Below are 121,896 nucleotides of genomic sequence, written 5' to 3'. Positions count from 1 at the left end.
TTTGATCCAATGGCATTGTCCTCCTGATGGTTCCACATTGGATATTCCTAGAATTTTCTCTGCTTGTCCTCAGACCTAGAATACTCTCCCTCCTGAAATTCCATGGCTTCCTTTAAGTCCCAAATAACACCTCATTGCAGGAAGTTTTTCCCATCTCTTATTCTGGTATCTTCCTTCTATTTATAGCTTTGTCTTTTTTTTTTTTTTTTTTTTTGTATGTTGGGTCCCCATTAGGTTGTAAGCATCTTGAAGGCAGGGACCCTATTCTTTCCTGTCTCCCTAAAGCTTAGCCCAGTGCCTGGCAGTTAAAGGAACAATGGACTTCTAGTTGAGAGATCTGAGAGTCCAAGTCTGACCCATGCTTTTATCTGTGTGAACTTCACCAAAGTACCAACACTTTTGGACCATGAGTTTAAAAATGAATGGGTTGGGGTAGCTAAGTAGCACAATGGATAATGCCAGGGGAAGGCCCAGGGTTCAAATCTGACCTCCAACATTTCCTAGCTGTGTGATCTTGGGCAAGTCATTTAACCCTCAACTGCCACTCTTCTGTGTTAGAATTGATACTAAGGTCCTGGGTTAAAAAAAAATGAATAGTTTGGATCAAATTATTGCTAGAACCTTTTAGCTTTATGTAACAGGCTATAGCAGTGATTCCCAAAGTGGGCACTACCGCCCCCTGGTGGGTGCTGCAGCGATCCAGGGGAGCGGTGATGGCCACAGGTGCATTTATCTTTCCTATTAATTGCTATTAAAATAAAAAAATTAATTTCCAGGGGGCTAAGTAATATTTTTTCTGGAAAGGGGGTGGTAGGCCAAAAAAGATTGGTAACTACTGGGATATAGGCCCATATTGTGATATTGTGACAGAACTACTCAAAAGTACCTTCTAGAAGGATCCTTACCTACCTGCTGCTCTCTCTGTTGCCAAATACAGAGCATACTTTTAAATTTATTTATCTATTCACTCATCCATCCATCTACTTATTTATTTATTTTAAAGGCCCTTACCTTCCATCTTGGAGTCAATACTGTGTATTGGCTCCAAGACATAAGAGTGGTAAGGGTAGGCAATGGGGGTTAAGTGACTTGGCCAGAGTCATACAGCTGGGGAGTGTCTGAGGCCAGATTTGAACCCAGGACCTCCCATCTCTAGGCCTGGCTCTCAATCCACTGAACTACCCAGCTGCCCCCTACTTTGTATTTATTATGGAGTTCTCTGACAATACAAATGAAAAATAGTTATTATCCAGCCTGTTTCTATTTTTAGACATTAAAAAAAATCATCACACAAATAAGGATGTTTGGACATATTCTTTCTGACAAAATTTACATTGACATTAGAGCTGTTAATTAAGATCAATCCCTTCTCCCCCAAAAAGACAAAAATGACAAATTCTAGTTTTATTGAAATTTGGTTTTATAATTTTAACAACTCAATACTTTATTAAAAATTAGTTTTTTTCTACCAGCATCTCCACCTGCTTACATGATATCCAAATATAATTATTATTTTAACTAAAATGTTATTTCCTACTTTTCCCCATGATATTCAAGTTAGAAAGATGTTAATGTTCCATAATATTTTTCCAGGCTGTCTTTGAACACCATTACAATTGTTAAAAATTGGCTGAAATACTCAATTTTAAGACATACAATCTTATGGCCCTTGTAAGGTAAGATAGAAAAAAAAGTTTTTATTGCACAACCTTAAGGATTTAAAAGGTTAACTGCCTAGAAATTTGTTAAAATCTGAGATAACAGAGTATGAGTTAACATAAACATGAAATCCTCGTACAAAATATTTAAGTACTTCCTATCAAAGAATGTCCAAGACAGTTAAAATCATCTCTAAACTGTAGTTAACGAGTAAAAAAAAAAAAAAAAAACGGTGGCACTTTAGAAGATAAGACATTTATTCTATTGCATATTTTGAGCACTCAAGAAACAGCCTGATCAAGAGCAGGTTACTGGACAAAATAAAAGGCAGTTTCCCCTAAGGTGTTAATCTTTTGGGATCACGGGGGAACATGGATGTCTGACGAACATTGTGTAATCCCAGGTATAGCATAGTAACTCGCTCCAACCCTGTGAAAACAAGATATTTCATCATTTTTGGGGACAAAATCTCAGGATCTGACTCACTTAAAATTATCAATATTAACCTTATCCCACTGAAATAAATCATAGCTGCTTTTCAGTAAGGAGAACAATACAATTATTTTGAGCTATAGGCACATACTAGTTGTCAATTCAGAATGTAGATTATGCTAAGGAGCTGGATCAAGTGTTCTCTAATAAGCTTCCTAGTACTGCATAAAGAAAAACTATTTGGAACAATGTCCTCACTAAAATGTGGTGCCCATAACTGACAAGGCTATCACCTTGGAGGACTTGCATTTTCTTTGGACACAATGTCACAGTAAATACCTTTTGGGACTGTAGTTCACCAAAATAGCCAGTTTTTTTTAATACATAAACATTTGTTGCATATAAACATATTTATGCAGTTGATTTCTGAGTCTACATGTAGGACTTAGTAGTTATCTTTATTAAATTTCATCTTATTAGATAAAGGTCCTTATTATTTCATCTTATTAGATAAAGTTTCCTGTTCTAAATCCATGATTCAATGATATTTTAAATTAGACTCTCCATTCCTTTCCTATACAAAATAGGCAAGATAGAGACAACATTGAACAAGTTATCAGGGTGGGGATGAACAGCTAACCTAAAAGCACTATTTCTCAACTTTCTTCCAAATATTAATGGAGGGGGAAAAAAGCAAATCTTACTTTAAAAAATCCTTAGCTTAGCTTTCAAAGTCAGAAAACCCAATTATAGCTATAGTTTAATAAATTACATTAAAGATTCTAAATCCTGCAAGGACAGTAGGGCAAAAAAGTTTTTTTTATTACTCATTCTGGAAGCTGTAAATGAAATTCTAAACTTCATAACCCTTCTAGCATCAATATAGTTAATATAAAAAAAAGTAAAAGAAGAATTGATTTAGGCATCTTCAAGGACTGATGAAGGAAAACTGGATATTCAATTTATATTTTGAATTCCATTGTGAATAAAATAAAATCACTTCTTGCCACTCCTCATCTTAAATTACTGAAAACACAAGAATTTCACAACAGTACAAAAAATTATGGTGAATGAATTTTATCTTGACAATGTTTTATTTACTTCCACTCACTTCAAGGAGATCTTCCCATTGAATCTGTGGAATTTACAATATTTTAAACTGGCATTATCTGACATTTCTCTTTAATTAAGCATTACCTTTTTTGAATTCTAGCTTTAGGGAAATTTAAGACTGATCATTTCCTCAAATAAAATCCCAACTGTAACCAGATATGACATAGTAATAATAAGAAAATATTACCAATGCCACCACCCGCATGAGGAGGGGCTCCAAAACGGAAGGAATCAATGTAAGCTTTTATTTTCTCTAGGTCTACAAAATGAAAACAAAACAGGCATAATTTTGAATTAGTTTCATTGAAAGATGACTTAATATGTAATTATCAAAAACCAATTATAGAAATATGTAAGTTTTGTTTATTTAAAATGAACTCTCCCCTCCCTCTTTCTGATTTTTTCCAGATACATTTAAGTAAATTACCAATTCCATGATGTACAGCCCTCTCTGTTAGCAGTTGAGGATCATGAATTCTTTGAGCTCCAGATAGGATCTCTTCCCCTCTCATGAACATATCATAAGAGTTGGATTGTTTCTAAAAAAGGCAAAAGTGACTTAACTATTATGAATTATATTATTGATTATAATACTATAGTTTTTATATCTATACTATAAAATTTTAAATTAGCATTTAGAGCTGTAGAAAAGTTGCCACTTGTACCAGTTGACTGAGTTTATTCAAATGGGAGTTTCCTATACTAAAGACATCCTTGGTCTAGTCCCTATTCTTATTTAGAGCCATATGGCTTGTTTCACACGGTCTGGACCTGTGCCATAAATGGTGCAGGGAATTCCTAACAAGGAAACTCTGTCACCCCAGAATGGCAACATTCAGCAATATGTGATCTTAGAAAGTTGTTAGAGTCACTTAAGAGTTAAAGGTTTTGCTCAAGATTTCAAAACCTGAGTGTGCCATAGCCAGAGCATCAATTCAGATCTTATTTAAGCAAAGAAGGATCTTTATCCAGTACTTTGAGCTTAAATCTAAAAACAAAACAAAACAAAATAACAAAAGAAACCCAAACTCCGGTGTAACTACCTAAATGTAGGGATAAAAAAAAATTATGGTTAACTGTGAATACTCAACTACAGTAAGGAGTGTCTCTATTTCTATGATAATCTAATGATACAACCTATTCCAAAAAATATGCTAACTTTTTCAAAATTTTCAAAATTTAAATTGTACTGGAGAAGTGAATGAACTTTAATCATGTTATTATTAATCCTCTCTGCCTCTTCAAAAACCCAACCCAACCCAAAAAAACCACAGTTCAATAAGCATAGCATTATAATAGATTCCAGGGAGTAGAGTTATAGATGATTATCCTTACTTTATTTTATCTTCAGACATATTTTCCATCTTGTTTGATTAAGCTACCTTTATCTCAATAGAATACTTTTATACTATTATAATTTGAGCAAATCACCAATCTGATTCAATTAAAAAAAAACAAACAAATACAAGCAAGTAATTTTGGATTTTGTTATCATTTGTCAACTTTTAAATTATTAGATTAACCAACAACAATGGGATAACTTTTAAACTTCTAATAGAAACTAATGATGGAGAACAATTGAAAACAAATTCATGATTATAACTTTTGATTTTATGTCATCATTTTACATAAAAAGTTATGAATATAAGGTATTTTATCAAGTGAATATTAATATCAGGTCATATGACACATAGTTGAAAGAATAACATTCACATTCCAAGCATTATTATATCTGCTATTACATGCAGAGGGGTTAGGAACAATATGTATAACAACTGTGGCCTTTCAAGTGAAATAAGGTAATGAAAGTAATTTTCCTTAAAACGAACACAAATTTCACCCCTACCCTCCACATCCCAACAATAATAATTTAAAAATAAAGTACTTACAGGGTTTCTTGGGTCAGGCATAGTATAGAAAGGTCTTACAGCCAAAGGATATTTGTCAAGAATATAAAAATCAGTATCATACTTTAAAGAGAAGAAATATTTTTGATAGTGTTAGAACATTTTTTAAGGTGGCAGAAATAAAATGACTCAAATTTGTTGACTCACTTAAATCTTTATTTCCAGAAGTATATCTTACTTACAAAGTCAGTTTTGTACTTCTTGACAGCCAGCAGGAGGAGCTCACAGACTATTTTAAATTTTATTAGAATCTCTCTCCCCAAGTTTGTATTTACATTAAAACAAAATTTAAAACAATAACCTCCAGCTTTAAATTGTTTTTCTTTCTCAAAACATCAAGCAATTAATAGAAGAGTATAAACAAACCGTTATTTTATAGGAGTCTTTCCTCTTCAAAGATACAAAAAAGTCTCAAGGCTGATAATATAAGGATAATATTAGAAATCAAATCTTGGGTCTATTAGTTTAGAGATAAGAAGTAGAGAAGCTGGCTTGAGAAAGAATTGAAGTTTTAAACAGATCTGAGACAGAATGTCAGTTTCAAATGTTGACGGGTTTTCTGCGACAGTGTGTCTGTCTGTCTGTCTCTCTCTGTGCTGGGACCAGGTGTCATCTTCTTTTCTCTCTCTCTCCTCACTGTCTTAGGTAGAAGGAAAGGAAGGAAAAACCTGAAGGAGCTAAGTGATTTTCCTTTTCTAACTTGGGAAACACTAGGGACTGTCTATTGCTATTTTATAAATTGTATTTATATCTGAGAAGACCAAAGAAAGACCTGGTCTTTGGTTTGGAGAGTTTAAGGCTCAGTGTCCTAACTTGGTTCTTGCTGAGGCTCAGCCAGCTGGTCTTTGTTATTTTTATAACTTCGTATCAGGATAATAGTATTAGTTTTATTGTGGAATAGGGAAAATTTGGGTTAGTCAGATAAGAAGGATCAGTGTAGCTTGTGGAAACAGGAGAAGCAAGTTTTATTTGGGTGGAGTTAGAATCTCTTTTAGAAATATTTTTTTAACCCCTTACCTTCTATCTTAGAATCAGTACTGTGTATTGGCTCCAAGGCAGAAGAGTGGTAAGGGCTAGGCAATGGGGGTTAAGCGACTTGGCCAGGGTCATACAGCAAGGAAGTGTCTGAGGCCAATTTGAACCAAGGACCTCTTGCTGGTTCTCAATCCACTGAGCTACCCAGCTGCCCCCTAGAAATTCTTTTTTTTAATCCTTATATTCTCAATAAATAGTTTATTTTTATATAACAAGAGTCTCCTTAGTGTCCTTATGCCTGCCCCTGAAGAGAAGTTCACTTATGAGCTTCACTTCAATTATGTATACTGAAGATACTTTGTAAGCACAACAAGCAGAATATCATATCAGTTTAGAAATCAATAATCAATTCATTTACATTTATTTTTACAATAAAAAAGAAATAGATTATTTCAAAAGAATCCTAAGGAATTTAAGGTCCTCTCTCTATATGTCTAAAATTCTTATGCTCCTTAAATATTTAAAGTAATATTAAAGTAACTACCATTTGATAGGAGTATCATCTTAAGAAAATGATTTAATACACATTAGTGAATTGCTTAACTCTAAAAGCTACTGTTACCAGATTCTGCTATAGAACACAAATTTTCTTAGACATTTATTCTGTTATTTAATCCTACTACTGGATACTTCTGGAGCAATTCTATACTAATGATTTGTTCACCTTGGAATCTATTGTTAGCACTGGATTATAGAAATATCTCAGTCTTTTTGGAAATTCTAAGAAAGAAATAAAAATAAATATTACCTTTTCTTTTACCAGACGACCCAAGAGTTTCTCATTTGGCGTACTGAAATAGAAATTTGGAAGTTTGTTATTCAAGGTTCAAAAACTGGTCCTTTTAAGTTTCAATGAATATTTTTTTAAATCACTATTTTGGAACTTCTATACTAGCTTCAAATTTAGAGTAGAAAGGAGCTTCTGACAACATCTAGTCCAACTCCCCCAATTTTATAGTCAACAAGCATTTATTTTATTTTTAAAATTAAAAAAATCTTTTTTAAGATTCAATTTTCTTGTCTAGCCTCTCCTCCACTCACTGAGAAGGCAAGCAATATAATACTTATTATATATGTGAAAACATGCAAAACATATTTCTACATTAGCCATGCTGCCAAAAAAAAAAAAAAAAAAAAAAAAAAAGAATGAGAATTATACTTCAATTTGCACTCAGAGTTCATTAGTTTTCCCTCTGAAGGTAGAGAGCAATTTTTGTTCCTAAGTCTTCTGAAATGTCTCGGATCATCATTGATCAGAGTAGCTAAGTCTTTCACAGCTGATCATCACAATTGCTGTTACTGTGCACATTATATACTAGTTCTGCTCACTCGGCTTTGTATCACTTCATATAGTCTTCCCAGGACTTTCTGAAATTAACATCCTTTGTCATTTATTATAGCACAATGATATTACATTGGTCATATATACTACAATTTGTTCCATTACTTCCCAAATAATGGGTATCTCCTCAATTTCCAATTCCTTGCCATCACAAAGAGAGCTGCTATATTTTTGTACATATCAGTCCTTTTCCTTTAATCTGAGATACAGACCTAGTAGTGGTATTACTGGGTTAAAGGGTATGCTTAATTTTAAGGCCCTTTAGGCATAGTTCCAAATTGTTTGGGACAATTCACAATTCTACCCACAGCACATTAATGTGTCTATTTTCCCATATCTGTTCTAGCATGTTCTTTCTGATAAGTGTGAAGTGGCATCTTGGTTATTTTAATTTGAATTTCTCTAATCAATAGTGACTTAGAGCATTTTTTTCTTGTCTATAGGTAATTTGGATTTCTTCTTTGAATTGCTTGTTCACATCCCTCGACCATGCATCAACTAGGGAATGGTTCTTATTTTTATAAATTTGACTCAGTTCCCTATGTATTTGAGAAATGAGGTCTTTATTAGAGAAACTTGCTTCAAGTCACATTTATTATGTACCTTGTATGTGTGAGATTCAAAGGTATACAACAAAGTGCAAAAAAGCTCTGCTTTTAAGCAATTCACAGTCTAACGAGGCAGGCAAAATGGCAAAATACAAATAGTTATGAACAAACAAGACAGATAAAGGATAAAGTGAAGATTAAAATCTCAATGGTACAGTTTCTAAGGCTCATTAAGTCCTAGGAAGGGCTTCTAGAAGAAGGCAGGACTTTAGTTGAGACCTGAAGAAAGTCAAGGAAGTCTGTAAGTGGAGATGAGAAAGAGTTCCAAGTAAGTAGACAGACAACAAGGAGACGCTTATAAAAATGAATGGTGCAGGAGAGGAGGTATCTCGTGTGAAGAAGAGCTAAGAGACCAGTGTCAATGGATCATAGAGTATGTGGAGATAATAAGGTATAAGAAGTCTGGAAAGGTAGGAAGGGGTTAGGTTAAGAGGAGTTCTTAAGGTTAAGCAGAGGATTTTATATTTGATAATGGAAGTAATGGGGAGCTGCTAGAGTAGACTGAATGGTGGTGGGTGGTGTGTGTAGTTGATATGGTCAGCCCTATGCTTTAGGAAGAATAATCTAATAGTTGAGTGGAGGGTAGTCTAGAGATTTTACTAACTGATTGGAAATGTCAAGGTAAGAGAGAATGAGGAGAGTCAGGGATGGCATCTAAGTTGCAAGCCAGGGTATCTAGTAGGATAGTAGATAGTGCCCTAGACAGTATAAGGAAATTAAGAAGAAGGAACAGCTTGGGAAAGAGGGATGGTGGAAGAGAAGAAGGGGAGGGGTGATATAAGTTGAGTTTTGGACCACAGTAAGTTTAAGATGTCTAAAGAACATTCAGTTCAAGATGTCCAGTAGGAGGCAAGAAATACAAGACTGGAGACCTGGAAGGAGGCTGGGGTTGGACAAATAGACCTGAGAATAACCTGCATAGACACGAAACTTGAATCCACAGGAGCTGACGAGATCACCAAGTGAAAACAGTTTAGAGAAAGAAGAGAAGGCTGAGGACAGAGCCTTGGACTATATGCATGGTTAGCAGACAAGAAGTCAATGAAGATCCAGCAAAAGATACTGAGAAGCTGTTAGGTAGGATGAGAACAGAAAAAGAAACTGAAGCCTAGAGAGATCAGTGACACAAATATTACTTAAGTAGCAGGGGCAGAATATGAACTCAGGTCCTTTGACTCCAAATCTGAACACAGTCTTCCTTCTGAATTTTATAGAGCCGAAAACTTGCTCCTACTTTGCCCTTAAACAATAGGATTACGAAAAGTTTCTATTTACTTTTATGGTCTGAGAACTAATCCTATTAGGGAGACTTGAAAGTTTACTGGAAGTGTGATTCATGAATAAACGGAGGGGAAAAAACCCACTGTACAAGTGGAAACAATTTAATTTTTTATTTTAAACCCTTGTACTTCAGTGTATTGTCTCATAGGTGGAAGATTGGTAAGGGTGGGCAATGGGGGTCAAGTGACTTGCCCAGGGGCACACAGCTGGGAAGTGGCTGAGGCCAGGTTTGAACCTAGGACCTCCTGTCTCTAGGCCTGACTCTCACTCCACTGAGCTACCCAGCTGCCCCTAACAATTTAATTTTAATGGCAAAGATGGTACATTATTTTGCCTTAAAACAACATCTTTGAAATCAGAATCTGGTTCTAATATCTGTGTGACCCTGGGTAAGTAAATGTTCAAAATGTAGAGTAAGTAATAATGAAGAGAACTATTTCTCTGAATCTGATTCTGACCAATGAGAAGGAACTTGGTTGAAGTAGAAAAGATGGCAAACTCTTTGGACATTTGCTAAACCATCTTAAGACTGTGACTGAGAAGAACAAAGAAGAAGGGAAGAGACAGGAAGGAAGGAAATTCTCTCATTCACAAATCTGACTAAAATGCTGAGGTGATGATGTACAGCAGTAGATTGTTTTGTTTTCTTTCAGTGAAAGAGACCTGGGAGACAACAAGCTTTTTTGTCTGATACAAACCTGTTTTAAGGTTAAATGTTTAGAAAAATGGCAAATCCTCCAAAGAAAGCTGGCCTACAGGGGACAGGAAGCTCCCAGAAAGAAATTCCAGCAATATTAAGAGAAACAAATTCCAGCGAGTGAGAGGAGGATCTGCTCAGAGGCGGATGTGGACGGATACACAGGGAACTCACTGATTAACACAATTTAAAAAGATACTTATAGAAGATGAAAGCAAAGGCAGTTAAGGGAAAAAAAAATTTTTTAAGTGACAGCGTATGAGAATAATGTGAGTAGGACAAAGATTCATAATGAATGAATATTAGAAATGAATGCTAAGGATAACCAAAAAGAGTATCAAAGAAGGATGAGTATATCATTGTTTAGGGTGGATAGAATGATGATAATGAATGATGAAGGAAAGACAATAATTAATTTTTAATTTAATTTAATTTTATTACTGCCAAGAATGACCCCTAGACTGGAAAATTCAAAACAAAAATGGTTAAGAGGTAGCATATAATCAAGAAAAGTAATGAGAGCACAAAGGAACATCGAAAAGTGTGAGAAGACTGTTTTGAGTATTTTTTATGACCCTTACTGGCTTTGGGTATGACACCTCAGTTTTTTCATTTGTGAAATTGGGATAATAACACTGCATCATCTACCTCACAGGCTGTTATAAGATAATTTCTATACATTTCTTCATATACAGGAAAGAAAATACAGTTTAAAAACAATTAATTTAGGACAAAAGCAAAACATCCAATAAATTTATATCACAGGAGGTATTCAGAAAGTCCTTGCAAACTTTTAAACATTAATAACTTGGTGTATAGGTATAACAGAAGGATTACTGAATTCTGTGGCTAGGAGATGTAAGTCCATGTCTACTGGTCAAGAAAAACTCACAAGAAAGAAATCTGTCAAACTGAGCTATTTAAAGCTTATAGTTTTAAAAACTGCAGAATATTAAAGAAGACTCTTCTCATTTTCCAAAACACAAACCTCAAATCTTCTTCATCTCCCATTTCCACTCCAGCTTCTCTGAGCAAAGCTAAAGCCTCGCGATATTCTAGTCTCAAAGTTGGCTCCAAAAATTTGAAAGGCTCACACGGGAACTGTTTGTTTACTGTCTGAATTTCAGTTTGAAACCTACGAAGAGAAAATATTTTGGAGATTCTTTAAAAAAAAACAACAAACTCCTAAAAATTAATTTCCCCCCCACAAGATGCCACTGTTGTAATATACAAAATCATATTCTGAATCACAGTACAAACCAAGAATGCCACAAAGAGTTATTTAAGCTAATATAAAACACTTAAAACACTTTATATATTAAATATTTAATGGAATTTTTCACACTTAATAATAATAGCATGTCCATTATGAAGCACAATCTTTTCTTGATTAAAGTATAAAAACCTCATTCTTTCATTATATCTTCAAAAGACTTAAGATGACAACATTGTATCATCACTTAATGGACCACTGTAACATTCATAGAAAAACAGATGCTTAGTTAAATGATTTTCAATAATTTAATTCTTCCATACTGAAAATTCAAGGTATGAAGGTTATATCAAAAGGCTATCTATACATCAGCTGTGGGCCATCAAAAATGAGCCAGGCAGTTATCTAGGTTACCTGATTTTCTAATTTACAATGATGACACAAAAATTTTAAAAGTAATGCATGGCTTATATCGAAATCAGGCTTTTATTTTAAATGTCTACTGGAATCAATGGATGATAAGTATACCAAAAACAAGTCAAATAGTATACATTTTTTATAAGATGAATAGGTATCTTTTTTTTTTTTTGGCAAACTAAAGGAGGTAGCTAGTTATTTTCTGATTTGTAAATGGCTCTTTAATTTTATGAGATCTTGTTGACTGGTTCAAGCTTGGGTAATTAAAAAAAAATGGAGATGTGTGGGGAAGATACCAAAGCAAATTGTCCCCGTACAAAAAAAAAATATGATAGCTTAAATGGATGAAATACCAATTCTACAACTTCAGAACACAACTTCTTGTCTTGCAAAAGTGAAAAAAATTAAAATTTTAAAAATCTGTTCAATAAAAGTAGACCTCATAATTATAGCTGGAAAAAGGGACACTATGAATTGTACTGAGGGCTAACTGAATTTTAAAACTCCGACTTAAAACAAAACATGTAAATATTTGGTGGGGAGAGGGGAAGAACAGGTAACAAGGTTAGGATATAAGATCATTCTACAATAAGGCAATGTAGAAGACTGCTGGAAAATATCTGTGCTTATGCTAAGGGAATAGCTATACTAGATCAATAATTCATTTCTGAGCCCTTGAAATTACTTGCTTGGTTCTCCTGAGACTAGTCATAGAAACTCATTAACACTTTTGCTGCCCCCTCCTACTCCCCTCTCTTACAAGTCACCTGCACTTAGAGAGGAAGGAAAAGAAGGGGAAAGAATGAATTTAGAAATGAAGGGCTTTGCAGTGAGATCCCTGCCTAATGTCTATTTTGGAAGCAGGCAGCCCCATCAGTGTGTGTAAATGAGTGGGATGGATTTTCTTTCATTTGGAGCACCAACACCATCGTTACCTGGCATATAGCCTTTTCTAAAACGTAAGCTAGTGGGGAAGCCACTGCTAATACGTATGCTGGAGAGACCACCAATGCTTAAACTTTGTGGTTAAGATTATAAGACCCATTAAGGGTTTTATACACAAAAGATTTGGGGGGCGAAAGTGAGGTCTATATTTAGATTAATATGGTATGGTTCACTCCACAGATTAAATCTATCTACCAAATCTTCATTTACATTGTTTGATTGTCATAGCATACACATATGCAAGAATCTTTCCTTTTCTGAAACACTTCATGAGTACTTAATGAGATGTAGAGAAATAGAAAACATTTCTTACCTTTCTTGAAGTCCTTTAAATATTTGTACCAATGTATCAGCAATTTCATCTATTACTTCATGGTAATGGTAATTAAAAGCCATTTCAATGTCCAAACCGACAAATTCAGTCAAATGCCTATGTGTATTAGAGTCTTCAGCTCTGAATACTGTAAAGTTAAGTAAGAATAATAATGAATGATGATGCTCCAAAATTTGAGGAAATTACAATACTTTTAAAAGTACAAAAATCAATTTTGTCCTACTTGTGGCTATTCAAATGAAGCTGTTTTCACAGAATTATAGACTTGGAAGAGGCTATGGCATGCTATTTGCTTTGACTTCCCTCTGGATTGTACATTTATTACTCTATAAGAAAAACAATCTATTCTATAAGTTGGCCTTTCATAAGCTAGAAATCTATGATCAATGAGCATTAGTGTAAGGATAAATGAAGTTCATGATAACTCAAAGACAGTGCAAAACCTTGAAGTGTCTTCTAAAATTTTAAAGTATGTTTGGTATGGCCTTAAATATATTCAGCTACATTTTAATTTTGTACAGATTAATAATTCACATAGACTATAATATGATATTCTATCTGTGAGAGGTCAAAATGCATACGCCAAAGCTCTTAACATACCTAGATGCTTAGCCCTAAAGGAATAATTTTACCTAATTGCAAAAATAGGGCTTCCAGAGGAACACCTGAGTGTATCTGCTCACAGAGGATCTGGTCCTTCTACCTTCCCCAATACCTAAAAAAAAAGCCCTGTTGCATCAACTGGTATGCCCTCCCTCTAGTATTCCAAGATTAATTCTCTCTCCAGCTTTTCTAATGTTGTTTGGTTAAATTGTCTTCCCACTTCTTTTTCATATCCTACCAAACCTTCAACACTTAGCTCAAACACCATCTCTACTTCCCAAATGACTATTGATTGTATTTTCTAATTATCTTAATTCAAGCATCTACCTATACCTTACAACTAAGAACTATTTTAAAGAAGAAGAGTTCTCAAAGTGTAGTCTTGAGGATCCTTTCAATGGGTCCTGGTCAAAAGAACAAAAGAATTTTAAGCACTTTTTTGAAGAGGGTAAAAGAGTCAATAGATCATAAAAAAGCCCAAACTGTTGGTTTAAGGTGTTATTGATGACATTGTATCTTTTCTTATCAACTAGAGTTTAAGTTCCTCAATGATCAGGGATCATTACCCTAATTCTTTGGCATTCTACTGTAATTGGCAGAATACAGGTACATATAGCCTATGCATTCAATATTTACTGACTGGTTCATTCAGAAATATAAATTTAAATAATTTCTAACAGTTCTGCAATTCCTATATTGTCAAAATATCTTTTTTGGTTGTATGTGGGAGACTTTAGCTAATGCACCAAAAGGTCTCATAATAAGATTTTTAAGAAAATAAATTTTCTTAAGCAATTAAAGTAATTAAAATTATAATCAGTCTTCAGTAATTTCAGAGATGGGAACTGAATAGCCATATAATCCAACCTACACCTAATTAAGAGTCTATCCTACAATGTAGTTGACAAACTGCCACCTAACTTTGCTGATGACATCTAGTGAAGAATCTTATACTTCTGAGGTACACATTCCACTAATGGATTAGCTCTACTTATTAATAAGGTAAGTTTCAGAAAGTAGGGATATCTTCTTTATTAACTAACACTCTAGTTTATTAACACCCTTCCTAGAGCATAGAGTTTAAAAGTAATATTTCCCCAGAAGATGTAGGCTTGAGGGAAAGGATACCTAAAGTAATTTGCACAAAACAAGCACACAATGTTAAACGAACTATATTACAAAAAAATGAGGGTAGCTTGCCACAATGACATATATTTCAGTACAGTCTGGATTACCATTTGTAACGCAGTATGAGAATTTATAGATGGGATTGATGATTTGGGGAGGTTGGACTAAAAGACATGCCTGTCCTGTCTGAGGAAATTGAAAAGTTCAGTTCAAGTTTTTTGTCTTAAAAATGGCTAGCCCAAGTAGGTCTGTTAGCCTATAAGGCTTTTTTGTCCAACATACCATCTTAATATTGAAAAGAAATTACTATTTTGGTTAAAAATATTTCTAAACTATTAACATACAGTTCTAACCAAATAAAATCAAGTTGATCAAAGGTTTACCTGGTCCAATGCAGAAAACCTTTTCAAAATCAGCACAAATACACATCTGTTTATATAGCTGTGGGGACTGAGCCAGGTACGCATTACTTTTAAAATATGATACAGTAAATACATTGGCTCCTCCTTCACTGGCAGCTGAAAAGTAAAATATTCATATTATAATAAATTATAATCAAACTAAGATATAGCACATATATAACCTCATAGGAAAAACAGTTTACACTTTAATTTTGACCTTTAAAATGGAAAATTTACAGATACTTATAAAAGACTTCTTTTTTTAACATAGGGCAATTATTAAAGCAACTATCTAAAAATCATGATTAAAGAAGTAAAGCATGAGAATGATGAGATTTTCCTATTTGCTGTATTTAGTAATTATATAAAATAGTATCTACTCAAATAGGATGGCTGCAATATCAGTTGAAAGAAACCTAAGTAAAGAAAATAGTTCTTCATACAATTTACTTGTTGCTTTGTGGAAGATGCAGTAGTGCTTCAGTTTAGAACTACTTAATTTTATATAAAAACTTTTAAAATAGGGGAATGAGTTGAATTTGTGGTGAGTCACTGGTAGATTCATAATAAACATAAAACGAGAAGGAAATAATAACAATAAATTTGCATTTAGGTAGCCCTTTTAGGTTTCAAAGAAGCTCACAAATATCTCATTTTTATCCTCACAATAACACTAGGAGATAGGCACTATTATTACCCCCACTTTACAGATGAGGAAATTGAAGCAGAGAGTTGTCAAATGATTTTCCATAGCATAGTGTTTATTTTTTTGTTTGTTTTTATTTTTTTAAAATAATTTTTATTTTTTAGAAAAGTTATGGTTACATGATTCAAGCATGGTGTTTAAAAACATTTTTGAACTCAACTCTTCTTAACTCCAGGCCCAGCACTTTCTCTACTATATAACCTCAACCCTGGATACTGCAATTTCAAATTTTCAAATTTAGATAAATACCTGAAATGATTTTGGGGGTTTGGATTTCTACAAATCCTTTGTGAATTAGAGTTTCACGGAAGAGGTGGCAGATACCAGATTGGAGACGGAAGATTGCCTGACTAGTTGATGTCTGAAAGAGAAGTAAATAATGAATTTTAAAACAATTTAATGGTTAAAATGTATTTTGTCTGTTAAATCAATAAAATACGATTAAAGCTCACAGAAATCATTACTGGGAAAATCAAAGTATAAGAGGCTCCAGAGAGTAATACAATTTTCAACAATTAATAAAACACCCACTGCATGTGGACAGCATCTTGAATTTAGCTGCATTACAATGGCTTCTATTTTAAGAAGAGGAAGAATATACTAAATGAGTGGGATGTATTACTTACCTGTGCATTTCTTGGTAAAAAAGCTAGCCTAGGTAAAAAGGATTTTTAGAATTTAAAAAAAAATTAAAAAATTAAAAAAAACTTACACATTAGAAAAATTGTATATTCTTCCTTTATTCCTTCTACATATTTAATGAAAAAAAAAAAAAAAAAAAACAACCACTATACTATCATTCCATGTATTACCAGCATGGGTATTTACACTACTACTTATAGTCAAGAACGAAAGGAAATTGTTTTGCTTCTGAGCAATTCTATATAGTTAAATAAAAAAAATGAAGATGGGCAAATGTAACAACAAAGTTAAATAATTTGGAATACTGAATGTCACTGGAAATAATAAAAAAAAAATCACTTTATTACCCCCTTTCCTTATGTTTCTATTCTAGATGGACATTAACTAGCTCAGCTGATATACTTATGGCTAAAGAGGCCAATGCCTTCTGGATTAGAAGAATTTGTGTGTTTCTGGTTCAAAAGGTAGTGAATTTTACCTTCAGTTGTATGACTGAGTTTCATAGCAAAAAGCATGCTAGGAAAAATATAAATTAATTTTCTTGGACTTCCCTGAGGCTTTAGCTATATACTTGACCATCAATCCAGGTAGCCCTGTCATGTGAATAGGATATTGTAGCAAACCGGGAGAGGCTTTACTTTAATTCTCTGTGATCTCATTAGATGGAACTTAAGAACTGGCTCATTTACAACATTCTAAACTTCTATCCAAAAATATTTTTCAAACACTGTTAATAAAGGAGGGCTATGTTGTAATTGTTCCCTCTTCAAACTGAAATATACTACTTATAAAATTTAAGTTTTAGCAGGAGTACAATGATTCAGTTTTTTATAACTGTTTAATATCAGACTGAATGCATGTATAATGTATTATAAATGACATCCTAAAAATATATTTAAAATGCACTTAATTTTTTTCACACAAATGAGGAACACGTGAAAAAGATTTGCACCATTCATCATGCTGTTTACTTGTTCATTTTCAAAGTATTTGCATTTTCAGTTAGAGACTTGTGGTTTTCACTTTATGTGTGGTTTTGTGACACATTCTTTTTATCCAATCAAAACAAATTGCATAACCTTGAATTTGAAAAGCCCAGTAACTCATTTGAAACAAAAGGCTAGTTTTACCTTCACTGAAAAAAATATCTTTACTAAAATTTAATTCAATGCAAACCATGTAAGACTTAAAAGAATTTTATTGCCACATTTTCTTTTATTTAAAGTAATTAAATTCATTTTGGTCTCCTGCCAAAGAGAAACCGAATTAAGGAGACAGCATGGCCCAATGGAAATAATATTGTACTTGGAATCGGAAGACTTGGGGTTGGAGTCCTCATCATGTCAGCTACATAATCTTAGATAAGTAATTTCACTTTTACAGAATTACGTTTTCTCATCTATAAAGTAAATGCTAAAGTCCCTTTTTTATCTTTGACTTATTCTATGACTCTAGTGAGTGAGCTGTGACTCTTCTTAGCAATGGGATTTCTCTAATTGTATTTCCATAAAACCAACAGTTTACATTCTATAGTTACAATATATGAATAAAAAGTATTAATGAGTTAAAATAGGAACAACAGAGATATTAGGGCATCTTTTCCCTCTATTTTTCATTAGTTCTACAGTGTTTGTTTAGAGCTATTCTTTATATTATTTAAATAAATAAGATATTTAAAATACTTTACTCCTGAGCCAAATGTTGGAGTATGTCATAACAGAATGCCAAATAGGTCCATTGGAAGCTCATTATCAGCTACTAAAGGTAATCTTTTTACTCTTTTGTAGTCTGATTCTTTTATCATGTTTCCAATAGCAGCTATTCTAAACTACTGAATAATAGGGTCTATTTGATTTTTATACTGAATATATAATACAGTATCTGCAGGTAACCATTTGTTAAATATTTCCTGAATTGAATTTTTCTTACAATTTAACTGGATATCATAATCTTACAGATTATGAAAAGAAAAATGTTAAGACAAAAATATTTCAAAGGCAGGATGATGAAAGGTATGTAGATGAGAATTAAAGTGTAGCCTAGGAATACAGAAATAGGAAAAAGAAATTGTACTAACCCAGAACTACTCACTATACATAAAATAGATATAACTGCTAAAAGAACTACACTCCACTAGTAAAGTTTGGGCTGCCTATTCCAGTGGCTTAAAGAAAATTGTCAATGAAGTCTGTTTCTGGGTTTATCTGAGTTTATCTTTATGGTCACAGTTACATTTCACCTAAAGCAAAGTCATGATCTTGGTTATAAAAAGGGCTGATGAGAAAGATCAGACAGTTCAAGGTTCATGCTTTACAACGGTGGATGAGTGACATTATTTTGCTTAAAAAAATATCTGTGAAATAATGACTTTTTTGGTTTTACATAAAACCTATCAAATTCAGGAGAATGTAAATATGATTCTTTTAACAGAAGTATCTTTCTCTTGACTAGTGACTTTAACTACTGATTTTTTCCCCTTTTATACTGACAGTTAAATATCAAAATGATGCAATTTTATATTGTAGCATAAAATGAAAAAGAAAGGCAATTGTGTATGTAAGCCTAGATTTTTAAAACTGCTTTTTAAAAGTCTATTATTTTACTATAGTGCTAAGAAGTTAGGACCTGATCTTTGTAGCTGGTAAGTTGAAGCATAATTCCTTTAGATAACCTAATTTTGAACCCCTAGATATAGTTCAACTTTCCCCTAACTATAATTTTATATTAATTTTAGAGACTTAATTTCACAAAAATATATATACGTTTCAACTTTTTTCAAAACATAAAGATAAACTAAACAAAAAAGCCTATTTATTCTTTATAGGGGAAGTGCCATGCTTTATAAAAATGAATAGTGCCTTTTGGAACTGATATTTTCAGTTACTCTTATTGTCTCATCATAAACAGAAAATAAATTTGGGATTTTAACAAGATTTAAAAGTTAAAAAATGTGAAAGGTAAAAACACACATACTTAATGAGAAATATCCTTCTCAAAGCTTAATAAGGGTGTTTCAGAAGGTATAGAATACAAAGGAGAGAAGGGAATTGGTTTTCTTTCTTTTTTAAAGAGTTAGGTAGGTAATTTTTAACTTTAAAGTTCTCCTTTCCTTGAACTTCATGGCGCTATAAAAGCCTGCCATTCCTTATAGATTAAGACCATTTTCCATTTTCTAGCAAACTGTCTTAAAATGTGGGCCTCTTCTCCCTAATAGCAGTTTATTAAACTATTATTAAAAATAAGATGTTGGCATTATGAATGAATGAATGACAGATAAATCTGGAGTACTGATATTCAGTATAATTCATTTCCCTGAGGACCTCTGAAAGCATTTGAAAATGTAAAAAAAGGTAAAATCTTCTGATTTTCAAGATCTCTAAAAGGAGATAAGAAAATGAAAACAATTTCAATCTTTATTACCCAGCCTCTAGTTCTACTAAAATCATTATACTTCCTATAACAAATTGCTTTTATGTTGAGTAAAGTGTATTGCTTTAAAAATTCTTAGTTTGCCTTCTTAACCATTCACACTATAGCTTTTTGCTTGATTCTGTCACACAAGACTTCTTGTCATTTTAGGGCTAACTGCTACATGAGATGCTAAAATTTTTGAAGTCATGAGACAAAAATAAAGGAAATAGAAAGGAGCCAAGAAAAGTAGTTGTAAATTAATATCTGAAATGTATTTCAAGAATCTATTGAAGATCAAAGTGATATGGAAATTCTTGCTGTTGGGCATCAAGGTACCAAGAACCTGAGATATTAAAAGTTAAAGCACCCACCCTTACCAATCTTCCACCTATGAGACAATACACCGAAGTACAAGGGTTTAAAAAAAAAAAAAAAGTTAAAGCAATCAGCAGAAAAGTATTTCTTTTTTGTTCTTGTTGCTATTATATAACTAACAGAGGAATCCTATAATATACTAGAAAGTATATGACCCAACATTACAAAAATTACCTAATTCTAGTGGCTGAAAGGGAAACATTACAAATAAAAGTACATAACCATTATGCACCTATATGTTAATAATACATCTAGGTTTTTTTAGGGTTATCTTTAAAAAGAATTTCTAATGGCTGGATTGGTTTCTGTGAACAAGTCTCATCTGCTCCATTAAGCCAGCTTCAATGACTCTAGCCCCTAATTATCTCTCCTCTTCCTCTTAACACTAGTTAACACTTCTCCATTCAATAAAATCTACCATTTGATTATATGCTCTTACATAATTCTCAACTGCTATATGAGTTTACATTCTGTATACTCCATAAACCACAAATTACTTAAATGTAGGGATACTATATTTTGTGTCTTCTATAGTGTTTAGAATATTGTGAGGCAGAGGGCAGCTCTCAAACCAAGTTCAGTGGATTGAGAGCCAGGCCCAGAGATGGGAGGTCATAGATTGAGATTTGTCCTCAAGACATTTCTCAGCTGTATGACCCTGGGCAAGTCACTAAACCCCCCATTGCCTACCCTTACCACTCTTCTGCCTTGGAACCAATACATAGTATTGACTCCAGGACAGAAGGTAAGGGTTTAAAAAAAAAAAAAAAAAAAAAAAGGATATTGTGAGGCATATGTAATAGTTATAACATCTTTGTTGACTAACTAGGGCTATTCCTAGAGTGTGAAGGAAACCTCTTTCACTCTCAAGATGGCTCACATGGTCTCATGCCATTCTGAAATGGTCCCATTTCTGAGGTTATTGTAAGAAGGTATATTCAAATTTTTTGCCTTGGTTTTGCACTCCCTCATATGTCCCTTCCTTGATTCCTATATACTTAGAGGGTGAAAAACAGACTGAACTGGACCCTTCTAAGCAAAAACCTCTCATGGTGGTTTTAAGAATTTTGTGGATGCAATTTTTATTCAGATTTCCTTGGTAGCATAAAATCTGCCTTAATACTTTTGTTTATTTTCTAGGTTAATACAGTCTATTAAGATGAGAGCTGAGGAAGAAAGTTATGAATCGAAGAAAGAAATGATATTAAAATCTTCCAATTGAGGAAGGCCCCAGGTCAGAATCTTCCTAGATTTTCCAGAATTTTAAGATTCCAAAGAAGATACTGGAACTCAAGTCAGAAATAACCAGTTATTTCCAAAATCCATATCTTTCCAAGTTAATGCTTAGAAAGACTAGTTAGATCTGATTTTGAACTCATAAGTGGTTTAGTGACAAGCACTGAAATGATACTAATAAATAACAAAAATGTTTACCTAAAAATAGTGAGTTAAATAATATATATAGTCTTGAGGCAAAATGAAGAAAAGAGTCAAGAGACAGAGCATAGTATATAGTTACTAAGGCAAACTACATGACATGGGGGGGGGGGTTATAAAAGAGGAAAACTGGCTACATGTTTACTAAGGGCCACAAAAAAAGGGAAGAGTCCCAAACAAGAGACAAAGGAGTCAGTAAGGAGCAAAATTTGAGTGTAAGATATGGGCAGACATAAAATAAAGAAAAATGATTAGAGGATTTTTTAACCCTTACCTTCTGTCTTAGAATCTATTCTAAGTATTGGTTCCAAGGCAGAAGAGCAGTAAGGGCTAGGAAGTATCTGGGGCCAGACTTGAACCTAGAACCTCCTGTCTCTAAGCCTGGCTTTCAATCTACTGAGCCACCCAGCTGCCCCCTACAGAGGATTTTTAAAAGATGAAAAAACAAACAACAGGTAGAATAAATGATGAAACCACATTAACAAATTCAAAAAGGAGGAAGATGTGGTCAGGATATTAAGAAAGATGACACTGGTTTTACTACAATGATGAAACCACCAAACTTTTCACTTGCAAACCAAACCAGAATCTGAAGGGGTAAAGACTAATGAGACTACTGCAAAAACCACTAATACTACTTTTACCATATTATTGAGTTCATATTCCATGGCCTAGTCAATATCAAAAGAATTTTTAGTATCAGTTCAGCATTTGCCCAGTTTATGCCCAATTTCCTTCATAAATATTAATTCAGTTTTCAATTAATCTTATCATTCATTAAACATTTATTTTGTGGAAGGAATTACTGATCTTTGACCTCAAGGAAACTTACAATATACTAAGGGATATGAAACGTGTGGGAAGCCAATAAGAGAAACAGTCTCAAATAGATAAAAATCTGAGATTCCTCTTTTGACTCCTTTGATCCACACCTTTCCTTATTGAAAAGCTTTAAGCTCTTAGCAAACCAGTAGTCAATAGGTGAACATTCTTCCCCTTTGGTCAGAAATGCAGCTGCTTGGCAACCCAAGGCTGAAACCTTAGTTTAACAGGAGCATTTTGCCCTGGAGAAAAGTATTCTCAGACTTAGCTTGTTGATAATCATGTAGCTGAAGGTCCAGCCTGGTTCTTATCTTCACCTTGAAGTTTCTGAAGTTTCCATGTGTTGTCTAAACTCAATGCAATGTCTACGAAGCTGTAAAACTCTCTCTGTGCTTTTGGGTGAAAGGGTGCTTGAATTTTCATATATAATAAACTTGTGACTCAATGGCACTTTGGAGAAGCAGCTATGACACAGTCAAGATCGGCTCCCATGTCCCATTATTTTCTTATCAACTAAGCCATCCTTATCAGATTATCAGAGATGATAAATAGATTTTGGCAAAACACGTATACAAACTATAATATAAATCAGAATAAAAGTGAAAAGAGTTCCAAACGAAGTAGATTTGGTGAGGGAAGAAAAGTTTTATGGATGGGGCACCTTAGCAGGGTCATTACAAAAAAAAGAATGCCAACAAATAGATGATAATGTTTGAACCAAACTGCACCAAGATGGGGTTGGGGAAGGGGAATGGGTGATAAGTGTGAATATGGATAAAAGAGTTAAGAGAATAAGAATATATGAAGACACTAAGAATGAGTAGTTTGGTGGGAATTTAGTGTGCTAAAGAAATGTGTGAGATAAAGCTGGAAATGTAGGTTGGAGTTAAATTACAGAAAAACTTGAATGCCAAGCCACAAATATTTGCACTTTATTTTGTAGAGAACAGGAAAGAAACAAAAGTTTTTTGAGTAGGGAAATGAGATAATTATTGCAGTACATTAGGAAGATTATTCTAAAAGTAGAATATCCTAGAAAAGAGAGATCATGGGGCAGACCAGTAGGGAATATATAAAAATAGTCTAGTTAAGAAACAGGTAAGGCCACAATTAAGAGATGATGGCAAACAGAATGGAGGATACAGATACAGGAAAGAGAAAAGGTAGAATTGAGAGGACATGCTAATTGACTGGCTGTGAAGGTTAAAGAAAGGGGAAAAAAAAATCAAATGACTTAAATTTCTAGGGTGAGTGACTGGGAGGACAGCAGAACCACGAGAAGAAAAGAGATAGCAAAGAGGTTTAGATAAAGATTGGAGTATATGACTCAATTTTCCTCTCTACACTAAGACTGGAGGGGAGCAGGACTGGTTTGGCTTTGGACATTTGTGTTTGAAGTGCTAAAGACACTTCAAGTAAAATGTGTAGGAAGTAGGTGAAAATGAGGGGGTAAGAATGTTTATTTTGGACTGAGAGTCATCTACATTTATTTATAAATGCTCTAACCAGCTATTATCCTAGAATACTTGTGTCTTAAGGATTAAATTACCTTTTCATGTGTTTCCCAGTGTACGGAGAAAACTAAACTTGATTCTTACATGGCCTTGACCACCTAATAAAAATTCAACAATATGCTTAAAAAAAAAGTCTTACCCTAAGATCAATGACTCTGTTATCTAGTCTTGTATCTTGATTAACAGTAGCTCTTCCTTCCTAAAAACAGATCAATAAAAATTTTCTTAAGGAATAAAACATTTTTAGTAGAAGTATTAAAGCATTTTATACTTTATTAACTTTGCCCAACACTTTAGCACCCACAAATAAAAAAAGGCAATTTAGAAGTATGAAATCAGAAGCACATTAACACATAAACCATTAGAACATAAAATATTTGCTACGATGCCTGAAATCATGCCATATGGAACAATACTCAGTTTCTTCGGGAGATAAAATTGATGGCAACGGGATCCTCTTTCACCAGGACAGAGTTGGAGATGGAAAAAGGGAGTATTGAGAACATTGTTATTTCTAGACCCCTAACTTATAATTACTTCCATTTTTATTCAGTGTGCTGGACTTCCTGACCTAAAAGGATGGAAATATCAGGGAAGGAGAACCAGACAAAGGATAGTGATGAAAAATGCCAGGAAAGAAAAAAAAAATGAGAAAGAAAAAGGTACAGGAGAAATTAGAAGGGAAAAATTAATCTAAACATGTGGCTAATTGATTCCTTCTTAAAGGCCCTTCTCTATTTCATGGAGTTATCTGCCATACTCATAATGAATTCCCCTGCATGTTCTGCATGTTCCTCTGCTGAGAGTGAAGATCGAAAAATTACATTGACCACAAAGGTACTGGTAGCACCAGATGATTAAGAAAAGACAGCACGTGACACAAATAATTAAGATAAAAATAGACTGATTTTAATGTTATTAAATTGCTTACTATCTCAGGGAAAGGGAGAGAATTTGGAACTCAAAATATTAGAAAATGAATGCCAAAAACTGTTCTTACATGCAATTGGGGAAGAAAACATTAGAAAAAAACACATGCTTTCAAATTATTGCCAGCTAAAATATAGAGTAAGGTATTTAAAAGACAAATTTTTCACCTCTTCTCCCTCTACTTCGGGTCGAATTGCATCATCCAACTGTAAGGGTAGGCGAGGTTCAGCCAAACTGATCACATAGATCTAAAATTGAGACAATATCAGAAATATTATGAGGTACATAGAAATAAAATATGTAGAAAATAGTCTATAGCTGGTATAAACATAAAGCACTATTTGCGTAAATCTTTAACTGAAACTGAGGAAGTCTAAGCAGTATAACAACTCTAAGCTATTTATCTTGACTTTTAAGGACCAATTTAGCTCACATTATTTCTTTTATTCCTATTTCCACTCTTGCTCCATTTGCTTTTCTCAAGCCTCTGTTTAATACTTTATTTAAATCTGATTATATATGTTGCATAGAAGGCAATAGCTATTGTCCTTTTTTCTGCTGAAACCAGTTTCTACCCATTCCCCAACTTTTTAACACTCCATTGATGTCTCATTTTCTGGGGAAAAATTTTAAATTTGATTATTTAAAAAAAAAATTTGTGAAACACATGAGAGGAAACAAAGCTTTTCATGGAAAAAAAGTATGTTGTTCCAAACTTGGCATCATCAGATTGGACACTTTAATAAAACATTAACAGTAACAAAAGATTTTTATTCTACTATTTTGACTGGACTATGTACCCATACTTTAAAATGAATGAGCTCCTATAATTGCCATTCTTATAGCATATTGTTTAGTCCAATTTTCTCCCAAATAAGAATGCTCTCTATAATATCCCCAAAAGGTAGTCATCATACCTTTGCCCGAAGTTCTCTAAAGTAGAGGAGAAGATGAGTGGGAAACTCACTACCTCCTAAGGCAGTTCATTTTATTTTTGGAAAGTTCTAATTGTTAGGAAGCTTTTCTTTACCATCAGGCCTAAATTCACCTCTTTGCAATTTTTACCTATTGTGCCTAGTTCTGTCTTCTAAGTCAAACAGAAAAAGTAATCCTTTTTGAAGAAAGAAACCAATCCTTTCCCTGCAAGCCTCCACATCTTCCCTTCCCTAGTTCTTTCAACCGATTCTCAATCATATGATTACACAATAATTCACCATCCTAATAGCTCTCTTCTGGATGCTCTCCAGCTTGTCAATGTCATTCCTAAAAATTGAATTTCAGAAGTGAACGAAACACTCCTATTGTGGTATGAGCAGAGCAGCAGAGAACAGTGAGACTATTATATTATCTTCTAAGTCCTAAAAATAATTCTTCTTTTAATACAATTTAAAATGTGTTTGCTTTTTTGGCAGCCGAATCACATCAAGCTTGTATTACTATACAAAGCTTTAGACCTCTTTGAAATGCAACATTAGCCAAGCCACCCTAACCATATACTTGTGAAACTAATACATGAGATTTATATCTATTAAATTTCATGTTTTTAGTTTCAGTCCAATAGTCTACTCTATCAACATATATCTGGATCCTTAAGTGCATTAAATATTTAAGCTATGCCTTTTGTCTCTATATTACTTATAAATTTGATAAGAAGGCCAATAAATGTACGGTTATTTAACCTATTACAAGTATTATCTATAATAAAGATAAGCTAGAAGCCTTTCCAATAAAATCAGGGATGAAGCAAGGATGCCATCATCACCATTATTATTCAATATTATAATAGAAATGCTTGCATAGCAATAAAAGAAAAGAATTTGAAGGAACTAGAATAGTCAATGAGGAAACAAAACTATTATTCTTTGCAGATGATATGATGATATAACTGAAGAATCAATTGAAAAACAAGATGAAATAATTAATAACTTTAACAAAGTCACGGGATATAAAATAAACCCATACAAATCATCAGTATGTCTATGTATTATCAACAAAGTCCAGCAGCAAGATATAGAAAGAGAAATTCCATTTAAAATAATTCTGGACAATAATATAAATACATGGGTGTCTGTTCACCTGCCAAAACAAATCCAGAAACTATTATGAATGCAAAACATTTTCCAAAACACTTTTCACACTAATAATCAGATCTGAACAACTGGGAAAATATTAACTGCTCAAGAATAAGTTGAGCCACTATAATAAAAGGACAATTCTACCTAAATTGTCACATATTCAAAGCCATACCAATTGAACTACCCAAAATTATTTTAAAAAGCTAGAAAAAACAATAGAATTCATCTGAAGAACAAAAGATCAAGAATATCAAGGGAATCAGTTTTTAAAATGTAAAGTAAGGTGGTCTATTAGTACCAGAACTGATGGACTCTGAATACATATCAAAGCATGTTTTAAAAGTTGCTTTCTTGAGGGTGGGTAGGGTAATGTGTTTTCTTTTGCAACACACCTAATATGGAAAAATATTTCATATGACTGTACATGTATAATTTATATCAAGTAGCTTGCCTTCTTAGGGAAGGGTGAAGGGAAGAAGGGAGAGAATTTGGAACTCAAAATTTTAAAAAATGCCAAAAATTATTTTTATCTGTAATTGTGAAAAAATTAAAAATAAAAGGGATGAGATTTAAACAGATAAAGGGAGATAAATGGTGAGCTAAGTTCTAAACATATATAAGAATTTACAAGAGCAATGAATTATTATTAATTCTGGTCATATAGCCCATTCCATTCTCAAATCAAACACCATAAACTCCATCCTTTTTTGGGGACCATGGAAGAAGGGGAGAATTCACTTAGTAATAAATATTTTACTTCTAAAAAGATCCTCATTTGAAAGATTCTCTCATTTAGTTCCAGTCTTTTTATCCTATACTAGAATATCTATATGGAGTCCATTTAAAGAAAACTATGATTAAGTTTAGAAGGAAAAGATTAAATCTTAAAAAGTAATAAGATGAACTAAATTTTCTATATTCTAAATGGTCAGAACTAGTTATTAAGTCTTGGTACAAATAATTAACCCACAAAACTGGATTAGTGCCTGGGAAAAATTTTAAATGTTATTTTCTTCATATTAATAATAAAAAATTTTAGATTTTACTTTTTTCCTGTGATGAGGAAAAACTGTGGAATCATAACACTATACTGATTCTACTAAAAAACATACATCTGATGTGAAAAACAATAAAAATGACTTAAACTAAGTTAAGTTTCTTTCAGTATATAACTTTATTTAAAAAAAAAAATTACCCTTTGAACATGAAGCTCAACATCTTGCTGTGAACAGCTTCCAATTTTCTGATTCACTTTCCTTACAACACCTTCTACATCGACGATGCTTTCTTTGTTGATGCTGTCAACAAAAGAGCCAACTTTAATATTTTCATCAGGTGTCAGCACTCAGTTGGAATTCTACTACCAGAAAAGACTATTTTAAAAGAAAAATGAATATTGTAATAGAGTATTCTTCAGTAGACTTAAGACATTGGAGACAAAATCAGTTCATTAACCTATTTATAAGTCATTATATAGTTTATCTTGAGGGATATTCCTTGGACAGGTAATTTCACTGATGTCATCATTTAGTTACTGCTTGTAAGGTATCATGATCAGAAAAAACTACAAAATATGTAATTCTGAGAAGAAAAGCATCTTTCAATTATTTGTTCTCACATGATCGACTTAATACTAAGATTAGAATAATTTGCTAAAACAATATTAAAATAGTAAAAATCACTTGAAAAAATGTCGAAGTAACATATGGGAAATTAAATATCTCTATCTTTCTAGATATAGTCTTCTATGGTCTTCTTAGAGCCTACTTTGTCATTTGGCTATTATGAGAGGTACCCAACTGAGATTATATAAATGCCATAGTAAGGACAGACATTCTTAACCTATCCTACAAATATTTAATAAGTACCATTAATTTAATAGGGCATTTGTATTATATTAAATATAAGATGAAACTGTACATGAAGGGGCTAACAATCTATTAGGGGAGAAGATACATACACAAATAAGTATACTACAAATCAGAATATGATAAATGCAAAGAAATAATCCAAACAAAGCAAAATGACATTTAAGGAGGGAGAGATTATTTTTTAACCTTGGAATATTCTTGTTCAAGTTTCTTGATATATAGGAATGCATAAATATTAAGGCAGCTCTATTCCCACTAGCTCCCTTTCCCCCAAACCTTCCCCTCCTATTTGTTAGCCCTTTCCCTTTGGGGTTATCTGGTTATATAATTCTTCCTCCATTTCCTCCCTTAGTTAAACAGATTTCCCTTTTCTCTTCTCCCCTTCAACTAGTCCTATTCATTACTTTAAATTTAATTTCTTTTCATACTCTGTTCCAGAGAGGATTTCTTTATAACTTCTTGTGTAATTACCCATCTTCTCATCTACTCTAGAATGTCATTCTCTGGTTCATGATCACTACAATTATCTAGTCTCTTTTAATTCTCTGTATTCCTTATGTAATTAAAATGTCCAAGGTATCCATTCCCCCTCCCCCCCAATGCTTCTCCTCCTCTTTTGTGCATCATCACAACAAGGCCAATCCCTGCAAGTCAGAGAGACCCTTGCCTAATGTTAAGACCTCCTTTCTCATATCCCTGATTATGTGGCCCACCACTGATCTATGCCCCCTATCCTTGGCTGGTTACCTTCTTTTCCCAAATTACTTCCAAACTCCCATGCCTTCCTATTCCCTCAGGTGTCCCAATCCCTTTACCTCTCAAGTAGAATGCTCTTTTCAAGAACCAAATCCTACACATATCACTACCCAGTGCAAAGTTCCTATCTTCCTTCAAAGAACATCTCTCTTCACCCACAGAAGTATTATTAGCTCCTACCATCAAAGCAAAGCCTCCTTCCTCCACCTTCCTCTTTATTCTTCTCATTCTTCCTCTAGGCTCTTCTCATCCTGAAACCACAGGGCTAATTTTCCCCTTTTTGCATGTCTTTGATTTGAGTGGGGCACCTCAAATATTTCCTTCTCTATACCCCTTTTCCTTTCCATCCCTTTCATGTGTTTTCCTATTTTGTTGTAGCCACTGTCTCCCCTTATCAAGAACAACAACAAAACTTGATTTACCCATAGATAGGATGCTGTGAGATTCTGTCCATAATGCCTCAGGTAAGTGCATTCAATGTTACCTCCACTTTACTTCTGCCTTCACATCTGTCTCTTTATATACATTTAGAAAGAAGTCTCTTACTTGTCTCTCTGCTATTATTATTCTTGGGAGCTTCATTTATTCACCTGTTCTGCATTTTTAGGGCAGCTAGGTAGTGCAGTGGACAGTGCTAGGCCCTGGAGTCAGAAAATGAGTTTTCCTGAGCTAAAATCTGGCTTCAGACACTTACTGTGTGACCCTGGGCAAATCACTTAACCCTGGTTTGCCTCAGTTTCCTCATCTGTAAAATGAGCTGGAGAAAGAAATGGCAAAGTAATCTTTGCCAAGAAAATCCAAAATGGGGTAATGACAAGTAGGGCAAGATTGAAAATGACAGAACCAAAAAAAAATCTGCATTGCTATGTTGAGTGTTTGAGAAACAAATAACCTCTTCAGGTCTGGTTTTCCTTCTAAGAAAGCTTCAAATACCTCTTTATTATTGGACAGCCATTTTCCCCCCCATTCATTTAAGCACAAACTTAAGTAGTTCATCCTGAGCTCAACTGTGAGTTTCATTGCTCTTTGGATCACATCATTACATTTATCCCTGCATTTTCTGGTACTTGGAGATTTTTCTTGTTTTGTTCAAATTTCTTTCACCTTATATTTGAAGGTCTTTCTCCTTATTGCTGGCAGAACCTGGTATTTTTTAATTGAACTGTTAAATTTAACCACTATGTATCTTGGTTTTTGTTGTTGTTTTCTAGAGCAATCTATGAATTCTTTCAATTGGCATTTCATTTTCTGTGTTAAAAAGTTGTGAAGCATTCCTTTATATTATTTCTTACATTATGCTGTTAAGGTTTTTTTATCTTCTTGTATTCTTCTGGGAAATCTATGATCCTTATTTAGGCTATCTCTATACAACCTGTCTTTAAGATCATTAAGTTTTGCTTACATACTGAGCATATTCTCTGTGTGTATTCTGTCTGACATGTATAAAGCATTTTAAGATTTTTAAAAGACCCCTGAACTATACATATTTGTTTCCCACAGCAACCATGATGTATTAGAGTTATTTTTCTTATGTTCTAAATTTAGTAAAAACTAACAAAAAAAGAACATTTTCATATTACAAAGTTAAAAAAGGACAACTTCAATTTCAAAGTTGTCCTGCTACTTGTCTATATTTCCTTTTGAATATTCTTTGCTTCTCTTCTGTGCAATTTCTCTCTTTTTTTGGGGGTGGTGGTGGTGGGAGTGAGGATGGGAGAAGGGCAATGTTATCACCAATTTCCTTCAACTATCCTTTCCCCTTGGAAAAACAAAAACTTTTGTCAGTAAACATAGTGAAGCAAGAGAACTGTACATATTGGCTGTGTCCAAAAATATATGCTTCACTTTGCACCATAAATCTACCACTCCTCTCTCTGGAGGTGGGTCATACACTTCATAAACACAATCAGTCACTGCTAACCTCTGTCTGCCTGTTCCCTCAACTGTAAAATGGGGATAATAACAGCACCTACTCTGAAGGGTTGTTGTGAAGATCAAATGAGTTGTTAATATTTATAAAGTGTTTAGCACAATGCCTGGCATAGAGTAAATGCTAAATAAATAAATAATATTATTTTAGTCCTACAGGATTATTGTGACACTCAAATTTAAGATAACGCATGCAAAGCATCCAAAGCACAAATAAAGGTCAGTTATCTTTGTTTTATCATATTTATCTTTTCTCATTAGACACTAAGCTTCCACTGGGCAGGTACTTATTCATTTTTTATAAGAAATGGGGACCTTACATATAGCAAGTGTCTAGTAAATATCTGTTTAATTAAATCCTTCGCCATTTTGGGCCTAAATTGCGCATTCCTATGTATAAATGTTACCAAAAGGACACATTTGTGGCCAGAAGGATTTTCTATATCCATGAGGATATAGAGACTGCTGCTGCTGTTTCTCAAAACATGTTATCATCTAGTCTAATAATTTACAGCATTCCAAACTGTTGCAATTTAACATCCCATTGATACTTATTCATCTCAATTTTTACCCAGAGGCTTTTAGTTAATTGCCATATTCTAGATCATCATTCCTAATATAACTTGTCAAAGCACATTAAATGTGCTTTTCTAGAGAATGGTAAATAAAAAGTATAGTTTACTCGGGGAAGACAACAATTCCAGTTTTGTGAATCTAGCCATTATAATCTCAAGGGATCTCTTTTCCCTCTTTGCAGAGATGGTGATGGGGAGTCTAGGGGTGAAACACCACCATAAACTGAAGTGAAAGATGTTATCTGTATGGGTGAAGGATTTGAGAAGTTGGTTCATAGAGAAAGAGAAGAAAACAAAGGTCTGAGAGAGGGGGAAGGTAAAAGAGAGATAGATGGCTTCTGAGAACAGAGTAGAGAAATGGAGAAACTGGGGCATAGATGACAGATTTCCCCTACTTTATAAATATCACAAAGGGCCAACACCATCAATAAGGAAATTAATTACAAATGAAAAGTTCTAAATAAAAAAGTTTTTTACAAGTCTTGGAGAAGGGTGCTCTGTCACTTTGGTGACAAAGTAAATTCTCTATTAAAAATATTGTACAAAAAAAGTTAAGATCATATTTAGAACTATTAGAGATTTCAAGATTTCCCACTTCCATCATTTTATAGATGAGGGGGATGGAGAGAAGAGGAAGAAAAGGTAAATGGCTTGCCCAAGGTTAAGTAATTTCATCTCCACTTACTGTCCACTAACTTTCATCTCTCCAGTATCATCCCTCTTAGATATCTCAACTGTTGGAAACAAATAAGGCATGTAGGTGCTTCAATCAAGATTCCCAAGATTAGATTTAATTCAATTCAGAAAACATTAAATATTTACTATGAACTTGGAGGATGACAAGATTAAGGTAATGATATATACACAAAACTGCCTGTATTTCTCTACTAGTTTTGACAACTGTGTGGTCTGGTTGGAAGTATAAAAAAGACACTAGAATTTCTGATTGTTATTTCCTAACTAACGTGAGTGTAACTTCTAATCTCATCTTCCTCACCTGTAAAATAAAAGCTAAGACTGTGTAATTTCCAAGGACTAATATTTTATGATTCTATGTCTTCTTTTCACTTATAAATCCACTACAGAGGATTGAGTGTAAGCTTTTTCCCCTGACCACTGGGAATGCAAATACCAGAAAGGCTCTTTATAACAAAATTTATCCCAACAAAGTAATTTGGACTTTGTCAGGGATTTGTTTTACAAGTTCCTCTAAATATAATTTTGAAAATCACATTCCCATTAGTCAGAAGAAAGGGAATAAGAACTGTACTCAGTCTGGAAATAAGTAGTACACATACTTATTGGGTGTTGTTTTGGTATCCCAAGCACAGGGAGCAATAAAAAAAGCAACAAAGAAATATCTGTATCGGGGATAGTGAAGAGTACAGTTTGGCTTAAGGACTATATACAGTATATGAAGGGCAAAGCAGGAGGTAAAGTTAAAAAGTAAGGGGTGAGGGGGCAGCTGGGTAGCTCAGTAGATTGACAGCCAGGCCTAGAGACAGGAGGTCCTAGGTTCAAATCCGGCCTCAGACACTTCCCAGCTATGTGACCCTGGGCAAGTCACTTGACCCCCATTGCCTACCCTTACCAATCTTCCACCTATAAGTCAATACACAGAAGTTAAGGGTTTAAAATTAAAAAAAAAAAAAAAAAAAAAAAAAAAGTAAGGGGTGCATCAGATAGTGGAGGGCATTCGAAGCCTGACAGTAGTCTGAATGTTATTCATTAGACAACAGGAACCCACTAAAGAGTTTTGAGGATGCACACACCAAGAACAAATCTGGAAATATGGCAGAATTATATGACAAAAATAAACAGAATTAGTTGGGATAAGGGTGGAGGTTAAAGGGAAAACCCCAATTAGGAGGCTTTTGTAATGAATTAGGCAGGTAGTAACATGAGATGGAAAAGAGAGATAACAGAGTTAATAGGACCTGACAAATAACTGATATAGGTTGTAAGGAAAGAATTTTGTCCTACCAGACTTCAACTAGGGCAATGGATAGAGGATGTAGAAGACTTAGAAAACTACAAATTAATACTATGTTGTATTGTACTTTTATTATTTTTTAAAAGTATTTCCCAGGAGTCATGAAGCCTATAGGTCTCAAGTTAAATACTGAAGACCCTAAGATTATGTCATTTGGGGCATAACTGTTTAAGAACACTATTTCTTATACTTAAAATACATGTAATCAATATTAATTTTTGATTCTGCAGTAATATAAGTTTAAAATATATTTGTTCTAATACTAATTCATACCCCAAAGCCCCAGACTATGGTAACCTGTCATTTATTGTTAAATATTATAAGACTGTTATTAATGATTCTGTCTGATTCCAGAAGAAGGGAACAATAGAGCCACCATACAATGCAAGAAGCACAAGGTCTTGGAGACCAACCAGTCCCATTGGGATTGATGAGAAACTGAATAGTGCCACGGAGCACAAGGTCAAAAAAGACCATACCAATCCAAGTAGGATTATTGAACTTTTATGCCAATACTAAAGGACTTGAACCTATTGTGAGACTCAAAGTTGCGATGCTTGACATATGTTAAGTAGTAGGAAACTTCATACCACACTGCCAGTCAAGTACTGAAGGTTGGCCATCATGGTGGCTCCCCTATCCCTGAGAATGAAGTAAATCATACCTGAGAAGGACACTTCCCTTTTACATAAAAATCTAGTCCTTTTTCTTCTTATGATATGGCAATTTGCTGTAGTCTTAGTTGCCAATGGGCAAGTGCAATATTACTGCATTTTTGTCCGACAGAACTTACTTTAATTGGACCCTAATACAAGGGCCTATTATGAATTTATTCTTGCTTAATCAGAAAATTTTACATACATGGATTTTGATATTTTGATTCTTATTTTGAAATTTTATTTCTCCCAAAATATAATTTTTCTTTTATTTGTTTTTCTTTTTATGCTTTTGGTTTTTCTTTTGATAACTGATTTATACACCCCAAAACTCAATGACGTATTCTGAGCTGATGTGGGTGTTTCTTTTTAAACACCCTCTTCAGGGGAGATTGTATTTTTTATAAAAATCCAAGTTTTAAAATTTTGTTCAAGGAAATTTTTCAGAAAAAGAGCCTAACACTTTGAATCCAGAAAAAATGGACTATTTAGAGAAAGATGCCTGCAGAAATCTATATTGAATTAAGACGATCCAAAATGAACTTTAGGGTGCAACTAACTGAACTTGAGGGGACTGAACACAATTATTTTGAATTGTAAACTCTTATGCCAAAGGGGATTGCGCCCCAATTGGCTTTTTGTCAATGTGCCAAGCAAAACATTGATTTTGCTCCTTCTATCTCTTCTACCTACCTCTTCCCTTTAACTATTGTAGTTGGAATTTTAGGGGTATAAGATGATTATGTCAACCGATCAATTGGAGAGACCAGTCTCCCAAATGATCACAGGGGGGATTGTGATAATTAGATTAAGTCTACACTGCCCATCTTTAGATTTAATTACCAAAGGTGAGAATACCTCCAATTTTGGGAGGTCTGTAACCCACATGTGCTAGAGTGGGTGACAAATTAGAATTGACTGACTGCCCCCTAGGTAATCCTAAGAAAAGCGTCTGTTGTGATTGCAGGGAGGTACAGGAAGTGATGCATGAATGACCCCTTTAAAAGGAGAGTTGAGTGAGTCAGAGGGTCTTCTGCTGGAGAAGGAGCTTTGCTGGTTCATGGAGGACTGCTGGCTGGGATGCTGGTGAGACTGCTCTTAATATCTTCTTTGGAATTCCATGTGGTGAGTTTAAAGACTGAATCTTCCTGAACTTCTCTTAAGGAACTTCCCTTTAATAGAGACTCTGTGACTGAAGCTTTTGCTTCATTCGCCTCCGGGCCCCCCTAGCCCTCTGACTCTCAGCTGGGTTAATTAGATCTACCTGGATTCATTAGAGGATTGTAATAATTTACCTACTGTGTTAGATTCTTATTTCCTTATTTCTTCTACCTCTTCTCAATTGTAAATAAATTCCCTATAAAAGTCAATTTTGACTTGAGGTTATTCCTTAATTGGGGAAATTTCTCCTGGCGACCAAATTTTAATATATTTGACCAAAACCCCTTTTCCTTCCTTACAACACCGATAAACTGGAGTGTCCCAGAGGAGGGCAATCAGGATGATAAATACCTTTAGTCCATGCCATGAGATCATTTAAAGAACCTATACATACTCAGGTTGTAGAAGAGAAGACTCCAGATTATGTTCAAGTATTCAAATAGCTATCTTATGAGGAGAGATGAAACTTGTCATGTTTTCTTCAGAGGAGAGAACCAAGAATAATAGATGGAAGTTGCAAAGAAGTTTGTTTTGGCTTCATGTCAGGGAAAATTTCCTAACAATTAGAGTAGTTAAAAAATGGAATGGACTTGCTTTGAGAGGTGGTAGAAATAAGGTAGGAATATATTCCTTTTATAGGGGGACAGCCAGTAGTCTGATCTAATCATATGATTCTCCTACACAATCAACCCCAGTGAATCCCTATTGACACTAGGAAAAAATATCAGGTTTTCTATTTAGCTATTAAAGCTCTATACAATCTAGCTCCAACCTCTCTCTCTGGCCTCATTGAACATTACTCCTCCTCAAAGTAGGTTCTTAATAAATGCTTGGTGACTAGGTGCAATCTGCCCTACAGGTTATGATAAAAAGAGAGATCGGCTGGAGATATTAAAAGGAAACTGTTATTAGTACCACTAACACTAATCAGGTACTTTTATTATAATAGAAAACTTGGCAAGGAAAAGCAAGGTCAAAGATCACACTAAAATTGCTAAGTTCTGCATTTTAACTTAATTTAAAATGAAGCTTTAAAAAACAAATTTATCTTACACATAATATAGTTTAGCTTGAAAGTCCTTCTAAAAGTTAAGCTGTATCACTGGAATATGACAACTGAAAAATTCATGAAGACCTGGCATATCAAACTTTGGAAAGTAAATTTATAAAAACACAGCAACTATTTCTAAAATAAAATATTAAAAACATAGTGGGGGGCTTACAAAAGTATTCAGACTATAAATCTAAAGTGGTAGTGGCAATGCATACATCCTTTGAAACAATCCTTTTAGGGCTGTTCAGGACTAATAACAATAATAACCTACTAACTATCTACAGAGTACTTTTTTAAGTGCTTAGAGGTTGTGTGTGGAAGATACACAAAGATGTATAAGACACAGTCCTTTCCTCCAGGAACAAAAAGGAAGAATGAAAGAACTAATAATAGCATAAAGGACAATGTGACAAGTAACAAATTAAAACCATGTGGTTTGAGCTCATATGATCCAGTTAATATAATATAGAGGGGGAAAGTGATTCACTTCACTCATAAACTTGACCAGTTATCTTGTAAAATAGGTTACTAGTTATATATACTGTAGAACAGTGGGTGCAGAATTACCAATGCTGGAGAAAAAAATCCCAGGCCAAGATGTATATGAGTATTATAATGACAGTAATATTCTTTTGTTGAGCACATTATTTTTTATTTTGAAATTTATATTCTATGATAGAGTATATATGGAGTTAAGTACTTCAAAATGCTTTTACAATCATGCCTGATTTTTTCAACAAATTTTTAAATCCATAGAAAGATTATTATTACCTTTTTACTGAGAGTGTACTACCATATGATGTTATGAGTGATTGTAAAGGGGTGGGAGCCTGAAAGTGACTAAAATATTTTTGGAGTTCATTTTTCATGATTATTCTTATAGCCAACTGCTAGAGGAGACTGAGAATTATAGTAATTTTTTTCCTATAACACATGTAGCTACATTTACTTTTTTTTTTTAAACCCTTACCTTCCATCTTGGAATCAATACTGTGTATTGTATTATATATAAAAAACTGTGTATTGGTTCTAAGGCAGAAGAACAGTAAGGGCTAGGCAATGATGGTTTAGTGACTTGCCCAAAGTCACAAAGCTAGGAAGTGTCGGAGGCCAAATTTGAACCCAGGACCTCCCATCTCTGGGCTGCCATGATTACTTAAAGATCCTAGGGAGAGGTGTCAAATACCTAAGATTAAGATGTCATTGGGAAAAACTTTTATGTATAATATACAAATGTATAATAGAATATAATGTTAATATGTGGTTTTTCTAAGTAATATGGACCTACAGGGATCCTTTTAAGTTTGACTCTACTGCCCTAGAGTCAATTAAAAATTAACTGAATAAACTTCAGCAAAGTTGTAGGGACAGAAAAATAACTTAAAATTTACAAACTTAAATAAATTACAATTTACAAAGTTCAACATTTCTCTCATTCTCTCAGCATTACTAACAAAGCCTAAGAAAAAGAAATTCCTTCAAAATAACTAAGGAATGTATAAAATATGTGGGATCCTACCTGCTAAGACTGAAACAGGAACTCTATGAATACAACTTTAAAATACTCTTTACGTAAATAGACATATAGCTAAGTAAAGTATAGAAATATTAATAGGTCATAGTCAGGATGGGTCAATATAATAAAAATGAAAATAATCCCTAAATTGACTTATTCAGGGTTATACCAATCCAACTACAAAGGATTACTATATAAAGCTGGAAAAAAATAACAAACTTCATCTGGAAGAACAAAAGATTAAGAATCTCAAGGGAATTAATGGGGGTGGGGGTGGAACAAAGGAGGTCTAGTAGTACCAGATTTTACACTACACTACAAAGAAGTAATAATCAAAAAGATTCGGTATTGATTAAGGAATCAGAGGAATGGATTAAGTATACAAAACTTACAGAAACAAAAGAGCACTGTATCTTAGTTTTTTACTAATCCAATTACTTCAGCTATTGGGACAAGAACTCACTAACAAAAACTGCTGGAAAAACTGGAAAACAATCTAGTGGAAACAAGGTATAAATCACTATTGCACAACATATAATAAGCTCAAAATGAGTACATGGTATATAAAGAGTGACATCATAAAGAAATTAGAGATGTAAGGAAGAAAATACCTTTAAGATTTATGGTTATGGGACAGGCTTATGACCAAAGGATAAAGAGCACCACTAAAGTTAAAATAGGCAAATTTGATTACATAAAATTATAAAGTTTTTATACCATCAAAACTGATGCAGCTAAAATTAAAAGGGAAGCAGGGAGAAAAATCTCTGCAGCAAATAACTTGCAATTAAGGTATCATTTTCAAGATATATAGGGAACTGATTCAACTGTAATAAAAAAAGATAATCCTTAATTGATAGTCAAAGGTAGTTTTCAAAGATAGAAATCCAAGCGATCAATAACCACATTTTAAAAGATGCTACAAATCACTAATATTTTGGAAATACAATGAAAGTAATTCTGAAGTTCTACCTCAGACTCATCAGATTAGCAAGGTTGGCAAAAATGGAAAATGATGAATGTTGGAGGAACTATGAAATATAGCCCTTTAGTTAAAGCACTGTTGGAGATGAGAACTGGTTTGACCATTATGGAAAGCAATTTGGAAATATGACAGTTTACAATGTCCTTAAATATACTCTTAAAGAGATCGGAGAAAGGGGAAAAAGAAATGGAAAATAAGGAGGTACCATCAATTAGGAAATAACTGAACAAATGATGGTATATGAATATAGTAGAATACTATTAGACTGTAAGAAAATAAAGAGACTAGTATGAATACTGAGGTGAGCAAAACGGAACAATTTATATAACAACAGTGTGAAGAGAAACAACTTTGAAAGACTTAAAGAACTATTATTAACGTAATGACTATTATAGAGGACCCCATGATGAAAGAAGATCTACCACACCACCAGAGTTAAAGAATTCAGTGTATAAATTAAGACATGCACTTCTTGAACATAACCAATGCAAGCATTTCTTTTGCCTGACTATGCATCATCTGTTTTTTTTTCTTTTTAAACCCTTACTTTCTGTCTCAGTAACAACTCTTAAGACTGAAGGGAAAGGGTGAGGCAAATGAGGTTGTGTGACTTGACTAGAGGCATATAGCAAACGGCTGCTTCTGAACCTAGGTCTTCCCAACCCTAGGCTGGGACTCTGTGCACTGTGCTCCTTAGTTGTACCTCACTCATTATTTGTTAAATGTTTTTGTTCCCCTCCTTTCTTTTTCAATGGGGTAGAGGGAGACTGAGCAATTGGATTGTTATTATTTTATAAATTTTAATTTAAAAATAAGCACTTGCCGAATAAATTAAATTCTGCTAAAATCGAAGCAACATCCAACAAAAATTGAAAAGAAAAACATTAGAGAAAGCAGAGTGTAAAGCAAAAAAGTTTGTCATTTATATCCAGAGGAGGTCACATTTATAAAGTTTTACATTTTAAGATAAAGCTAATAAACATTGTAGTATATTATTTTTCAGTTATTTTTTTACTCTTTTGTACCATTAATTTAACTAGTGATTTACTATTTATTCTACAAGAATATAAAAGATCCATTTGCATATAAGCTAAGGTATTTACAATAGTGAGAAAACTGTATACTTAGACCACAACAGGTTATGAAAGTTCTCATTTTTCATGTTAAAAAGAGGAACATCTACTCTTTACTGTTCCTGAAAATTTTTATTAAATTCTTTTATCATAGATTCTTGTCCTACAGAATCATCTGCTCAACAGGTGTTTTAAACTATAACTATGTGTATATACACCCACATAACAGAGAAGAAATTTATGAGAATTCTTATTTTTTACTCATAAATACCGTACTTTCATAATTTAGGTTTTGAAAGGGCATGTTTTCATAGAATGAAGACAGCTAAATGACAGAGTGACCTGGAATCAGAAGATATGAGTTCAAATTACTTAACCTGTTTGCCTCAGTTTCTATATCTGTAAAATGTAGATAATAATAGCTTAGTGAAGTAACATTTGTAAAGTGCTTTGCAAACCATAACATAAGGGCTGTCTCAAAAGTCTCATTGTAATTTAAAAGCTTTTATAGTTTAAAACTGCACTGAACTTTTTAGAAGGTCCTCTATGCATGAACAAAATTTATTATGTACTATTTGCAAAGCACTGTACCAGGCACTGAGGACACAAAGAGAAAAATAACACAGACCCTACTGTCAAGGAGTTCATATTCTAATGGGAAGACAACACCTAGAAGTTTCAGTTCTTAAGTCATATAGAAAGATTTCATGGTCCCTAGGGTACAGGGGCAAAGCAGATGGTAATGTATCTTTGTTATTTACATTGAAAAGACAATATCATCTTTGATGCTGAATCATTTGATAGTACCAAGGACTTCAGTGGCAAGAACTTTCTTTTCTGGGTCTTCAGCAGCTGTTTCTGGTGAGGAGGCACAGGCCCCAACACCTGCAGAAACAGTTACTAGGTCATATCTCAACCTGGGTTGATTCCCTGGATGTTGGCTGTAAGGCCTGAGCTTGAAATAGGGCTGATGGTTAGTGAAGTATTTTAAGTTCAAGATAGGGTTGTTTAGGAATATGTTTAGGAATACGCAGTTAATTCTTGTGAATTAGATTTTTGTAGAATCACAACTTTAAAGCTGGGGTGATCTTAGAAATGAACAAATCAAACCTCTGATTTAACAGAAAACAACAAGGCTTAAGGAAGCTAAATGACTACTTTAGGTCACTCAGGAAGGAAATGACAAACTTGGGAATAAAACCCAATTCTGAATCAGTCCAGTGATTTCTTTGCATTTTTCCTTATATAATCTGCTCTTAACACTGAACACTATTATTTCACTAACATCAGTAAAGGAGTCAGGGGACAAATTTGGCCCGACTTTCCTCTGTGAAAAATGTTGTTTTGCTCTAACCTACTGCCATGAAGATATGGACCTTGAGTTATTTTTCCAAGAGGCCTAAGGATTTGTAGTGTTCCACCTGCCTGCAGCCCTTTTGATCAATGACGAACATTTATTAGTTGTCTCGCCTGGGAAAGAAATGTAACTTGAAGTTATATAAAAGAGTTGTTAACTGCTAGATAAAGGCTTCTCACTGTTTACTTATCACAAATCTTTAAAATTGCAGAAAGCACATATCAGGTGAATATCCCTTTAAAATATCAAAAATCCATGAACACATTTATAATTAATAACTCAGCCTGATCACAGACACAGAGAATTAATCAGCAGGAGTTTATTAAGTACCTATTACAGGCCAGATGCTGTGCTGGGCAATGGTGATAAAAAAATATAAAAATGAACCTGTTTCTTCCTTTAAAGGAGCTCAAGAACGAAATAACTATTTCAAACACTATATTAAATTTATCACACAAAACTCCATAGAGCTCTGTGTAACCAGTTAAAATCTTTGTATCTTTACAGCAGCTCTATTATGAAATCCCCCTTTCTCTTACATACTCAAATGGATCTGTGATCTTGCATCAAAGGTTCTATCCAAAGATGCAGACCTCAGCCCACATCATTGGTATTCATCTTGTGCAATTCTTATCCATGTCCTACCAAAAGTATGCTGCAGGAGGTCTACCTAATGCGATAGGTTTCCTTTGATTATGGTGAAGGTAGAACACTCTTGACTTTCTACCTGACTTTCTTTGTTCTTGCTAAGTGACCATCTTTTCTTTCTTTGATACAATTCTTGGATATATTTTTTTTACCTTTTCTTCACACTCATCACATGCTTTTCCATTGTCCTATGATGCTAACCATGTTCACTGAGGATGCCATCAATTCGTATATAAGACTATCTTGAAAAAAATTTTATATAGATGGAAGAGTAGCCATATAAGCTTATAGCTGTTTTCTTGGTGGCTCCTTTTGGATACTGTTAAAGTATGGGATTATATTTCCTCAAGCTATTAAACTTCCTTCTTATAAATTGGTCCTTCAATTACTTCATTACTGAATCACCTCTAATAGAAACCTCCCCTCTCTCTGATCCAAACTGGCTATTTTCCCCATCGTTGCTGTTTTTGCTTGTTGTTTTTTTTTTTAAGTGTCATGTCTAGTTCCTTTTAAATAACTTCAGGAACTGTAATGTTAGGGTTCAAGTATGGTATACTGTGAGGTCACTATCATTTATGGAGAAAAAAATTTTGTTTTAACAGTTATTTGCAAATATTTTCCATTTTCCTTTTGTTTGTTGTCGTCTTTCTGTTTTCATCCTGGGATGCCTTTGCTCAGTACCCTCCCTTCTAAACTACCTTTAATTATTTTGTATTTAACTCTACATATATTTTTGTACAAACATCATCTTTCATTAGAATAATTGTGAATAGTCATTATTTTTCACCAATCATAAATGCTTATTGACTGACTAGCATGTGAAGATGGGATTGACTCTCCCCTTGCCTACTTTTAAATTTAAACAACCAAAAGTGTAGACACCCCTACTTAACACTAAGTAGGGGAGGTTTGCAAGCCACTTGCTAAAATGGGTGACAACTCAGAAATGACTGACCACCCCCTGGGCAGTGCTAAGCAAATTTAAAGACTGAAATTGGTCCCCATAAAGTGGAGGAAGGGACAGGAAGTAATGTTAAAAAAAGTACAATAAAAGGTGATGAACTTCCTGTGCAAGGGGGTTTCTTCTTGAATTTTCAGGTTGGAGGAATTTGGTCTAGGACTGAGGCTTGGAGCTAGGACTTGGACCCGGGACTCTGGATCTTGGACTCCTTCTGGTAAGACTGCTCCTGGACCTTCTTCCCTTTGGAGCTTTGGATAGGGTGAGTGAAAAACTGACCCTCCTTTCCTGGCTTCTGGAGAGGCTTCCCCTTCTTGGAGGAGGCCAAATGGGTTGAACCTTTGTTTAATTCACCACCAAGTCCTCTGGCTGAGGGGTTAATGAGCCCTGCCTGGGTTGAGCTGAGGACCGAAGCAACATTAGGGTGATAGGCTAGACATTTTCTCTACCCTCTTTTATATTCCTCTCCTTTCACTTTTTCTACCTCTTTGTAAATAAAACTAGTGAAAGTCAATTTGACTTGAGGTATAATATTTTTAAATTGGTGACCACAGTATTATCTTAAAATTCTCATATATTTAGTCCAACAACAAAATTTAATTCCTTACAAGCACTTTGCTGAGCTTTATTTGGCTAGTTTTACTCTCCACTGCTTCCCTCTATTTTCTAAGATGGCACTGCTTATTATATGCCATATTCCTTTCTTAAGATGTTACATAGGAATAGTAATACACTGTTGTTGAAACTGAACTAATCTACCATTTTGGAGAGCAACCTGGAATTATACTCAAAGAGTTATAAAGCTGTGTATACCTTTTGACCCAGTAATACCGCTAATTAGGTTTATTCCCTAAGGTGATTAAAGAAAAAGAAACTATATGTTCTGAAATATTTATAGCAGCTCTTTTTATGGTGACAAAAAAACTGGAAACTGAAGGGATGCCATCAACTAGGGAATACCTGAATAACCTGTGGTATATGCTTATAATGGAATACTTCTGTGCCATAAGAAATGACAAATAAGGAGAAGCCCCAAAATACTTGGAAAGTCTTATATGAAGTGATGCAAAGTGAAGTGAGCAGAACCAGAAGAATGTTGTGCATAGCAACAACAATAATGTATGATGATCAACTGTGAATGACTTAATTATTTTCAACAAGGCAAGAATCCAGGACAACTCCAAGGGACACATGATGAAAAAAGATATCTGCTACCATGTAAGGAATAGATGGGAGTCCAAATGCAGAATGAAACAGACCATTCTTTATTTCTCCGATGAATTTTTTTTCTAGTGTAAATAACATCTCTGGTTTTATAACATGATGAATAGGGAAATATATGTTATATGAGAACATATGTACAAGCTATATAATATTACCTACCTTCTTGGGGAAGGGAAAGAATGAGGCATAGATTTCTGAATATAGCTAATGTGAGAATATTTTTCTCTTGGATAAGCTTACTTATTATAATTATTATCTATTCAAACAAATGTTGTGAGGAAGATTAATAGATGAATATTTAGGAGACTTAGCAGACAGGGCTGAAGGATTCTAAATGGAATGGGGAAGCAGGAAGTGTGGTTGCTCTATCTGAGATGGACTCCATGATGGTTGGGGACAAGTTGTAACTGACCCCTGGGAGACCTCAGAGGAAATGGAGTTTGTATCCTGATTTCCTGGGATCCAGAAGGAAGACTGTCATCTGCTTGTGGGAGAGTTTTGGTAGAGACTATTAAACCCAACCTGAGTTGCTGGTTAACTTGGGCTGGGTTAGCTCCTAGATCTACCCATTTGAAGGAGTACTGACTGTGGTCCTGGAAGAGCTGCAACACCGCTGGAGTGAGACAGGACTCTGCAGTGAGGATATCCCACTTTTCTTCCTCATCTCCATTATGCCCTGCCCTGCTATAGTTTTAGCTTAGTGTAGATAAATCCATTCCCTGTCCCTGAGGACATAGGCTGGTAGTATAGAAACCCCTATTCCCATCCTTTAAACCAGTGATTCCCAAAGTGGGCATCACCGCCCCCTGGTGGGTGCTACAGTGATCTCAGGAGATGGTGATGGCCACAGGTGCATTTATCTTTCCTATTAATTGCTATTAAAATTAAAAAAAAATTAATTTCAAGGGGGCTAAGTAATATTTTTTTTTCTGGAAAGGGGGTGGTAGGTCAAAAAAGTTTGGGAACCACTGCTTTAGACTATAGTTTCCTTTAATTAAACCTGTGTTTATAAACCCCCTTGTCATTTACTTGCTGGTTTCACAGACTCCCTGTCTAGGTGGACCAGTGTGACAGTTAAGGCCCAACTGTCACTCCTGTCAACTGCCATTTCCAAACAGCTAAACCCAGTTTCCGTAACTTGGTCCTAGACTCTTGTACATTCCTGTCTCCTACTCACCCTTCTGAACCCAGATAAATATTTAATTTAACCCCCAGGTTTTTCCCCAGAAGACAAACCATATGTATTATACTGTCATATTGCATTATTGTTATATATATCTGTATTACACACATTTATGCTTTAAAAAAAAAAAAAGGAAAAAACAAGGGTTCAAATTCTAACCCAGTATTGCTTTTGGCAGCTACCTTTCTCCTCTTAGCAATTAAATCAAATGTTTATTGATTATATGTTTTTTTGGGTTATTTTGGATTCCTAACTTCATAAAATTGTTATAGTCAGTGCTGATGTTATTTGTGTTGTACACTTCCCATTTTTTATTTTCAATAGATTATTTAAACATTTAGGATTAAATCCTAATTGTATACCACTTTTTCCCATTACTAATTTTTGCTGATTATTCTTATGATAAGTAGTTTATTATAAATCTTTTTTTTTTTAACCCTTACCTTCCGTCTTCGAGTCAATACTGTGTATTGGCTCCAAGGCAGAAGAGTGGTAAGGGTAGGCAATGGGGGTCAAGTGACTTGCCCAGGGTCACATAGCTGGGAAGTGTCTGAGGTCAGATTCGAACCTAGGACCTCCTGTCTCTAGGTGTGACTCTCAATCCACTGAGCCACCCAGCTGCCCCCTCTTATAAATCTTGATGAGCTAATGGTCTGAACATACACAGAGAACTCAGGGACCACTCATATCCATAAGTACTTTCCCATCCTTTAAAATGTAGTGTAATTCCTTTTTTGTGATTTTATTTGGTGCATGTCATATCTAGAACCTACCAACTATAATTTCTTAAAAAAAGAAAATGTTTATTTCAAGTGTGAGGCTTTTGTATAAATTATTAAATCTTCAGTCTCTTATTTCTTTCTCCTACAGCATACATTCCAATACATTTTTTCTTTATCCTCACCTTTGCAATAAATCCACCAACTATCCAAAAGTATATTGATTTAATTTGGAATTCTAAAAATACCTCCCAATATTTTACTGTGCAAAACAAATTCAAAATTATTAAAAAGCTATTTTCAAATGCTTAGTCTCAAGCATAAAAATCAAACTGCACATGTATAGTTAAGCTAATAATTTGCTGAGGTTTAATTTTAAAACAAAGAAGTATAGAATTACCTAATTCATCTCTTGGCTATAGGGCAGCACCATACTTAAAATTATATCAGAGGGGCAACGAGGTGGATGAGTGGCTAGAGTGCCAGGCCTGGAAACTGGAGGTCCCAGATTCAAATCTGGCCTCAGACATTGACTAGCTATGTGACCCTGAGACCCCAATTGCTTGCCATGCTAGAAATGATACTTAAAGTAAGGATTAAAAACCAATGATAATAAAAAAAACATACTAGAGAGATAAAAGCCTATTCAATTCTGAAAGATCTCAAGAGAAACAATTGCATAGTTTATTAAGTCATGCCAATGTTTTAATACATATTATTCTCAGGAAAATTTCCCCTATATCTAAGCTAAATTTATCAAGCTACAATTTAGGATAATTTGTAATAAGAGTTTCTAATAACAATTTAAAAGGATTTCTACATTTCCTCACATTCTGAACTGAAAATTTCACAAACTGTCAGGGTACATACTTTTCCAAATGGGTTAGTCTAGTTATTTTTGGAAAATACTCAGCACAGGTTTTATGGTTGCTTAATCAAGTACCCTCCTAGAGTTAATGATAATTTCAACAAATTAATGTTGTATATTTGAACATACATATTTTAGTTTATAAAATATCACATGATATAACTACTTTATATTTTCACTAATAGCAAAATGTCCTTCAAAGTAATGTTAAGATTTGTAAATGCATTTTTTAACCAAAATATTTTCTGTGGTAATTTATTACTAAAACTATAATAGTCTGCATGATTTCACATGTAAAATTGACATCATATTGCTTGCTTCTTAGTGGGTGAGGACAGGGGCTGGAGACAGAGAATTTGGAATTCAAAAATAATTTAAAAATAGAAATCAAGAGAAAACCATTTATATTTAAACATTAAAAAAAGCCCAACCAAAACCAAAACCAACACAACTTATTCATAAGGTAACAGGGCCAAGTTACATCTTATTGTATTTCAATTATAGGTAAATTCATTCATAGATTACATTCCCCAGTATTTTTCTAGGTATTGAAGATAAATATATACATACATATGTATGTACATATATGCACCCAATACAATATGTACATACTTGGCATGCATTTTTTGCTTTGATTTTTAATGTGGATCTGTGATTGTCTCAATGTAAAGAGCTCCTGATGAAGAACTTCTTCTGAAGTAGATCAGCACCGTTGCAACTTATAATCTTAGATTCATTGTCTCAACTGAGAGATTAAGGGCCAAATATCTGTTATATGTCAGAGATCTGATTTGAATCTAGTATCTTCCTGATTTCTAGACCCCTGACCAGTTTTTATCTACTCCTCCATCTAGTGTAAATGTATGTATGTATATATAAATGTTTCTATATATATATTGTTTCAATAGTCACTCTCCTTTTTTAAGATGTGCTATCAAAGTACAAACTACTCTCCAGGATTCAAGGTATAGTCCACTAATCTGTTATGGTAATTTTTTTTTTTTTAGGGAGTGTAGTATTCAATCTAATTAAAAGGTCTCTGAGGGTAGGAATATTTTCTATACACAGTAGGTACTTAATAAATGTTTGCTGTATTGACTTCAACCTTATAGCATAGAATGGCTATAGATTAAAAAGGATGCTTTCACATAAAAAGAAAAACATGCTGTTTAGGAGAGGGAAAAGTTAAAAAAGGCCTACTCACCCCCATACACAATTTCCCTAAATCACCATGAAGACATGCACATAAAAAACAATGTGATTATGGTTCATAATCACACATACACAAAATCTTTTCTTACTTTTGGTTCCAATTGAATAACAAAACAATGAAATATACTTCTAAATAAACTATAGGTTAGATTTCCCAAGTTTAATATATGTATACATGCATGTTTGTATAAAAACAAGAGGAAAATATTTCTCCACTTAAAAAAGTGTGTGTGGCCAGGCACACCCACACCCAGTTTTCTTCCTTTCTTCTAACTCAGGAACCTGCTTGCAATATCCCTTCCTTTCAAAATAATACTGTTTGTTATTTATTAATTAAGCTTGAAAAACCTGTTGCTCAACTATAAAAAACTCATGCTTTAAAAAAAAAAGACATATCCAAATGGAAGAGAATGAAGTGGTCCTGATGCTGAAGCTGCCAAGCTTTTTGTTACTCAGTCTGAAAGTCAATGTGGGCTGTCTCTGGAAAGACTGCTACTTCAGCACTTCCAAATGAATTTCAAGTCTATGCTCTATTTTATCTTTTGTAAGTTTAATGTATTCAGCAATAGTGAACTGACAATTTAAATAACTACATTTTAAAACAAATGATGCATTGATGTTAATGTGTGAAAATGGTCCCAACCCCTGGGAGTCTTGGTTCCCACCATTGTTTACTCTGACAACAGGATATAATTGCTTACTTACTTGGCAGCAAATTTTACCATCTGCTTGCTTGCATGGTCTCCCACAGCCACAAGAGCCTGGACATTAAACTGCTGTTGACGTAGTACTAAGAAACACTGCTTCCCTGAATAAAGAAATACAAACAATGCAGGTATATTAGGATCAAACTACTTTGTTTTTTTACAAAGATGGAAAATATTTCTTTGCTTGAAAAGCTAAAACTTAATAAATGCAATATGCATGAGTATATGAGCATCCAGTCAGTTTTCTAGTTTATGCAGTTTTCTGCATAAAGAAACCTTTTCTTTCCCCTATTCCCCCAGTCTCACCCAGTTATCTAACATTACTAAGTAATTTAAAACATTATGCAAGTTACAGAACTCAGATCAGAATACAATGATTAAATCACAATCTTCAAAAAAAATACACAATCTTTTAGGAAAAATGCTTTTTTCCCCTCTTGCTTTATGAATGTAAGTTAACCTCAAGTCACTTCTGACAATAATAGTAAATACAAATATAACACTCTACTAAAACAAATCATAATTCATAAAAATTATTTTTTAAAGAACAATAAGGAAATAGAGCAATTCATCTTCTGTTTCCTTCACTTTTCCTCTACCCAATCCTTTCTCATTTTATAGTAGTTACTATTATTTTCCGTCACAAAATTTCTAGGTAGCCATCTAAACTTTTTTCTTTAAAGATTTTCCTCTTCATTCGGTTTTCTCTTCACACTTCTCAACTCTTGCTTCTTTCCTATTCATCAATTCAAAAGCATACAATTTTAGAGGTAAAAGGGACCTCCACACTCACAGGACCAAAGGATCACAGATATGAAGCTTAAAGGGTCCTCAAAAGCTATTTAGTCCAATCTATTCATTTTCCAGATGAGAAAACAAAATAGGGAAGTAGAATTTGAATCCAGGTCCTCTAATTCCACAGCTTTTTCAAACATACTACACTTGCATCCCATCACTAAGTACTCCACTCCTTCATTTTATAGGCAAGAAAAGTGAGATTGAAAAGTTAAATGACTTGTTCAAAATTATAAGAATTATAACTAGAATCCAAACCTGAATTTTTCTATAAGCCTCTTTTTCTCTTTAAAAAAAGTAATTCCCTTAAAAAATAACAATGGAATTGGAATTAGAAATCATAGGAGCATAGATTTAGAGCCAAAAGATATTTACCAATTATATGAGCTCCAGAATGTGATTTAACCCTCTCAATCTATTCCTAATCAATGAAATGGTGATCAGGTGCCCTCTCTTGTACTTCCAAGGCTGACTGAAGGAGCTCCCAAATCAAATTTTGGGAAAATTAGTTTCTTCATATGGTATTTAAATCTAAATATTTATATACTTGTTGTTCCCATTATTACACACCTAGAGCTTTAAAAAAGAGTAGAAGCATTATCATCAAGCACTATCTTCCATGTGAAGCCTTTCCTGATATCCCCCAGCTGTTAATCCTCTCTGTCCCCCAAAATTACCTTGTCTTAACTTTGAATGTTTTACACAAATATATGCATGTTTTCTCCCCCAATAGAATGTAAGCTCCTTGGGAGAATGGATTATTTCATTTTTATCTCTATATCCTCATTATTTGGTACATAGTAGGTTCTAAGTAAATGCTTAGTTGATTATAGTTAGCACATCAAATGGTTTGAGTCTGATAAAAGGATAGTAATATCCAGTTAAATATAAAAGGCTATCAATTACAAACACAATCTATTTAAATTGTTGATCATACTTTCTTAATTGGTGTTTGTACCATTTCATTACTCCAAAGCCACAATTTTATGAATCTATACACTAAAATAATAAAATGAAATCATACAATGGGAAAACAGTGGCATGGCTTCAAGATGGAAGTTTATCATCATAGGAGAAATTCCAGATACATAAAAATAACAATGTCCGTCCTGAAGAGTTGCCTTGAACCCATGCCAGATTTTTTAAAAGGGCAACACATGGAAGAAGGTGTATTTATTCTAATGACTGGTGCCAAAAAATGAATAAATTCCATAATCAAAGAATAAACTGCTATTAACTTAAGAGGCTAGCCTTCTAGAATTCTTAACTGTCAGTGAACTAAAAAACGCAACCCCAAATTCCAAGGTTCTGGCAACAAAATAAGACTGAGCAACAAGTTAAAATGAAAATTCGCAAGAGCTGAGAGTTATTCCCATTGTGTGTTTCCTTGTCATACTGCTGACCAGAGGGACAGGACCATCTGGACTGGCTGTCAACATCTATAAAAGGCCAGAAGTTTCTCTAGAAAGCTGAGATGCATGGGAGAAGTAACATGAGACAGAAGAGATAAAAAAGAAAAGCAGAGAGAAGAGAGTGACAGAGATTAGAAGTGGTAGCAGCTGGAATAGAGTACTGAGAATAACAGATACTCTGATATTAAGGAAAAAAAGAACCAGCAAGAAGAAAGAACAATTCTATCATCTGGAGTGGGGAGGAACAACATCTAGTATGTCTTCAAAATTAAAAAAAACATTATTAATATCTTGTTATAACATCAGTTTCATTTCTGACTATATCCCTCCTACCTTCTCTATTCAGCAAGCCATTTCTTGTAACAAAGACTTAAAAAGAGAAAAAAAATTCAACAAAACCAACTTAACAATAGTTTGACAATAAGCACAATATTTTGTACCCATAATCTCCTGGCTTCCAACCCCTTCACACACTCCACCAAAGGATCCTCTTCTTTGGGCCAAACTTTGTCACTATAATCAAATGAGGTTCAGTTTTGCAACATACAATTCTACTTATGTAGTCTTTGAACGTACACCTCTAACCTGTGTATGTCAGACATGGGGGTGGGGAGTAGAGAGAGACAGGCAGATATACAGACTTGGAAGTCACTAACCAAGCCACATGACCTCTTCGATTCTTAATCTCTTCATCTGTAAAGTGACAACCTAGACTATTTGATCCTTTTAGTTTCTTCTAACTCTCTGACAATGGCTCTGGGCCAAAAAATGTAAGCCTGCAGTTTGGGAAGTATTAAGTATAGAAAGAAGTGGCAAGCTAAATTGTAATAAACTTACTGTTTTCCTGAATACAACCAACGGAACAAATATATATAATGTTACTTGTATTATAAATTTCCTCTAGAGAAAAGCATAAGGCAGAATTTTAATAAAATTGTCCTAATATCAAGAGAAAACAATTTACACATATTGAAAAGCAAGAGCAACAGAAAAATACAGCCTCATAAGTCCATCAAAGTATCTAACATGTGCCAGGCATTATGGAGGACACTAATATAAAGCAAGATGATACAAAGGAGTAAATGTTGAATTTGGAGTCACCTGTGTGTCCTTAGGCAAGTCCCTTAACTTCAATGGACATATCAGCTGAAAACAACAACAAAACTGAGGGGGTGTGAATAAATAAAAAGATGCTCCAGCCTCTTCGGTTGCAAATCTATAATACTGAGATATATAGCCATTTCAAACAAAGACGCAAATGAATCACTTTTTGATCTTAAGATAATTACATTCATTAGAGAGAGATACATGTCCACATAAAATATATAAAATAAACACAAATGAATACAGGATAAATTCAGGAGGGGGTGGGGGAAGGCACTTGCAGTTGTCATTGGAAAAAGCTCCAGGCAGGAAGATGCAATTGGGGTTGCATTTTGAAAGGAACTAGGTATTGTAAAAGACAGAAACAAGGAGAGGGGACCATGCAAAGGAAAGAGATACAAGATTATGTGTGGAGACCATAGCCAATTTGATAATGACTAATTTTTTTGTTTTCCTAAGGTTTAATTAACTCTTCTTGTATCTCTGTTCTAATATCTAGATTATTATTATTTAAGATCTTTATTTGGTAAGTAGAACCAGGAGAACATTATACATAGTAACTGAATTATTTTGGGATGATCAAATGTGATAGACTTTGCTACTAACAGCAATAAAATGATCCAGGACAATCCTGAGGGACTTATGAAAAAGAATGCTATCCTACTCCAGAGAAAGAACTGTTGGAGTAGAAATGCAGATGAAAACATGTGATTTATCACTAACCCAGATTGAATTGCTTGTCAACTCTGGGAGGGGGGAAGAAAGAAGGGAGGCAGACATGAATTATATAAATTTGGGAAACTTATGTATAAATTAGTCATTAAAATAAAATAAAGATAAAACAAAACAAAAAACAAGATCTTTAATTATTATTGGGTTGGGCATTTTATATTTTTGAAGCTAATCCAGGACTTCTTTTGTGTAATCAGGTTTGTTGACATATATCTATGAATAACAGATAATTATGATGATGCTATTTATTTTTTCTGATTTTGTTGTGACTCTAAGATGCAGAACAGTAATTGATCAATTTTGGTAGAGGGAGTTTCCTCACTGGGAGATTCCCACATTGGTGAGGTTTAATCCAAGGAGAAAAAAGCCAGTAGCTTATTTTCATATACTACTTTATTATACAAGTTATTTTCATATACATTACCTCATTTGATTTCTAGTAATAATAACTTTAGACAGAAAATTATTTTAGTTCTCAGCTTACTCACATTTGTTACTTTATTTGATTCCTGCAATAGCCTTTTTGAAGTAGTGAGGGCTATCTGATACTTTCCACTTTATACACCTGAAGCTCAGACAGGACACAGAGCTTCTAAAAGACAGGGATGGATTTTATTTTGAAATTGCTGAATACTAAAGTCCTATGGCTTTTGCTCTTCACAATACAGGAAATGGCGAAAAACATTTTCTCTGCTTAGCATTTATTTTAGATAGCAATCCAATCAGAATGAATACTTGAGAAATGTCAATTAACTGTCAGCTTTTGGTTGGGAGAACCAAGGAACTCACAGATACCACTGGATGAATGCAGTGATCCTGTTTTTACATTTTTTCCCCACCCACTTTTTTGAACCCTAAAGAACATCCTAAACAAATTCACTATATATAATACCTATATCTATAGATCACTTTCCAATAGGATGTTCTCATTCCCCTCTCTTTTAAGTTAAATTCAGGTCTCAGAATAGATTTATTTGTTCTGTGCACACAAAAGAGGACTAGGAAAAAATGTACTTCTGTAAGGCCAAATCTAATAGCTGAGATAAGACAATCTGTGGAAAGTATCAACACCCTGCAGATACGTATATCAAAAGAATTCACAGAACTACAAGTTTAGCACAACTGAACAAATTCAAAAGATATTAGTCATTTAGGTAACATAAACAGGAAGAGCTACCAACACAATTTAAAAGTAACACATTTCTGTATGTCATTTTCTCTGAAATGGCCTTCCTTACTAGCACGATGTTGTGCCCTAAATCATTTGCCTTAAGAAAAGTTACCAGAGGGTAAATTGTTGTACCACCTTGAATAGCAAGTTGAGAATTTAATACTTTATCCTTGGGCAATGGTAAGGATTGGTAAGCATAAAATAAAAGCTGTGTTTAATAAGAAATAATCTGGTTTGACTGCACAAGAGTTTAATGCAGCATAAAAATCCACTGGAAGGCTATTGAAACAGTTTAGGAAGGAGATAGTCTCAGGATTGGACCTGTGATTTCATTGGCATGAGGAACTCTTGTTCCTAATACAAGTTGGTACCTTTTATGTAACTAAGAATTTTAGAGAGATAGTAACAAGTAATATTTACATAGTACTATGCTAACTGCAACACAAATATGACATAAATATTATCTTATTAAATCCTCACAACAATGTGGGGAGGTAGGTTTTTGATTATTTCCATTTTATAGACGAGTAAACTGATACACTCAGTGACCTGCTAAGGGTCATTCAGTTAAGTGGATGAGGCCATATTTTCCAACTATAGGCCAACTGCTTTATCCACTGCACTGCCAGCTGCCCTGAACAAACTGCCTACAACACTAAAAGGTTAATGTTTTGCCCAAGATCAGTGTGTTAGAAGTGGAGCTAGAGCCCAGGTCTAATTCTAATTGTAGCTCTTTATCCACTACCTTCCACTCCTCAGGAATAAGAAGAGGATCTAAACTGGAGTGAAAAGAAGGGTTGACAGGCAAAGGAAAAACCACTCATATGTAGTGACTGGGAGAAAAATGGTTCCACAAAAAACAAACAGAAATTTAAAATACTTTTTTAGGAAAGAGAGAAATTCAGTTTTAAATGGTTTGCTTCGAATCATTCTTAAATTGATTATATCTGAGCAGAGGTTGCCAAATCTTTTTTTTTTGTCTTATGGACCCCCTTTGGCAATTTATCAACACAAGATCCCTTATCTATGGATCCCTTTTCAAAATGTCTGTGGCCTGTGTTCATAATTAGAGATTGGTAAAAATAAAGATATAACTTTTTTTCTCTATCCAAAAGGTCATGTGTCCTGAAATCATCCCATAGATTCTAAGTTTAAGAATCTCTGCTTTAGATTCATTAGAAAGGCCAAATTTAATAATAACTTGAAGTGGCAATGAAATAATTTATGTAATAATTTTTATTTTTCATTCCCTATCCCAGAATTGTATGGCATACATGCTGTCAATGAATGAACTAAGATTAGGTAATGAGCAATAGAAAACATGTCATTCCTACACAACAACATTGTGTACATACATGTACAATAAAATTAAATATTAATTCAAAATGAATGCAGTTTCAATAACAGAAAAATACGACACAACCCAAATAAACAAAAGTCTTAAAGTGCAATGGAAAATTTGAGCAATTTTCATTAGGTACATAAAGGAAACTATAAATAGAGAAATGTTGCAATTTTAATAAATCTCAAGAATCTTTAGAAGTTTTAAAACATCCTCAACCCACAAAATGCTGATGTCCATTGAGAGACATGGTATTTAACAGAATTTATATGATTTCTTTTAAAGTAACTATTTATTTTTAAGACAGTTAATAAGCAATGCATTAAGAATCTTTAAACTACCATATCTGTTTCAACTCCTGTAACTCTTTTGGGCCCATTCCTGGGAATGGGCTGGGGAGGAGGACAAATGCTATTTTTTCAATTTGAAGACAACTGTGGTAACCCAGAAAAACCTTTGGTTTCCTAGATCTAAACTTTTTGGTTCTGCTCTAGAGACTACTCTTCTGCCTCTTCTGGAATATATTGGGAACTCATTTCCTTGGAAACTTCCAAATTCATAGCTAAGTGGCAACAACAGCAGAAAACTAAGACACAATTGAATGAGGCACTGACCCTCTATAAAGACTTTTAGCCATTTTCTGCCCTGAAGAACAACTCTGCTCTAGGTGTTCCATCAAAAAATTTTTACTTCCTCAGAGGCAAGGGCAGAATGGCACCTCTAACTTAGAACACTGTCCTTCCTTCTCCCACAGGGTCTAAAGATGACATAGCCAAGATAAAGATACTATGTATCCTGCCCCTTCTAGAGATCCTGGTTGAATCCTTGTAATCCTTATATATCTATATCTGTCTCTCCTCTTCAGGCAACTCAAGTTAAGCAACTCCCTTCACATCTGTGAAAATTGATCTGGACGTAAGGGGTCTATTGCTTTCTGCAGTACTGACTATTTTGTTTCTTCTGTGGAAATCAATCAATGTACCCAGATATATCTGCACAAGCTATATAAGTAGGGATTATTTTTTTTTATTTATTTGTATTTCTAGTACCTGGTACGCAATAGGCATGTAATAAAGGCTTGTTGATTGTAATTTATTTCAGTAACATGGATCACCTGTCCTGGGCAACTAATATCAATTCCTTGACTTGTCTTCATGCCTCCAAAACATCAGTGGAGTTCTTGAGCCACTGACTTATTGTCCCAGGTGTGGTTATGGGTGGTTGTGATCTTCCCAATGTCTTTTCCTATTATATACTTCACATAGCTCTACTTCTGATTTTCTTCAAAGTTCCTCAAATGACTATATAATGCAACCTGCTCATAATCATATGCCTTTTTGTCCTCTGTGTCAGTTATTTTCAGTTCTTCAGACTGCTGTGGTATACACTGGACAGCTATAATAAACACCAGTATAGTACAACAAAGGAGAAGCTTGAGGCCATTAAAGAATTTTCCAATTTCTTGCAGTTAATTCAGTCTGTTCTCTTCCTCTCTGATTTTGATTCTAACTTATTGTCTATGTCTGTTTCAGACAAAAACGTTATTGGAGAAAGCTTCATAGGTTACATTTTGAGACCTAGGCAATGGACAATCTTTATCCAGTTGGTCTTTCTTGCATTGATGGGCAGATCAAACTCTTTTGTGTAGTTATGGGTCTCTTGCAAAAGGTGCTGAAATGTTCTGGAACTTGATGCAACCAATATGTCCCCTATAACAATAAGTATCTGGAGGACCTAATCTGACACAGTGAATTATTCTTCAACTTGACTACTATGCTGGACTCCTCCCATTACAAAGATGGATACCTCCAGTGAACACATATCTTACTTGATGTTTACAAGCAAGAGTCCTTGAATAAGGTTATTTCTATTGTTAGTATCTTTTAAAGAATAATGAATGGTTTTTATGAATATGGTCACAATGGATAGAATATTGGTTCAAATTTGGTTTTAGACTTATTAACTGTGTGACTCTGGGTAAGTCATTTGCCCTTGGTTTGGCTTAGATTTCTCATCTATAAAAAGGGGATAATATAAAAAACCTACCTCCCAGGGTTTTTGTGAGGATAAAATAATACAATATTTTTGATAAATGTTACTGATGATGATGTGAGACACCTGGTGGAGATCTTTTGCTCTACTAAACCAAATTATTTTTTACAATCAATAAATAAACACAAAGGATTTTTATACTTCCCACCTAAGTCAGTTACATGTTACTAAAGATATGGTCTATTGTAGAATACTGCTTCTGAAACTCTGCCTAATTCCTACTAATACTTCCACATATAGGGGGCAGCTGGGTAGCTCAGTGGATTGAGAGTCAGGCCTAGAGATGGGAGGTCCTAGGTTCAAATCCAGCCTCAGACACTTCCCAGCTGTGTGACCCTGGGTAAGTCACTTGACCCCCATTGCCCACCCTTACCACTCTTCCACCTTGGAGCCAAAACATAGAAGTTAAGGGTTAAAAAAAAAATACTTCCATATAGAATATGCCCCAGATATTTCACTGATGAATCTTATAAAGATTTCGTATATATGAGAAAGTAGGAATGTAGACTAGTAGTTGTTGAAGCTATTTCAGCTACCTTTTTTCAATAGAAGGTCCAAGCTTTTTCTATATCTTTGTTATTGTTCCCTGAGAGATCTTGTGAACCAGCAGTTCCTCAATGTCCCAACGATTGTATAGACTGCCTTTATGTGCACTTGGTCTAACCTGGCTACATTTTCCATCTTTGCTCTCCTTAGTGCCAATTCTACCTCCTTTATCAACACATTTGGAAATGTGATATTGAGTTCAAATGTAATGACTGTTTTTTTCCCCATTTTTAACATTTATTAATATTCATTTTTAACCTGTTTACATGCTTCATACCCCTACTTTCCCCTTCACCCCCCGCATTCCCCCCACCCATGGCCGACACACATTTCCACTGGTTGTAACTTGTGTCCTTGTTCAGGGCCTATTTCCACATTGTTGTTAGTTGTATTTGTGTGGTCATTTCGAGTCTACATCCCCAATCATGTCCACCTCAACTCATGCATTCAAGCAATTGATTATCTTCTATGTTTCCTCTCCTGCAGTTCTTCCTCTGAATGTGGGTAGCGTTCTTTATCATAAATCCCTCAGAGCTGTCTTGTGTCATTGCATTGCTGCTGGTACAGAAGTCCATTACATTCGATTTTACCACAGTATATCAGTCTCTGTGTACAATGTTCTTCTGGCTCTGCTCCTTTCACTCTGCATCTCTTCCTGGAGGTCTCTCCAATTTGCATGGAATTCCTCCAGTTTATTATTCCTTTTAGCACAATAGTATTCCATCACCCGCATATACCACAATTTGTTCAGCCATTCCCCAATTGAAGGAGATCCCCTCATTTTCCAGTTTTTTGCCACTACAAAAAGCGCAGCTATAAATATTTTCGTACAAGTCTGTTTATCTATGATCTCTTTGGGGTACAGACCCAGCAATGGTATGGCTGGATCAAAGGGCAGGCAGTCTTTTATAGCCCTTTGAGCATAGTTCCAAATTGCCAGCCAGAATAGTTGGATCAGTTCACAACTCCACCAGCAATGCATTAATGTCCCAATTTTGCCACATCCCCTCCAACATTCATTACTCTCCCCTGCTGTCATTTTAGCCAATCTGCTAGGTGTGAGGTGATACCTCAGAGTTGTTTTGATTTGCATTTCTCTAATTATTAGAGATTTAGAACACTTTCTCATGTGCTTATTGATACTTTTGATTTCTTTACCTGAGAATTGCCTATTCATGTCTCTTGCCCATTTTTCAATTGGGGAATGGCTTGATTTTTTATACAATTGTTTTAACTCTTTGTATATTTGAGTAATTAGACCCCTATGACTGTTGTTTTTGATGGTAAAAAAAAAGTTGGTAATAAAATTTACCAAGCTTTCCTTAGTTTTGTTCTCATCACTATTTTCTTTATGAGGTAATATTGTTCACTATTATTCATCGTTCTTTTTTCATAAGGCTTACAATTAAATTTACACTCTACAATAGTGATGCCTTGAGCTACTACCTCTTTGCTTAATAAGCAAGTCAAATGTTTGCTGACAAAAGTAGTTTTAAGGTCCTTTGGTCTCTGGGTTATGTATGGCAACTGATTTACATAGATTAAATGTCTACGTAAAAGTATTATTAAGAAAATCTCCAAATTCCAAAAAAGTAAACTGCAAGAGTAAAGAAGAGGCAGGTGCAAGAGGTATTATGGAAGCAGATTAACAGGTCATGGCAACTAATCATTTACTGCAGGAATAGAAGGAAGAATTAATTGCAACTTAGATTTTAAGTTAGGGTGACTAAGAGGATGGTGATGTTCTCAAAAAAAATTGAAATAGGGAAAATTTGGTTTTGTGGGGAAAAAATGCTGGATAGTATGTATACTGTAAAAAAAAAAAATCAATGTTACCTGGAATAAAAAACACAGTAATTGGAAAACAAAAGTTCTTAAGAATGGCATTAAAAACAAAATTCCCATGTATATATCACTGTACAAGATTTCAAAAGTATTTTGCAGACTGAAAGAAGGTCAAAAAGTAAACACTGGTAACAGGCTTTTACAAAGCTGTCACAATCTTACAAACTATTAGGAAAGTATGTTATTTCCATTGGGCTACAAAGAGCAAAATTTCTGCCACCACTCAGGAACATCTTTTTCTTTGAAGTTCACTTGATAAAACTTTTTATCTATTTCAGATCATGATAGCTGTTGAATATCAACCTGCAAGTCATCTTCCCCATCTTTCTGAAAAGGTTAACAGTAAGCTCATCATCTTCCTTTCCTTGACCCATTCCTTATTTTCTCCAGTAGACTGTCCATCTTAATCACTTCCTTCCATCTTCAACCTCTCCTTATCTACTATTTAGTCCCTTCAAAAATGCCCAAATCTCCTTCTTCATTAAAAAGCCTTCACTAAACCTTACCATTTTCTTTCTCTCACTCACTTCTCAATCCTATACAATGAGTTTTTCAGCCTCATCACAACGTGAAATCCCTTTCTCCAATTATTGACAACTTTGTCAAATGTGATCTTTTCTTAGCCCTCACACTTCTTAATCTATTTTGCTATATTTGGCACTACTGACCACCCTCCTCTTGAACATTATCTCCTTGGGTTTTCATGACACTACTCTTTACTTGTTCTTCTCATTTTCCTCTTCTCAAGTTTATATCTTTGACCTTCTTTTCTCTCCACACCAAAGGTTCTTAGCCTTTTGTGCATCATGGCCTCCTTTGGCAATCTGGCAAAGCCTTTGGATGCCTTCTCAGAATAATGTTTTTAAATTCCTAAAATGTGTAGTATTAGAATGGAAACCATTTATATTGAAATACAGTTATCAAAAAAAATTAAAAATAACAATAACTGAACCCAAGTTAAGAATCACTGCTCTATACATACACTTTTTGTTGATATCATTAGTTCCCATGAAATTCATTATCAGTAAGATTCATGACAGTATAAATTAATATCATTTGCATTTGTAGCTTCAGTGTCTAGCAAAATGCCCAGCACATAAGAGGCATTTAATAAATTTTGGACCAACTGATGTCTCTGGGAGAAGACACACATTATCTATATATTCAGTTCTAGTTTCTTCCTTAAGCTTCAGTCTCACATCACTATCTAACAGTTATCACAAATCAGATATCCCAGAGAATATTACAAACTCAACACTGTCAAAAATAGAATTTGATAATCTTTCCCCTTATACCAACCCTTCTTCCAAATTTACCAGTTTCTGTTGAAGGCATTATCCATTTTTCAGTCTCCCTGATTGGTATATATAGATACCCTTGACTCTGCCTTATATTACACATCTAATCTGCTGAATCCTTCCATTTCTAGCTCTGTAACATCTCCTACATCTTGCTCCTTCTCTACTCTCATAACAGCCATGCTAATTCAGCACCTCACGTTTTCTTTCAAAGATTATTAAAATGGTCTCCCTAACCCAAGTCTTGTCTCATCACTCCACTGCATCTTGCATTTCTGCCAATGTGACTCTTCCTTAAATGCAGATTTGACCATATTACTCCTCTACTTACTCCAATGGCTCCCTATTAGGATATAAGCTTCTCTGTTTAATTTTTAAATTCCTTCACAATGTGGCAACAACCTATCTTTTCCAATCTCAATATAAATACTCTTCCCCCTTGCATTCTACTGTCAAGACAGCAGGTGCTGTTCCTATCACATAGCACCAATTCATCTCTGTTCTCCAAGTCTTTGTATCATCTGTCTCCACTGTGCTCTCACCTCACCTCTACCTCATGGAATCTTGTTCTTCCTTCTAAATGTAGTTCAAACACCACCTTGTGGATGAAACATTTCCCGATTCTCCAACTACTAGTGTCCTGTCTCCCTAACCATCTTATAAATAAACTTATATATATACATACATACACTTGTTATCTCTTCTATTAGAATGTACTTCCTTGAAGGAAGATTGTTTCAGTTTTGTATTGATATCCTCAGTGTTTGGCATATGTCTATTGTTGTTATCATTATTATAGAGATCAATGAATATGTACCCAGAATTTTCTGATGACATCAAAATTTTAAAAATTACACATAAAAGATGGTAGCAAATATAAACACAAAAGAGTTAAACAATCTTGTAACAACAGCATCTGAAATACTAAAGCCCAGAGTCAATTGTATATGGAGAACAAAATGCTTTTTAGGAATTTAGAGCCAAAGTGAAGATCAAATTAAGGATTAGACTGATACTTGGGTATTAGCAATACAGGAGACCACAGAGAGAAAGTCGAACTAACCAACTTATTTTTCTTACAAAGGAGAACGATCTTTCAATTAGGAAGGAAAAAAATAAAGCATGGAATAACTCAATCCAGAGTATTTATTATTAATATATTCCTGCTCTTTCAAGATACAACTCAACACCTACCTTTTACATGTAGTCTTTGCTGACCTCCCAATTGCTAATACACATCCTCCCTAATCCTAATTGTTTTGTATGTATGTATTCTCTTTATATTTATTCTACATATATTTCTATATGTACCTCTTGTCTCCCTCATTAAACCATAAGCAACTAGAGACTGTTTCACTCTTTTTATTTGTATTTCCAGTGCTTAGCACCATAGATACTGAATATATACTGAAGTATATGCTGATATACATAAAATGAATAAAAGTCATTTTGGCAGGAGGACTGCTAATAGCTGGGGGACTAGGAAGGACTTCATGTAGAAAGTGAAACTTAAGCTGAATCTTGAAGGAAATTCCTTTAGAACAGATTCCAAAAGGTAGGGATAAGGAGGGGAATGTGTGGGGGCAGAGATAGTAGAAGACAGGGAGAGAAGATAGAATGCTATGCATGTTAAAAGATGGGTAAAGGATAGTATAGTTCAGTGATGGGCAAACTTTTTAAAGGTGGGGGGGCAAAGGAAAGGAAATGCTCATCTATCAGTCTGTTTCTAAGGCATCTCTTTGGAAGCTTCATTGTATTGCATCCTACTCATTGTATTCGTCAGATTAGGAATAATGTCGAGTGGCCAGATAGAACATTTCAGGGGGCTGCGGGCAGGGCGGTAATTTGCCCATCACTGGTATAGTTGATGAGAGGGAAAGTAAAGTAGGAAAGGGCCAAATTAAGAAAAGATATCAATGCCAAAGTTTTATAGAGCAAGAAAGGAACATGTATGTGTATATATATCTATGTCTGTGTGTGATGATCAGACCTGTATTTTAGGAAAAGCAACTTAGAATACATAGAGGCTTGAGACAGGATGATCGAATTGGAGGCTCTGTTGTAGTAGTCCAGGCAAAAAGCAATGAGATCCTCAACAAAAGTGCTGACTAGATAAATGAAGATAAGGAAAACTGTAGTCTAGATTTTTTTCAAAAAGGAAGAGGGCAAAATTCCAATTGTAGGCTACTGAGCTTGATTTCAGTTTGGCAAAATTCTAGAAAATATTACTATTGAAAGAATAGATTATGTGGTATTTATGTGAAAAAGTAGACAATAAGCATTAGCATGAATTCATTAAGAATAATTGATCCTGACATCATAAGGAGTACATTCCAGGCATGAGCAATAGTCAATGCAAAAGTACAAAGAGAGGATTAAGTTTCTATGTGAGATCCAAAGAGAAGGTCAGATTGTTTATTCATAGCCTGTAGGAGAGGGAATAAAATTCAGTTTGATATGTCCAGGCCAGGTTGGGAAGAGCTTTCTAAAGAGTTTATATTTTATGCTGGAGACAATAGGAAACTTAAGATTTAGTTGAATAGGGAAGTAACATGGTCAGATAAGGAAAATTACTTTGGCAGCTGTATATCAGAGGGACCAGAATAATGAGATTTAAGGTAGGAAGAAAAATTAAAAGGCTGCTGCAGTAATCTAGGCAGGAAATAATAAGGGCCTGAACTGGGGTGGCAGCTATTTAAGTGGTGAGAGAGTTTGATGGGAGAGATGTGAAGGTAGAAATGGCAACATTTGTCAAATGACTGCTGGAAGACAAATTTACAGACTATGTGAAGCTGAGAGTTAAAGGTAACATATTAGGTGATACCAAAAGATGTCAACAAATTTGAATGAGTAGGCAAGTCAAATCAAAGTTCAATTCTACACTTAGTTCCTTGACATTGCCACCCCCCCACCCCCCAAACCCATCAACTTAATTAGCTAAAGACTAACCAGATAATTTGGTGGGAAAAAAATTAGTCACTCAGTGGACCACAGTCTCTAATAAGTGTGACATGGTAGCCAAAAAACCAACATTGCTATCCTTTGTTGCAGAGTCAGTGTCCACAATAAAGAGGTCCCGTGATTCTCTTGTACTTTGCTCTGATCAGATCACATCTGGAATAACGTATTCAGTTCCAGTCACCACATTTTAGGAAGGAAATTAAGTTGGTCAGAGGACCTCCACCAGAAACCATACCATAAGAGGATTGGCTAAAAGAACCTGGCAATGTTTAATTTGAAGTAAAGAAGATCTTGGCCTCATACTGTAGAATGTAAGAAATAAAGAAATCTCTGGGCCATAATTCTGAGCTGAAAACTGACTTTATTTTTGGGTAAATAGAATCAGTGGTCCCATCACTATTCCCTATCTATGATGAAAGACATTTTATGGATATTTAGTTGGGTTTTATAGGTTTTTGCCAGTTGATACAAATGATTAACAAAACCTACATACTCAAATTATGTTAGCTATAGTTAATCAATTCTAGTACAAGGTCCAAGCATTTTATTGATCCTATCATTATCTTCAGACAATATTTTAGGAAAAGACTTTACTGATATCATAACAGACAACCCACAAGAAGAAATTTAACGATACTTAAGTTATCTCTTTGAGTTACAAAATCTGAGGACCTTACTATGGACATACATTCCTAGAAAAGCAAATACTAGTCCTACTTTTACAACTGACTCTGGTTTCTTATTCAGAATCAGGAGATAGTAAAGATGTCTACTTAACACAAGAAGGTTTATAATAGGAGTTCTTGAGCTAACTCTTATCTAACAGTTAATTAACAACTGAGGCTAGCCTTTCTAATACTTAGTTACATATAAATTAGTTTTACACTAAATGATATAAAAAGAAATTAACTGAAATAAAAGCAAGTTAAGCTGTTCAAGAACTAGGAGCAATGAGTGAAAATTCCAGAAGTAAATTTACACTTCATTAAAGAAAAGCTTTTCAATAACTAGAGCTACTCGAAGTGGAAAGGATGTTTTGAGACACAGTGGACAATAAAATGTTGTAAAAATTATTGCATTATTTGATAACAAGAAGTGTGAATAACAAAGGTAGACCAAATTAGGCCTCATGATTTCACTTCTGAAGGGTGCTAGTGAAGCACTAAATATATGTACAAGTAACATCTTGAAGTAGAATGCCAAGCTCCTTAAGAGTGGGAATGGTTTCATTGTTTGTATTTATATCCTCAGCCCCTCAAAGAGTACTTGGTATGTAGAAGGCTATTAGTAAATGTTTGACTGATTAAAGTCTAGTCCTCAAGCTATTATAATGCTTAAAAAAAAAAAAGCAAAATGTTTCATGGAATTAGTCATGGGCAAAAAATCAAATACCATAAGTATTGGGTTCATGAATTTGTATATGAGAAAAATGGAAAAATAAATTCAAAGAAGGTATTCATAAATATTTAAAAATACACTTATCAGGGGCAGCTAGGTGGCTCAATGAATTGAGACCAGGACAATCCCTACTGCCTAGCTCTTACTGCTCTTCTGCTTTGGAAGCAATACACAGTATTGATTCTAAGATGGAAGGGTAAGAGTTAAAAAAAAAAAAAAAACAAACAAAAACCACTTACCTTTAGCTCTGCTTGTATGAATTCTAGCACGAACCCAAACTATCTCATCAGCTTTTTGTACTGTCAAATCTTTAACCCGAACCAAAATTCGATCTGCGTGAAACAAGTTTAGCAAGTCAACAAGTTGTACAAGTCTAAATCAAGTCATTCTAAAAAAAAAAAAAAATCCTATTTCAGTTTAATTATTAGCTTAAGTAACTGGCATACAACTAGGTGAATAGTTCTATTCTGTCATCTTTTGATAGCTTCTAGGTTTTTCTATACATATATTTTAAAATCCTTACCTTCTGCCTTGGAGTCAATCAGAAGAGTGGTAAGGGCTGGGCAATGGGGGTCAAGTGACTTGCCCAGGGTCACACAGCTGGGAAGCATCTGAGACCAGATTTGAACCTAGGACCTCCCATCTCTAGGCCTGGCTCTCAATCCACTGAGCTACCCAACTGCCCCCTAAAGTCTGAAGCTATAATTAAAATTAAAAAAGGAAAAGTTGGACTACAGGGAAATGTGTAAGAAAAGTGATAATTAAGAGTGAAGTCAGTATGATGAGGGGCAGAAATGGTTACCAAGAGAAGAGACTGCTGTTTATTTATACTAGTGATTCCCAAAGTGGGCACCACCACCCCCTGGTGGGTGCTGCAGCAATGGGGGAGGGGTGGTGATGGCCACAGGTGCATTTGGAATTTTGAATGTTTTAAGTTTTTTTGTATTACATTCTGAGTTCAATAAATAGTTTCATAATTTCAAAGTTCAATGTTTCTAATTTATACCTTTCTTTACTGTATTTTACAAAAAAGGTAGAAACATTAATACATATATCTTTCCTACTAATTGCTATTAAAATTAAAAAAAAAATTAATTTCTAGGGTGCTAAGTAATATTTTTTCTGGAAAGGGGGCGGTAGGCCAAAAAAGCTTGGGAACCACTGATTTATATGTTGAAAAATCAGGTTTAGCTAGTGACCTATACTTAATATAGTGTCTAAAAGCAGAGATTCTTAACCTAGCATCTGTGAACTTGTTTTGTAAAATATTTTGATAACTGCATTTTAACATAATTTCCTCCTTTGTAATCTTACATATTTTACTGACTTGGAAACCTAAATCTGAAGTGATCCATTGGCTTTGCAAGATTGCCAAAGGGTTCTACAGCATAAAAAAAGATAATTCCTGGCCTATAAAATTGTCTGTAACAAAAATGATGATTGCAACTAAAGGATTAAGTAACATTACTATGAAATAGTGGTTTTTACCTATTGACTTTGCGTTAGTGTATAAATATCATAAAAGTACTCCATGGATACAAAATTATATGTGATCTAATTTCTACCAGACTGCCTAAGGGATTTATGGCATAACAAAGGTCAAGAATCCCAACTTGACAGTGATAGCTAGTACAATCTCAGTTTTGGATGGTCTTGAATAATTAATCAACTTTGACTTATTCTACATTAGTACATCTTGTGTACTGCCTAACCTGAGCATGATGAACATATGAGTGAAGTTAATATGCTAGTTATCAAGACATGAGGAAACCAAGCCACATTAAATTTCTGGTCTGAACTAGAGAACTTTTCTTACTATCAGTTGAGAGGAAATGTACCGTTTAAATATATACATACATACACATTTGTATATACACATACATCAATCGATAAAAAGAACAAAGTTGTGTCAGGAGGGCCTGGTTAAAATCTGGCCTCTGACACTTCCTACCTGTGTGACCCTGGGCAAGTCAATTAATCCCGTTTGACTAGCCCTCACCCTTCTGTCTTAAGAGTTGTTACTAAGACATAAAGTAAGAGGGGAAAAAAAATGAACCAAGTAGTCACACATCTCAAACCCATGTTGGTTTTTTGGTCTAAATCTGTCACTTCATCATTATAGGGAACTCCTCCTTAGCAATCAAAATCTTTACTTGTTTTGTAATCTTATGTTGCAACTACCATAATAAACTGGATGCTTAACTTCTTAAATTTCAAACAAAATTATTATGTAACAATTTGAGCATGAACTCTTCCTAATTTAAGAAAAAAACAATTCAAATTGCTCAGAGGAGTTAAATTAACGGAAATTTGTGAATCATTTTATAAAATAAAGAATACTTCTGAAAGGAAATAGGGAGACATTGATTTGCCCCCCCCCTTTTTTTGGTAAAGTGAACTCTAACATTTTTTGAAAATCTGGGTTCAACTACATGCGCAACCCTACCACCCCTTATTTCATTTTCAGTTTTTGAGAAAATTGAGGCCCAGAGAAAGTGACTTTCTGAAGTTACATCACTAGTGATAGAGTATAGATTTCTACTTGGGTTTTGTGACTGTAAACTCAGCATTCTTTTTATTATATCACAAACTTTAAAATAAATTTTCTTGACATTAGACAGAAAAAAGTTTAATCTCCTTAAAAAACGGCAACTAACCTGGTTTCTCTTGTGACTGTATCATTGAAGATATTCCATATCTTTCTTTAGCATAATCCTAAATTTAAAAAAAATTTACATATATCTTTATATTGAAAACAAGTCATACACAGAAAATTAATATATAAAACAATTACAAATATAAAAAGTTAACATTTAGTACCAATTTGATTCAGATGTTCACAATCCTAAGGGAACTGAGATACGTAATAAAAGAAAAGGCTGAGTCAACATACATGTCCAGTTTAGAAAAGGATGTGGTATGTCTCTTTAACATTAGAACATAAATATCATCTAATATTTTAAACACACATTTATTAATAGCTACCAATTTACATATACTTTAAGATTTGCAAATTAATTTATGTTATCTTTGATCCTCACAACAGTTCTGAGGTATATATTATCTTCATTTTACAGATGAGAAAACTGAGTCTGAAAGATTAAATACCTTGACCAGAGCTATATAGCTACTGTTTGAAGCAGGATTTGAAATCAAGTCTTCCCGATTCAGTCTAATTCTTGAACCACTGTGCCAATTATAAATGTATTTATTTTAATGTTTTCTCCAAAATATGCCACATTATTTCAAAGTAGTGATATATATTAAGTCCAGAGATAAAAACAAATGGCACAGACTAGACTGGCTAGATTAGAATCTTATTAGCTTCTTCTCATTCCAGGAATAAATATTAAAAGACTTGGAACCCATTTTGGAGGAAATTTTGTTTCAGAATTCTACTTAGGTTTGAGATCTGACATATTTAACATCATCAAAAAATGTCTTATCTAATTTTTATTTAAAATGGCCTTTCCACAGAAAGCAAGTTATTTCAACCTTATGCCTAAACATGCGGTATTTGCAAGGCTGTATCATTAACTCAAAGTAATATCTCAAAAATCAAAAGGAAATTTTCTTTAGATTTTTGACAGTGTAAGTAGTATTTCTGATTTAATCCATCAATTTCTGCCTACACATTCTAGCTATCAGGTAGAATATGGTGTATTATAAATTTTCCCCCTTTCTATCTTCACTGACCTTAAATTTTAAGTCAAGAAATTAATCTGGATGATATGCATTTATGAAGCTACAATGCTTAAAAAGATAATTTAAACCTTTCAATTTCACAAGCATCAAAACTACATATATCTATGTAGTTATAGGCATTTGGGAGTAGAGTGAACTGGAGTATTTGATCAAGAAATTATTATAGACAACAGCAGCTCACATTTACATAATACTTGTAAACTTTTAAGCACTCTCCTCACTTCAATGTGAAATAGAGTGTACAAATATTCATTTCATGAATGAAGAAAATGAGATGTAGAGAGGGTAAATGACTTCATGGAGCTTTTCTATGCCTGTAATAGCTTCATACTTTTAAGAACTCTATTCCACACACTGGCCAAGTCACTAAGCATTTATTAAACATCTACTATGTGGCACTGTGCTAGGGTTGTTATATGTTATATATAAAACAATTGTGGATCTAAAAATAAATTTAAAAGTGCCACTTTTGATTCAAATATTTATAACCCTACGGGAACTGAGATTAGTAATAAAGGAAAAGGCTAAGTTTATATAAATGCTCTGTTTAGAAAGTGATGTGGCTTACCTCTATACTACATGATCATAAAATATCTAATACCAGTCACATTTATTAATAATAGCTAGCATTTACATGTTTTGAAAAGTTACTTTGCATGTCACCCACAAAAAAACCTGTGAGGTAGGTGCTGCTACTACCCTCATTTAACAGATGAAAAAGATTGAGGCTGAGATTATATGCCTACAGTCACACAATTATTGTGTGGCTTTGTGAAAGATAAAAAGATGATATTCAACTTATTTTCTATTCAGAATTCCTTATGAGAATAGGAAAAAAGATTAAGATACCCTAATATTAGCACAAAGATGCATGAGGAATTGCCAGTCTCCTTTAAATCTTTTCAATTTTACAAAAGGAGGATGGTAGTGGTGTGTTCCTGCCAGTCATTAACATTAGGCTAAACTTTTAACCTCAGTTTTCAAGCTAGTAAAATGAAATTAACACCTGCACCAGGTCTTGGAGAAATTGAAGTCATGGGTGTGAAAGTTAAAATTACAATTTTTTTAAATGAATAAAAAATACTGGGTACAGTTTCAAGAGTTGACTTTCAGGTGCATTTAGGGAGAAAAAGTTACCTCCTTACCACCAGTGACACTTTTATGGGTCTGGGGCATGGGTGGTGAGGCCCGAGAGGTAAGCACAGAACTAAACCACAGAGCTACAGATGCCTACATTTCGTTTTTTAAGATAACGTAGCTATGGAGTGTATTTCGAGGGGTAAGAACCCATGTGTATCTGGGGAGGGGGTATTTAGGACCCCGATGTTTTGGGGGGGTAATAACCCAGAGTATATGCGGTAGATTAAGGACCCCTCTATAAGTGTGTAAATGGGGAGGGGGGTTTAAGGACCCCCCACGGGCAGCGATCATTCTGTAAAGATTCCCCACACACACGCAAGCACACACACACGCAGACACGTGTTAAGGCGGGATCGTTCAGGTCTCAGACTCCTGAGACTAGTCGAGAGAAGGGGTCATTGAGATTACCCTAGCGCGCAGGTCCAAAGGCCTGCCCTAGTCTAGGCTCCACGAGGACCCTGTAGGGCAGGGCCCGGGCTCCCGCATCTCCCCCACCCCTTAAAGCAGGTCCGCCCAGGTGACCATTCCTCCCGGCCCCAGGGAAGAAGGGCACCCACTTCCGCCGCTTCCATGATCTCCCGCGGCTTCTCCTGACTCTGGCGGCTTGCGCTGGGCATCACGAACAACTGGACTGTGGCGAAAGGGCCACGCTTCCTCGAAGGTTTCCGTAACTCTCGGCCCAAGGGGCTTCTCCCTCCCCCTGATCCTGATCCTGATCCTGCCCCCGCCCCCTCAGTGCCTCAGACACGCAGCACACGCGCTCACGCCATCGCTGCGCATGTGCGTCTGGAAAGCTCGCGAGAAATATACCTCTCCTTCCTCCACCGCCCCATCTCTCGAGATCTTGGATGGCCCAAGAACGGGAGGGAGGAGGGGCCCAGAGCTCCTCCTCCTGATAAGTTCCGGGACCCTCATGTAGACTGCTAGGATAAAACGCGCGGGATCTGGGTTTCCTCGCGAAATTTCCCTGAAAGAGAGAATTGAGGGAATGAGATAGACGGTGTTATCTAGAAGCTGCCTCGTGTTCTCAGTCTCTTGTGTTTAAGGACGTGATTTTCTTCATGTTGATCTTTCCATTGATTTCTTACCAGCTAAATCCAGTGGCCTTGTCTTCAATCCTCTGCTTTATCTGCAGTTTTTGACACTTGGATAGATCCTTTTTTCAGGGATATTCTATGGGGGTGAGGAAAACACGCCCCTGTTCCTCCCCCATCGAGATCAATATACTCCTTGTTGGTTACCAGCCCTGAGGGTCGCTGGGTGATTTGTCCTGGCATTGTTCTTCTACATCAACTAGTGGGGGAGTCTCATCCACTCCCAAGAGTTCAATGATTATGTAAATCTACATATCCAACCTTTACTTCTCTCCTGAGCCCCATTCCCAAGGTCATTCATTCCAGAAATACTAACTGATTCAATGTCTGTCAAAGGCCTGGACATCTTTACAGTTGGTTGCCTGGGTTCTCAGTTTCAGTGACATCCTCCCCTCTTTCCTTTCCCCTCCTATATGCAAATCATTTGTCAATCATTTGTCAAATCTTCTAAATCTCACCACCAACATGCCTCAGGCCATAAATATTAAGTGCCTACTATGTGCCATGCACTGTGCTAAGTGTGGACTTTTTCAGTAGCCAGCTAATTAGTTTCCATGCCTCAAGTCCCTCCTCCAATTCATTTCCCAAAGGAGGGCCAAAATGATGGTCCATAGGTATAACCATGTCGCTATACTCAAGAAATTCCAAAGAGTCTCTGTTGGCTTTACAATCAAATTCAAACACCTTTTGCAACCTGGTTCCAAACTACCTTTCCTGCCTTAATATATAGTACTTCAATCCAATAAACATTTATTAAGTATTCACTGTGTGCCACACACTGTGCTAGGGACCAGGGATAAAATTAATAAAAAAGAGAGTTCTTGCATTCAAGAAGCTTACAATTAAATGGGGGGGGGGGGGGGAGATAACACCAAAAGAAAAAAAATGCAGGAAAGTGGGAAGAAGGAGGGAGAAGCTAGGGGATACCTGATAAGGGTAGGGATTTTTGAGGTATTTTCTGATGATCTAGCTGCTATGCCTTCCCCCTAAATTGCTTTGTATTAGTCTTCATATACTTATATATGTGCACATGGTATCTTCCATAAAATGTAAATTGATGGCAGAGACTGGTTCATTTTTGTTCTTTGCATTCCCAGTATTCTAGATAGTGCCTGCCATAACAAGCACTTAAATATTTTTAATTGTTTCTTTACTATTATCTTCTACAAGTGTTTATTGCCTTTTTTTGATTTCACATGCTTTGCATCATCAAGTGAAAAGGCACTTGTGAAAGGGAATAGGAAGAAGGAGTAGGTATCAGTCATTTTAGACAGCCTAATGATTGAAAAATAGAAAGTCTACTGAAATACCTAAGTATTAGCATCCAGGTATGTAAGTTTTATAATCATAATGTATGTTTTATAATCTATAATGTAAAGTTTAAATTATTTTGAGAGTAATTTCAGGAAAAGAAATTTGCCATCTCCCCAGAATCCAGACAATGAACCTGTTTGGAGAAAGCACCATGAAGATGCCTGAAGAACCTACAATGCATCGTGAATATCCATACTGAACTTTGGAGTGCACTTGATTGAACAGTTGAATGCATTTGTTTTGAATGTACACTCTTATGCCAAAGGGGACTGCCCCAATTGGCTTTTTGTCAATGTGGCTAGCAATCATTGTTTTTGTCTTTTCTTTTTATCCCTAAATTTCTGTAATTTAAAAGTTAGTTATGTTTACAAGAGCATTCGAGGAGACCAGTCTCTCGCTACTCTTCAGGGGGGAATGTGATTTTGGAAATTTGGGGGTCTTAATATTGAGATCCATGATATAAACTTCCTGTGGACATTTAGATCTCTTATAAACTACATTTCCCATGATTCCTATTGCATAATACAGGTGGACAGGAAGTGTGATTACATAGAGAGAGGTATAAGACTTGGGACTTGATTGAGGCATGCTCTCTTTTCCTGTGAAGCTAGTTGGGGTCAGAGGTATGGTGTGGTATTTGAACTAGATCTTATCAGGCAGGTGGCTTAATTACTAATATGGATTATAATAAAAGCCTAGTATCTTTAAATATATTATTCTATATTAATTTTGTTTGTTACAGGTAGAATCATAAAGACAAATGGTTGTAGAACAAAGAATAGGAAGTTTATACTTTTTAAAGTGAGACTTGGAGTGACAAATAAGACAATTTTTTTCTGCTTTTTTGGGGGGCAGGTTAAGCAAATGAATAAATTCATTAATCACTAAATCAGTGGTAGGAAGAAAAGGGAATCCAAATATTTAAAAGTGGGACTTTGGGTAGGCAACTGATTCTTCTTTCATTCTCTTGAATCTTGAAAAGAAAAATACAAGGAACTTTTGCCCTTATCCTTCGCTAATAAATCCCTTCATTTCTTTTCACAACTATCCTATATTCCCTTGATAGAAGGAAACTAGTTTTCCCCCATGTAACCTCCATGTTTCTGTCAGCAGCATCAACATTTTCATAGTTTCTTGGATTCAGATCTCTGAAATCACATTTGACTCATCCCTCACATCCAATTAATTACCAAATTTATGGATTCTTTTTTCAAAATGAAGTTTTTATCAGCTGAGAGAGCTCCCACTCCCAACTCCCATGGATTGGCAAGTTAGGTTTCCTGAGTAAGATTGATTCTCCTTAGTGTTCTAGGGGTGCCCCGTGGGACAGGGATATCCTTTTTTTAAAATAGGTTTTTATTGATATCTTTTTTAATTTTTCCAAATTTTCATCTATAGCCTTTCCCTTTCCCTGTTCCAGAGAGTGGAAACTAACAGAATTTAAGCAAAAGATAAAAGAGAGAAAACAAATTCAACAAAACACCAATATGTTTTTTAAACCTTATACTGTAAATTGTTCTATGCCCAAAAGCCTCCTTCTCCTCCTTTCTCTTCTTATATTTCTTTTTTGGGGCCAAGTTTATTCTTTGTAATTAAGTAGCATTTTTTTGTTTTGGTGGTGGTTGTTTTGTTTTCATTTATATTGAATGTTGTTTTCTTGGCTTTACTTGCTTCACTTAGTTCATATTGGTCTTTCTGTGCTTCTCTAATTATTACATTAATTATTTACTTCAGTACAGTAAGATTGCATTAAATACAAGTACTACAGGGTACAGCTGGGTAGCTCAGTGGATTGAGAGTCAGGTCTAGAGACGGGAGGTCCTAGGTTCAAATCCAGCCTCAGACACTTCCCAGCTTTGTGACCCTGGGCAAGTCACTTGACCCCCATTGCCCGCCCTTACCACTCTTCCACCTAGGAGCCAATACACAGAAATTAAGGGTTTAAAAAAAATAAATACAGGTACTACAGTTTGTTTAGTCATTCCCAATTGGTGGGGATCCACTTTGTTTCCAGTTTCCTGTTAACATAAGAAGTGTTGCTATAAATATTTTGTTGTATATAAAGCTTTGTTTTGGTCAATGACATCCTTGGGGTATATACACTACATACATAGCATGCATAGCAGTAGAATCTCTGGGTCAAAGGGCAGAGACATTTTAACCACTTTATTTGCATTATTCTAGATTGCTTTCCATAGTGATTGCACTAATTCAAAGTTTCATCAAGCTTTCCTTCCATAAGTCCAATATTGACTTTTGCTATCTCTGTCAATTCCTTGGCTATTAGATAAAACCTTTGGGTGTTTTGATTTGCATTTTTCCTGTTATTAGTGATTTGGAGCATTCTTTCATATCACTGTTTGAAAACCAGTTATTCATATTCTTTGACCACTGATCTCTTGGGGAATGATTTTTGATCCTATATAGTTTTGTTTTCTATTGATCTTGAAAATAAAAAACTTATTTGACAAAATTTAATAAATTTATTTTCTAGTTTATTGTTTTCCTTCTTATGCTAAATGCCTTAATTTTCCTCATGCAAAAGTTTTTCAGTTTTATGTAATCAAAATTACCTATTTTCTCTTTTATGATTACCTTTATCCCTTCTTTGATTGAGAGCTCATGCTCTACCAATAAATGAGAAAAATATTTGATCTACTTTTCTTCTAATTTTTTATAGTATGCTTTTTAATATTCAAATTGTTTATCTTCATTTTTAATTTCTTATGGAATATGGTATGTTATTAGTCTAAACTTAAATCTATCAGACTGTTTCCAATATTCACAGTAACAAATAGGGAACTCTTTCCTAGGTAATTTACATTTTCAGGTTTAATCAGTACTGGGTTTTTGAGTTCTAGGATTTCTGATATCTATATATGTATATATATATATATATACATATATATATATTATGAGCTCTGAAGGCATTATTTGGGGATATCTTTCTTTTTTAATTTATTTTTTGGAAACCCTTACCTTCCATCTTAGAATCAATAATATGTATTGGTTCTAAGGCAGAAGAGTGGGAAGGGTTAGGCAATGTGGGTTAAGTGACTTGCCCAGGGTCACATAGCTAGGAAATACCTGAGGTCAAATTTGAACCCAGAACCTCCCATCCCTGGTTTGGTCTTTGGCTCTTTAAGGTCCTGGTTGGTCCTGGCTCTTTAAGGGATATCTTTCTAATAGAATTACCTCAAGTTTCCATTCCAGTATATCAATCACCAGTGGTTCCTGAATTAATATTTCATCAATTATTTTTACAAAAGGGATATTTTCTGAAAAGATACAGCAAGAATAAAAAAGGCTTAGGACCTTCCATTCTCCATTTCCCAATCAGCACTGCAGCCATTATGATGTTCTTTTCTCCAGGCCCCCAAATCACAGTACAACTGTTTCTGTCCCTTGTACCTCTCCTGGTTCCATGCCATGCAGTACTTTCTTAGTCATTTTTATGCCATCAGTGCTGACATGGATAGGCAGTGTGATATGGTAATTGGAGCCAGGAAGGCTTTACATTTTGTCTCAGATATTGGTTGTATGACCCTGGCCAAGTCACTTTCTCACTTCTCTAGGCAATACTTTTACCAGAGAAGATACTGACTGGAGTTGGTAGAAGGAATTTCCTTGCCAAGGAGTTCCCTGTATTGATAAAACTGCTGGTCTAACTCCTATCTTGGTGATGACAATGAAAGGGGGAAAAAAGTCCTTCATTATTAACCATTACTTTCTGTAGGGAAGGGCAGGGGCTAGACAAATGTGATTAAGTGACTTGCCCAGAGTCACACAGCTAGGAAATGTTTGAGGCTAGATTTGAATTCAAGGCCTCCCAACTTCAGGCTAGGTACTCTATCCACTGTGCCATTGTGCCACTGTGCCACTGTGCCCAGAAAAAAATCTTTCTTAAAGACATTATGTACTTATTTACCTTCCAAAACAGTTTTCAGGTTACAAACATTTATTATATTACACAACATTGTCTTCTTTTCCTATTACAGTGGAAAGGACTATTTACTAATTCAATCATTGGTCCTAAATTGTTGTGGAGGTTTTTTTTTTAATTAAATTTTTTTTTTTTTAGTTTTTACTTTTCCTTTCTCTTCCTTAATTCATCTTACTTCATCTCTTCCTAGGCAGTAAAAGCACTTTGTTGTAGCCTCTCTACTTTGCTTCTTATCTGTCTGGTGCTTGGAAATCAAGTAAGTTTATGAGCATCATGTGCAAAATAAAAATAAATGGCCTTTATATTGGGGGCATAAGAAACTTTTCTGTAAGCAAAGTGAGTGAACTTTGTGGCATCTGTTTTTATGGCCTTGAAAATATTTTTAGTGGGTACTTCCTTCTAGGTTCTTGCCTATACTTTTAATAGGTGAGATTGCTCATTTGAACTATTATCACCCCCAAAACCTCTCAAACAAAAAATTTTGCCCGTATGGAAAATATATTTTCTGCAGTCTTTGCAAACAATATGCATCACAGTTTTTGTTGTGGTGGTTGTTGACCTTCAAAGTGACTTTTACCTCATTCTCTGTTAAACTCTTGAACTAGAGACAAATTCAATAATAATTTACCTTTATTATTTTAAGATTAACAAAGTGCTTTCTTCACAAATCTACTTGAGATAACTGATACAAGTATGATTGTTCCTTTTTTTATAAGCAAGGAAGCTTAATTAACTTGCCTCAGGTCATTTGGGAGAAAGTGGTAGAGAGAAGTCTTAAAACAATCCTTTTGACTGGAGGCCAAAGTTTTTTCCAATACATCTTATTGTCTCTTGGTATGCAAGGAGCATTGGCTTGGAGATCTATCTTCTGATTCTGGCTCTTCTGCTCTTTGACCCTGTGCAAGTTACTTAATCTCTTTGGACTTTGTTTTCCTTTTTTGTAAAATGAAAGGATGAAACTAAATGATCTCTACAGTCCTTTCCAACCTTAATATTCTATGACTTTAAAAACCTTTTATTTGAACCATCCACAATCTGCCTTCTCACCCTCCAACCCCAAAAACCTACCCCCAATTGATAACACAAGAAAAACAATATCATCAATTAAAGCATATTTTCATTGTCCATGTTGAAAAAAAGTTTGTCTTATTGTGCACTGAATCCTTCATCTCTCTATCAGAAGGTAGGGAGCATATTTTGCCACTGGAATCCTGGTTGGTCATTATGCTGATAAGAGTTTAATTCAAGGGGCAACTGGGTGGCTCAGTGAATTGAGAGCCTGGCCTAGAGGTCTTAGGTTCAAATCTGGCCTCAGACACTTCTGAGCTGTGTGACTCTGGGTAAGTCATTTGACCCCCATTGCCTAGCCCTTACCACTGCAGATTTTAAAATTAATATTCAATATCTCCAAAGTATAATATTTATAAAAATTTATTAATATTTAACTAGAGAGCTAGAGAACACAGGAATGTCCACCACTCAATCCACATGGAAGAGAGAGGGCGTGGCAGAGTGAACCTAAACTATATACAGACCTTGTAACCTCGCACAAAGAAGGGCAGAAGGAATTGTGGGTAACACAGAAAGGAATTTGGGGCAATACAGTTTTTAGCATTCAAGATATTTCTAACTATACACCACTCTTCTGCCTTAGAACCAATACACAGTTTTAAAAAAAAGTTTAATACAATAATATTTCATCACATTTATTATATATATATATAATTTATTCATCCATTTCCCAATTTATGAGTATCCCCTCAGACTCCCATTCTTTGCCACTTTAAGAAGAGCTAAAAATATTTCTGTACATTCTTAGGGTTTGTTGCAATTAGGGCTAATCCTTTTCTTAGTCTATCTTCCCTCCAATTCCCTCTCCCTCCTTTTCCCCTTTCCCTATTTCCCTGTTAAATGAAATAGATTTCTGTATCTATCTCTTGGTGTATATATACATATATATATATTTTTTTTGACCAGTTGGGATGAGAAAGAGGTTCAAATGTCAGCCATTGCTCACCACTCTCTCCTTGCTTGCAGGGATGTAGACTTCAATACCGCATTCAACTCTTCACCCTGCCATGTACTTTTGTTTTGTTTCATTTTATTTATTTATTTTTGAGTTCCTAATTCTCTCTTTCCTTTCACTGCTCCCTTACTCATTGAGAAGGCGTATCAATTATACCTATGAAATAATGCAAAATATATTTCCAGATTAGCCATGTTGCCAAAAAAAAAGCAAGAAAAATAAAGAGTAAAAAAATTATACTTCAATTTGATTCAGAGTTCATCAGTTCTCTCTTTAGAGGTGGATTACATTTTTCATCACAAATCCTTTGGAATTGTCTTGGATCATTGTATTAGTCTGAATAACTAAGTCTTTCACAATTGGTCATCAGTACAGCATTGCTGTTACTATGTACGGTGATCTGATTCTGCTCACTTAATTCTGAATCAGTTCATGAAGGTCTTCTCAGGTTTTTCTGAAACCACCCTGCTCATCATTATTTATAGTATTCCAACGCAATCATTTACCACAACTTGTTCAGCCATTCCCCAGTTGATAAGCATCCTCTTAATTTCCAATTCTTCACCACCACAAAAACAGATGTCACAAATATTTTTGTACATATAGATCCTTTTCCTTTGATGTCTTTGGGATACAATGTCTTTGGGTAGTTGTATTACCAAGTCAAAGGATATGTACAGTTAGATGGCCCTTTGGGCATCTTTCCAAATTGTTTCCTATAATTAATTGTTGGACCAGTTTACAACTCTACTAATGGGGCATTAGTGTTCCTATATTTCCTTTCTTTTTCTATCCCCTTAGCTAATCTGATAAGTGTGAGTTGTCTTAATTTTCATTTCTCTAATCAATAGTGGTTTAGAGTTGTGGTGTTCTAGTATGCCTCTCGTACAACCCTGGTATGATCTAGGACTTCTTTTTGCACAATTATGCAGCTTTTCCCAGTGTACTACAGTGCTTTATGTGCAGTTTACTTCTGGCCTGACCCTTCCCCAATGTCCAAAGACCTCTCCGTTTGTCTTTCTAGGCACAACTGGGTTGGACAAATGGTGCACTGTGCTTTTTTCTCCATTTCCCCATCCAGATTCTGCCTGGTGCATTTTCTAGAACTGCTTGGAGGATTCTTTGGAGGAGAGAGCCCAAAGCATTGCTTTTTAAATCTCCACCATTTTGACACCCACCCCTATGTTTACTAGGATGCCTCTTTCTACTGTAATAATGCTCTTTTCTCTCCATTCTTTTCTCATTGAAGTCTTCTTTATAAAATGTGGATAACTTCTTCTTCTTGGCCCCTGATTGATCATTTAGAACAAGCTGTTTCCCCGAAAGCTTCCTAGCTCAGCATCATAGATAACTCATTTCTCCTGCCTTGCCTATCACCTAAAAGGATGATACTTTTTCCACTGGCCTTCTAGCCATAGACTTTCCCATGGTTTTACAGTGTGCAGCTGCTACTAGATACCAACTACATTTCTGCTGAGTGAATTGCCTTCCCTTGTCTTGTTTCTCTGTGGTTGATTGTCTTCAGTATTTTATGTGAGTTGTAAACATACTGGGTAGAAACTGTATTCAATGAGTGACAAACAGTAAAATGAATGATAAAAATGTACTGTCTCATAAAATGAAAATGAGTAGGGCTTCTATCCTAAAGAAAAGTAAGAAAACATATCATATATTATGAAAATAACAATTGCTTCTTTTTCTCAAAATACTCTACTTTGAAACTCCAAAATCTTTGTCTCTTTTATCCTTCTTGCATTCTTTTCCATTGATAATCTATTTTTCTTCTTAACCTTTTTCATAGTTTCTGTAGAAAGTACAACTATCTTTATAGTAAAAAATTGTAGTCATGGGGACAATTCCCCAAGATTCTAAGTTGAGGATTTTTACAGGACTTATTTTTCTTCAGGAGCTTAGTTAGTAAGAATAATTAGTTAAAATGATCTTGGACATTTCTGAATGACTTATGACAAAGAATGTTATCTGCCTCCAGAGAAAGAACTGTTGGAGTCAGATGCAAATCAAAGCATACTTGCCTTCACATTGGTTTATTTATGATTTTCTTTTGGGGTTTTGGTTTTATATGAGTATCCTCATATAAACAACAATGATTAATTTGGAAGTATGTTTTGCATGATAATACATATAGAACCCAGATCAAATTACTTACTATCACTGAGATGGGGGAGGGAAGGGAGGAAGGGAGACAGTTTGGATCTTATAATTTTGGAAAATGAATGTTGAAAATTGTTATTACATGCAACTGGGAAAAAATCTTTATATACAATTATTAAAAAAAAATAGTTAAAAGCTGCAAAGGAGGGGCAGTTAGGTAACAGGGATAGAATGCCAGGCCTGCAGTAGGTAGGACCTGGGTTCAAAATGTGGCCTCAGATACTTCCTAGCTGTGTGACCCTGGGCAAGTCACTTAACCCTAGTTAGCCTAGCCCTTGCTGCTCTTCTGCCTTATTACTGATATTAGGACAGAAAGTGAGGGTTAAAAAAAAGCTGTAGAGGCAGCATAGTATTGAATAATTAGGGAATGCAGGAAAGAACCAAAGCTATATAATGAGTCTGAATGAGTCACCCCAAAGTAAAACTTTAAAAATTTTGATGATCAGCTTTAGAGTCTAAAATACCTAGGTTAAAGCCTCCTCCAGTCACATATGATCATGGTGTAAATTGCTTATCAATGACTCAAGAAATTCTCCAAGACAATTATAGGAAAGTTCCTGATCTACATTGATGGAGGAAGTCACCACGCTGAGAGAAGCCTTCAGTACTCCAATAGTCCAATGGATCTTTTATTTTATCATTGTGAGCCCTCTAAAAATACAAATTATAACTCATTCATACCTATTCATCTTGCTCTAGGATAGGTGTACTATGCTTTCCTTATATTCTGCTTCCTTGAAGGAAATCTCCACATAGGGAATTCTCCACAGTGATGGAATCATAGATTTGGATCCCAAAAAGGAAAGCCACTCCGTGTCTGACTGGGTTAAGCTATTCCCTCACCTCTTCCTTGTTTCTTCTACCTTGGTGTACTCCCAAACAAAGGCCAATATCCTGGAGGCTCTTTCTTCTCCCCTAGAGTGCCAGCATCTCAGTCTTTTTCCTTCTCATCCCTGTTCAACTAAGGTTACCTCATATGCTGTAAGCACCAAGCAAGGTTTGTATTATTTGCAGAGGCATGTTCTAGTCATTCAAGCCAGGAATCTTGGAGTAAAAACATTCTTTTTTAAAAATTTAAAAATTTAAAAAATCACATTAAAGTAATTATCAAGGCATACCGTTTTTTCTTCCTTAACATTATTAACATTTATCATTTTGTAGAAAATAGGTTTTTCACTATTGTGGGAAGGAAGAAAAGGACCACTTGAGGTTCAAGTCAGGCTATAAGCCTCCAGTAGAATTGTGAACTCCTTGAACAGAGGGACTATTTTCATTTTATCTTTATTACCTGCGTTGCTTTGCTTATATAAACATTTGTTGGTTGTGAATTTCTGACTTCTTTATAATAGAGTAGATACTCAATAAATATTTTTGGCTGAACTAGTAGAATTCAAGGACACAAATTATTGACCAAATATATGATATATGAGAAGCAGAATTGCAATAGTGAATAAACTATTGGACTTGGAGGCAGGAAGACCTGGGTTCAAATCTTTCTGCTTCTCATTCTTTCTGCTGCTATGTGATCAAGAGCAAGTCGCTTAATCTCTCTGTCTTACTTTGTTCATTTGTAACATGGGAACAGCTATATCTGTTGATGCCATCTAGCATGGTCTTATAGGAATCAAATTATAGTAAAGTGCTTTGGAAACTTTAAAGTGCTATATAAATGTCAGCAATTATATTTTGTAAGTGATTACCAGCCTTATTGTGGTTCAGTGTCATAACTCATTGCCTGACGAGTAACAAAATTGTTTTTAAAAATAGCTCAAAAGAGAATCATATGCATGCTACTTAATTTAAAAATTCATAAAAAATTCATGCATTGTTATACATCAATCAAACAATAAGCATTTCTTCAAAGACATAACTAAAGCAGTCTTTGCCCCAAGGGCTTATTCTCTAGCAAGACAACCCATATGTATATATATAAATATAATTCTGAATACATATATACAAAATTATGAGAGAAGCTACAAATTAAGATCCTACCCTAGTCAGGTTAGACTAGTTTTTCCTTAAAAGGTATTAAAACTGTCCAGGGCACTAAGGCTTGGGTCATTAGTAGAACTTCTGGGGACCTGAGAACTGAAACAATCAAGAACTGAAGGGATGGAGTTCTTCGATCAAGCTTTGGACAACATATCTACAGCATGACCATCAGGAGTGAGGAAAACATTCCAAGCATTGTAGATTTGTCATGGACCTCCTTTTCCATCACCTCTGCTACTTCTTGCCCTGTCAGCACAAAAAGCAACAGATTGATTAGGGAAGGCATCTTACTGCATATAGCCAAGACTGATAAAGGTGCAGAACTAGTATAATAGGCAATGATCGCTCATTCTATTTTGTTGGGGAAGGGAACTTCACAGTGGCTGGAAAGATGATGAAGGGCTAGAAGCAAGTCAAAGTTTTTCTTTTCTCCTTACTGACTATTATAAGGAGAAAGGCAAAATCTTTTTTTTTTTTTTTTTTTTTTGCCCATTGAGGGTGGTAAGAGGGTATATTATTGCAATTTGCTCAGAAACCACCCAAAATGGTTAAAATAAGTCTTTTGCTTAAAGTAATGAACTCTCAGAAATCCAGAAAATTTGTATACTGTTCAAAGAGATTTTCTGAGAAGCGATCTAGTTCAATACCAATTGAAATAAAAACCTTAGTAACTTCCCCAACAAGTGGTCATTTAGCTTCTGCTTGAAGACATTCTGTGATGGAGAATTCACTAAATCCATCCCATTTATAAATATTGGAAATGTCTTCCTTATATTGAGGAGAACTTTGTCAACCTTTAAATTCCATTCATTCATCCTACTTCTTCCTTCTTTAGAACAAACAGAACAAGACTAATTCTTTTATCTATGAATCCAGAACAATTTATTTCCTGATGTTCTCCATTGTTTTGGGATAAACATAATGTCTTTGTATTATTACTTCAAGCACAGAAATTACTAGTCTTGAACTTCTTGCTTCCCATTTAACAATTTTCCTTTCATCATATATAAAACTCTTTTTGCAGTTCACTTTTTCAGATCATCAGATTTAATAACTGTTTCTTCCCATATGTCCAAGAAAGAAGTGAAAACCTATTGTGAGTGAAATGTGTTGTATCTTCTTAGAACTTAAGTTGCTAGATGATAAAAATTATGTTTGTGTTTTCTGTATCCTGTCTAGCACCAGAAAAAAAAGTCTTGGTTTTCTTTTGGTTTTCTTTTATCTTGGAGAGAGATGATTCTTTCTCTTTATGAAAACCAAGTGCAAGTTGGTATAGTAGGCAGCTAAATGATGCCAGTGGATAGAGCTCTGGTCCTGGAAGTGATGATTTCAAATCTGATTTCAGATGCTTACTGTATAACTCTGGGCAAGTCACTTTACCTCATTTTCCTCACCTGTAAAATGGGGATAATAAAATGCTTATTCTTTTCTTTTCCTCTTTATGACCGTCTTTAAAAATTTTTAAATTTTTTTTAATCATTTGTTTTTACATTGTATTATTTTCTGAGTAAATGCATTTCCCTTTCTCTATTTGGCAAGTCTATACCTTATAACAAAGAATAAAAAAAAGGAAGAGAAAAAAGGCATTTGAGTAATATCAACATATATATACATACATATATATATGTAACTGACATTATATACAATATCTCACACCCTTTTTTCCCCACTTCTGTTGGTTTTTGACCTTTGTCCTTGAAGAGGATCAAAATGACATTGGTATGTTAATGCCAATGTATGGTGTGTCCATCAGTGGCTGCTCAGACCAATATGAGCTCAGAAAGCTCTTCCACAGGCCTGACACAAATAGCCCATATGAATAATTGAGTTAGAGATGTCTCTATATTTTTGCATCTCACATTTCTTTTGAACTACTACAATTTTACTTTGCTCATAGAACACAGTGCCTTCTTGTTGGACATCTTGTAGGACACCTTGTAGGACAATCCTGTGCCAATGTGAATGTCTCACAATCAATTCCAAAGTTCTTCAGAGAGATCTTGAGAAGTCCTTGTATCGTATCATCTATAAAGTATATGCAGACATACTTTTAAAAATAATATTTATTTTTCCCTCAATTACATAAAAAACAATTTTTAACCTTTTTTTTGCTAGAGCCAAATTCTCTCCTTCCTTCCCTCTCTCCCCCTCACCCCCTTCCCTGAGACAGTAAGCAATCTAATGTAGATTTTACATGTGTAATAGTGTAAAACATCTTTCTATATTAGACATTTTGGGAAAAAGAACAAACAAAAAAAGTAAAGAAATAAAATCAAATACAGTGACATACTTTTTCTCAATTTGTTTTTTTTTGGGGGGGGCAAGCTTAAGCATTATAATTCCAAAGAGATCAGTTTTCCTTTCTTTTTGTTATTTCCATTTACACCTTTATAATTGTTGCACATATTGTTTTCCTGGTTCTGCTCACTTCATTCTAGCCATCAATGCATGCTTCTCCAAGTTCTTAAAATTCATCATTTCTTATGGTACAATAATATTCCATTACATTCATGTACCACAATTTGTTTAACAATTCCCCTTTCTATGGGTATCAACTTCACTTCCAGTTCTCTGTAACTACAAAATATACTATGAAATTTTGATATATATGGGATATTTCTGACTTTAAACTCCTTGGTACATATCTTGGCACTAGAATCTTTGGTTCAAAGGACATCAGGACCTTAAAATTTTTTTCTTTTTGTTAGTGTTACTTAAAACACTAAATCCTACCTCCTTTTCATATGAGGTAGTATATTTTATAGTTATGTAATTAGTTTAGAGGGCAGTTTTAGTTTAGAGGCAGTTAGATGATGTAGTGGATAAAGTGCTGGACCTGAATTTAGGAAGTGCAGAGTTCAAATCTTTATCTTAGATACTTTCTAGCTGGGCAAGTCATCCAACTTCTGTCTGCTTCAGTTGTCTCAACTATACAGTTGGGGAAAATATAATGGGGAAAATAATAACACCTGTGTCCCAGGGTTTTTGTGAGGATCACATAAGATAATATTTGTTCCCTTAGCAGTGTCTGGAACCTAACAGGCAGCTTATTAAATGTTTATTCCCTTTCCTGGCTTATGTACTATGACACTGTCTATGCTTTAGGTATAAAAATATTATCTACATAGAAAATGTCCCCTCCTTTCTTTTTTTAATTCCTTTCTGCTAGAAGTAATTTGGAATATCTTTGAATTAGAATAAAACAATTTTAGGTTTAAAGGAAATGAAAACTGATCATCCTTACCTTCTGTCTTGGAGTCAATACTGTGTATTGGTTCTAAGGCAGAAGAGTGGTAAGGGTAGGCAATGGGGGTCAAGTGACTTGCCCAGGGTCACACAGCTGGGAAGTATCTGAGGTCAGATTTGAACCTAGGACCTCCCATCTCTAGGCTTGGCTCTCAATCCACTGAGCTACCCAGCTGCCCCCTTTTTTTAAAACCTTAACTTCTGTGTATTGGCTCCTTGGTGGAAGAGTGGTAAGGGTGGGCAATGGGGGTCAAGTGACTTGCCCAGGGTCACAGAGCTGGGAAGTGTCTGAGGCCAGATTTGAACCTAGGACCTCTCATCTCTAGGCTTGGCTCTTAGTCCACTGAGCTACCCAGCTGCCCCCTCTGATCCCATATTTTTAACTGATGTTTTTATTCTATTTTTTTCAGTATGTGATTTAATAAAAGCAGAAAGGGTAGTAGTTCCCACTGGTTTACCACCTACCTGTGTAAAGAGAACTATCACATTTTCTAATTACACTTAACAAACAAAAACTCAAACTTCCTTGCCCCTTCTGTTACCAAAAAGTCACTAATGGAGTTTGGCCTTTAATTGGCAGTTCCTACCTGGTGATGTACTCAAAATGATGAATATCTGAAATGTATTTCCTGACACATACCTGGGAAAAAGCCACAAGAGACAGCCACAATAAAGAGGATGATTAGTTTTTTGTTCATTCAGAAGGGACTAATGAATGAATATAAATGACATCACCACAAAGCCACTGATGTGGCAGATGTTCAAGACCTACATTTTGCTCATGCAATGGGACCTACCAGACTGCAGTGATGCTAAATAATTTATGGCCGAGGCGTATAGTCAAGCACAGAGCTGAGAGGGGAAAGCTGTGATCATGTCAGCATCTAGAGATTTAAAACTAGCTTTTCCCATCCCTAAAAAGAAATTGTGTGTGTATGTGTTTGTGTGTGTGTGTTTGTGTGTGTGTATAAAATACAATTTCACTTAAAAAAATAAACTGTACATGCTAGTGAAGTGCTTGGAAGAACAGTTCTAGGAGGAAACTTTAAAATAATTCATTTTAAGTCTTTTCTTGATGGTCTGTAGCATTTTTTCTATGTAACCAATGCTGATAATTCTCTTTTATTCACTAATATTTTCTATTGTTCATTAAAAGCAAAATGAAATCTATTCAACTAAATACATTTTTAAATCCCATGTGAGAGAAATACATGTGTAAAGACATTCTAAGTCCACCTGTTCCTAGTCACATCCCTGGAACATTTGAAATCATGCACAGGATGAACGTATGTGAGTGTCTGTGTAACAATAACAAAACAAAAATTGTCATCTGGATTCCGGAAGTTTTTATTGGGCAGGGAGCCAAAGTTTACAGGCCCTTCCACACACGGTTGTATATTCTAATGTTCATTGACCAGGAAAGCAATTTTAAGGTTTTCAAATGACATTTTTTTCCTTCACAAAGCTGTTGTAAAATAAAATACAAATCCTTCCTGAATTCTCCCCGCTCTACTTCCTTTAGGAAGTTTTAAGTCAGTGGGAAACAAAGCCTTATTCAGAGGATTAAAGTCATAGTCATTCTCTTTGTTTTCAAACTTCAATAATATCATTTTCTTCCTACAAACAGAAATTTCAATTCATAAATCTTCTCGAAAACAGGAAATTTGGGAAAGCACGTGCTTATATGATAACAAACAAGGGATATGTCACTTGCCACAAAAAGTTTACACAAATAAAAGATGCATCCTTTGTCATTTAAAAAAGACATCCAATTTCTGAATGAATTTTAGAAAGGTTATCCTTTATTTATTCCTTTTTTTCTTACCTACTGTTTTAGTACAGAAGAGTGGTAAGGACTAGGAAATTGGGGTTAAGTGACTTGCCCGGGGTCACACAACTAGGAAGTATCTGACACCAATTTTAAACACAGGTTCTCCTAACTCCAGGCCTCGCACTATATCCACTATGCCACCTAATTGCCCCTGAAAGATTATCCTTTATAAAAGACATCACATGTCATGACCTGTTAATTAAATTAATTAATTATTATTTATTGTTTATATATTTATTAAAGAATTAATTAAAAACTAAATTAAACAGTGGTTTTGTTCCTTACAGGATAGGATGTTAATTACAATTGCTTTCTCTGATGCCATATTCTTCCTTTTATGCCCTATATCTCACCCCTCCATCTCCACAATAATAATAATAGTAATAGCACTTATGTAGCACTTTAGTGTTTGCAAAGCACTATACATATTCTGTCTCTAATGTTCCTTGCAATAACTCTTTCAAGTAATTTGTAAACATAAATATATAAAAGTTTTTAAAAATAACCCTTTCAAGTAGGTTCTATTATTATCCTCATTTTATAGATGAGGAAACCAAAGATGAGAAAAGTTAAATGACTTGCTCAGGGTCACACAGCTATGAAGTGTCTGAAGCAAGATTAAGTTTAGTCCAAGTCAGTTTGACTTGATTGCCCATATTCACTCCCCCTAGTTTCTCTGGCCCATCCTAGTCCAGCCACCTCTAGTCCTCCTTTTTCACCTGTGGGATGGGGAAGGGTAAGAAAGAACATATAATAAGAGAAGGATGAGAAAGAACATATAATAAGCTGGCAGGGATCACCAGGAGCTTACAGCAATCATAGGGGAACAAGGTAGGCAAGGTTGTTATGGTAACCAGGGAGCCAGTATGTGGCACTGAGCAGGTGGTAGCTGTCCTAGACATATTTATGCCAGTTATCTTGCACTTAGGTCCTCAAAGCCATTGGTAATAAATTGTACTAGAGCAAATTCACTTTGGAAAATTAGCCAGGGTCTTTCTAAATTAAATGCTGGTGACATGAGGCAGTATGCTGTAGAAGACAGAGCACTAATTTGAGAAATAGACCTAAATTCAAATCCCACTTAAAAAAATTCTGACCTTCTGTCTTCATGACAGTTTTAAGAAAGAAGAATGGCAAAGGCTAAGCAATTGGGGTTAGGTGACTTACCCCAGCTAGGAAGTGTCTGAGGCCCTATTGAACCCAGGCCCTTCCAACTCCAGGCCTGGCATTCTATCCACTGTGCTCCCTTGCTGCCCCTCCAATCTCACTTCTGATGCTTACTACTTTTATGACCTTGGACAGGTTGATTAACATCCTGGACCTCATTTTTCTGAGGTCTCTTCTAGATTTTCAATCTTATGATATTGTTCTTTAAATTTATTTCTCATTTGACAGCAAGATTTTTTTTTAAACCCTTGTACTTCGGTGTATTGTCTCATAGGTGGAAGATTGGTAAGGGTGGGCAATGGGGGTCAAGTGACTTGCCCAGGGTCACACAGCTGGGCTGGGTGAGGCCGGGTTTGAACCTAGGACCTCCCGTCTCTAGGCCTGACTCTCACTCCACTGAGCTACCCAGCTGCCCCCCTGACAGCAAGATTTTTGACAAATGTTGTCTGTTTTATTGCCAAACAAAAATAGGTCATCACAACAAAGCTTCCGTCCTATTAGTATTTAGTGGAAGGAATTTCCCTTGACGACTATTCTTCATAGATTAGCTCATTCCCTTTGGTTTTCTCCCACCCTTCTAGGGCTAGAGAAGCACCAGACTTACCCAAATAGTGAGGCTTGGCATTGTGTTCCAAGCCCTGGCATCTGGGGATGCAGTGCACAGTGATCAGTGGTACCCAGACTGGTTCTAGACTAGACTCCATGCCCTCAGAACACATTTTATTGCACTGTTATAGGACCTTATTTGATCTTCAGAGGATAAGAAATGGCAGGTTAGATTTCATATTTCCATTTTATAGAAAAAGAAACTGAGCCTCAGAAAGATCAGATGACTTGCCTAGAATCATACAAGTAAGTAAAACTAAAATCTGTCTTATGACATAACATTCTATTTTTAAAGATAGATATAACCTCGTAAGTTTACAGATGAAGAAACCAAGTCCCATAGAGAAATGACTAGCTCATAATCATGGAAGTAGAGATGAGCTTTAAATCTGGTTTATTTGCTTTCATCCTATCTAAATTGTTGACTTGCTGGAAAAGATACTTATTCGGGGAATACTTATATATACAGAGATGGAGATAGATAGTAGTGATTTTTAGGGGAAATGGACTAGCTGAATATTTAATTATATAGCATCATAGGATTTAGAGTTGGAAGAGATATGAAAGATCATCTAGTCCAACCCCTTCTTCATTTAAAGCAGTGGTTCCCAAACTTTTTTGGCCTACTGCCTCCTTTCCAGAAAAAATATTACTTAGCGTCCTGGAAATTAATTTTTTAAAAATTTTAATAGGGGGCAGCTGGGTAGCTCAGTGGAGTGAGAGTCAGGCCTAGAGACAGGAGGTCCTGGGTTCAAATCCCGCCTCAGCCACTTCCCAGCTGTGTGACCCTGGGCAAGTCACTTGACCCCCATTGCCCACCCTTACCACTCTTCCACCTATGAGACAATACACAGAAGTACAAGGGTTTAAAAAAAAAAAAGCTCCTACTAAAAAATTTTAATAGCAATTAATAGGAAAGATATATGTATTAATGTTTCTACCTTTTTCATAAAATATAGTAAAGAAAGGTGTAAATTAGAAACATTGAACTTTGAAATTATGAAACTATTTATTGAAATGCACCTGTGGCCATCACCGCCTTCTGGATCACTGCAGCACCCACCAGGGGGCGGTGGCGCCCACTTTGGGAATCACTGCTTTAAAGTATGAAGAAATGCTCCCAGCACTTCCCTCCTTCCCAGGTTGAGTGACTTACCCAATGTCATACTGGAATTAAGTATCAGAACTAGGTTTTGATTCAAGCACAGATATGTCATCTGAATATCAATCTTGTGGTCTTTCCAATATAACATCTACTACCCCATTGCCTCCCCACCACCCTTGAAAGCAATCAAGAACTAAGAAAAAGATAATAACAATAGTTATATAGCTAACATTTATATAGTATTTACCATATAAATAAGCCAGGCACTGTGCTAAGCACTTCACAGGTTTTTTTCTCATTTGATGTTCACAACTCTGTGAGGTAGGTGTCTTAAAAAGATGAATTATTATCCCCATTTTATTGATAAGGAAACTGAGGCAAACAGAGTGTCATACCCAGGGTCACATAGTCAGTAAGTGTTTGAGACTGGATTTGAACTTGGCTCTTCCTGATTCCAAACTTAGTGCTCTATCTACTGTATCACCTAGCTGACCAATGGACAGCCTTTTGATTCTCCATCTGTAAATAGGAATGTGATGATATGTTGAAAAAACTATTGGATTTGGTATCAGGAGACTTGGATTTGAATCCCAGTCCTGATATTTAATAGCTATGTGGTAGTAGACAAGACGAATTCTTGATCTTCAATTTTTCATCCGTAAAATTCAGATAATGTTTGCATTACCTGTCTCACAGGATTGTTGTAAGGAAAATGTTTTAAAATTGCATTAAAAACAACTGCTTGAACGCATGGGTCGGGGTGGACATGATTGAGGGTGTGGACTCGAAACTACCACACCAATGCAACTACCAACAATTTGGAAATTGGTCTTGATCAAGGACACATGACAAAACCAGTGGAAATGTGCATCGGCCATGGGTGGGTGGGGGTGCGGGGGGTGAAGGGGAAAGTAGGAGCATGAATCATGTAACCATGTTAAAAATGAATATTAATAAATGTTTAAATTTTTAAAAAAATTGCATTAAAAAAAACTAGACGTGATTTCATAGACATAGGGAATTCTCTTTACAGAAATACCAAGCAGACACTTGGCAATTTAAAGTACTAGAAAGTTGTCTGAGGCTTTGAAAAGTCTTGCCCTTCTGTGTGAACCAAGATCATACTGATTCTGAAGGCAGGTCTCCATCCACTCCCAATCCCATGATGTCTTGAGTTATCATTTCTCTTGGTAAAGTTCTTTGACAATGAATTTCAAGGAGCTATTCCAAATCATTTTGTTCTTCTGAAATAAGTGGTCCACTTGCTGAGGACTTAGAGATCCTTTGGGGCAACATGCAGGTATTTTTGCTACAATCGTTTTTGTTTTAGTGGCATTTGATCACTAGGGTATACCCCACAATGCTTCACCATCTGTCTATGCCCACATGCCTACATGTCTGGCCCTGGTTAAACAGGAAGTTCTGGCTGGCAACCATTTTCAGAGTTAACAGCTGCAACTGCTTAAGCAATCACTACAACTTCTGTCACTAACAATTTACCTGGGTAGCCAGAAAAACACTGATTTTTGAAATATTTCTCCAGATTCTTGCATAAAAACAAAAACAAAAACAGTGTATTCTGATGCATTTGGATAAATATCCAATGGTTGGCAGCCCTAACACAACTCTTCAGTAGAAGAATGACTCTTTGATTTATTGTTTCCCAAACATTAAAGGGGAAATTGCTTGCAACATTTTACTTTGGGGAGAAGAACCTGATCTTCAGAAGGGCCACAAAGTCCTTTCAAATCTCTCTTGTTTCTGTCTCTGTGACTCTCGCCTTCCTCCTCCGCACACTGTAAAAGTGAGGAAGCTGTGGACGGAATCCCAAGGGCACAGAAGGGTCTCTCCCAGTCCTATGATCTCCTCTGCCATTTCGGAGAAAAGTGAATGGTGCCTGTGTGAAGTCTTTGAGCGACAAGTTCTAATTGGAATTCAACTTTTACGGGCTCATGAGTTTTTAAGTGGAGGAGTCAGGCTTGCTAGTGGAAATGCTGACTCAGTGTAAAGTCGGAAAGGCAGGAACAGAGCTGCTCTGTTATTTGTAAAAATTGAGTTGGGAGTCTGCACCAAAGCTGATTCCTAGCAACTTCCCTTTGTCCCCAAGGCAAAATTCAGATAAATGATGATCTGTAACAAAAGACTTTAAACGACTTTCTTCGGTAGAAAGTCCAAGACTTCTGTGTCAACAGAATCTGCTGCTGATTTCAGGACTCTGGAGAGATGATTCGGATAGCTGGTGAATCAGCCTCCAGACGATCTTGACGTGTAAATGCTAAGTTTAGTGCGAGCGAGCATACTTGGGTGATTCCTGGAGGAAATAAGCGTTAGCCTGAGAACAACAGCTGAACTAAAATCCCATAAGCCAGGAAAAACAGCCACACAATTACAGTAACAGGTGGCTGCTTTCAAAACAAATTTCAAGGTCTGACTGGGCTTTGCACCTGCTTTAGCCTGATTTCTTTTAAGGGGTTAGTTAGCGCTTGACAAGGACCATAGAGAAAGAATTTCATTCTTTGTGACAGTCAAGTCATCTTTACTACGCCACGAGGAAGATAAACTACCTTCATTTGTGGAATAAGTACTACGCTAGGCCATAGCTTGTCTCTCGTCAAATGTTAACGTCCTTCCTGTAAAAGGTTGTCAAATGGTGAACCTTGTCTTTCCTTTCAAGGGAAAAATCTTTGTCAGTGTTTCATGCAACAAAAGTAGCCCCTCCATGGCTATTAGGAAATTTGAGTTCTGGTCCCAGGTCTGCCACTAATTTAAATATGTAAAGATGGGCAAGTGAGGGGAGCCCACCTTTAAAAATTAGAAGAGGGTCCTTTTCCTGCATTTTTCACTGCTGTGGGACATTGGAAGTAGCCCTGACTTTTTAAGGCCTTGGGTAAACATGTTTTTGAAACTAAGCTTTTGGACATGTATAACCTAAATAAATGTGCTTATTGCCTCAAGAAGGTGGGAGAAGAGGGAAGGAGATAATTTGGAGTTCGAAATGTCAGAAAGCAAATATTTAAAATTACATGTAATTGGGGAAAATGTTGCTGAACACAAAAAAGGAAAAGAAAGTGGGTATACATAAAAAAAAATCAAGGAATTGGTTTGAGGATCCAGCTACCTCTGATTCTATAACTAGTGGAAACTGAGGTCAAAGGTAGAGAAGTCTTTTGCTTGGGCAGAAGGGTAACACTAGGTAATGGAGAGAGTACTGACCTTTGGAGTACTGGGTTTGATTTTTACTAGTTGTGTGATTCTGGTTGAGCCGATCTCCCTGTTTACTCATTTGCCAAATGTTGATAATAATAGTTTATGAAGTACCTTACAGAGTTTTTGTAAGGAAAGCACTATGCAAACTTAAAATACAATATGAATTTGAGTTATTATCCGATAATATAGCAAGTAGGATGTGATTATTTTACTAATATCTTGTGTGGAAACACATGGTTGTCTCCCTTAACTGGATCAAATCGCTATTTGTGTGAATGCCCACCAAAATTGGCATTGCTTTGTTTTAATTCCTGTTTAGGAAGTCATTCATCCTATCTCAGACTGACAAAAGAATAATGATGAAAATCTATGGAACCAAAAGCTGTTTAATGCATCATATTCTGAAAACTTTTTATTTTAAATGTACTTGAAATGACTTTCTCAGAGAGCAAGAAATGTGGTTTAGTATATCCTTTTTATTTTTAATCTCATTTTTACTCACATCCCTTGTTTTTATATCACTTTCATTTCTAACTTCTCTACCCAGAGAATCAACTCTTGTAACAAAGATTTTAAAGGAAAGAGGAAAAAAAAACCCCAACACTTGGCACAACCAACTGTTCCACATTCATAGTACTCCATTTCTCCAAAGAATGGAGGCAAGTATATTTTCTCAACTCTTCTCTGGGGCCAAATTTAGTCATTATAATTATAGAGCATTCATTTTTTTTTGTTTTTTATTCTTTTGATTTTACATTGTTGAAATTGCATTATAATCTTCTTTCACTAACAAGGTCATTTTGCAAACTCAATAACCAAACTCTCATTTGTTTCTAATTCATGCTTTATATTTATTGTGGGTGTTTTATACTTGTGAATATTGTATGTTCCCTCTGTTATTCTATAACAGGTATTACTCTAAAGTGACTTTGTTAACTTCTTTAGCACCTAGTAGAATATTTCATATGTAGTAGATGCTTATTAAGGTTGAATGAATAAATATTGAAATTCATTCATTTACTCAATATATAATCAGGAAGTTCCTACAATATGTAAGGTAAACATTTTATATTGCTGAGTTGGTTCCTTTTAATCATTCCTGAATAAGCACTGAAGTCCTATTCTGTTATCATTATAGTCAGGAGTTGATCCAGGATTCTTGAAGGCTATACTAGCTGACAGAAGTCTCCCAAGGGAGACAAATATTTATTATGTTAATAATATGTTAATAAACAAATATTTATTATGTTTCTGCTATATATAAGATGCAAGGGATTAAAAAGACACCTCAAAGCACAGTGTAAATGTTTGATATTGATGATGATGGTGAAATGCCAGCTCCTTGACAAGGCAAGGACTGTTTTATTTTTGCCTTTGTAGCAGATTCTTAAAAACATGTTTATTGATTGATGTCATAAGCCATATTTTATTCTTCCTTGTACCTTCCACAGAATTAGCCCTCTAAAGAAGAAACAATCAGAGAAGGCTTCATAGAGGAGGGCTTTGGATGCTAGGATTTCAATAGGCAGAGTTGGAGGTAGTGGTTTACAAATTGAGTCAACATACATTTAAATAGCACCTATACAGGGCAAGGCACCATTCTAGGTACTCTGGAAGATATAAAAATGAATAAGATAGTCCATCTGTCTCCAAAGAGCTTATGGTATATAGTAGAAGATATAAAATTTGTACACAAATATCTATAATACATGTCAGTGTGTGGTTTGAGCAATATGCTTTAGGCCAAGTTTTATAGGAATGCAAAGGGACCAATGGATTCAAGTTGAGTCAGTTCTTTACTTGGTCATTATATTATTTGCAGAGAGTTATATCTTTCCAAAACATTAAATATATCTCTTTGGCTTGAGGGGAATTGCTCATTTTTTGGTTCATTGAGGATGCTCCATATAATTCACTGTGACTGGCTGAGAGGTCTGATTGAACCATGGATGTGATAAAATAGTAAATCAATAGTTTAGTCAGCTGGTGAATATTTCTTTGCTAAGTATGCTATTAGGGTTCATTTTCAGACCCCCTGTGCCCATCAGAGGCAAACCTGCTAAAGGAGCATAAATGAGACATAAATTATGTTGGGAAATACCTTAATCAGGCTTTTAAAATGCCTAGAATTTTTCACATTTTCTGTCAATAACCAAATTAATTCATTACTCAAAAGTCCCATAAATTGCTTGCAAAAAGTCAAACTGCATTTAATTCCCTTTTCTATATTTTAGTTGGGTTATTTACATACTAAACATACTATAGAAATGTTTCAGGTTCTGAGTGACAACCACCTTTGGAAGAATGAGTTTTTTGGCAAAGAGAAAGGGCTCTTATTCCAGCGTTTCTTATGCATTATAGATTTGCATACTTTGTATAACTTAATTTGACTACAGTGTTTCCCATGGATTTTTTTTTTAATTAGGCAGCTTTTTTTTAAGGAAAGAAAAAGGTAACAAGACTTTCTACTCCTCTCAAGGTCAAATGATCCTAGTAATAATAATAACAGTAATATATATACATATATGTAAATAGTACAAAAATATATATTTCTATATGTACACATACATATAGAAACATGCATATATATGCATATACATAATTTACTCTACCCCAAAGAGGATGAATAATTAATTTGATTTAATTTTTTATTTATTTTTATTTTTTAGAAAACTTTCCATTTTTACATGATTTATGTTTTTACTTTCCCCTTCCTACCCCCTTCATCCCCCCCCCATAGCTGATACACACATGTGTCATCAATCAAGACTTTTTTCCATATTATTGATAGTTGCATTGGCGTGGTAGTTTCAAGTCTATATCCCCAATCATGTCTGCATGAACCCATGTGTTCAAGCAGTTGTTTTTCTTCTGTGTTTCCACTCCTGTATGAATAATTAATTTGTAAAAAATATTATGTATAACATTGGGCTGTGTAATGAGAGATCTGAGACAATGAATTATCCTGTTGTCTTTTTCAGTGGCCCACTACTCCTAATCAAAATTGAGCAGAGGGCTAGTCCAGTCAATAAAAAATTCAGCCCCCATTCCTTGTCCCCTCTGAATCTGCCAGAGTTTTCAGGGGACTATGCCTTAGAAATCAATATTCTTCCAATCTAGGACTCAAACCAGAATGAATTTGATGCATTATTTCTCATTCACTGTATAATAGCTAGCCTTAACTCCAGGGATGCTATGGCATTAAAATTCTGATTACTTAGTATATAAAGCTTGAAGCTGGACTGTAATTAGAGTGGAATTGTTTGGGAGGGCCATAGGATCTATAGGACACTATCTCTACAGCTGCTGTAGATACAGCTCTTTCTTTAGAATGTTTTTCACATACCCTGCCCCGGGTCAATGGCTTCTATTAGGACAAGATTCAGTTTTTTTTAAACCTCTATATCCCCCCAGTCAAGGATGATCCTGTGGTTTTTGTGGAGCCCTAAACTGTACGTGCTCTTGGGGCTGGGAAGGGACGGTCAGTAGCCCTCTGAGGGGCAAGCTTGTGTTAGCAAAGTCCCTGGCAGGTCAGTGGGCTGTGACAAGGCTTGACTCTAAGACTCTTGTGTGAGATAGAATGGTCTGAAATCCTTTGAGATTAGGCAGGAGTAGAACAGGAAACAGTTGACAGTTGAATGGCTAGGGAATTATGGTATAAGAAAAAGAGCATTGGACTGGGAGTCAGAAAATCTGGCCTCCATCCTGGCTTTGCCACTAATGAACGGGCTAGGTGGCATTGTGTGAGGAGGTCACTTAGCCTCACCAGGACTCAGTTAGCTCTTCTGTAAAATGAATCAGAATGAATGATTGTTAAGGCTCCACTGGGATCCAAAAGTTTATGACTTTTTCCTGACCGAAAGCAGGCTTGACAAAGGTTACCAAGCTATTCAAAGCAGTTTCCAGGGATGGCAGATCAATGCTGTCTTGTTCTGACAATGTAAAAGTTCAGGTTTACTGTTCTTCATTCTAGATCTCTCTCATCACAGCTCCCCTTACCCCCTACCTCAGTTCTGACATCCTGGATTTCTTGTTCTAAAGGGAGAGCCATTCAGTTGCCAATCAATTTGAAAAGGGTCTGATAAACTAATTCATCTAGTGACTTAATAGCCAATCCCTGACCCTTCCAGGATTATGTGCATTTCTGCATCCTATAACTCAAAAGGTAGAGAAGATCACTGAGGCAGGGTTTTTCCCCTCCCTTCCTCTCAGCCCTGCTACTTAAATCACATCACAGAAGCAATAGCCTTTGATAGATAATTTATTAAAGGTTTACTATGTTTCAGGCATTGTGCTAAGTGCTAGAGATGCAAATATAAGTAAAAGAAACTGAAGGAGCTTAAATTCTAACGAGGAAAGACAACGTGGAAAAAAAAAGGAGCTAACAAGGAGGAGAAAGGATGGTGGTTGGAAGACCTACTTCAAATTGAGCCATGAATTTTGGTCCATATCTTATATGAATGTTACTAGGTGATGTGTTACTATTTGTTAGTCTCACTTTCATTTGCTATCTCTTCCTAGGACTTTAGGAAGGAAGTATAGTCTATTAGAAACACTTGTGCAGAGACTTGGTTCTTTTTTTCTGGATCTCTTCTGGATGGTACATAAATTTGATGTCTTTGCCTTTACTTCAGTTTCTCTTCCTATTAAGTAAGGGTGTTACAGTGTTTTCATTGCTCTTCTAATATTTATCACATGCTTTAGTGTCCTTTGAAGAAAGTTGTTTTACAAGCACTATTTTAAATCACAGTTAGATAACAAAATATAGTAATTTTCTACCTTCCTTGTCATAAGAAGCAGTATTGTTTTCTATATTTATGATCTCTTTACATAAGGATAGTTATCTTCTAATTTATACTTGATCTTCAAAATAAGGACATCTGGTTGTGTTTTTTTTTCTCTCTCAAAGGATGATCTTGCATTTTAATGATAGTCTATCCTAAGGATAAAATATAAGCCACCTAGAAATATTTGATAGTCATCTTATGTGAAAAAAGAATAATTCACTTCACTTACATGTGAAGTAAAACACATTGCATTCTATCTTACTTCATTTCTGGCAAAGCATAGGCCTTTGCAGGCAATGAAGATAAAAATGTGCATACCCTAAGTGAGCAATAAAAATATTGTAATGTCTTTTTCCTCCATGATAACTTTTTGGCCTGAAATTGCTTCAGCTCCCTACTCCAGTGTAGAGAAAGCCTAGTCACAGCGTGCCAAAGTCCAAGTTAAACATACAATAGATAAGTTCTTTTAGCAAAACTATGTGGTAATAAGTTGGTGCTTGTCTTTTGTACTTGAAAAGGGCCAAAATGACATCACTGGTGATGTCTTTAGATGAGTATAAATTGGATTTAAGCGAGTCAGAGTTGCACAAATTTCTCAGCCTTTCTTCTCCAGAGTCAATTCCAGAGTCATCAAAGTCTAGTGGCAAGTGGATGACCTTGGATCTTTGATGTCTAACCAAGCTCTAAGCACTCTACAGTACCTGTTTCTACCATTTTTATGGCCTTTGGAACAAATGGCCTCTTCCACCAGGGGACTTTATATGCCTGAGGTAGACATCCTCCTAACTCCCCAATGGTTACCATCAGCCTGGTCTAACGGGTCCGCCAAGATGGTTTACTGAGATGTGGCTGCTGAATACTCTGGTCTTTACCTGGATATTCCTTCAGTCCTATATAATACTCTACCACCAATTTAACTTTTCTTCTGCACATGCTGATCATGTAATTTTCTCTGCCCAACAACCTTTAATGGGTTTCCAATGCCTAGAATATAAAGTCCAGATTACTTTGTATGGCATTGAAGATTCTTCATGACCATAGTCAAATTCCATGCTACCATTCTATGTTTATCTTCTACTATTATCTATGCTCCAGCCAAATTAGACTATCATTCCCCAAATATACTGGTTTCTGCTTCTGTTTTCAGACTGTTCCCTTCATCTGGAATGCTCTTACCTGCTGAAATACTTTTCATTCCTCTAGGTTCAGCTCAAAATGGCACCTCCTCCATGAAACCTTTGATCATCCTGTTGCAACCTTCTGCTCAGATGGACATGAGCTCTTCTTCCTCTGAACTCCTAAAGGGCTTCATATTCCTCCTTGCAGAAGATTAGCCTGAATGACATAGACCTTTCTCTTTTTCTGAGCCTTGTCTATTTGTTTGTTTTTGAAGTATGTTGGGTGGTGAGATATTTCCATATAATTGGGTTATTTACTTGCTGTCTTTCATGTTTTATTACATGAGCAACCTATTTCTTTTTAATTTTCTTTTTTAAGTTTTTTTTTAATTTTTAAATTTCTTTTTTAAGGTTTTTTTTTCCAATGAGCAAAAATACACCTTTCCCCACTACTCACCACCTCCTGCCTGGAATTGAGAAGAAAGAAAAACAAAAACCCTTTTACAAAACATGTAAAATCAAGCAAAATAAATGTCAACATTGACCTTATTCTTCTTCTCCCTATCCCCACCTGGTTGTCTCATTCTGCACCTTGAGTCCATCACAGCTTTATCTGGAGGTAATTAGTATATTTCATCATGAGTCTTCTGGAATCAGCTAGTCATTCTGTTGTTCAGAATTCATAATTCTTTCAAAATTGTCTTTGCAGAATTGTTGTTATTAAATAGATCATTGTCCTGCAAAACTCTAGACTTTACTAGTGTCTCTGAAACCTTCCCCTTTGTCATTTCTCATAGCACAAAGATATTCTACTATATTTATATACCATAATTTGTTTAGTCATTTTCCAGTTAATTAATTGGTGGTCACTTGATAAAGATAGGATAAATGTTTAATATCTCTGGAAAACTTGCACCACAACATATAATGTGCTACTTCTAGTTTCCACAGACACATAAAGAGGATCACATGTGCTAAAAGTGATTCTGAGATCATTTTTCTCTTGTACAGAGACTTAGTGTTAAAATCTTTCAGTAGAAATTAATGACCCCTGGGCCTCCCTTCTTCATCTAAATTAATTTTAAGAACTCAATAATTCAGTGTCCAATAAATGTGAAAACATAAATTATTTAGGAAAGAATGCCCTATTTCAGTGATGGTGAACCTTTTATAGAGATGGGTGCTGTGAGAAATGTCCTCACATGCCTGTGAAGATGGGGAGGGGAGCAGTCTGGTCCCGCACCCCTCTGGCTTTCTAGTAGTGAACTCCGGTGAACTCTATACTGGGGCAACAGTGCAAATGCCCACAGAGAGGGCTCTGAGTGCCACCATGGCCCAATTTAATAAGAACTTCTGAGAAAACTGGAAAATGGTATGGTAAAAATTAGATTTAGATCAACATCTTTTACCATACTTAAAGTTACTTCCTCATCCTAGGGCCTAATTAGGGCTATCTAAAGGAATATTGAACTTTAAACAAAATAAATACTTCTAACTTGTTATCAGTCCTCATAACCACCTTATTACTCAGCACTATCAATTCTATTAAATAGAAAGTTCAGGTATTTGTACTACATTTGTACAGGAGAAATGAAAAGAAGTAGAATTATCCAGATAATTCAGGCAAAAAAAGAAAACCTTTTAGTGAGGAAAAGGAGCAACTTAAATGATGCAGAATAATTATAGCCTCAGTTTGCCCAATATTCTTATAATCCATTTCATTTTGCTTATATGAATGCTGCTGAAATTTAAATGCCATAAAGTTTCAGAGAAAGCTAATGCTACAAGTCAAGCTAAGAGCTTTCTCTTATTATTTCAAATCTGTTGAGTGATGTTGAAAATTTTTTTAGTCTAAGTAAACATGCCTTAATATTGGAAAGGCAATTTCTGCTCTCAAAGAGCACAAAATTTAAAAGTTCCACTAAAGGCCCACTCTGATCCTTCATTATGGAATAAAGGTGATGCAAGGGTCTGATTTTTTTCCTGTGATTTTATTATTTATTTAACTTAAACATTCTTTTTAAAAATTTGAATTCCAAATTGTTTTCCTCTCTCAAGCTCTTCTCCCACCCATTGAGAAGGTAATCAGTATGATATCAATTATGTGTGTGAAATCATGCAAAACATTTTCATTTTAGAAATGTTGGAAAAAACCCAAGAAAAATAAAGAAAATAACTATAAAAATAGGGTCTGCTACAGAACATCATTTGTAAAACTTGGCCTTTCCTTTCTTATACCTTTATCAAGGATGCTTTCTATACATGCATGGAATATTTTCATATATATAAGACAGTGGACAAGAGGTATCCTTAATTAATATGTTTTTTTTCTGGGTTTTTGACCATCTTTGTTGAGTGGTTTGGAGGTGAATTGAGACAGCTCCATGGTATTCTGGGGTTTGATACAATCTGTATAATGTCATTCCAAAACAGGAGCCACAATATTTTGTGGCAGTAGGGAAGTAGTCATTGAAATTCCTCAGTCACCTTTTTCAGTAGTAATGATATCTGTGATTTGGTAGTCTTTCTTTCAGATATTTTGAGTCAGTCCCTCAATTACATCAAACAAAATTATGCCACTTCTAGTACAGATTTCCTCTGTATACATTTGATTCAGGGTAACTACTCTTTTTATTTTTGTTTTTTTTTTCTCCTTTTTTACACATGGTACATCAGGGACTATGATTATAGCATCCAGATATAGTATCTCCACTGTCATTATTGAAGAATTTAGATTGTTATAAAGCTTTTCAAATACTTGAAGACAGCTACCATGTCCATCCCCATGAGATCCTGCTCATCTACAAACTAAACATCTCAAGGTCCTCCAACAAGTCTTCACATGTAGGGTTTTAAGATCCTTCATCAGCCTAGTCAGCCTCTTTTGATTCTCCAACTTATCAAGGTCCTTCTTAAAAATGGATCCATAATTGATCATAATATTCCAGATTTGGTGTGACTAGAAAAGAGATAGTGGGACAGGCATTTTCTAAGTCCTGGCCATTATGCTTCTCTTAATGAAGTCTTTCTTTGCTTCTGACACACTGACACTATTGATGAAAAAGCATCAAGAATAGAATATCTTGCTATGTTGATGATTTATTGATCATGTGAAAGAGCATTTAACTGAGCAAAGGAAAATGTAGTCATGAAGTATGTGGTATTTACTGATAGTTTTATCCACAGAAATAACTATTGTTGTTTAGTCATTTTTCAATTGTGTTTGACTCTTTGTAATCATATTTTGAGTTTTCTTGGCAAAGACATAGAAGTTCCTTGCCATTTCTTTCTCCAGCTCATTTTACAGATGAGGAAACTGAGACAAACAGGGTTAAGTGATTTGCCCAGGATCACATAGCTAGTAAGTGTCACATTTGAGCCCAGGATATCTTCCTGACTCTGGGCCCAGTATTCTATTCCCTGTGCCACTTTGCTGTCTAGTAGGACAGAAAACAGGTAGACCAAATCAAAATTAGGTTTTCCAGGTGCTGCTGTTTTGGAATGACATTATACAGATTGTATCAAACCCCAGAATACCATGGAGCTGTCTCAATTCACCTCCAAACCACTCAACAAAGATGGTCAAAAACCCAGGAAAAAACAGATTAATTAAGGATACCTTTTGTCCCCTGTGACATGGGTTGAATAGGCAGACCATTGAGCTAGTTCATCATTACATATATCTTGGTTAGTTCCTGAAAATGGACAGTGAGCTGGGCTCAGAGATGTCCACACACACATAATTTTTTAAATACCAGTGTTTTTCTGGTGGTGCTAAATAATTTCATATAATGAAATACTTTAATCTCTAAAGAATCAAAAGTATGGATGACTCAAAGGGCAGTGGAGATAGGTAGTGGGTCCAAATAGGATGTAACATATTGCTAAAGAAGGCTTATGTGCAAGAAGTAGCATAAAAAATGTCCTTCAGGAAATGTATGATTGTAAAACGAAGTATGTGGGTTATGTAGCAAGAGCATATAAAAAAAATGGGTAGCATGAGGCTTTCACTTTTAACTGAAATTTAAAAGACCTAGATGAAAGTCTCCAGAGCCTTCTGTAGACCCTCTGAAGGATGTGGAATGCACAGGATGATAAAACATGGATAGGCAGCATTTTATACTGTTGGGGGATGGATCACTTCCATAAGATAATGGATTCATTGCTCAAATGCCCCCTTGTTTTCCTTACTATGGATTTCTATATTAAATCTACCATTCATTAATTTATGTAAGTCTATTCTAAACCTACTTATATTTTTAAACTATTTTTAACTTTTGAGATAATGAATTTCATGTGTTTATTATCTTCTACAGAAATATAATTTCTTCTTAATTTTCCTAAATTTATAAAAAGAAAAATCCCCTTTCCAGAATTCTGGGAATTTAGCAATTCCATAGAAATTAGTCAACAATTATTTATGAAAAATCTACTATCTATAAAACACAGGTCAAAGAAGTTTTAGAATTAGTAGAATGTAAACTCCTCGAAGGCAAGGACTGAGCCACTTTTATATTTGTGCTCTCAGTGCCTAGCACAATTCTTGGCATGTTGCGGGTATAACATCCCTCTGGTAAAACTTGGTGCAACTGACTGATATCATTCTCTTTCTCATAAGCACCTATCTTAATAGCTAACATTCATATAGTCTTTAAGGTTTGTGAAGGGCTTTATATAAGTTAATCCATTTGATCCTGTCCTAGAATTTCATTATGCCTTATAACCCTACCTCATATTTCTGTATGAAGATGGACAACTCTGAGAGTCACACAGAAAAGAATAACTTTCTAGCGTAGGCCTGGGATACCTTCTCCCAACCAGTGCTCTGTAAGAGAGTTTTCACTCTCTAAATTGGCATATAATCACAAAAACCATCATATATTTCATAACTACTCTTCTAAGGCCAGAATAAACTTGAGGCATTTTAAAATCTGCCTCGTGGTGATAATATATGTATAACCCAGTGAAATTGCTTGTCAACTCTGAGAGAAAAGAGGGGAGGGAAACAAGAAGAATCAGATAACCATGGGAAAAAATAAAAAAATAAAAATAAAACCTGCCTCATAAGACATGGATCTAATGTAGCAACCCCTAAGGTTATATAGGCTCTTAATAAATACTTATTGATCAGTTGAAAGAAGTGTAAGGCATAGTTCTTGCCCTAAAGAAGATTTTATTCCTATTAGAGAAATAAGATATATGCCTATAAAAATAGCCATGAATATAAGCCACTGTGCAATAAGGACCAAAGTGAGGGCAATAGATAAAAGCTGAGATAGTCTTTTATCATTATTTTTTAAACCTTACCTTAATGTCTTGGAATTGTGCCAATTCTAAGACAGAAGAGCAGTAAGATCTTAGCATTTGGGGCTAAGTGATTTGCCCAGAGACTAAGTCTAATGTCTAAGACCACATTTAAAACCAGGTCCTTACCACTCCAGGCTTGGTGTTCTATCTACTGTGATACCTAGTTGTCCCTGGGGTAGTCTTTTTTTTTTTTTTTAAAGTTTATTTATTTGTTTAATTAATTTAGAATATTTTTTTCCATGGTTACATGATTAATGTTCTTTCCCTCCCCTCCTGTAGCCAACAAGCAATTCCACTGGGTTTTACATGTGTCATTGATCAAGACCTATTTCCATACTATTAATATTTGCACTAGGGTGATCGTTTAGAGTCTACATCCCCAATCGTGTCCCCTGGGATAGTCTTAATGGAAAAGGGGGATCTTGTTTGGGCATTACTTTCTTCATCTCTAGCATGTGGGGGTTGGACTGGATTAGGAGCAAGTAAACTACAGCTTGAAGGCCAAATCCAGCCCTCTCTCCTCCTTTTGTATGACCTAAGAGCTAAGGATGGTTTTCCCATTTTTTTAAAACTCTTCTGTCTTAGAACCAAGTAATTCTAAGACAGAAGAGCTGCAAGAGGTAGGCAATTGATGTTGTGACTTGTCCTGGGTCACACAACACATTTTAAAATACAACAAAATTTTATTAAAAAATAGCCCACAGATTGCAGTGCAGACCTGAACTAGAGCATCTCTAAATTTCCCTTCCATTCTAACATTCCATGATTCTATGAATTGGGCCTTGAAGGATGGGTGAGGTTCAATTTGATGAAATACTGTGGAACCATTTTCGACTCCCAAAGATCTCAATACTTAAATGTAAGATTAAAAATAGCATTGCTCCTAATGGGTTTTTGAGAACCTTCAGGAAGTGCCTTTACTTCCTGGTGAATTCACGAACACAAAACAAAACTTCCACCATTGCCAACTTAAATTCATGCCCCAGAACATCTTTAATCTCTTTTCTTTAAGGCATTTTGCTAGGACCATTCGAAGGAGATTGCTGTTGGTTCCATGCTTTTTGTAAGCTCTAAGGTTCCCCAAAAAGAAACAGGAAAATCATTTTCCTATGAAAAATTTAAAATTGAAAATGTTTTAAATTCCTTAGAGTGGTCAGATCACCAGAATATAAATCCTGCCGAAGTGAATAATCTCCCCAGTAAACAAAAACAAATACTGCTCTCCTCAAGGCAGTAGCAAAGAGCAGGCAATTGTCAGCCACTGCTGCCAAGAAGCAGTGATTTACAGGCACATCATTTGAGTCAATGGGAAATAACCGTATTTCCAGGTTCAGGGAATGAATGAATTGAAAGCTGAGGGCTTGAACTTTTCGAGGTTCCCACAGGCTGCATCCACGAAGTGGTGCTCTTGCTCTGAAAGGAAGGATTTGCCCTGATTTGGAAGGAAGTGGAATAAATAGGAGTGGAAGTGGCAAGGTCACCTTTAATATCATTCGAACTACTTCTTAACAAGCTTTACAATTGCTTTGTTTCTTCCTCCCCTAGTGCTATAAACAGGCTCAGCCAAAAGAAAACTCCTCAAGTGCACATAACACCAGGAAGCTCTGAAAACTGTTAGGGAGGGATGGGTGCAGGCCAAACTCATGAGGATCAGGCACGGCATAGTCCAACAATTCCATTATGATGTGTACAGGAGGGAAAACCACTTGTTTTTAAAGGAAGGCGTTACATTGTCCTAAATTCCTGTGTTTAAAATATATGGAACAAACAAGTTACATTTGGATAATTTAAAAGATGGGCATGTATTTAATTGCACTGACCACTTGCTTTTCACTTGAACTTTTCAACTAATTTTAAATAAATAATACATATTTGTTGTGTAAACACAAAATATAAAGACCATCACCCTGCTTCCTCATTCAATCTCCTTCAATGCTCTTGTCAAAAATATTATAATACTTTTGCTCCTTATTCCAAATTCTTCACTGACTTGCTCCAAACCTATCATAGAGACCTTATTTTCTTTCTCTCTGTTGGGGCCCTTTTTTCCACCCAGCATGGGCCTTTCTCATTTTATTATTTCCTCAACACTAAGACTATTCTTAAGCTTCTATCAAACAAGAGAATTCCTTATCATTTTGATCTTCTACTTTGGTGTTTTGTTTTATCTCTTCTTTCCCCTCCTTTTTTTCAACCCTCCTTTGGTCTCCACTTTTCTATTTCTCCCTTTTTATTTTTTCTTCTTCTCTTATTCTGTAGATTTTCCTCCCCATTCTCTGCCAGCAGCCTAAAAATCAAAGCAAAACAAACAATAACTCACAATATTTCCTTACTAAGACATATAGAAAAATTCTTTTTAAGTTTTCTAGGTTCTTCCCTTTTCATAGATTACATAGTCATGTCATTTTAAACTCATATTAAAACTACTTAGGACTCAATATTAATATCTTCATATTGTAACCCATCATTCAAAGTTCCTTATTTTATAGGCATATAAAATGCTACTTATGACCAGCGCTACAACAATAAATATTTATATTGGGTAGTGAATAATAAAATAATATAGTGGAAATAGAATATTTTGGAGCTGTATTTTTTTGATCCAGTTTTTGGATCCATAAATAGAATAGTGGAAAGGCTATGGAATTGGAAGTCAGAAGAGCTCATTTTAGTTCCTGTTCTGCCACCTATTTGTAACTATTTGGCAAGTCACTTAACCACTTGGAGACCTCTGTACATCGATAGGTCAGACTAGATGATCTCTATAAGCCCTTCAAACACTACCATTCTGGCCCTCCCCTCTAGATTGTAGGGAAGGACACCTTTAGAGCAAGGGGGGAGAATCCATGCAGAGAGATAAAAACTTTAGTTCTGGATGTTGAAAGTATATGCAATAAGACCCTACTATTTCTCTCACTGCTTCCTCTGCCTATTCAGCAAATTCAGAGAGATCCAGTTTAGTGTGAAGAACAAAACATTGCTCTGGGACTCTCCATCTTCCACTGCTTCCTGTATGCCTATAGCTTTTCTCCATCCTCCTCTCATCCCCAACCCGCCCTTCATCCTTTCCCAAGCTAATATGCTGAATTCCTAGCCACCATGGCATTGCTCCCAATATTCTATTGTTGAAAACATAAAAAAATTTTACCCTAAAGAACACATGACAGAAACAGGAGCATCTGAATGGGAGATAATGGATTTCACCTTAGGCGACATGTTATTTTTAATGGCATGACATGTAGCATGCTGCAAATGGTTTTGGACCATTGGGTAGTTTCTCCCCAATAAGAAGAATTTTGAGCAAACATTAAATTTTCATTATTTTTCTAATGCATAATACTGCCGGGGTACTGCAGGGGAGGAAGGGGTACAATTTTAGCAGACAGTGAAAGCAAGTTTGTGAAATACCTAGGAGACTCATATTCTTGTTGGTTTTCTTTTTAAAAATGTACAAATGAAATAAAGAAGGATGGGCAGTGAAGGCACAAAACTGTTGGGTCTAGAAAAATATTCCAATAATATTTTTTAAAATGCCATTGTTAGTATAGCATATCATGGGTGTTTTTCTCTTACTACTATAACCAAGAGAGACAACAGATTGAAAGTAAGTCTTTCCACAGGACTTCTGCACTGTCACTGTTCAAAACAAAGTTTCTTTCAACAAGATGCCCACATCCGATGGGTGACGAAATGTCAAATGAATTTGTAATTCCTAATAATAACTTCTTGTTAACTGTGGGTCCCTACTCATTCCAAACCTTCATCAGGGCTCTTAGTAGTCCATCATTAAAAAATATGGTGGGTAGGACATGACATAAAAAACTCAACAAGTTAAATCTAAGAAAAAGGCTAGATTTGAGGAAGTAACTTTGAAAGGAATTACTTGTAATGGGAGCAAGAAATGCCACTGATAAAGAAATTACAGTGTCCAGATTAACCAGAAGCCAGAGGCCAAGGTCATGGCTATGACAATCTTTGGTGGTTTCCTATTGTCTACAAAGGAAAGTTCAAAGTGTTTTGACCTGAACTCAAGATCTGACACAATCTGCCGGCAATTATCATTCCAAGTTTATCTCATAATATTCCTGTTCATGGATTGATACTGGTTCAATCAGGCAATTAGTAAACATTTATTAAGTGCCTAGTAGGTGCCAGGCCTTCTGTTAAGAACTAGGAACACAAAAAGAGGCCAGAGACAGTCCCTGCCCTCAAAGAGTTGACAATTTCATGGAGAAATAACTGTTAAAATCAATCTACTTAAATGCAGATGAAACCATATGATTTATCACATTTGTTTATTTGGGTATATGATTTGAGGTTTTGGTTTTATAAAATTATTCGCTTACAAAAATGAATAATATAGAAATATGTTTTATGTGAGAATACAGGTATAACCCAGAAAAAATTAATAAATTAAATGAAAAATCAGTCTACTTGCTATGTTCTGAAGTTACCTCATATTTTTCCCTCATCCTTGTTTTGGCTTCTGCTGTTCCTTATGCCAGAAATGCCCTCCCTTCATCTCCTAAACTATTGAATTCCAGGCTGTCCATTAAAGTTCACCTGTTCCACCTGATTCACTGGATCCCTAATGCCCTAACTCCCCTTGGACTGTAATCTCTCTAATCAATTATCATGCAATTATGTTATGGTTACCTATATGGGTGCCATATCCCTCTACTAGGTCATATACTGCATGAGGACAGGCACTGTATTTTAAACCATACCTTTGTATTCTCCTAGTGCCTTGTATAGTGCTTTGTACACAGTGTATACTCAGTTTATATATATATATAATTTTTATTTTTATTTGGGGGGGTTTCTTTTTTTTATTTTTTAGAAAAATTTTCCATGGTTATGTGATTCATGTTCTTACTTTCTCCTTCACCCCTAGCGCCTCCCCCCATAGCCAACACACATTTCCACTGGTTTTAACATGTGTCATCGATCAAGACCTATTTCCATATTTATATATATATATATATATATATATTTAAACCTTTGTTTTGTCTTAGTAACAACTCTTAAGACGGAAGAGAGGTAAGGGCTAGACAAATAGGGTTAAGTGTCTTGTCCAGGATTATAAAGCTAGGAAGTGCCTAGGGTCAGGTTTGAACCCAGGACCTCCCAACTCCAGGTTTGGGGCTCTATCCACTGAGCCACCTAGCTGCCCTCCAATAAATAATTTTAATGAAATTGTTCCATAGAATTTGCTTCCTAAGTAAGATGATGAATAGATAAATTTCTACCAAGATGAAAGTCATGTAACAATCCAGTCTAAAATACAAGACTGTGTAAGACATTATGTTTGGAACTGAGAATACAAAGAAGAGAAAATAGTTCTTGCCTTTGAGAAACTTACATTTTATCATCATAAACAGCTAAGTGGACACACACAGTTATTTGGGGAAGTAGAGCAATTAGAGAACTCAGGAAAAGCTTTGTTCAAGAGGGAGCCCATGTGCGAAGCCTTGAAGGGAGCCAGGAATTTTCAAAGGAAGAGGTAGGAATTCATTCCAGACATTGCGTATGTCCCATGCAGAGGCAAGGATGTGGGGAATGGAAAGCCAAATGCAGGGGACAACAAATGGGCCAGATTATTTGCAGTCTAGAGTCTAGGAAGAAGAATAGTGAAATAAGCCTAAAAATGTAGGCAAGAGATGGATTGTGAAGGGCTGTCCATGCAAATGAGTTTATAGTCTATTTTAGAAGCAATATAGAGCTCGTGAAACTTCCTGAGCCAGCCAGTGACATGGTCAGACCTAGGCTTTAAGATTATTTTGGTGGCTGGATGGAGAATGGATCAAGGAGAAGAGAGACTGAAAACTAAGAGAATATTACAATAGTCCACATGAGAAATAATGAAAGCCTGAACTGGTTAAGTGAATGGGGAGGAGATGGATGCAAAATGAGTCACTGGCTAGAGACATTACTTGGAGTCAGGCAGAACTGAGAATCCTGCTTCAGGGTAAATCATCTACCCAGTCTCATTTATTCAGTCTCAATTTATTTATCTGTAAAATGAGGGGCAGCTAGCTAACAAAGGGGATGGCATGCCAGGTCTGGAGTTGGGAAGACTCATCTTCCTCCTTTTCCAGCCTCAGGGGCTTGGAGGGTCACGTAGGGTCCCCAGTGGCACTGGAAATAAAAAGTCAGAAGTGACCACTGAAAATTCTTGGATTAATTGTTAAATCACACATAGGGCAGCTAGGTGGCTCATTGGATAGAGAGCCAAGCCTGAAGACCTGAGGACCTGAATTCAGACACTTTCTAGCTGTGTGGCCCTGAACAAGTCACAACTCTGATTGCCTGGCTCTTTCTGCTCTTCTGCCTTGGAACAAATGCTTGATATTGATACTAAGACAGAAGGTAAGGGAATTTTTAAAAAATGGCTATCACACACACACACACACACACACACACACACACACACACACACACACACACAAAGAGTAAGAGTATCACAATGACAAACTAATGTATCCAGAGCCTAGCACAGCGCCCAGCAGACAGTAGGTGATCAATAAATGCTTGTTGAATTAATGAATTAACAAAAGAAGATTCATTTTTTTCTATAACTAATAAATGGTGACTAATTCAGCTAAAAGGAGATTTGAAAGAGAATATGAAAAACTAGGTCTCTGTCATGGAGAGAAAATAGTATGACTTAAACCTATGGATGTCTGTCCCATAGTCCCCATTGTAAAAGGAATGTTTCCCTACAATTATGACAATTTTTTAAAACATGGCTTGCTGATTACATGTCTTAAAAAAATGGTTCAAGTTTTGCTTAGAGTGTACATAGGCGTGTGCGCACGCACACACACGCACACACACACACACACACACGGGTTGGGGAGATTGGTTTTTATTACATACTTTTCTATTGCCTAACAGAGCAAATGAGCCTTTGTGTTCTGGGTGGTCAGTAAATATGCCTGTAACAAAGGGTTCTGATGCCTAAAAGAAATACACTCAGCCCTTTTTCCACCCACCCGCAGTGTGTGAGAAAAATAATGGCTTTGCAGCTATAATGTATGTAGCAAAGATTTAAGAGGGTTAGTGAATAGAGCCCTGGCTAACTTATTACAACTCAACATTTAAATAAAGCAATATCTGGGAAAGGGAGAAGAATTAGCTCAAATGGTAGAGCACTCCTTTAACATGCAAAAAGTAGAAGGAGTAGTGCCTATATCTTCCAAGTATCTGGGCATGCAGGTGGCTTAGTGGATAGAATACTTGACCTAGAGTAAGGAAGACCTGAATTCAAATTTGACATCAGACAATGTGACCCTGAGCAAGTCACTTAACCTCTATTTGTCTTAATTCTCTGGAAAAGGACATGGCAAACCACTCTAGTATCTTTGCAAAGAAGATCTCATGGACAGTATGGTCAATGAAGTCATGAAGAGTTGGACACAACTGAGCAACAACATTTGTTCAAATAGCAACAGATCAATGTCCCATCTTTACCATTCAGACCTTTAATTTCCCTATTGGGAATCAGATCCCCTTGAGATCAGATACCACTCATGATCAAAATATTTTGTCAGAGAATAGTAAAATGGGAGAGGACCCATTTGTACAATAATATTTATAGCTACACATTTTGTGGTGGCAAAGAATTGGAAACTAAAGGGATGACCCTCTATTGAGGAATGGCTGAACAAATTGTGGTATATGATGGTGATGGAATGCTCTATAAGGAATGATGAACGGGATGATTTCAGAAAGAGCTGGAAAGACCTATGTGACTTGATATAGAGTGAAATAAACAGAACCAGGAGAACATTATACACTATAACTGAAATATTGTGGAATGATCAAATGTGATAAACTTTGTTACTAACATCAATACAATGATCCAGGACAATTTTGAGAGACTTATGAAAAAAAATGCTCTCCACCTCTAGAGAAAGAACTTTTGGAGTAGGAATGCAGAAGAAAACATATGATTTATCACTTGTTTATTTGGGCATATGATTTGGGGTTTTGTTTTATAAGATTATTCATTTGCAAAAATGAATAATATGGAAATATGTTTTGAGTGATAATGCACATATGTACAACCCAGAAGGAATTGCTTGTCAACTCCAGAAGAGGAGAGGGAAGGAGGGAGGGAGACAAATGAATCATATAATTTTGGAGAACCTATGTGGAAGTTTGTTTTTAAAATAAAATGAGGATAAAACTAAAAAAGAAAAAAAAGAAAGGAGTTTATCTAGAGATTTCTGCCCTCTTACTTACAGTGACAGAAATATATGTATTAGAATGAAACTAGCTAGAGACAGGTTCATTCATTCTTATACTCTACCTCTTTCTATCTTTTATTCTTATTCTGTATTCCTCAGACTAATTTTTTGCCCCGTACTTTTCTGAAACCATAATGTAAAACAGCAATTAAGAAAAGTTTCCCTGAATATCCCTTAGATGTTTGTTATTTCAGCAAAGAGGGGAAAATAAAGTTTCCTGGCATCCCCGAATGTAATGTTCTTCTAGTTTTTCCACTATTCTTATCCCTATCCAAGTTAGCTGTTTACTCCCCATGGTTCACTTCCATGCTGGGCCCACTATTCATCCCAATTATCTTTTATAACTACTTTTTAACTTTGAACAAATTCCCCTTACACCTTCTTTTCCTCAAATTTACCTTCTACCTCCTCAACTTAACCTAAACCCAGTTTTTCCCTAATGACATTTCTTTCCTTGAAATATTCATCAGTGAAAACCAAGTCTTTTTTTCATTCCCTCACAGGGCCAGAAGGACAGATCAAGATACTTTTTACTCACTAAGGAGGACTCTAGCCCATTGTTTCACCTTTATCACTCAATGGCCTCTCCACTTTTTAAATCTTTGCCTTCTGCTCATATCTCCCTTTATCTATTCTCAAGATCAATTGTCTTTTGATCTCCACTTTTCACATTGACATCATCACCTGGCTCATAGTCACCAACTATGATTAGGCAGTTGGCGGCTCAGAAGATGGAACACTGCACCTGGAGTCTAGAAGATCCTGTCTCATGTTTATCAGCTGTGTGCTCTAAGTCACTTAATCTCTGACTCAGTTCCTTCCACTATAAAAAGGGGGTAGTAATGATGCTTACCTCCCAGGGTTATAGTGAGGATCAAATGAATTTTGTAAAGCATTTAGCACAGTGACTGGTACATAGAGACACTTCATCAATGCTCACTTCCTTCCTTCTTACCCTTACCATAATCCTCAACACTGATGATACTTTTAATACCTTTGCATACCTTACAATTCTTTTGCCTGCTCCACTCTAGTGACTTCTGCCTCTACCATATGTCAACCACTCACAAGTATGCTCATGGAACAGGCTTAGAATATCTCTGCCTCCAAGATATCAGATTCTGAATTGCCTCTCTCTGACTATACCTGCATAGAATCACAGAATTTAGAGTTGAAAGGGATTTTAGAGATTGCCTAATTTAATCCTATTTGACAGATGAAATTGAGATCTAAAATAACTTTTGGGAGATCATAAAATGAGATAGTAGCAGACCTAGATTTAAACCTAGCTCCTTAGATGCCAAATCAAAGAGTTTAATGTCTATATTATTCTGTCTCCTCCTGACTTTACCTTTCTCCCATTTCCTCTGCCCTTCATTGTGATCTTCATCTTCATTGTGATCTCCATATCCTTGACCACTCCTTCATCTCCTAGTTTATTAACCTCCTCCTGGATTCAGTTTCCTCCCTAGCGACCTTGAGAGACAGTCATCTCAACTACTCTCTTGTTTGGACCTGTAGAATCCCCTTACTTTCCTGACCTTCTGCTCTGCAGACTCTTCCAATTCTCAGCCCATTGAATTTCTCTGTTCCTATTTCCAGACTCTTTAGAGAAAGCAAAGAGTCAATTGGTGTCATGTCAAACACATACTATGTGCTGCCTGCAATTCTATTCATCAGTTTAATTTTATCACATTCTTCACATTGGCCATTTCATGTGTTTTCTATGCTTTTCAAACTTCTAGTTCTGCCCCCTTCTCTCTCAAGAAATGACCCTGCCACCTACTTAATGAGATGATAATTATTTGTTGTGAGCTTCCTCACCTTTCAATTTCTTTACCTCCCAATTTCTCCCTGATCCTTACCCATTCTTTCCTTTTTTCCTCTCATCTCAGAAGTATCCTTTGTTTTCTTTTGTCTAGATTCCATCCCTTACCATTCCCTCTGTATTCTTATTCCATCAGTTATCACTTCACTTGTATCGCTGACCTCTTCTGCTATACTAGCTTCTTCCTATTGGGCTACAATCATTTTCAAGTCTAGTTTAGCCTAAAAAAAAAAAAAAAAAAGAAAACACCCTAAAACAAGATTCTTCCTCTAACCTCGCTGCTCCTTTTTACTGCTTTTTTACTCTCTAATGACCTCTTTAAAAAATCCAGGTCTGCTACTATCTCATTTTATGATCTGAAGTAAGTTATTTAACCTATCTTAGTATCAATTTTAAGAAACAAGAGTAGCAAGGGTCACACAGCTAGGAAGTATCTGAGGCCAGATTTGAAGCCAGGTCCTTCAGACTCCACTCTATGCATTGAACTATCTAACTGGCCCCCAATAAGTTCTTTAAAACAAACACTCGCTTTCTGTCTTAGAATCAATCAGTTCCATGACAGAAGCATGGTAAGAGCTAGGCAATTGGGGTTAAGTGACTTACCCAGGGTCACATAGCTAGGAAATGTCCGAGTCCAGATTTGACTCAAAGATCTCTTAAAACTCTTAACTTCTACATTAGAATCAATACTAAGCATTGATTCAAATATAGAAGAGCAAAAACAAACAAAAATGAAAACAAAAAAAACTGTAAGGGGTAAGCAATTGGGATTGAGTAACTTGCCCAGGATCACAAGTGATAAGCTAGGTGCTGGGGACACAAAGACAAAACCAAAAGAATTCCTGTCTTTATTTCTTATTTATTTTTAATTTTTCCTACAACTATTTATTTTTATTTTATTTTTATTATCATCCAAAACACACTTCCATATTGGAGTTCCTGTCTTTAAGAGGCTTATATGTGGGGCAGCTAGTTGGCTTAGTGGATGGAGAGCCATGCCTGGAGATGGGAAGCCCTGAGTTCAAATTTAACCTCAGACTTCATATCTGTGTGACTCTAAAAGTCACTTGACTCCAAATGCCTACCCCTTACAGCTCTTTGGCTCTTCTGCCTTAGAGCTGATATTTAGTATAGATTCTAAATCAGAAGGTGAGTAAAAAAAAAGCTTATATTCTACCAGAGGAGTCATGTACTCATATTAATATTTCCAGAATATAAAAAAATAAATGCAAGATAATTTGGCAAAAGAAAACCCTGGGAGTTTGGGAGAATCTGGAAAGGCTTTATGTAGAAGTAGGTGCTTAAGTTGAATCTTGATGGAAAGAAAGTGTTCTAAGAGGGAAGAGACAAGAAGAGAGCATAAGGCATGGGAGACAGGCGGTACAAAAAGATGTGGAGATGGGAGATTGAATGTTCTATGAAGGAACAATAAGAAGGCCAGTTTGGCCTCCCCAGAAAACTGTAGAGAATCCATGTATTCATACTGCAGAGTATGAAAAGAGAAGTAATATATAATAAGGTAAATTGGGGGACACCGGTTGTGATGAGCTTAGAAATATCCTAGTGATAAAAGAGAGCCAATAGAGTTCATGAGTGGGGTAATGACAGGATCAGACCTACACTTAAAGAAAGTCACTTTGGAACTTGGGTGGAGAATGAATTGGAGAAAGTAGAGATGATCAATTATGAGGCTATTCTAATAATACAAATGAGAAGTGATGAGAGCCTGAGCCAGTGTGGTGGACATTTGAGTAAAGAGAAGGAGTGATGTGTAAGTGCTGTTGCTAGGGTAGAACTGACAATATTTGTCAACTAAATTGATATATGGGATGAGGGAGAGTTGAGTCAAAGATAATACTGAGGTTTTGAACCTTTAGTTTTGAATTTAAAGAATAGTGGTTCCTTTGACAGAAATAGGCATGTTTAAAAAAATGACTGGACTGAAGGAGAGAAGGTAATGAGTTCTGTTTTGGACATATTGGGTTTGACATATCTATGTGGTATCCAGTATGAAATGTTCACTGAATAGTTGGTGATATGGGACTGGAACTCAGGAAAAGACTAGGGCCAGATATGTCCATTTGCATTGAAATAATAATTAAAACCATGCGAATTGATGAGATCTAAGAAACAGTGTAAAAAGAAAAAGAGGAAGCCTGAGATAGATCTTTGGGGTACACCCATAGTTAGGGGTTATGATATAGATTATGAATCAGCAAAAGAAACCAATAGTGGCCACACAGCTGGGGGGAAGCCAAGAGAATAGTATTATAAAGATTCAGAGAAGAGCCTGGCTAACAATGTCAAATGTTACAAAGAGACAAAGTCAAAGATCAAGAAAAATTCATCAGATGCTATAAAGTGGAAATTAAGAGACTGTTGGTAACTTTGGAGAGAATAGTTTCTATTGTGTGATGGGTTGGAAGCCAGGTTTCAGTAATGTAAGATTTGAGTGAGAGGAGAGGAAGTAGAGGCAGTGAGTATAGATAGATTTTTCTAAAAGTTTGGCAAAGAGAAATGAACTTGAGAGGATTCTAGTGAGGGTTTTTAAAGGATTTTAAGGAGGATAAATTTAAGGATTTAAGGAGACGAGCATGTTATAGGCAATATATATCAATATCTATATTTTTACCAATATCAATATATATTAACCATCCAAATTAGTCAGTATATTCTACTGATTATTCCTTCTCTCTTTCTCATTTGTTCCTTTCTTCTCATTTCTCATGATAGCAAATTAGTTTAGATTCTCATGAAGTCTTGCCTGGTCTATTACATTTGTCCCCTTGCTTACAATGTCTCTCCATTCCAATCCATTCTACACACTATTTTTAGGATAACCTTTCTAAAACATAGATCAAACAATGCTCAGCTTCCTGCTGGAAAACTTTACTGTCTCTATTTTCTATGGAATAAAAGTATAAACTTGTTAGTATGAAATTCAAGGCTATGAATGAGCTGGTCACAAGTCTACATTTTTAGTCTTATCTCCTATTGATTCTTTTCATTTACCCTACACTCTGGCTAAAATGGATCACTCATCATTTCCAGATTAGACATAAACTTTCCCACTTAACCTGTAAATGTTATTCTCTTTTCCTGATGCACTTCTCCTTAATTTCTGTCTATCAAAATCCTCCTTTTCAAGGTTGAACCTAATGTCATCTTCTCAATGAACCTCATCCCTATAGTCAGAAGTAATCTTTGTCTTTCTATACAACCTTTGGTCAACTCTCTTAAGACATGTATCTATCTCATTTCCTCCAGGTGTTATTTGTGTCTATGGTTTAATTCCCTTACTAGGGTATACAGGTGTTCAGGGAAGACTAGCACCTCTGGTGGAAGGGCTTCCTTTTCTCTTTTCAGGACTGTTTTCCTCTTTTAGTGTCTACCTGCCAACTAGTTCTCATCTGGGGCTCCAAGAAACTGTAGCATGTACTGTGCCCACACCCTAGTAAACTATCTTGGCAGATGGGCTAAACCAGGTTGAGGGTAACTGACAGGTCTTCAACCTGTCAGTGAATTAGGGGGCTAGCTATCCTAGGCGTGTGAAGACTTCCTCTAGCAGAGTGGGCAGATGAGAATACTTTGTTCTAATGGCTATAAACGTGGCAGAAGCAATTGTTTTGGAGCACTTAGAATTTGGTTAGACTTCAAAGAAGCCAAGGCCATCCAATGTCCCAGGTTATCACCAGTCATCTTGACTTTTGTCTTGCCACTGTGACTCCAGAAGAGTGACCCCTATAACGCTGCCTATTTAAATCCAGTGCTATATAATTTTGGTTCTCTTCAAGTACAGAGGACAACAACCTGCTAGACTGTATAGTCTTTGAGTGAAGGAACCATGTAATATTCCTCTTTATATGTCTTAATTTTCCTACCACAATGTCCTTTACATAACAAACAGGTCCTAGGTAAATGTTCGTTGAATCCAAATGAGTTAGTTTAGAGGAGAAACTATTGACAAAGTCAAGAGGAAGGTCGAAAGGGAAAATACAAATGGGGAAACTAAGCAAAGTAGAACAAAACAATCCAAAATAATTCTGAGGTTAGTACAAGGTTTTATATTTGTTACTTCTTACATTTTATTCTTTTGAAAGATTTCCTTCTCTTAATAGAATAACCAAGAAGATAATTACAGACTGTTGTTTCTGAGACTTGAATTAAATTGCTTTTTTCTTTTGAGACTATAACTGGGCTAACAAGTCATTTAAAAAAATTATATCACAGCTTGTCATATCTTCTAAATTCCAAGTTCCATTTAAATACTTTGAAGAGCTGAGATTGCATTAAAAAAAAAGGTAATCTACTCACGAGAGTAATTTGTAAAGGCTTGGAAAGGAAATGTGAATTCTGATAGTATCTCATTTTGAAGCAGATGAAGCGGAACTAGAGGTCACTCACCTAACCTATCAGGAATTAGAGGAAGTGATTCCATTTGAAAGCCTTTAATGTGTGTCAGGAATGGTGAAGAAACTAGCTCTTCTACAGTGAATTAGATGGTGAAAAAAAGGAGGGGAAGAGGGAGGGGAAGAATAACCAGGAAGGAAAATAGCTATATGCATTGTACTTGGATAAGTGATTATCCTGTGATGTACTAAATTCTCAATTCCAATGTCATTAAGAACCTGTTAAAACTACCTTTGAAGCACACAGAGAATGGGCTCTTCCTTTATGAATACAAATGAAGCTGTAGGAAGAACTGTTTGATTTTTGCTCCAGATCTCAGTGCTGACTGATGTTTTACTCTCTTGAAGTAGGAATCTCTGTAGCTTCTGAGGATGAAAAGGGCAACCATGAGTGGCAAGTGAAGGTCAGACTGACACCCGTTTTATCTCTGACCAATAGAGGAAATAGTAACAGATTCAGCTTTCATGGATTCATGCCCAATAACAAGGACTTTGATTCATTTTGAGGGGTGCAGTGTAGGTGAAGGAGGCTAGAATGCAGGTTTGAATTTTCAAGACGTGTGTAACTCTTACATTCAGACACTCTTTTAGTACAAAGAGTTTCAAACTAGGTACCATTTTGGGGGGGACTTCTATACTTCTTTGGGCATCTAGGTGGCACAGTGGATAGAATGCCAGGTCTGGAATCAGGAAGATTCATCTTCCCAAGTTCAAATCTGGCTTCAGATACTTACTAGCTGAGTGATCCTAGGCAAGTCATTTAATCCTGTTTACCTCAGTTTCCTCATCTATAAAAACAAACTGGAGAAGGAAATGTTAACCACTCCAGAATCTTTGCCAAGAAAACCCCAAGAAAGGTCACGAAGAGTCGGACACGACTGAGATGACTGAACAACAATAACCATACATCTTTTGGCTTGAGCTGTTTCCAGAAACCTCAGTAGATCTTCACACTGAACTGATTTGAAGATTCATATGAATCCTTATACTTTCAAGAGGGGAAGAAAAATTAAAGAACGTCATATACACACTCCACTGGAAGTAAATTAGGATACCCCCAAAGGTACAGCAATGGTTGAACTGAGTGTCATATATAGCTGGAGCTTTATTGTGGCTTTCTGAAATTTTGGCTGCCCCTGATGACAAGCTCCCAGTTGTCCTCTCCTTTAGACTCTGGGCTATTCTTAATGAGAGCAGATTGTCTCTCAGTCAGTGAATAGGCCTTTATTAAATGTTTACTATGGACCAGGCACTATGCAAAGCACTGGGAATTCAAATATAAGTAGAAGAAAGTCAGTCCCTGCCCTCAAGGAGTTTACATAAAAGGAAGTCAAAAAGGAAAAGGGGAGAGGGGAAAGAAAAATATCTAGCCTGGAAAAAAAAGGAGCATGATGGAGGAAGTCCAGCAGCCTAGAAAGGAATGAGACATGATTGGCCTGGGTCTCCTTTAATAAAGAGTCTGGTGGGAGCCATCTAATCAGAGGGAGAGGCCTGGGTGGAGGAGAGGGTACTTTTAATG

At 35.4% G+C, this 121,896-nt stretch overlaps 1 protein-coding gene across 1 annotated transcript; it reads right to left on the bottom strand.

Annotated features, from left to right (window-relative positions):
* Window positions 1–1,892: 1,892 nt before the first annotated feature.
* On the bottom strand, window positions 1,893–71,688 carry DARS1 (aspartyl-tRNA synthetase 1). The gene is made up of 16 exons (XM_044669901.1): window positions 71,531–71,688; window positions 68,786–68,843; window positions 66,368–66,460; window positions 49,471–49,573; window positions 28,223–28,325; window positions 25,120–25,200; window positions 24,162–24,221; window positions 16,071–16,182; window positions 15,098–15,232; window positions 12,963–13,110; window positions 11,063–11,209; window positions 6,895–6,937; window positions 5,094–5,174; window positions 3,632–3,743; window positions 3,392–3,463; window positions 1,893–2,088 (listed from the first exon to the last, which is right to left on the bottom strand). The coding sequence occupies exons 1-16, from the start codon at window positions 71,588–71,590 to the stop codon at window positions 1,997–1,999; spliced, it is 1,500 nt and encodes a 499-aa protein (XP_044525836.1). The 5' UTR covers window positions 71,591–71,688; the 3' UTR covers window positions 1,893–1,996.
* Window positions 71,689–121,896: the final 50,208 nt, after the last annotated feature.

This window comes from Gracilinanus agilis, chromosome 3 (genome assembly GCF_016433145.1).
Source record: "Gracilinanus agilis isolate LMUSP501 chromosome 3, AgileGrace, whole genome shotgun sequence".
In the NCBI taxonomy this organism is placed as follows: Eukaryota; Metazoa; Chordata; class Mammalia; order Didelphimorphia; family Didelphidae; genus Gracilinanus; species Gracilinanus agilis.
Note: the sequence above shows the minus strand (reverse complement) of the source record. Positions and strands in the feature narration are given on the sequence as shown.

What these genes read in the sequence shown, in the direction of transcription:
- DARS1 (XM_044669901.1), bottom strand. Translation starts at nt 71,590, where the DNA reads ATGCCCAGCGCAAGCCGCCAGAGTCAGGAGAAGCCGCGGGAGATCATG. An exon ending in ACAGTCACAAGAGAAACCAG is followed by an intron (nt 66,461 to 68,785) that starts GTTAGTTGCCGT and finishes TGTTTCACGCAG; the next exon opens with ATCGAATTTTGGTTCGGGTT. An exon ending in GGCTGTACATCATGGAATTG is followed by an intron (nt 3,464 to 3,631) that starts GTAATTTACTTA and finishes TTCATTTTGTAG; the next exon opens with ACCTAGAGAAAATAAAAGCT.